This window comes from Rhinolophus ferrumequinum, chromosome 14 (assembly GCF_004115265.2).
Source record: "Rhinolophus ferrumequinum isolate MPI-CBG mRhiFer1 chromosome 14, mRhiFer1_v1.p, whole genome shotgun sequence".
NCBI classification, from domain to species: Eukaryota; Metazoa; Chordata; class Mammalia; order Chiroptera; family Rhinolophidae; genus Rhinolophus; species Rhinolophus ferrumequinum.
In genome coordinates this window covers 37,470,242-37,614,420 of record NC_046297.1, presented here as the reverse complement: position 1 = coordinate 37,614,420, position 144,179 = coordinate 37,470,242, and the positions used below count along the sequence as shown (strand labels likewise).

Here is a 144,179-nt window from a genome sequence, read left to right as displayed (position 1 = left end):
ATCCCGAATTCTCTGTCATTTGAGTCACATATTTCTACGTCTCAAATTCATTTTCTGGAGACTTTTCATTTTCTTTCTGAGCTGCCTTGTTACCTTGGTTATTCATGGCAATTAGTGAATTATCATTTCTTTTCCTCAGCACCTACAGGAGTGGGTTCTGCAACATGTTGATAGGAAGAGGTCTTTCATTTGTTTTCCAGTAGGTGTTGGTAGAATGTTTTATTTTCTCTCTGACTGCAGCCTTTTATTCTCTCATGCTGTAGCGTTATATTTTCTCTGCATTGTTCCAGCTTCTCACACAATGGGGGGATTCCCTGGAAGGCAGGCTTCTCCTCTGTGAATAGGTCACCTGAGTTACAGAGCACTGCTTCCATTGGGGGATCTGGAAAGCTTCTAAATTCTGAAGCTCTTCTTGCACCAGAGTCAGGGCCTGTGTGTTTCAGCAGCTGTTTACCCCTGCAGAGATACGTTCAGAGAGGTGGGGGCGGTGGCAGGATGGGTTGTGAGAGGTGGCTGGGAGCAATGGTGGTGACCACCAACATAGCCCATCCTGCACCCAGGGTTTTCTCCCCTTCACCAGAACTAGTTGGACTGGGAATCCGTGGCTGTGGGCTGTAGTTCTCAGAACTGCAAATATTCTGTTCTTTTGATCTGACACTGCTACCGTTCCACTTCTAGCCCTGGGCAGGTGTGGGTGGGGTGAGCTATTTGAGGGAATGTAGGGGTCTGCTAGGCTCAGTGTCTAAGCCTTCTGTCCTCTGCTTGGCAGTGAGGGCCTAAACCTCCGTTTTCACCCTTCTTCCCTCAGTCTTTGCTCTGAGGTCTCTGCTGTGAGCGTTGGGTTCAGCTGTATTATGCTGATCCCTCAGGTGGGACTGTGGGCCATAATGGGAGTCCTAGCAATCTGAATTCTTCTGTCTCCTGTGGCTGCAGTAACTCCAGAATGCAGGAGACTTGGAGCTGTGAGTTCCAGTCTGCTCCTGTGCCCTCACGGCCCACATTTCCAAAGTTCCCCCTTTCCTCCTCCGCTGCTAGACCAATTTGCCTACCTTTAGATGATTTCAGTTGTGAGCCTCTTAGTCTTGCCTGTCTGCTGTGCAGGGTGTCCTTGGTGAAATTATAGTTGTTCAATTTGTTGTAAATTCCAGGGAAGATTTCAAGAGGCTCACTTTATGCCACCATTCTATGACATCATCCCAATACTTTTAATCACAATTATTTTTAGTTCCTTTGAAGCCTTTTAAACACATCTTAATTTTTGATTTTGGGTGAATTGGGTTTATGAAGAGATTTTCAATGTAGGAAAGTGGCCGGGGCATCAGGGAATAAGAAAAAAATATTGATTGAGTACCTACTATGTGTCAGCTATTTTCTAAATGCTTATCTCATTTAATCCTTTGCATCACCATGCAAGACAGATGTTATTTTCAATTTTTAGGTGAGGAAATAGCTTCAAAGGAGATGAGAGATTTGTTAGGGTCACACATATAATAAATAGGGACATTTTCCCCAAAGCCTGTGGGTCTCAAATTTTTCTCCCCCTTTTTAATTTTTCAATTATAGTTGACATTCAATATTATTTTATATTAATTTCTGGTGTACAGCATAGTGGTTAGACATTTATGTAATTTAAGAAGTGATCCTGTGACTCGTCTAGTACCCACCTGGCACTGTACATAGCTTTTACCATATCATCGACTCTTCCCTGTGCTTTACTTTACACCACCATGACTATTTTGTAACTACCAATTTGTATTTCTTAATCCCTTTACCTTTTTCACCCTGTCCCCCAAACCCCCTCACATCTATCACCCCAATAAATCTGGTACCCATCTTACACCATATGGTTATTACAATATTGAAAATACTTGACTTTCTGTCTAATAAAAATATATTCCTCTTTTAACATAGTGGTGAATTCTCTTAGCTATTACTATTATTTTCATATGGTTAGTATAGAAATGAAATGTATAAAATGTAAATAAAAGAAAAATTTAATTATTTAAATATACCTAAAATTATCTTTAAAAAGAGATGGTGGGGGGTGCAGGGGCGGGAATGTGGGCCACTTGCAATGTGAAGGTTCATGATTGCTTAACCTCCATTTCCATCACTCTGAAATGGTGCCTGAAATTGGGGGCGACCATGGGAAAAAGCAAGTTCGAGTACGTGCAGGACTTTGTGGCTGACAACACTTGCCTAGCCCTCTGTTGGTTGGTCGTGCAGTTGAAGGGCAGGAATTTCCATAGGTTTTCTGAGAAGCACAACTTTGCAAAACTGAATGACAGCCGTGGTCTCCACCTAATGACCAAATGTGCCAGACTGTAATGAAAGAACTAGAGGATATTGTGATTGCATGTGGACAGAATAATGAGTGTTCAAGCAGAAAAGCAATTGGTTGAAAAGAAGAACCAGTAAGTTCATGACTCATGTGGCCTCCTAGTTCGCCTTCAGCTACGTGTTTTATTGGGGGCATTACTATGGACCTGCCTCTTCTGTATCCCCCAGGCTTTGATGGAAGAGTTGTGGTGTTTCCTAACAACCAGACTTTAAAGGACTACCTCAGCTGGCAGCAAGCAGATTGTCACATCAATAATCTTTATAATACAGTTTTCTGGGCACTCTACAACAGTCTGGACTAACATCAGTACAAGCCCAAGGGAGACTACAGGGAACTCGCAGACAAGAATGAGATTTTTGTTCTCTGAATTCAACATCAACTACAATAATGAGCCACTGATGTATAGGAAAGAGACTGTGTTGATATGGCATAAGGTGGATGAAGTCACGACAAAAGAAGTTAAGGTGCCAGCAGAAATGGAAGGAAAAAAATGGCAGTGACCCATACCAGGACAAAGTCAGTGCCCTTGCACTGCAATATCATTGGGGATGCTTTCTGGAAGGAACATCCAGAGATCCTAGATGAAAACAGCTGATCCTTTGCTTTTCAATCCTGGCATGCTTAACCATGCAATGCCCTCCAATTCTTCTGGCCTTAGGTGGCCCTAACATCCCTACTACTCAGAACAGTGTCCCAGGAGTGACATGCCTCTGGTTGTGAGGGGAACAGGGAAGGAAGGGATGGATAGAAGTGGGGTATCTTGTTCTGCTTTAAGTGGAACACTTTTTATGCAGTGTTGGAATATGGCGCCTTCGGTAGAAGTGCATTTTAAAAAAAATCATGGTACTATTTTTATAAAGTAAGAACTATTAAAAAAAAAGTTGAAGAAACACCCAATTTTTTACCTCCTAAGTGGGAATATGTCCCACCCTACCTACGGTTGATCCAGGGTAGTGGGTGACATGAGCTGGAGGCTGGGTAGAAAGCTGCATTCCGAGGGGAGTTGGTGCTGTGCTGGGTGTGTTAGGGGTCTGAGGTATGTGAACTGGAGACTGGGGCAGGGTGGAAATTCAGAAATGGGTAATCAGGATGAAGTTGGCTTGAGTCAAATGTCAGAGACAGGCAGGCAAGTGAGAATCCTAAACCAGGGAAACAAAGCACCAGTGATGATTTTTCTGGGAGGACAGGAATTCTACAAAACGTGTGTGTTAGATAACTTGATATTTCTAAGGTGCCCGTAAATATACAGTACATTGAATCTATACACTCATTTGAATGTAGAATAAATAAAGCAGAATTGATGTGGATTCCTCTTATTACAAAGAGCTTAATGCATCAAAACCCAGATTTTAAAGAGAAGCAAATTGAAGATGATAATTTATTTTTCAAAAGCATCTCCTATGGGACTCTTTTTCAGAACTTATTCACCTTGGTGGGGGGCACCTGAGAGCTTAAAACAAAAACAAAAACAAAAAACTCCACCACCAGGCCACACTCCAGAGCAATCAAATCAAAACCTCTGGGGGTGGAATCTAGGTATTAGTACCTTTAAAGCTTCCTGGTGATTCCAGTGTGTGACCTAAGCTGAGAAACACAAATAGTGAACATAACGAATTGAATTCATTTAAATCAAATGCCTTTATAATATAATTTCTTTAATCAAGAAAACTAGGGGCTACTAGAAATAAAAAAGGAGTTCATAAGGGTGTGCAATCACGGAAGCAAAGCTGTAGTGTTATGAAATGTGGATGCTAATTTCATGGGGAGAATATCTGCATGTCTCCTAAAACACACTTAGGAGGACCGAGGGCACATCTTGATGAAAATTTTGACCCAGTTGACTATCTGGAGGACATTTACAAACCCTTGAAGAAGAGGCATTGCTGACTAAAGTCAAAATTACACTTGCATTTTATGTTTAAAATTGGTCGTCATGTTTAATTTAACTGTTAAGTAAATTTAGTGAGAAATCTATACACAGTGGGTGAATAATTTATTTTTAAGCATGCCCCCTTCTATTACAAGTCCTAGCTAAAACCACAAAAAGTGCATTGGCAGAATGAAAAATCACATATTTGTTCATTATTTTGTTGACTAAATTTTTTTTACAAGAGTGTATTCATACATTTCTCCTATACTTAAAATAAATAAAATTTTCTCACTGCACTAGTTTCCAGGAAGGGATGACTACTCCTGGTAAAGTCATCCTTATCTATGTTGTAAAGAAAGTAGGGAATGGGGTTTGGGTCTTGCAGCCTTGAATGGGGTGATTCCAAGTGGATGATCCTTAAAAATTCAAGAAGAGGCCTTGAGTGGTCATCTAGGGGATGCATGAGTCCATTGATGAAGTCAGTGCTCAGATAAAGGAAGAGATGGAAGTGTTTTATTTAGGGTTGGGGAAGTAGGACGGAGAGTTGTAGTTTTGTTTCTGTTGTTTCAAACCTTATTTTTCATGTTTCTGTAAACCATATGTGTTAGTTTGAAAAAAATCAAATGAAAGAAAAAAAAGTCTGGAAGGATACGTATTTAATTTATAACAGTGATTCCTCCTAGGGAGAGAATTGGATTGGGAAGAGAATTACAATTATTCAAGTTTTGTTCAATATTTTTTTGTCTAAATTTTTGTACAAGAGTGTATGCATACACTTCTCCTATACTTAAAATAAGTAAAATAATATAAAAGTAAAATAAATAACAAAAGAATATATTCTAGGAAAAGAGATTTCACTTAAACAACTTTGAAATGAAAATGAAATCGTAGACTAAAAGGGTCTACCAACTGCTAAGCAATATGGATAAAAAAAGACACATCTAAACAGAGTATAGTTTAGATTTGGGATATCAAATATAAAGAAAAAAATTCTAAAAGTTTGTTGTTTGTTGTTGTGTGTGCCCTCCTCTTGTAGTTGAGCCTTTGTGTACATCAATGGGAGGGATTAACCCTCGGGCTCCCTGGTTGTGAGGACTGGCCTTAAATATAGTGGAGAAGTTGTGATGCAGGGGCTGACCCTACAGAGCAGGTTCTGCCTCAGCAAGGCTATGGTGCCTGCTTAATTCTGCACGCTGGGAAGGGGGAGGGCTCAACAAGGAAAACATGGCTTTCAGTAGCTCCTCTGTCCAGGAGAAAGCTGCTCCTAAAGCCCCTGTCCTGAAGCTAGACAACTCGGTTCCCCACCATATGTCTCTGCTACCTCTCCAGCTGCTACCACAGGGCTGGAGCTCAGAGTCAGTGATTCCATAGGTGGGTAAGTCCAGGCATGGTCACTTTAAGAGGAATGCTTGAGACTCCAGCAGCCCTCTGTCTCACTCACCCACAATCTCCATTGGTTTTCACAACCAGAAATTATGGGGACTTCTCTCCTCTGCACTGGAGCCCTAGGCTGGGGAGGGGCTGGGACCCTTTCCTTCTCTGGGAGGACCTCCTCAGTTGAGATATCCCTCCCAATGTTTAATGGTCACACGTGGATATGGGACAGCCCGTTCATTGTCTCTGCCCCTCCTACCAGTCTTGAGGTGGTTTCTTCTGCATGTCCTTAATTGTAGGGCTTTGGTTCAAAAATATTTTAGGTGATTCTCACTGATGGTTGTTTTGTAGTCTAGTTGTAAATTTGATGTGGTCATGAGAGAAGGTAAGCACATCATTTACCTTCTGTACCATCTTGACCAGAAATCAGTAGATACCACTTTTGATAACAAATCAAAATCCTTTCCAAAGTCTGAGAACATAATTCACTTCTATAAAAATGCTTCATTTTTTATCTAAGATGTTTTTTGTGAACTTTATTTTAAATCTGAAATGTTTATATTATAACTGTATGCTTGTTATAAAAATTCAAATAATATAGAATTACATAATAGAATTACACAATTGTTCCCCTTCACATCTCCTTTATCTAATCATACACCTCTCCTCAGAGGTAACCATTGTTATCAGTCCAGTGTGTATGTATTGAGATAATTTTTGTGCATTTACATGTATGTTTATGTCTATAACTCACTTACATAAATTAAATCAAGCTACACATATTATTCTGCAGCTTGCTCTTTCACTTACTAATAGTGGAGGTTGTTCCATGTTGGTAAATATAGATCTCCCAGTCTTTTAAATTCTGCATAATATTTTAGTATGGATGCCCTATAATTTCTTTAACTATTTTCCTATCAAATATCCAGCATTTAGATTTTTCCTAGATTTTTACTGCAATGAACATTTTTTGTACATAAATCTTGGGATACAGATTAAAATACATGGATGGGAGTGGGATTACATGATTTCTCAAAGGAGAATCAAGGGGCTATACTGTGGGAAGGATGGATGGTGGGTGAGCAAATGTACCAGGCAAAAACTCAAGATTTGAGACCTTACTTGTTTAAATAAAATGAATGTTTCAGTCTTTAATTTGATTGAACTGTGTGAAAATGCTGATGGTATGCTTGGGTATTAGTTTTAGGTTGAGCAAAACCAACTTATAACACACAAATGGGTAAATTTTGGTCTTTCAGAGATAAGTTGAGAATGGCCTTAAGTTTATATTAACAGCTTTATCAATGTGGACAGTAAAATAAAGTTAGGTACCATATTGATATTATCCCTGAAAGGGAGTGTTGGCAGGTCTTTAGCTCTTTTTAATGATTGAAGAATACTGATTAGGGTAGGTCAGCCTCTACTGTGGAATACCTATACTAATTTTTGTAATGTGAAATTCTACAAAACTTGACATTGTCAGTTGATTGTTAACACTACCTTTTACTCTGAGGTTTGTTAATTCAGTCTTAATTACTAAGTACTTTTGATTTAGGGGTTCCATATTATGTTTGGGGATTCTCTTTTCCAAACGTCTCTTAATCTTTCCCCTGGATCCTAACAGCTTGACTTGAATGCTAACCTGTTAACGTAGCCTGTAAGGCTGGGCACTTCTATCTGGATGGGGTGATGATCCCACCATTCCTTAGCTAATGGAGAATGTCTTGCAGCTGTCTGAGGAACACAGATCATTAGTGATTTTGGCAGGATTTTGTTGGAAGCACAATGCTGAAGATGAAAGGTCAGCTTTATTTAACTGATGAAAACAATGAGTAGCAGATTAAGCTAGTCTTCTGGTAAACAGTGCCATTACTTTTCAGTAAATAGTGTCAAGATGTGTTGATGAACAACATACATGGAGATAAAGAAGAACATCTCTCAGTTATGGAAAATTAGGTATCTCCATAAACTCAAATATGCCTTTAGTTTTCTTCTTGCTATGATCTCTTCCCTAAAACATTTACAAACAGGTCATTTGGTTGTACTAATGGAAAAAATGAAGTATGTTCTATTGAAGACACAATCTACAGAGAGGGACCAGTTTAAGGAGTATTCTTTTCATCTGCCTGAAGTGTTAAGACACCAAAACAAAACAGTGTGTTCTGTGCTGCTCCTGCATTGAAGCTCCACCAGTCTATTGAAGCTCCAAGATGAGCAGGAATGCAGTAAAGAAAGGGCCAGTCTAATAAAAATCGAATGTGGCATACCAACCGATCAGCATCCTTCACTGCAAGGTGGAAGACATAGTTTTGGCCTGCTTGAATGTATTTTTTTTTAAAGCACATGTTAACAGTTCATGCTGAGGGGCAACATTTCTGAACTGGAGACAAGAAGCTACATAGTGCTTCCTATCTGGAGAGTTAGGTTCTCCACAGTACTCCAGTAGCTCTATGGTAGTAAATCCTTAAGGTAGGTGCTTAAGGAAGAACATTAACTCTTTCAAGGTGTTCAAGGACCAGTTAGTAATTTTTTAAATTAAATTTATTGGTGTGACAATGGTTAGTAAAATTACATAGGCCTCAAGTGTAAAATTATGTAATACATCATCTATATGTCACATTGTGTGCTCACTACCCAGAGTCAGTTCTCCTTCCATTACCATATATTTTTTGTCATGGTACCACTAACAATAATTAAAATAACAGCTAACACTTATTGAATAGTTATCATATGCTAGGCATTGTTCTCAAGCTTTATAGGGATAATTCCATTGAGTCCTCACAGTAACTCTGTGAGAGAGAACAAAAAGAGGCAAAGAAGGGTTAATAACAGAAGTGTTCAAAGTTGTATGGCCAGTGCTGAAATTTGGATTTGAACCCAAGTAGTATAGAACTTTTGGACCACACTCTAACCATTATACATAATACCACTAAATTATCTCCTAGAGGCCTGAAGCAACAATCTCCAACCTTTTATAACATTTGTGGTGGCTGATTTTCTTTAACCCATCCTGACTTCTTCTAAAGGACTGTATATGGAATAAATAAAGGAGAAAAACTTGAACCAATTAATTGTGTTTTTCCATTTTAGCGTTTTGCAACACCCCTCCAGATATTTGGAGGCATCTGCTGAATGGTGAAGCACATAGAAGTACACTGGTTTGTGATCTTAGGTGAATGAATTTCCTGAGCACTTACAATGGCTGTTTTCCACTAAAAACATTTGGAAAGATCTTGATGCCTAAAAAAAAAGAGAGAGTGAGAGAGTGCCATTGACCTGGCCAAGGTGAGGGGAATCCAGAAGCTTCCCCATGTCTCATTTGTTGCCTCAGACATTAAAGGGAAAATATTTTGATATCATTTCTTATAAATGGAGCTTTAGGGATGCTGATTCAGAACTGTTTTTGATCTTTTACCTTCATTTTTGTTGAAAAGATACATTGTTTTACAAGCAGTGCTGAACTCCAATCCCACATTCCTGCTGACATAAGTATTATTATTTCATGTTTTCAGCATCTTACCTGGTAACTACACATAGATTTTTAAAAAAAATCTAGGAATATGTGTGTACATCTGTATATATATGTGCTGTGTGTTAGATGTGGTGGGGAGGAAAATCCCTCAGGAGACTGCTAGACTGGGCATTGAGTCCATTTAGTTTTTTCTGAGTATGGATGAGCAAAGCAGATGTACCCAAAACACCATGTTTACAATGTAACCAGTTAGTTCAGCATAAGTGAATTGGTCTTGGTAGAATGGAGCAGATAGAGTTGGATGTTTCTTACTGGGATAACATCTGGCTTTAGCAGAGCACAAAGAAATGCTATTACTTTGGGTGAGAATATTTTCCCTTGGAATGTTCCTATAGAACACTCCTAACTTATTCCTTCTTCTCTCTTCTTTTCAAATGGAAGTAATGGTGGAGGACAGAACTCAATTTTTGTAGCTGTTTGAGACCCTAACAGGTTTTGCTCAACTCACTGACCAGTTTATATTTTAAGCAGGAAATAGAGAAATCAATGCATTAGTAGTGCTTCTTACATCATTAACTATAACAATACTGCACATTCCTGTAGCATGATGATTTATAAGCACTTTCAAATAATTTTCTAATTTGATTTTCTCCTAAATTCAGGAAAACCAAGGCAAGTGGTATTATCCTTACTTTACAGAAGAGAAAAAGTAAGACTCTGACAAGTTAGAAGATATGATGAATGCCCCCCAGCTGGTAAGGGATGGATCTGGAACCAGATCCACGTGTTTTGACTCTCATATTGAGCTTTTTTATACAGTACACCTTTTTTTTTAAATATGACATTTATAATTTCGTGGTTATAATATAGTTATTGTAGAAAACCTAGAAAATATAAAAGTAAAACTCATCATACCAACCAGAGTTATTTGTAATTAATGTTGTGTATTTTTGATATATGTGTATATATATGAGTATGAGTATGCACGCACATACAATTTATTTTATGTATATTTAATATGCACACTTATAGATATACATATACACAGACATATTCATTGTTAGTGCATACACATGGTTTAGATTTTAAAAAGTTAACTATGGGTACTATATTGTACAGCTGATCTCTACAACTTATTCATCTTGCACAATAGAAACTGTATTGTACACCATAAAATATGTCTCATGTTCAGTGTCCTTACCATAAACAAACAGACATTCAAAACACACACAAAAAACACCCCACCACCACAAAAGAACACAAGGAAATTTTTGTAAGTAGTAAACATGTTTAGTACCTTGGTTGTAGTGTATGCATATGTCTAAACACATCAAAATGTATACATTGAATCTGTACAAGTTTTTGTATATCAGTTATACATAAATACAGCTAAAAATAAATTTCAAAATGTGTATAAATTCTTTTTCCTATCATTATTCTCTAGCCTTAAAATGTAATTCTCCACATGTCAAAATATTAGTTTCTTGAACAATTCTCTGGAGATATTTTTTTTAGAATTATTTTATCCATACAAGTAAAGATATATATATATATATATATATATATATATATATTATGTGTTACATATATGTCATAACATATATTTTATATATATGTTATATATAGCACATGTGTGTATATACAGTACATATATATGTGTTTAATTATATATATAACACAGACACACACATATTTTTTTCATATGATAAAATGCTGTGGCCCTTATTTTATACCTTAGAATTTGCCAAAATATTTGAATATCTTTGGTTTTGTAACTTAACAGTATGTAAAGAGTTTCCCAAGTCTTTTTTTCAAATGGTTATATGAATAAACATTAACCTGTCCCTTATTGATGGACATTTAGATTGTTTCCCAACTTCATTATCACAAACTACTCACACTGTGCAAAGTTATAGATAAGCCATTTTAAATGTGTGAGTTTGTCTTTTAAGGTAAATTCTGAGAAGTGAGTTTACAAGGTCAAAAGATGTGTAGATATCCAACTTTGTAATATGTTGACAAATTGCCCGCCAGATGTTGAATCAATTTACATAGCCACCAAAAAGTTAGCCACGTGTATGCCAGTAGAGTATTTATACATTAAATACATAAAACATTAATTTTCGTGTATTTTGAATTTTCAATCTTCTTATTATGAGTAGAGTTAAACATCTTTTTATGTTTGAAAACAAATTATATGTTTTATGAACTGTCTGTATGCCCATTTTTCTATTGGCATGTTGATCGTTTTTCTTATTGATTTATAAGGGTTCTTTATATATTAGGGACAATTAATGCTTAATTTGTGACATAAATTGCTAGTATATTTTTTCTAATTGGTATTTTTTTTAAACTTTGCTTGTAATAGTTTTTGCTTTGCAATTTAAAAAAAAATAGCAAAATCTATCAACTTTTTCTTTCATAATAAGCCACTGGATTTTGTGTCATAGTTAGGAAAGCCTTCCCCAATCAAAGATTGTAAGAGAAATTTCCCTCTTTTAGAACCTTCATGATTTTAATGCTTATATTTAAATTTGATCTTTCTGGAATCTATTTTTAAAAACATGTAGTGTGAATCCACTATTTTTTGTTTGTTTATTTTCCAGATGGAAAACAAACTTTGTTTTTTCTTTGTTTCTTGTCATTTATTTATCATTATTTTCCCTAAAAATTTAAGGCACTAACTCAATATATTTGTGTTAATGTACCTTTTATTATAGTGCAATCATCCATCTCTCTATTCAAGTTCCAGTATCACACTGCTTGATTTTTGAGCCTATAATAATATTGTAAAGTTCATTATAATATTTTTTCCTCTCTAGTACTGCCTCATTACTTTCTCTTTCAGGGTTTTTCCTGCTTATTCTTACTTGTTTATTTCATCATATGAACTTTAAAATGAGGTTGTTTAATTAAAAACAAGTTGCAATTTTTGTAGGGGTTATGTTGTATTTGTAGATTAATTTAGCAGGAACTGGCATTTTTGTAGTGTTCCTATCCTAGAACATATGTCTTGCCATTTGTTTAAGTCTTCTTTCTGTCTCTTAGGAGTACTTAAAATATTTATTCATATAGAAAACTTTCACATTTTGTGTTATTTTTTCTAGTAGTTTTCCTTTTTGCTGCTATGGTAAAGGGAATCTTATCTTTGCAGTTTCTGTTTGTCTATGTGAAATCTATTGATTACATATTAATTTTCACTCAACCACTAGCAAAATGTGATAATTTTATTTCTTTGTTCTCAATTTTTATATCTTTAATTTCTTTCATTTTTCAACATTTCATTGGCTAACACCAAGAAACAATACTAAATTTAACTTTAGGGGTGGTATTGAAAATTACGGTCTTTCTATCAGATTTTCAGGGCAATATTTATAGTGCCTCACTATTAAGCATCATGCTAGCTTATGTGTTGACAGATATTTTATCATGTTGAGAATATTTCCACCTCTTCCATTTAATTCACAATTTTATTCAATTATTTGTTAAGGCTGAAAACAGATGTTGAATTTTACCAAGTGCCTTTTCAAAATCTATGGAGAATTACCTTTCAAAAAAATTTTAGGCTGAATTTGGGCAAGATGGCAGAGTAGATAAGTGCTGCGTTTGCTTCCTCCTATGACCACATTAAAATTACAACTAAATTATAGAACACTCAGTTTGGAGAACCATCTGAAGACTAGCAGGACAGAAGTCCTTTAAGGATATAAAAAAGAAGGCATGTAAAACTGTTAGGAGGGGTGGAGATGCAAAACAAAATGCCCCCACACCCACGTGTGGTGCTTAATAACTAGGAGGGATAGCTCAGCTGCAGAATTTTCCCCCCTGAGGAGTGAGAGACTCCAGATGTACACTGGGCTCTCCAGCCCAGAGCCCTTGTGCCCAGAAGAGGATCCCCTACACGTCTGGCTGTAAAAAACAGTGGGGATATCAACTGTTTGGGTTAGATGGAAGGCTGCTGGAAACCCAGGTGTCCTCTTAAAAGACCAGTGCACAGACTTCCATGCTCACAGGCACTCACCTTGGTCTCTGGGAAAGGGACGGTGACTCTGGAGATACATACAAGGAGAGACTGTGTTGTATGACTTTAGGATGAGTACTGAAGGGAGAGTTGCCATTTCTACTGTGTAGAACCCTTCTCCCATGCAGTGAGCAGGCAGGCTCCATGTTTCCTATGTTGAGCCCTGTCTGCCTCACAACCAAATCCGAATTTGCATTGGCCTGGTGAACTCCACTCACTCCACCCTGGTGAGTCCCTGAAACCCCACCTCATCCAACTCACACACCACCAGAGACACTTTTCATGACTGGAATCTAGAACCACCCTGTTCAGTGAAAGAGGCTCTTTCAGCAGCAAACAGCTGGCCTCAACTTGCATGCCACTAGAGTTACCTTCACAGCCAGCAGCCAGGTCAAGCTTGACCTACAGTCTTTCATGAACAACACACAGGGGTCAGCTAGCATCAGAAAGGTAGTGGGTGGCTTCACTGTGCTCTGAACCTTTTGCTGAGTAGATCCAGGCTAAGCCCTGTGCCAAAACTGAATCTGCATTAACCTGGTGAACACAACCTGCTCCACCCTGGTGACTTCTTAAGATCTTTCCTTACTCACCTCATGTACCCCATGAAAGCTCTATTAGTTGCTGAGCCTTACAGACAGTGAATAGGCTGCAGCAGGCCTCGGGGTGCCTTGGGATGTTTATGAAGCTACAACAGGCCTGGTACTGGTGGCAGCTGTCCTCGGTTCACAAGGTTGCCTCTCCCACATGGCTCTAGGTATAACACAAGCAGAAACCAAATGCATATCACATTGTAACTTCTACCAGTTATTCCAGGCCAGTCACAGGCAGCAGTGACCTTGGCCTGAATGGGAGCTCCTCCCAAGAGGCCCCAGAGCCAACATGTAGGCCAGCTTAAGACAACAGAGCACCAACCAATTAGCTCACAAAATGTGTTCTCAGCAGGCACTAGAGCCTATTGGGGCAAATCCTGCTCCATGAGGCAAGCCATCTGCACAGCACCCTGTATGCTGTGAGAATGACCAAACCACACAGCCAGTCAGCCTGAAGGCCAATCCAACCCACTGATGTGCCAACAGCAATCAAGGCTCAATTGCAAGAGGAGAGCACACACAATCCACGCAAGGGACACTCCTGGAGCACCGGGCATAGGTGATCAGGGAGACTGTGTCACTGGCCTCCACAGCACACCTACTACATAAGGCCACCTGGCCAAGACTAGGAGAGATAGCAAATCTACCTAATACATAGAAAAAAATGCAGAGAGGCAGCCAAAATGAGGGAAAAAAGAAATATGTCACAAATGCATGAACAGGAGGAAACTCCAGAAAAAGAACTAATGAAATACAGGCAAGCTACCTACTAGATATAGAGTTCAAAACAATGGTTGTAAAGATACTTAAGGAACTTAGTAAGATCTTCAAAAAGGAGATAGTAAGCATAAAAAAGGACATAGAAACCATAAAAAAGAAACAGTCAGAAATGAAGAATATAATTGAAATGAAGAATGCACTAGAAGGAATCACCAGAAGACCAAATGAGGAAGGAAACCGAATCAGCAATTTGGAAGACAAGGTAGCAGAAAACGTCCAATCAGAATAGCAAAATAAAAAAGAAATTAAAAATGAGGATACTTCAAGAGAGCTCTGGGACAACATCAAGCATAACAATATTCGCAACAGGGGGTACCAAAGGAGAGGAGAGATAGCAAGAGACTGAGAATCTATTTGAATAAATAATAACTGAAAACATTTCTAACTGGGCAAAAGAGACAGACACATAAGTTCAGGAAGTGCAAAGTGTCTCAAACAAGATGAACCCCAAAATGCCCACACCAGGACACGTCATAATTAAAATGCTGAAACTTAAAGACAAAGAGAGAGTCTTAAAAGCAGCAAGAGAAAAACAGCTAATTACTTACAAGGGCGCTCCCATAGGTTGTCATATGATTCCTCAACAGAAATTTTGCAGGCCATAAGGGTTGGCATAAAATATTCAAAATGATGAAAAACAAGGACCTACAACCAAGAGTAATTTACCCAGCAAGGCTATCATTTAAAATTAAAAGACAGATAAAGACCTTCCCAGGCAAGAAAACGCTAAAAGAGTTTATCACCACCAAACCAGTATTACAAGAAATGTTAAAAGGAGTTCTTTAAAATAACCCCTTCTTAAAGAACATAGATATGAATAATAAAATGGTAATTTCTATGTATGTATCAATAATCACCTTAAATAAGACCCACTTCAGATCGAAAGATACACACAGACTGAAAATAATGAGATGAAAAATAGAAATTTCATGCAAATGGAAACAAACAAACAAAAAAGCTGGGAAGCAATACTTATATGAGACAAAATTAGCCTTAATACAAAGGCTAATACTAAGAGACAAGGAAGGAAATTTCCTAATGATAAAGGGATTAATCCATCATGAAGATATAAACCTTATAAATATTTATGCATCCAACATGGGAGAACCTAAATATATAAAGCAAATAATGGCTGACATAAAAGAAAAGATTGACAGTAACACATCCATGGTAGGGGAATCTAACACCCTGTTGATGCCAATGGACCAATCTTCCAGACAGAAAATCAACAAGGAAACAGTGGCTTTCAATGACACACTACACCAGATGGATTTAGTTGATGTTTTTAGAGTGTTTCATCCCAGAGCAGCAGAACATACTGGGGATGACAAACAAACAAAAAAATGTATACAAGTGGACACTTTTGTCAACATTGTTCAAGCAGTAGTTTGCCATAATCAGAAGTATCTGGATGCTGATGGTAACCACTTTGAACACCTCTTGTAATTGCAGAAGTCAAATGTGACTTGTATTCATCTTTTGTTATTGGTATATATTAAGTATTACAATTTTATTACAGTTTTCCTTTCTTAAAATGTGTACACATTTTTTTGGCACCCTCTGAAAATAATTTTCAAGAACATGTGGAACATTTTCCAAGATAGATCACATGTTAGACCACAAAAGAAGTCTCAAAAAATTTAAGAAGACTGAAATAATTTCAAGTGTTTTCTCTGCTCACAATGGTATGAAACTTGAAATCACTTACAGGAAAAAAACTGAAAAAACACACCAACACCTGGAAGCTAAATAATATGCTACTAAATAATTAATGGGTTAACAACAAGATTGAGGAAGAAATCAAGATACCTTGAGACTAATGTAAATGAAAACACAATGACCCCAAATATATGGGACACAGCGAAAGCAGTCCTAAGTGAGAAATTTATAGCAATGCACGCCTACCTTGAGAAACAAGAAAAATATCAAATAAACAATCTAAGCTTATACTTAAAGGAATTAGAAAAAGTACAGAAAACAAAATCAAAAGTGAGTAAAATTAAGGAAATAATAAAGATCAGAATGGAAATAAATGAAATAGAGTCTTAAAAAAAAAAAACAGTGCAAAAAATCAGTGAAACCAAGAGCTGGTTCTTTGAAAAGATAACACAATTGATAAACCTTTTACCAGACTCATCGAGAAAAATAGAGAGAGGACCCAATTAAATAAAATCAGAAATGAAAGAGGTGATGTGACAATTGACACCACAGAAATACAAAGGTTTGTGAGAAAATATTATGAACAATTATATGCCAACAAATTAGACAATCTGGAAGAAATGGATAAATTCCTAGAGACATACAACCTTCCAAGACTGAATAAAAAAGAAACAGAATATCTGAACAGACTGACTACTACAAATGAAAAAGAATCAGTAATCAAATATCTCCCAACAAACGAAAGTCCTGGATTGGGTGGATTCACAGGTGAATTTTACCAAACGTTCAAAGAATGTCTATCCTTCTCAAACTACTCCAAAAAATTCTAGAGGAGGGAAGCCTCCCAAGCTCATTTTACAATGCTACCAGTACCCTGATTCAAAAACCAAACAAAAACATTACAAAAAGAAAAATAAATTATAACTGATATCACTGATGAACATAGGTGCAAAAATCTTCAACAAAATATTAGCAAACCAAATTCAGCATTGCATTAAAAAGATCATATGCCACAATCAAGCAGGGTTTCTTCGTAGGATGCCAGGATGGTTCAATATCTGCAAATCAATTAACATGAAATACCACATAAACAAAATGAAAGATAAAAAGCATATAATCATATCAATAGATATTAGAAAAGCATTTGACAAATTCTTTTAACATCTATTTATGATAAAATCTCTCAGCACAGTGGGAATAGAGGGAGCAAAGTTCAACATAATAAAGGCCAGATACAAAAAAACCCACAGCTAATATCATACTTAATGAGGAAAAGTTTAAAGTGTTCTCCTTAACATCAGGAACAAGATAAGCATGTCCACTTTCACCACTTTTATTCAACATATTATTGGAAGTCCTAGCCACAGCAATTAGACTAAAAAAAAAAAAAAATCCAAATTGGAAAGGAAGAAGTAAAATTTTCATTATTTACAGATGATATGATACTATATATAGAAAACCCAAAAGATTCCATCAAAAAACTATTAGAACTGATACATGAATTCAGTAAAATAACAGGATACAAATTTTAGATTCAGGAATCAGTTGCATTTTTATACACCAATAATGAACTATCAGACAGAGTAATTAAGAAAACAATCACATTTATAATTCCATCAAAAAAACAAACACGATATATCTTGGAATAAATTTAACCATGGATGTAAAAGACCTGTACTTGGAAAATTATAAGACATTGAAGAAAGAAATTGAAGAAGATGCAAATAAATTGAAGCATATACTATGCTCATAAATAGAAATATTAACCTTGTTAAAGCATCTATACTACCCAATGCAATCTATAAATCCAATGCAATCCCTATCAAAGTACCCATTCCATTTTTCAAAGAACTAGAACAAATAATCCAAAAATGTATATGGAATCACAAAAGACCCCGAATAGCCACCATAATCTTCAGAAAGAAGAACAAAAGTGGAGGTATGATGCTACCTGATATCAAACTACACTACAAGGCTATAGTAATTAGAACACCATGGTATTGGCATAAAATCAGAGACATAAACCAACGGAACAGAATAGTGAGCCCAGAAATAAATCAATGCCTGTATGGTCAATTAATCCATGACTAACGAGGCAAGAATATACAGTGCTGGTAAAGACAGTCTATTTAATAAATGGTGTTGAGAATACTGGACAGATACATGCAAAAAAAAAAAAAAGAAAAGAAACTGGACCATTTTCTTACACCATATAAAGAATAAACTCAAAATGAATTATAAACAAAAATGTAAGACTGGAAACCATAAAACAAGAAAACAACATAAGCAGTAAACTCTATGACATTACTCTTAGTAATACTTTTTTCTGATTTATCTCCTCAGGCAAGGGAAACAAAAGAAAAGAAACAAGTAGGACTACCTCAATCGAAAAAGCTTTTGCACAGCAAAGGAAACTATCAATAAAAGGAAAAGATCACCTACTGAATGGGAGAAGATATTCACCAATAATACATCAGATAAGGGGTTAATATCCAAAGTTTATAAAGAACACATACAACTCAATACCAAAAAAACAGACAATCCAATTAAAAAATGGGCAGAGGACCAAGGAGGACATACAGATGGCCAATAGGCATGTGAAAAGGTATTCCATGCCACTAATCATCATAGAAATGCAAATTAAGACCACAATGAAATATCACCTCACAACTGTCAGAATGGCTATTATCAATAAATCAACAAACAAATGTTGACATGGATGTGGAGAAAAGGGAACCCTTGTGCACTGTTGGTGGGATTTCAAAATGGTGCAGCCAGTATACAAAACAGTTTGGAGGGTCCTGAAAAAATAAAAAAAATAGAACACATTATGACCCAGCAATCTCACTTCTGGGTATTTCTTTGAAGAAATCCAAAGCAGTAATTCAAAAAATATATGTACTTCTATGTCCATTGCAGCACTATTTACAATAGCCAAGACATGGAAGCAACCTAAGAGCTCATCGAGAGATGATTGAATAAAGAAGTGGTGCATATATGCATTAGAATATTACTTGGCCATAAAAAAGAATGAAATCTTACCATTTGAAACAACATGGATGGACCTACAGGATATTATGCTTAGTGAAATAAGTCAGACCGAGAAAGACAAATACCATATGCTCTCACTTATATGTGGAATCTAAAGAACAAAATAAAGAACAGCAGAACAGAAATAGACTCCTAGATACAGAGCACAAACTGATGGTTCCCAGAGTGTAAGGGGGTTGTGGGGCTGGGTGAAAAAGGTGAAGAGATTAAGAAGTACAAATTGGTAGTTACAAAATAATCACAAGGAAGTAACGTACAGCATATAGAACATAGTCAATAATATTACAACCGTGTGTATGCAAGGTGGGTAGTAGAGTAATCGAGGGGATCACCACATAAATTATATAAATGTCTAATCATTATGCTGTCCACCTGAAACTATATAAAGTAATATTGAATTCAACTGTAATTGAAAAAAAAATTTATATAAAAAATTTTAAAAAATTAGGGCAAATAGGAAATCCTCATACAACTAATTATCTAGGCCTGGTGATTTTGAGGGAAATAGGTCTTTATTGGCTGCCTCCATTTCTTCTGTAGTAATTGAGTTATTTAGATATTTTTATCCCTTCTTGAGTTAGTCAGCTTGGTAAATTTTATTTCCCTAGATAATTATCCATTTCATCAAGATTTCCTAACGTATTTGTAACAGTGAGAAAGCCATTGCATATGATACTTTTTTTAGTTTCTCTGTATTTGTGGTTATTTCCCTCTTATCACATCTTATGTTTTTATGATTTCTCCTTTCACTTTCTTTGATTAGGTTATTAAACAATTCATCAGTTTTATTGGTTTTCTCAAAGACTCAGTCTTTGAATTTGTGTATTTGTTTTAAAATTAGTTTATGCTTTAATTTTGACAATTTCTTGCTTTTATTAAGTAACTTTTCGAAGTGGATACTAAATCCAATTCTAAAACTCGCTCTTGTTAATATAGGAGGTGTGATCAAACAATATGGTGATTGTTTAAATAAAAAATTTTATTATAGTAAAAGACATATTGCCATTAATCCCCCTCAAAATACTCCCCGCTGTTCACACACACTTATCCCATCATTCTTGCCACTTTCTGAAACAGATCTGGAAATCCTCTTTCGTGAGTGTCTTTAGTTGTGCTGTCATGACTGCCCCGATGTCCTGAATCATTTTGACTTTGGGGAAGATCCAGAAGTGACACAGTGCCAGATCCAGTGAATAAGGTGGATGAGGACACACTGTAATGTTTTTATTTGACAGCAATTGTCGTATACCAGAAGTGAAGTGTGACATGGAACGTTGTCATAATGGAGGATGATTTATGGCACATTTTAAAACACGCCTCTCAACCATAGTTCACACCTGATTGACTACACCAAACTGTTTGAAACTTGTCACACCATTTTAATATGGTTGAATGTGCTGCTTCCCATATTGAAGATCCCTGTCTTTCCCTTGGATGGCACTCGTCAGCAGCATTTACTGTATATTTTAATCACAAAGGAAAAGCTGTGTGTCACACATCACTTCTGGTATGGCAATTTCTGTCAAATAAAAGCATTTGGTATGTCCTCATCCACCTCATTTACCAGATCTAGTGCTGTGTGACTTCTGGCTCTTCCGCAAAACGAAAATGACCACGAAAGGTAAACGTTTTGAACTTATTCAGGACATCGAGGCAGCCATGACAGTGCAACTAAAGACTTTCACGAAAGAGCACTTCTAGAACTGCTTCAAAAAGTGGCAAGAACAATGGGATAAATATGTTCAAAGTGAGGGAGAGTATTTTGAGAGAGATTAATGGCAATGTGTCTTTTACTGTTTTTTTTTTTTTTAAAATTAAATTAAATATATTTTTTAAATTTAAACATTCACTGTATTTTTTTTATCACACCTAAGTAGTGTGGAATATTCATTTGCTTCTGAACACTGTTTTAGCTGCTCTGATATATAATTTTCCTATCATTTTTAGGTAATCTTCATTATTTATTTGGATCTTTTCACCTCCTTAATTATTTTTAGTTTATCACTCATGCAGCTTACATACGCTAGTATAGTCTTGCTCATTTTTATAAAATTGATACGTCTTTCACATTATTTTAATCTACAGGTTGGCCTTTTACCCCTTCTCCTTACAGTTTATCTATTGAAGAACCTGGATCACATGATTTAAAGAGTTTCCCACAATCTAAGTTTTGTCTACTGCACATTCATGGTGAAGTTCAATGTATTCCTCTGACCCTTGTCTTTTCTCCAAATTGACAGCCAGATCACCCTTGTTTCTATTCGTTTGGCAAAACTGTAAGTGATTGGTGTGTTCTTCCATCAGGAGGCACATAGCCTGATTGTCTCTTCTTGTGTGGTGTTGATAGCCATTAATGTTTACTGCCTAAATCTATTAGTTCATTGAGGGTTTCAGAATGATCATCTAATTTCATAATTTCTTTTTCATTTATTACTTGTACTTCTTTTATAAAGTGAAACTTTCCCTTTTCTGTCAGTCATGTAGGAAATACAGAATAAACTCTCAGGTCTTTCCCTTTATTTACTAGTTTAAATCGATTGTACTGATATCCTCTAAGAGTGACTAGTTTTTCAAATATCATAATTCACACATTTAAACATATTTGGTGGATTTAAATCAACTAAATTTATTATTTTTTGTGAAGTTCAGGTTGTTCTAATTTTGTCCATTGAGAGTCTCTTCATGTTGGCTCTTGGATCCTTTTGACACAACCCAGGAATCTGATTGCTTCCTTGCTGTCTGGTATGACAAGACATCCTAAGCTCATCTGGTACATTTCCTGCCCCAGACCTGGTACCAGCCTATTTCTGAAAAAAGCCCTGGTTTCTTTTAGTGAGAAATTGTACTTTAAGATCATTGTTTGGAGTGCTCATTAATGAGGGTGTCTCTTCAGTGGACAAATCCAGAACTCATGGAGACCTCATACATTCAAACGATAATTCCAATTCACATTCAGTGTTATTTTTTCCCTAAAACTTTTCAGTTACGTCTATTAATCTCCTCTCTTCCATACTGAAAACCCTAATTCTCAGTGATGCAGGGGATAACAAAATTAGAATATTCCATAATTACTCATTTACTTTGGCCCATATTACATGCTTAACAGTCTCAGAATTAGTATAATATCACACCAATATAATTACTGACAGCAGGATAAAAATGTTTTTGCATGTGTTCTCCCAATTTTATCCTCTATTTTTAATAGTTGTACTATATAATATATTGAACATATGGCCATTATATACAACACTCTCTCCCTTTTAACCCTTATTCAGTAAGCAACTATAAGCAACTAGAGGTTTAATGCTCACTACTAGGTAGTCTTATTGATGTCTCCCTACTCATTTTGGTTGTCTGCAGCTAACTTTTCTGTTAGATATATAAGGAAAGATTCACAGAAAAATATTTTATAAGTTCTTGCATATTAATAATAGCTGGTTGTGTTCTTTATGCATAAAAAAGTCATTTTTTCCAGATGTAAAATATTTGGCTTATTATTTCTTTACTTGGACATCTTAAATATGTTACTCCTTTTTTTTTGACATAAAGTCTTGGTGAGAAAAAAAAAGTCTGTCGATAATTTAATTTTCTTGCCTTTGCAAGTCACTTGCTATTTTTGCCTAAAAGCACAAAGGATTTTTTTGTTAGTTCCAGTAATTTAACTGGAATACATTTTCATGTGGGTCATTTTCCCTCAGTATTCTCAGATACAAGATATGTTCCTTCAATATGAAGTCTTGTGTTTATATTTTTTAAATTTCAGCAATGTTTTATTGAATTATAGAATTTAATATTTGTTATTCTGCTTCCTTGCTTTGGTTTTCTTTTTCAGGGCTGCTTGTTATCTACTAAATGTTTGTTGCCTCTCTTCAATGTATCTCACTTTTTCTAAAATCCTTTTATTTCCCCATTTATTTTCTATGTTTAAAAATTTCCTCCATTCAGCCTGCTATAACAAAAAATGCCATAGACTGGGTGACTTGTAAACAACAGAAATTTATTTCTCACAGTTCTAGAATCTGGGAAGTCCAAGATTAAGGCACCAGCAGATTCAATGTCTGGTGAAAATTGGCTTCCTGGTTCATAGACGGCAGTCTTCTCCCTGTGTCCCCACATGGCAGAAGAGTCTGAGAACTCTCTGGCACCTCTTTGATAAGGGCACTAGTCCATTTCATGTGGGTTCTGCCCTCATGCCCCTTTTACCTATCAAAGACCCTATCTTCCAACACCATCATATTGGGGGGAATAAGTTTCAATATATAAATTTTGGAGCTACACAAGCATTTAATTTATAGCACTTTGCTCCTCTTAAAAATATTATCCCTGAGGTCTATCATCTCATTTCTGATATTTTATAATTCTAACTTAGGTTTATCTTGCGTTATTATTATGTGTTATATGTTATTTTTAATGTATATTATGTTATGTACCATTATTATTGTTTATACAGTGTTATGTCTTATGCAATTTTCTTAACTTTTTTTAAAGTTATTTTGAAATAGTACATTACAATTTTGATCCAATTTTTGAGCATGTTTTTCTAGTACTTAAAGATGCCATTTTACCTCTCTCTATCTCTGTCTCTCTAACAACTTTGTATTGAATTTGACTTTAATACTTCTTTGTCGTTTGTTATAATGTGAAATTTACAAAAGAAGGCATGGCTGAGGGTAGCTTTTTAAACTTCACAGAGCTCCTTCTATTTTTTGTTTATTGTTTCTTTTGTCTTTTGTTCCTTTTTTTCTTTTCTTCACTTTCCATTCATTTATTTATTTGAGAGGTTTGTGTATATGATAAAAAAAAATATGGTACCTTGTTTTCTGAGATTTCCTTGTCCTGTGCTCCTTTCTCTTTTTTTAAATTAAATTAATTGGGGTGATTTTTGTTAGTAAAATTATATAGGTTTCAAGTGTACAATTCTATAACACATCATTTATATATTGCATTGTGTGTTCACCACTCAAAATCAATTCTCTCTCCATCACTTTATATTTGATCCTTTTTTCCTTCTTCTACTATCCCTTTTTGCCCCCTTACCCATTAGGTAACAACTAAACTGTTGTCTGTGTCTATGTGTTTTTGTTTGTTTGTTTGTTGCTTTCAGTTTTATATCCCATATATGTGTGAAATTGTATGGTTCTTGATGTTTTCTTGCATAACTTATTTTGCTTAGCATGATAATCTCAAGATCTATCCATGTTGTTGCAAATGGCAGTATTTCATCTTTTGTTATGGCTGAGTAATATTTCATTGTATGTATGTACCATATCTTTATCCAATCATCTATCAAAGGATACTGTGGTTGTTTTCATGTCTTGGTCACTGTGAATAATGCTGTGACGAACATAGGAGTGCATATATCTATATGGATAAAACATTTATCTATATGGATAAATGTTTTCAGATTTTTGGGGGTAGATACCCAGAAGAGGGATTTCTGGGTCATATGGTAATTCTATGGATAGATCTTGAGAGTATAATGCTAAGCGAAATAAGTCAGACAGAAAAAGCAGAGAACCATATGATTTCACTGATATGTGGTATATAAACAAAAACAACAAAAGAACAAGACAAACAAATGAGAAACAAGAACTCATAGACACAGACAATAGTTTAGTGGTTACCAGAGGGTATTCTTGATTTTTTGAGGAATGTCTATATTGTTTTCCTTAGTGGCTGTACCAGCTTATATTCCCACCAGCAGTATATGAGGGTTCTTTTTCTCCACAGACTTTCCAATACTTGTCTTGTGGATAATAGCCATTATAACAGGTGAGGTGGTGTGGGGACAGAGCCCCAAAAAGCAGTTTCCAGGCTCTCGGCCTCACATAGAAAGGTGCTGGCTCAGGTAGTAAATGGCCGTCGACTGTGATCAAATGGCCATCAGCTGTGGCTAGTTGGCCGTCAGCTGTAACCAGTGAGCAATTGGCCACTAATATAACTGCTGTGGCTACGCTAGCAAAGAAGGGGGAGCTAGCAAGAAGATGGTGGCTGAGTCTGTAAGCGGCACAGTGAGGGTTGAGAATTGTGTTGCTCCTGGTTCCTGTGTCTCCAACCCAGCCGCCAGTGAGAGTATAGTGGTATGACTCCCCTACCTATGGCTCTGTGGGTGTTCCTTTTTGGCCTCACCATGTCCTGCGTTCTTATGTGGGGAGTGGGACCAGAGACCCCGCCTGACACCCCGCACGACACATGGCGAAGTCGGCAGGATCCCCTGCACTACACATGGCGCAGCGAGCAGGGTCTCCCGCACGACAAATGGCGCAGCGAGCAGGGTACGGTGCCGGCCAAAGCCCTTCGAAGGGCAGTGGAGCAGTTTGTGCGTATGAACACTCTGTCTCAGGAAGACCAGGAGGAGCAGCTGCCAGAGAGCTGGACCCCGTGGAGGGGTGGAAAGACATGGACGGTTCCCCAACCAGAAAAGGCCGGAGAAAGCGAAGGTTATTGTGGCCCTGTGGGCTGGGAAGTTCTTACTGAGACAGCACGGATGCAGGACTTGTAGTCCCAGGAGGAAACACTTGCTGAGTCCTCCGTGGGAGCTGAGGGTGAGGTCAAGGTCATCCCTCACCCCCAGGACAGCCCTGGCGAATGACTGTGGACTGTGGGGAGTTGCCTTCCATCCCTGATTTAATGGACAGCTTGACTGTTTGTTTGGGAACATACCACCATGTAGTGGAACTGGCGGATGTTTGCTTTTGTGTCTTGACTGGCCTCCATCGAGAATATGTAAGCACCTTGACTGTGAGTCGCTATTGTTCCAGCACGGTACCCTGAGAGGCCCAGAGAGAGTGGCAGTGCCCTGAGAGCCCTGGCTGAGTCCAGGAAGTCTGGCTGAGCCCAGAGAGAGTGGCAGTGCCCTGAGAGCCCTGGCTGAGTCCAGGAAGTCTGGCTGTGCCCAGAGAGAGTGGCAGTGCCCTGAGAGCCCTGGCTGTGTCCAGGAAGTCTGGCTGTGCCCAGAGAGAGTGGCAGTGCCCTGAGAGGCCCTCGCTGTGTCCAGGGAGACTAGTGGTACCCTAAGAAGTCCAGGAAGTCTGGCTGTGCCCAGAAGTACTGGTGGTGCCCTGAGAAACCCTGGCTGTGCCCGGGGAGACGAGTGGTACCCGAAGAAGTCCAGGAAGTCTGGCTGTGCCCAGAAGTACTGGTGGTGCCCTGAGAAACCCTGGCTGTGACCAGAGAGCATGGCTGTGTTCAGGAAATAGCATTCACCTCCAGACTCCTCGCACAGGGCCCCTCGCGGAAGACGCTTGTCGCGTAGATTGTGAGGCGAGACCCTGTAGGGGTGGAATGTGGGGACAGAGCCCCAAAAAGCAGTTTCCAGGCTCTCGGCCTCACATAGAAAGGTGCTGGCTCAGGTAGTAAATGGCCGTCGACTGTGATCAAATGGCCATCAGCTGTGGCTAGTTGGCCGTCAGCTGTAACCAGTGAGCAATTGGCCACTAATATAACTGCTGTGGTTACGCTAGCAAAGAAGGGGGAGCTAGCAAGAAGATGGTGGCTGAGTCTGTAAGCGGCACAGTGAGGGTTGAGAATTGTGTTGCTCCTGGTTCCTGTGTCTCCAACCCAGCCGCCAGTGAGAGTATAGTGGTATGACTCCCCTACCTATGGCTCCGTGGGTGTTCCTTTTTGGCCTCACCATGTCCTGCGTTCTTATGTGGGGAGTGGGACCAGAGACCCCGCCTGACACCCCGCAGGACACATGGCGAAGTCGGCAGGATCCCCTGCACTACAGGTGGTATCTCATTGTGGTTTTGATTTGCATTTTCCTAATCGCTAGTGAGGTTGAGCATCTGTGGAGACCCAGCCAGGAGAGCAGTTTCCAGGCTCTCAGCCTCACCTGAAAAGGTGCTGGTTCGGTTATTAGATGGCCATCAGCTGTAATCAGATGGCCATCCACTGTGGCTGGGTGGCCATCAGCTGTTACCGGTTAGCCATTAGCCACTAATATAACTGCTGTGGCTACGCAAGGGTGGTTGGTTCGTTGGCAGAAAAGCAGACTGCGGATTGTGGATTATGTGGCTCCTGCTTCCTGTATCTCCAACCCAGCCGCCAGGGAGAATATAATGGTATGAACCCCCTATCCATGGCTCCGTGGGTGTTCCTTTTTGGCCTTACCATACCCTGTGCCCACATGCCGAGAGCGGGAACAGGACCAGAGACCCTGCATGACAGCATCTTTTCATGTATCTGTTGGTTATTTGTGTATCTTGGGAGAAGTGTCTGTTCAGGTCCTCTACCTATTTTTAAATTGGATTGTTTGTTTTTTTGTAGTTGAGTTATATGAGTTCTTTATGTATTTACATACTAGCCCCTTATAGGACGTGTTGTTTGCAAATATCTTCTCCCTCCCGGTTGGTTGCCTCTGTTTTTCCGATGGCTCCTTTCTCTTATTATCTGGACCTTCTCTTTCATTCATCTCTATTGTCCCTTTCCTGCTCAATTTTGTTTACACTTTTAGCAGTTTCTCCTCAATGTAGAGCCCTGACCTGGAAGACAGCCTTGACAATCAATTTTGAGGGTTTACAGAATTCACAATGATTCAGCTTCATGAAATTCTTATTCACCCGCTACTGAAGAGCACTCCCCATTTCAGCAGCTGTTCTCTATTTGGTCTGCTGGTGTTTTGCATTTGAGGGTTCATGGAAGACCTTTGTCATGTGAGGTGTCATGCAGGGTCTCTGGTCCCGCTCCCCACATAAAAACGCAGTATATGGTGAGGCCAAAATGGAACACCCATGGAGACCTAGATAGGGGAGTCATACCACTATAGTCTCACTGGCAGCTGGGTTGGAGACCCAGGAAACAGGATCCACACGATCTGCAACCTGCTGTCCACTTCTCTGCCAACCAACCAACCAACCAACCCCACTTACTAGCTGCAATCTGCCCTGCTAACTGCAATCAGCGCTTACTAGCTCAGCCACCATCTGCTGCTTGTGTAGCCACGGCAGTTACATTAGTGGCCAGTGGCTCACTGGTTACAGCTGACAGCCAAATAGCCACAGCTGATGGCCATCTGATCACACCTGATGGCCATCTACTACCCGAGCCAGCACCTTTCCATGTGAGGCCAAGAGCCTGGAAACTACACTCCTGGCTCTGTCCCCACAACCTTGTCATCTAGTTTTTAATATCAATATTGTCCATGGGAATTTGGTTTTGCTATCTAGTTGCTTTGTTTTTAATGTGGGGATTAGGAAGACTTTTTTTTTTTTTTTTAAAGCCTATGGTGACACTGTTATTTTCTCAGAAACCCCTTTGTATTTCTTTTTTTCTTTTTTATTTGACAGAAGAGTTAAGACAGTTGTTGTTGGTGATGGTATAGATTTGTCTTTTTTAAATTTTGTTTGTTTCTTATATTTAGGAAAAATGGGTGTCATGTGGGGGCTCTGGTCCCACTCCCCACATAAGAATGCAGGATATGGTGAAGCCAAAAAGGAACACCAACGGAGCCATGGGTAGGGGGTTCAATTCATATCACCATAGTCTCGCTGGCGGCTGGGTTAGAGATACAGGAAGCAGGCTCCACATGATGCACAAACCGCCGTCTGCTTCTCTGCCAACCAACAAAACCCCTTGCCAGCGTAGCCACACAGTTATATTAGTGGTTAATGGCTAACCGGTTACAGCTAATGGCCATCCAGCCATAGTGGATGGCCATCTGATTACAGCTGATGGCCATCTAACAACTGAGCCAGCACCTTTCCACATAAGGCTGAGAGCCTGGAAACTGCTCTCTGGGACTCTGTCCCCACAATGGACTTTTTATTTTCAGGTTTTATTATTAAATTCTTAGGTTTATTGTTAGATATCTAGTTTTGCTGTTATGATCAGGGATGGTTTTGGGTACAAAAATATTCGTAACCATTTTATCTTTGTTGTGAAATGTACCCTTAAACATTATAGTTTCCTCTTTTAATTTTATTAATTCTGCATCTAAATTAGATTTACATTTTGTTTGCATTTCTAATAATACCTTGTTATTATTTTTTATTTAAACAGTGATTTGTGTTTTTAAAGGGTTAAAACTGGGAAAAATTTCATTTTTGTGTTGCAGACAGAATAATGATCTCCCAAAGTTGTCCACATCCTCGTTCTCAGAACCTGAGAATGTTATATTATAAGGCAAGAGGGAATTAAGGTTGAATGTTGAATTTAGGCTGCTAATTAGCTGACCTTAAAATAGGGAGAGTATCCTGGATTAACCAGGTAGGCCCAAGATAAGCATAAGGGCCCTTAAATGGGGAAGAGGAAAGGAGAAAAGTCAGAATTAGAGAGAAGCCATTATGAGAAAGACTCAGTCATTTCTGGCTTTGAGATTGGAAGGGGGCAATGAGCCAAGGAACTTAGGCCGTCCTTAGAAGCTGGAAAATGCAAGAAAACTGCTTTTTTTCCCTAGAGCCTCCAGAAAATAATGCAGCCTTGTCAAAATTTTGATTTGAGCATAGTGAGACCATTTTCAGACTCTTGATCTTGAGAACTACAGAAAAATAAATTTTTTTAAGCCACTGAGTTTGTGACAATTTGTTAAAGCAACAATAGGAAATGAATACAATATTTTTCGTATAGTTACCATTTCCAGCCCTCTTTATTACTTTCTAAAATTCTCACTTTCCATCTAGTATCATTGTTGTGCAGGTCTGATGTCTTAAAAAGTCTTTGTATAAAAGCAGAGAACCATATGATTTCACTGATATGTGTTATATAAACCAAAAACAACAAAAGAACAAGACAAACAAATGAGAAACAAAAACTCATAGACACAGACAATAGTTTATTGGTTACCAGAGGGTAAGAGGGGAGGAGGTGGGAGATGAGGGTAAGGGAGATCAAATATATGGTGATGGAAGGAGAACTGACTCTGGGTGGTGAACACACAATGGGATTTATAGATGATGTAATACAGAATTGTACACCTGAAATCTATGTAATTTTACTAACAATTGTCACCCCAGTAAATTAAAAAAAAAAGTCTTTATATCAATTTTGAAATTAGTATAGAATTCTAGTTTGAGTGTTTGGTTTTTTAATTTTCTTTAAGCAGTTTGTTGATGTCAGTGCATTGTCTTTTGGTGTGCATAATTTCTAATACATAAATGCTGCCATTTATGTATTATTATTTTTAACTATAAATCTTTTTTCCCCTATGGTTATTTTTACATTTTTTTCTCATTATTAGTTTTAAGCAATCTTGTTATTATATCCCTTGGCTTAGTTTGTGTTATGTTTATGTTTTATGTTGTTCATTGATCTTTTCAGTCCTGTGGTTTTATAGTTTTCATAAAAGCTGCAAGTATTTCAGCCATTTTTTTTCAAATATTTTTTTCTCCCTCCCTCATCTTTGAAACCTTCCATTATACCTATATTAGACCACTTGATATTGTCTCAGGTGCTCTTGTAAATTTTTTTCTGTCTTTTTCTTTGTGTTTCGTTTGGATAGATTCTATTGATATTGTTCAAGTTTATTATTTTTTTCTTTTCTACATGTTCCATTTGGGTATTTAAAAAATTATCTTCTGTTTTTTCCCCAATAATGTTCATGGTTTCCTTTATATCCTTGAGTATATCTTTCATATTTATAATACTTTTTGAAAGAGGGCCTGTGTGCTAATCCTTACTTTCTGTCATGTCTGGCTCTGTTAATAGTGATTGGATTTTCTCTTGACTATGGTTTATCTTTTTTTGCAGCTTTGCATGCATATTAATTTTTGATTCAATGTTGAACATTGTGAGTTAAACATTGTTGAGTGATGTATTTTACTGTATTTTATTGAAGAGTTGATCTTTGTTCTGATATACCTTTAAATTATTTTGGATCAGTTTGATGCATTTGAAGCATGCTTTTAATTTCTAAGACAATACAAAGTAACCTTTTTACTAGGGATAATTTAGTTCTACTACAAAGATGAAAGACTCCTGAGGGCTATATCAAATTCCCTGTGAATTACAAGGTCTTGCCACACTAACTTACCTTTGTAAACTCCAGGAATTGTTTGGCTTACTGAGTTCCAGTGTTTCTTTCCCTGGCCTCAGGGAATCTCTACTCATGAATGTGTACATCACTATTTAACCAAAATTCAAAGGTACTTTCTGCTGATTTTTCAGAGCTCTCACCCAACATTTTGCTCTTCTTTGGTACTCTCTCTTGCAAATTATACACATCTTAGCCTCTCTGAACTATAATCTCTGTTTCCCCTATTCAGTAAGACAGATAAGCTCTAGGTTAATACTCTCTGAGCTTTATTCTCTAAACTATCTCCAGGTACCGAGCTGTTACAGTTGTAGGGCTCACCTGATTTGCTTCCTTTGTTTCAGGATTCACTGCTGTGTCACTTGCTTATCAATGTTTGAAAACAGTTGTCTTATCTTGTATACTTTGTCTGGTTTTCTATGGGGAGAGCAGTTTTCATACCAATAAATCTTTCAAGAGAAGGAGTGAATTCCCCTACTTTATTTTTAAAGACAAGTGTTTATAGCCTAATACTTAAGGGAAGTCCTGCTTTAATATATTATAATGGCTTATGAAAAGTATATGTTTTTTTTTGTGCACACGTATATATGAGTGTGTGTGTATGTGTATTTGGGAAAGAAAAAGGAAGGGTTTCTGGTTTAGTATGGGTGAGACTAGTACTTGTGTTTAGTTAGTTAGTTGGAAAGTAATTCTATGAAACAGATGTGAGGCCAGGAAGAAAAACAAGTATAAAAAATGGATTTTGATTCTGCTTTAATCTCTAAGAAGTATAAGAACTGTATATCGAAAGGATCAGATGTTGGTTTTCTCTGGAGGCATTAACTCTTCTGTACTCCTAGGTTGTGTTTACTTCTGTACCAATCAAACTCCCTTGGCAATAGAAGGCCCTGGAGTTCAAATGTGAAAAGAAAGCAGGCACACTCTTGAGATGGGTTCTGGCAGTGCAGAGGGACATGAAGATCTTCACTGTTCAGAGCTCCAAGCTGAAGTCAAAGTAGAGCCAAGGAGTTGTGGCACAAGCACCAGAAATGTCTGCTACAACATGATTTTTCAGTGAGGTCAGAATACAGTACCCCTCAATACTATATCATGAAGGAAAGTCTGACTAGGCTATAACAAAGGCTTGGTCTTAATGTAGTTTCCTGTTGAAATTTGTAACTTTGTAGGGAAAGGGATCCTATGGCATGGCTATGACTTCGATCATTTACACATTTTCCACCAGAGGAAAACAAATGAAATACACAGCTGAGCAAACGTTTGGTGGTTAGTAGTATACTAATTTGATACAGAATGCCAGAACTCCCCTGGGAGATAGACTTCCTTTGGTTTGGATTCTGGAGCTTCTTTTCTAGCCACTTCCTTTTCTGCACTTCTTTCCCCACTCTTACAGTCTCAGAGTCTTTTTGCCCCACAAACCAGCACTGTTAAATATAATTCCAGTGGAAAATAACCTTAAGCTCCAAATCCTTTCAACCAGACGCTGACTTGCTGTCATCATTGAAGAATACTTACAAAAAGTCTTGATGCTTATTAAAAAGGTATGCAACACTAAAAAGACAAATGATTTAACAGTCTGCTGCTGCCCAAATTCTTAATCTCCATTTTTTTCCCATTCAAGGGGATATCTTTTCTCTTGCATATCCTGAGTCTAACTATACCAAATCAAACTTACAGGCATGTCTGACCTTTCCTCCTTCCAACTCAACTCCTTTCCCCTAGAATTCAGGCTTTTACCATAAGGCCTTCCCTGGATCAATTTTGAGTTCTTGACCGTCTAGTAACAGATGAAACAGAGTACATGTCCTACTCATGATGAAATAACTGGGAGGTGAGGGAGTATATCAGTAAATTTTGGCATTGGCAGTTGAAATCCTGCTCTGCTCAAGAGGATAAATTGGTGCCTATGCTAAGTAGGAAGACATTATTTGTGATTGTCATGCTGGGTATCATGAAAGGTCTCAGCTCCTGCTCCCCACATAAGAACGCAGGATATGGTGAGGCCAAAAAGGACCACCCATGGACCCATAGATAGGGGAGTCATACCACTATATTCTCGCTGGTAGCCGGGTGAGACACATGAAGTAGTGTCCACACAATCCGCAACACGCCATCCGCTTTTCTGCCTGCTAACAAACCAACTAACCAACACAGTCACGGCAGTTACATCAGCAGCCAATTGGCCAACTGGCTACAGCCAACGGCCAACCACCATCCGAGCCAGCACACCTGCACATGAGGCTGAGTGCCTGGAAACTGCTCTCTGGGACTCTGTCCCCACAATGATTTTAGGAAGCATTGAATGTTGAAACTGTGCTCTGTTGTGGTAAAGTCCTCTCTTATTCTAGAACCTCAGTTTATGAGCATGCTAGAGGAATAGACTTCTACTGATCAAACTTCCCCCCCTCTTCCCTCTATGACCTACCTTAACTTCTGATGAACAGAAGCAAACTCCTATAGCAACTTCTTGAATCTATACAACTGTTGGAACAGGGGCAGAGCAGTTAATGACATTAACTAAATTAGCTTATATTAGGGTAGAATTCCAGAGTATGCATTGAATTGCATCAGGATATCACACAGAGTGGCTTAAGTTATATATATCTAAGCAGTAAAGCAGCAGTCATATTTGAATTGTGGAACCAAGGTCTGGCCCCAGAAGAGACTGTGAAGCCATCCAATCAAGAGATCAAGCACTGAAAACCTAAAAGTTTTAGAAATGGAGTGCAGGATAGTGTGAGATAAGTTCGGGATGGGAGATTAAGGTTACCTCTTCTAGAGGACTGGGACTTTCTTGATGGTGGCCAGGTGGGAGTGATGGATGCAATCAAATTGGTTAGCTTAACTGAAAGTGAGCTGCTTTGGACAGGACCTTCTCATATCCAGTCTTGTATTGTTGATTGAATACCCCATCTAGATTGTAAGCACTTTAGTGATAATGTAGTATCGTGTAATTTTCTACAACCGACATACCACCCAGCACAATGTTTTGCTCACTGCATGTTTCCTAACTGGCTGAAAACCCTCCTAACATAGCAACCATTTCATTCAGTCTGGCATAAATAACACTAAGTGCTAGCTCATGTAAACTACATTTGACAAATCGGTGTTAAATGTTTTATGATTTATTATACCTGGCAATATTTACTAAACCCATTTTACTCTTTAAAAAGTAAATCAAGAACATATTTGCAGGAGGTGTGTGAATTTGAAATCACTTTCACCCACATTAAATGGTCTCATTTAATTTAATGAGAATAGTCTCATTTCCATTAGGAAGTTCTCTTGTGTTTTACTACCTAAATGCCCTAAACAGGGAGTCACGTTTATATTTCAGCAAAAGGGAAGAGTTCCCTGTGCCACTTTCATAGAAAACCTGCCCACGTTATATTGAAAATTCCATCCTGCACTGATTACTGGTCTCAATAAACACATCATGAAGGCTTTTATGGTTACCAGTACTTCAGAGTTATTAGAAAATATAATGAAAAAATATTTAATATTGCCATGTGATTGCTCTCTACATTTTTTTTTCCATTTTAATGTGTTGGTTAAAATGGTAATGTAATGTTCACCTCTACCATCCCAATACACTGTGGTTATTATAAAACTAAGAGACACACTTGAACTTTAAAGAGCAGCTGAGCAGCACAGGTTTGATATTTTCCAGATGACTGGATCTCAGGCAAAGTGATCTCTTAATCTCAAGGCCATCAGTGCTGAGTGGACAGTGAGGACAAGCACTCTCGCTTCACTTTCCTGCTCAAATATGACATTTACTGAATATTAAAAATGCATTAAACTAGGAACTTGTGAAATGATGTTTATGGACTAGAGATTTGCACGAGTATGTGTGTGCCCATGCCTGTGTGCCTGTGTGTATAGGACAGAGGGAGGTCTGCTTGACATAACTACTATAAAATTTAAAATAGGCTGCTTTAGATCTTAAGAATTCAACTGAGGCTTCTGAATATTCAAATTACTTTTGAAAGTACAATAATTATTTTTAGTCTGCAATGATATGACAAGGTAAGTAAATAGTGTTTATTCTATGGACTTTTAATCCATTTTAGACTGGAGAAGGCATTCCTCATAGAGGAGTTACACAAAAATCAGGGCAGAGAGGTCTAATATCTATTTTGGTGGCTTCATTAGGTATCAACTTGGTTAGGCTGAATTACATTTCCCAGAATTCCTTTCCTGTATGTTTCCAGTTAGGGCAGCACACAAGGATGGGAGATTTGGTGGGTGGAAGTGAGGCAGCAGCCATTTTGTAGTTTACCATGTTGTTGCTGACTCACCTCATTGGTGTGAGGTAGTAGCTAGACCTACATTTACTTTACCTTCTCCTCAATTTCCCTTCAGAGTCTTCAACTCTAGGGCCAGGTATATTCATTTAGTTTTATGATCAAGAGCCCCATCTGTCCATACCACTAAAATCAGAAGCAATAAGAACTGACAGGTTTCAGTCTCTTTGTGGGAATCTAGCTTATGCTTGTGGATTCTCCTCCTATATTACATCCATCTTTCCTACACACACACACACACACACACACACACACACATATATCAGTATACATATCAGTCACGATTCATTCAGAGAAGCAGAGGCTATACATTTATGTATATACACACACACATACACACATATGCATATGTATGTGTGAATATAGGTATAGCCTGTGGCTGTGCTTCTCTGAGTAAATCCTTACTGATATATCATCTGTCTATGTCACATGGGTATTGAGGCTTGGCTTAGATTTGTTATTGTTTCTGTTGTTGAAGTACATGCTTCATTTGATTTTGGGTGATCTGTACTAGTGAAAGTGCCTATGCAGTGTTTTCCTAGCACCTCCCTTGAAAGCCTACTTTAAAAGAGCTGTAGTTGTGAAATTTGGGAAGCTTTCCAAAGCTCTTTTATTACTCTCCCTGTCATCCTCTTCTCCACTGTGGTCCCTTTATTGACCAGTCTACTTTACATCTTCAGAAAGGAGATTATGCCTAAGAGAGTGGCTGGAAAATCATCTTTATTTATTCTATTATTTATACATGTCACTTCAGAAAAGAAAATTCATAACAAATTTTTCCAGTGGTCAGTCCTGAGAACTTGGTCTAAAATTTGAAAATCTGTACACCTGAAATCTATGTAATTTTACTAACAATTGTCACCCCAATAAATTAAAAAAAAATTTGAAAATCAAATTATGTTTAGTTGTGCACATGGAACATTGGCTCAATTCTCTCATGATTTCTTTTCCACTGTGATCTGATATTCAGCATGCAAACTGGTTGGATGCAGGATTCCAGACTTGATGACCTGGACTGTCAACTTCTTTGTTACCTAATCACTCAGAAGAGGAGGCATTTGGAATTTTGTTGATAGATTGGCTTATATATGAACACATTCAGAGTGATCCAGCTGTCTTGTACAGATCAATGTTGGATCAGTGATGCTGACAGTAGCAAAAATTGCTTGTGATTGCAAGAGGATTACCTTCAGCCATAGGGAGCCGATCTGCTCCTTCTCGCCAGCTGACATGGTGCTCTGCCATTACTGTCATGGCAGTCATCCTGAGGTTTCCAAATGTTTTTAGGCCAGATGTAAAGGCACACTGAGCTTGGATCGATCTGGACCTTCATGAAAGGCAATCCAATTTCCAAGAATTTTAACTGAGAGTCATAACAGCTCACATTTACAAAGTGCTGATTCAGGCTTAATGCCAAGCATTTTACAGGCATTTTCTCATTAGAGTAACTCTGCGGAAGTTATTATTATCCCCATGCCACAATTGAGAGCACTGAGGACCCAAGGAGTTAAATAACTTGTCTGAAAGTCACATGGCTAATAACTTGAAGAGCTAGGATTTGTACCCAAAAAGTCGAATGCAAAGGCCATGTGTGTAATCACCATGTTACACTGGGAACTGGAGGTAAGTCCAGTGGGAAAGAATGAAATAACCCACACTGTGATTTATAGTAATAGAATAGAAGCTTGCCCTACTCTATTTCCTTTCCCACCTTACGGTCAGAGAACAGACTAGAGAAGAACTGCAAGCTCATACTTATGCTCTCACAGCCCTTGGAGTCAAGACAAAAAATATAAATGGACTCAACAGGTGAGCGGCTACCATGAGGGCACTTCCTTGCAGTATCTGGCTCTTCTGGTTATAGCCTAATTCTCTGCTAGGATAACAGATTAGAGCAATGGTGATGTTTCTCTGAAGTTTTACTAAACAAATGGGAAGGTGTACATACAAAATTTCTCAGACTATTAAATTACTTCTAAATGAAGGGGCAGGAGTAAGGCCGGGTGAACAAATTCTTCTCCTTTTGGCAAGACAAGCAAACAAAAAAATCTAGTCCACATGATTTTCGTCAAATATGCTAAGTGCCCTGTTACCCAGAGAGCACATTTTATGCTCTATGTTAAACTGTCAGTACTTGTTCCACTGAGTGGTACACAGAGAGGAAAGCCAGTCCTGCAGGCAGCTCTCTAGGCCTGTAGACTTGCTTGGACTGGGCCCATTGTTCAGCATGACCCTGCTGGTTCTCATTAACATTCTCATTGATATATATATCAATGATACATATATATATATATATGATGGCTCTCATTTAACTTATACGTAATTTGCAGCTTTCAGCATTGACTTTGTCCTTCAGCTCTTGAAGGTGAAGGGATTAGAAAGTGCAAATTAGTAGTCACAATATAGTCATGGGGATATGAAATACAGTATGGGAAATATAATTAATAATGTTGTAAAAACTATGTAGGGTGTCAGATGGTTACTGGACTTATTAGGGGGATCACTTCATAGATTGTAGATGCCTGACCACTGCGCTGTACACCTGAAACTGAAGTAGAATAATATTGAATGTCAACTAGAATTATATATATATATATATATATATATATATATTCACAGGATATAAAGTACAGCATAGGGAATATAGTCAATGGTATTGTAACAGCTATATACGATGTCAGGGGTAATAGATGAGGGAGGGGGTTATCACTTTGTGAGGGGTAAAAATGTCTGTTACATTACTTTGTACACCTGAAACTAATTTAAGAAAAAAGAATAAATAGAACTGAAACTTGGGAAAAATATCTCTAGTTTTCTTCATCTAAAAAAGAAAGAAAAAAAAGAGCTAATGTGATATTTTCAAAATTAGGATTCCATTTTTTGAGCACTAACACGCCAGTCATTGTATCTCAGTTCCACTATTCCCCCTGATTTCTTTCCTCTTAAGAAAGTCTATTAATTCCTTAGATATAAAGTGTCTCTCTTTATAATGCTAAGCGAAATAAGTCAGACAGAAAAAGTAGAGAGCCATATGATTTCACTGATATGTGGTATATAAACCAAAAACAACAAAAGAACAAGACAAACGAATGAGAAACAAAGACTCATAAACACAGACAATAGTTTAGTGGTTACCAGATGGTAAGGGGGGAGGAAGGTGGTAGATGAGGGTAAAAGGGATCAAATATATGGTGATGGAAGGAAAACTGACTCTAGGTGGTGAACACACAATGGGATTTATAGATGATGTAATACAGAATTGTACACCTGAAATCTATGTAACTTTACTAACAATTGTCACCCCAATAAACTTTAATTTTAAAAAAAAGAGTGTCTCTCTGTGGTACATGCTAGGGATACCAGGCTAAATCCTACATGGTCCTTCACCCAAGGAGAGCAGAGTCTGGCACAGGAGACCCACGATGTGAACAAGATACCATCACCCAAAACTCATGTTCATTGGAACGCTCTTGGGGGTAATCAGCATCTCTGTCTAGGGGAAAAGACTTCAGGGAAGCCTATAGAAGATGCAGGGGATGATTGAGTGAAATTTTGAAGAATGAAGAGGAAGAGTCTTGAGAATCTATGGGGATTTGAATGACTTTTGAGGAGCTGTGAGTAGACAAAGGGTATGTGTAGAGGCATTGTCAGAACCACATGGGAAAACAGTCAAGAAGTCAAGAGGACTCTAGAATACCATGCTAAATAGTTTTCATAATGGGGAAACAGGAGCCACTGAATGATTTAAAGTAAGGGAGAATCACGATAGGAGTAGTATTTTAGTATTTTGGGAAGCTCTCTCTGCAACAATGTTAAAGATGGAACTGGAGTGTCCAGAGTGGAGGTAGAGAGGCCAGTTAAAATCCATTACCTTGTTTTTGACAAGAGATGGTGGGAAAAATGGAGCCAGTATACCACACAATGGTGTTCAGGGAAGCAATGGTAGATCTAGGATTGAGGATGGTCAAACAAGGCATTTCAAATCAAGAGCGGGAGAGTTTCATGAGGAAAAGAATGGCTGACAATGTCAAAAGCTGCAGGCACATCTGAAAAGATGACAAGTAGCTATTGGATTTGGCATTTGGCAGATAACTGGTGACCTTGGTGGGGTTAGTTTCAGTGAAGTGATACAGGCAGAAGTCTTACTGCAGTCGGTTGGGGAGAGTGTGGGAAATAAAGAACTTAGGAAGTTAGTATGGACTGTTATTTTGAAGGGCTTGGCTGTGATGATTGGAGTGATAGTTTTATTTTTGTTTTGCTTTTCATTTAAAAAAATAAACTAAACAAAACCCCTCAAAATGGAAATTGCTGTGAAAATGAAGAGAGTCAGCTCATTGTTGTCTTGTTGGTTGTTTAAACCTTAAGACATAAAAGTTTCAGAAGAATGAGCCAGTTGGATTCAGCCACCATGAGAATAATATTTTTGACAAAGGCAATTTTCCTGATCTTTTCCTACATTTACGCCTGATCCCATCTTCCTTCTCCCCTGCTGAATGTTCTCCTGTTTACTTGATTGATGCTTGTGCTCTGAATTAGTCTCTAACACTACTGTTGACCACATCATACTCTCTGGCTCAGTTTTGACTCTCTCTACTCTGGGTCCTGAACTGTGGACAAACTTTGTAAGGTCATCCTGGCTTGCAGTTCCATCCATGCCTATGAATCTCTCCCAGGTTAGCATCCTCCAAAATGAATATCAAATGGAAGTATATAGTGGTATATTAAGAGTGGGGGTTCTGTCGTCAGGTTGCCTGGATTCAAATCCTGGCTCTGCCACCAATCATTTGGGTGACCTTGGACAAATTTCTTCACCTCTCTTTGCCTCAGTTTCCTCATCTCCCTGGGAATAATAACAGAATACACTTTATAGCACTGTTTTAAAGATTAAGTAATAACAGAACACACCTTATGGCATTGTTTAAGGATTAAGTGTATTAATATATGCAAGGTGCTTAAAACAGTGTTTGACACATAGTAAGCCCTCAGTGCTTGTTGTAAGTTCCAGTCAGTTCCAGAGAGGGTTTCTACCTTTTTGCTGCCCTCTGGTGGCCAGTGAACATATTGGAGGACTTAAAGCGCAAAGTTGACTCCTTGAGTGCTGGACACAATGCAGATCTGATGATGATATGATGATTGATGATGATGATGATGGTGGTGAGGATGATGATGGAAGTGCTTGCTTACTATTTCACTGAATCCTCACAATAACTCTAGTGGAGTAGGTAGGGATTAATATCCCCTTTGTATAAAGGAGAAAATTGACATAAAAAATTGCCCAAGATAAACTATATGTGTATTGAAATAAATATCGTATGCACTGAAGTAAGTCTTATTTGTAGCCTTATGGCAATTCAATTTGAAATAAATATTTATTTGTTTATTTTAAATGTGATTCATAGTATATTTTGATCTGATTTTGTTCCAGTTCAATAGTTTCATAAAACATATAGTTTGGCTTCAAATCAAACTCTTTTAGAATTTATTTCCCTCCCTCTCTAGGAAAGTTGGTTTAGTTCATGGTTCAGTAAAACGTTAACATTTGGGTTCAGTTCTATTTGAATTTTGGTTTGGAGTTAGGTTTGTTCAAGTGTTGCTTCCAGGAGTCTGATGAAATTTAGATTGATGGACATATTTAGGAAACAGCCAATGGCTAACAAGAATGCACTGTGCCTGTTTCATCAAAACATTTCCATGGCCCTCTTCTCTGAACCCATATGATGTCTGGTTCTCTTTAATTTGGCTGTCCTGAGATGGAATAATAATGCTAAACACAGTAGTGAGTAGTGATTTTGCAACACTGATAAATGATCTCACTTTGCTGGATAGATTTATAAATTCACAAATTCATGAATTTAGTCACACATTTATTCTAAAGGATTGTACATCAATATATGGATGGAGTTTGGGGGTTCCATCCTTCTTGTACTTATTGTATTTTTCATATTATAACTGTGTAAACAGTGTGTGATTGTGACAACTGTTTTGAATATGGATAATATCTCACTTGTAAGTTATTTTTTATTTTAAAGATTTTCTGAATTCTGAAGTTCACTTCTTTATATTCAGGGTCCAAAATTATTTTTGAGAGAATTGTTCTCAATTTTATCATGAAATTTAATGGACAAGTAGGATTAAACTGGAAATGTGTTTATAGCCAACTTAGTTGGAACATATCTATTGTATTAAGAAAGGGAAGCCTAAATTAAGATTTTGTTTTGTAATGGGATAATGATTGTTCATTTCAGAGCATCAAAAGGATTAGGAAGCTGGGATCTGAGAGTATAGGCTGAATCAGAGTCTTTGTGAAATAATAATTATAGTAACATTTATTGGGCACAGACTTTGTACTAACCACCCTCCTTTTCCCATCATGTATATACTATAATTATTTCCGTTTAATAGCTGAGAAAAACAAAGTTTAGAAGACTAAAGTAACTTGTCCAAGGTGTGCAGTGAGCAAGAATCAGAATTTGAACCCATGCTAATCCATAACTCAATCACTTAATCACCATAGCAAATTTGCAGGTAGTTAGGAATTGGGTGCAAATATAAATTAAGATCAAGGCAAAGCAGAAATGCAGACACCAAACAGACAAGCAAAATTCAGGCCATGTGCAGCGACCAAGAGTCAGGAGAAGTCAAGGGTCAGAACCTTTTCATGTGGATGAAAACCAGAGAGGGGGGAAAACTAGTCTGATGATTAAAAAAAAAAAAAAAAAAAAAAGTAAACTTGGCTAGACAAACAAGGGGGCTAAGAGAACAATTGTAAGGCCTTAACCACAAAGAACTCTTGACTCAAAATCACCTTCCATTCTTGACAGATGGCATCAGACAAGATAGGAACCAACTTAATATCGGGCTCATTAAGCCTAATCTTAGAAGAAAGTAAGTAGGTTCATCCTACTTGAGTAGATGTGTGAGGTCAGAAATAAGAACAAGTTTAAATTAATCTTGGGGGGATGCAAATAATCTATTTTGTTACACGTCATCAAGTTACATTCCCTAGTTAAAGCAAGGATTTCCTCTATGGCATGTATGACTTGGTTATCCAAATATCTGGTTGGACATTTCCAAGGGGTGGTGATCTCACTACCTTATAGCTAGCTTCTTCCTTTTCTTACAGCAATCTAATTGCTAGAATGTTCTTTCTTATAAGCCCCAGAAATTCATCTATATGACTTCTCTCCATTGTCCTGCCTCTGTCCCTGTGGTCACCCAAGAAGACACCTGTTTTGTTTTTTTCTCTACATAACAATCTGTAAGAGATGAAAATGTTTAAAAAATACATAAAATTTGAAATCTTCCAAGAGATAAAAAAACAAAACAAAACAAACAAACAAACAAACAACAACAACAACAAAAAAAAACAAGCAAAGAAATCCAGAACTCATCAAGAAAAGAACTCCAGGTGGGAAGAGATGTCATGCCCAACCATATAGTACAGTGTCTCTTTTATTTTTCACCCCACCCCAGGAAAAGTCCCCTCCCAGATACTGCTGCCATACCAAGTCTTGAGCAATGCCTTGCTGTCCTTTGCAGAACCCCGAAGAGTTAACAGTACTTTCTTATTCTCATTAGTTTGCTGGAGACAAGATAGCATTTCTTTCTCAAAAATGAGTATATTGTACTTATTTTTAATAAGATAAAAGAAAAAAAAGTAGAGAAGTAATCAATAGACATTATCCACAAATTTGGCTGATATTTCCTCCAAGCTAAGGTGCCTCCTTCTATATGCTCTCTCTAAGGATGGGGAGGGTGGTACTGCAGGGGAATCACATCTTCCCTTTGAAGGATTATGGCAGTGTTATGCGATGTGTTGAGCAAGGGGGAGGGCTGTGGTGTTTATGTGTTCCAGTAGGTTGTAGACAGCAAAATGGTCATTACTTCTGCTGTGAAAGGAGTATGAGAAAAATCAACCTTTATTGAACATCTGCTATGGTTCTCTTAATCCTCACAGTAACCTAGTAAGTAAGCAGGCATTATGAAGTCCACTTTATGGATAGAAAAAACTGAGGTTCATAGCTAACATTAATAACAGTAATAAATATAATTAAAATTAATAAAATGAAGGTGACATCATTTGTTAAGTGACTTCTATCATGTATCATGTTAGTAGTTACATATAGCAATTACTTAACATATTCTCTTAATTCATTTAATCAAACATTATGTAATTTACAGCCAGTATGTGGCCAAAATATGATTTCAATGCAATCATATTTCAATGTACATAGATTGAAAGCCTATTATTAAACAGGCATTATGATAAGCACTATATTTGATCAACAAAATCTACCTTTCAAGGAATTTATCATCCAGTAGCTGAGACAAGCAAATAAATAAGCAATTATAATATCACGTGATTAATGCTGGTCTAAAGGCCAAATTCTTTCTCCTCCAACATACTGAGCAATATTAAATCTGGAAACATGCTGGGCTCAAGCTGGGCTCCAAGGAATTTTCATTTTTAAAGTCATTGACCATCCAGGCCCCACTGCTTTTGGGCACAGTGTAGTCCCAGAAGAGGACAAAGTGACCATGGAAATAGCATTGTGGTACCTGGGAATAGAAGCAGGCACAAACTTGGAAGTGGGTGATTGGCTACGTGTGTGTTCAGGGGCTTCCAGACAGCTGAGCACTTCTAGTGAACTGCTTGCCAAGTTTGAGTGAGCCCTTCTGTAGGGCACTGGAGAATTGGCTAGCCTGGAGTAGGGTGGGGGCGAACAAGGGGAGAACTGGAGTGCCGTGGTTCACAAAGACAGGAACATAACTTTTCTTTCATTAAAACAATCTTGAAATTGCTGGCAAGCCTATAAAAAGGATTGGTTAAAGCCGTCTTGGGGCAGCTTTTCTTTGAGTTCAGTTTATTAATGTAGGTTTTTACATGGCTTTTTATTAAGAAACATGTGGTACTTTAGGCCATTTAACACCAAGGAAAAAGCTTCATAAAGAAACATTCTGAACACCAATATAATATAAACTCGTCCTGCTGAATTTTACAGAAAAGAAAGTTATTGGGAGATTTGTGAAAAATTTCTAATGTTCATTGACAAGATATTTTATCTTCATTTAGAAATATATACATTAAGCCTTTCAAAAGGAAAAAGAAGAATCTGGGTAGAAAAGGATGTGTGTGTGTGTGTGTGTGTGTGTGTGTGTGTGTGTGTGTGTGTGTGTGTGTTTAAAGGAAGATGGAAATTTGACAATAGGAGATATACGAGTATATACTCTCCCTCCCCCAAAATGCCTTATTGACCCTTTGAGGTGTTTTCTTAAAGCAGCTGAGGAGAATGTCTCATGTAGCTTGAATTTAGTGCAAGATTCCATAACATGAGATCCTTCCAAAATTATTCTCTACAAAGAAATGCACACTAATTAGAAAAAGAACCTTGAGGGTGACCTTATTTGCCCATTGCCAGGCCCTGGTTCAGAGTGCCAGACTCAGAAGGAAGAGAATTCTCAAAGGAATAATACCCAGCTTGAACAAAACATCTGCTGGAAACATGCCCCTCTCACCTTCTGTTCTATCTGGGAATCACTACCAATGTCACAGATGATATCAATCCTTGAGGATACCCATCCTCAAGGCGGCCAACCAGGAACATCCACATGCCAGGAACTAGAGCTATGAACACTAACCCCAAACACAACATGCAGCTGATTTGGGGGCTACATATTGAAGGGCTGGAGCTGAAACCAAATCTTAGCCTGTCAGGGTCACTCACATGGCAATTTGTGCTAGGAAAGCCCTATATTAGTGGTTCTCAAATGGGGGAGACTTTGCCACTCAAGGGCATTTGGCAGTAAGTGGATATTTTTTTGGATGTGACAACTAAGGGGTGGGGGTGCTACTGGAATCTAGTGGGTAGAGGTCAGAAATACTGGGAAATATCCTAGAATGCATAGGATAGTCCCTACAACAAAAACTTATCCAGTCCCAAATGCCAATAAGGCTGCTGTGGAGATATCCTGCCCTGTGTTAATGCAGGCAGATGCCTGATGGGGTTGGATTGGTGTACAATGAAGTGGGGTGTTGTTTTCTTTTTCCTGCTCTATCCAGAAGAATACTAGAAACTCACATTGAGCACACCTGAGAGTCCTAGTAGGCATTAAATCAAACCTACTAATCTTGCTATGGGGGTAGGCAGTATAGACTTTCCAGGTACAGGCATATTTTGTTTTATTGCTCTTCTCTTTATTGCACTTCACAGCAAATTGAACGTTTTTGGCAACCTGGTATTAAGCAAGTCTATAGGCAACATTTTCCCAACAGCATTTGCTCACTGCATCTCTGTGTCACATTCTGATAATTCTCACATTTCAAAGTTTTTCATTATTATTATATTTTTTATAGTGATCTATGACAATTACTATTCTAATTGTTTTGGGCTGCCATGAACCAAGCCCATATAAGAACTTAATCCATAAATGCTGTACGCATTTTGAGTATTCCACTGACCAGCCGTTCCACCATTTTTTTTCCCTCTCCTCAGGACTCCCTATTCCCTAAGACACAACAATATTGAAAATAGGCCAATTTATAACCCTAAAATGGCCTCTAAGTGTTTAAGTATAAGGAAGTTGCACATCTCTCACTCTAAATCAAAAGCTAGAAATGATTCAGCTTAGTGAGGAAGGCTCGTCAAAAGCCAAGATAGGCTGAAAGCTAGGTCTCTTGTGCCAAATAATTAGTCAAATTGTGAATACACAGGAAAAAATCTTGAAGGAAATTAAAGGTGCTACTCCAGTGAACACATGAATGACAAATAAGAAAGAGAAACAGCCTTGAAGAGTCAATTGACATGGCTAACTTCTCCATATTGCTGATATGGAGAAAGTTGTAGTGGTCTGGTTAGATCAAACATCCACAACATTCCTTTAAGCCAAAGCCTAATCCAGAGAAAGGCCCTAACTCTCTTCAATTCTATGAAGGCTGAGAGAGGTGAGGAAGCTGCTGAAGAGAAGTCCTAAGTTACCAGATATTGGTTCATGAGGTTTAAGGAAAGAAGCCATCCCCAGCACATAAAAGTGCAAGGAGAAGAAGCAAGTGCTGATGTAAAAACTGCAGCAAGTTTTCCAGAAGAACTAGCTAAATAACTAATGAAGGTGGCTACACTAAACAACAGTTTTTCAATGTAGAAAGAAGAACCTTATACTGGAAGAAGATGCCATATAGAACTTTCATAGCTAAAGAGGAGAAGTCAATGCCTGATATCAAAGCTTCAAAGAACCAGTTTTCTCTTTTTTTTAGGGGCAAATGCAGCTGGTGACTTTAAGTTGAAGCAAACACACAGTTACCATTCTGAAAATCCTAGGGCTCTTAAGAATTTTGCTATACCTACTCCGCCTGTGTTCTATCAAGGGAACAACAAAACCTGAATGGCGCTATATCTGTTTAATCATGGTATGCTGGATATTTTAAGCCCATTGTTGACACCTATTGTTTAGAAAAAAGATTCCTTTCAAAATATTACTGCTCGTTGACAATGCACCTGGTTACCCAAGATCTCTGATGGAGATGTATACAATGAGATTAATGTTGTTTTCATGCCTGCTAACACAACATCCATTCTGCAGTCCATGAATCGAGGGGTAATTTCAACTTTCAAGGCTTATTATTTAAAAAACACATTTTGTGAGTCTATAGCTGCCTTAGATAGTGATTCCTGTGACAGACCTGGGCAAAGTAAATTGAAAACCTTCTGTAAGTACTCACCATTCTATATGCCATTAAGAACATTCATGATAACAGGAGTTTGGAAGAAGTTGATTTCAACTCTCTTAGGTGACTTTGCAGGGTTTAAAACTTCAGTGGAGGAAGTAACTGCAGATGTGGTACAAATAGTAAGAGAGCTACAATTAGATATGGAGACTGAAGATGCTACAATCTCAGGCATGGTAAATCTCAAGATGGTAAAACTTCAGTGGATGAGGAGTTTCTTCTAATGGATGAGCAAAGGAAGTGGTTTCTTGCTATGGAATCTACTCCTGGTGAAGACGATGTAAAAATTGTCGAAATGACAACAAAAGATTTAGAATATTACGTAAACTTAGTTGATAAACCAGTGGCAAGTTTTGAGAAGATTGACCACAATTTGGAAGAAGTTCTACTTTGGGTACAATGCTATCAAACAGCATTGCATGCTACAGAGAAATCATTTGTGAAAGGAAGAGTCAATTGATGTGGCCAACTTCATTGTTGTCTTATTTCAAGGAATTACCACAGCCACCCCAGCCTTCAGGAACCACCACTCTGATCAGTCAGCATCGTTAACACTGAGACAAAACCCTCCAACTCTGACTCACTGAAGGCTCAGATGATGGTTACCATTTTTTAGCAATAAAGCATTTTTAATTGAGGTACATACATTGTTTTGTTTTTTTTAGACAAAATGCTATTGCACACTTAAAAGACTACAGTGTGGTATAAACATAACTTTTATATGCACAAGAAAATCAAAAAAGTTGTGTGACTCACAACTTTTGAGATATTTGCTTTATTGTGGTGGTCTGGAACTGAACCCACAATATCTCTGAGGTATGCTGGTAATTGAGCAGCTGACTTAGGAGAGTTGACAGTTGGTTCAATTGCATTTTTGAATGAAACAGCAGAGACAAAAAAGTTAGGGAGGGAAGAAGATGTTTTAGGCTCTGAGTCCATGAGGTGAAAGACTCCATCTCTAGGATGGATTTACAGTCCTAGAGGTAGCCTTTCTGTGATCAAGGGGAAGATTCCAGTGCAAAGCATCATCGCCATCCCAGATGAGTGGAAGAGGACCGGACCTGGTATATAGGACCTCCCCATTTCAGCTGTTGCTCTCCCAACAGTGCACCCACTGTGTCCATATAGTACAAGGTGTTCTGTTGCTTCTCTGGTTGGCTGAGGGGTTTGGCACTCCTGTCTTCAGGGAATGACCATGAACTGGAAAAGAGGAGAGTAAATATTCAGTTTACACCAAGCTCAGAGTTTTCATTGATATAATCTAGCAATAAAATTCACAAACATTCATTCAGCTCCCACAATTAGCAAGATACTGTCGGGATTCTGTGGAAGAGATATAAAGAGGAATGGATCATGGCCCTTGCCCTCAAAGACTCATTCTATAGTGGGAGAGACAGACATATCTCTCACACTATAGAATATAACTATAATAAAAAACAGATTGTCATAAGTGCTATAATAGAGGTAGTACAAGTCAAATGTAGTGAGACAATGGAGAAACAGAAAATAAATTTATTCCAACTGGAAGCATGTGGGAAGACCTCAGAAGAAAGTGGCATTTGTACAGAATCTTGAAAGATGTAGGACTTTGACAGATACAGAGATTAGCATGTGTGCAGAGCTAAGAAAGTGTATGGACTGCTTGAGAAATCACAATTAATTTAGTGTAACTGAAGCAGACAAAACTTTCAAGGGAGCTGTAATGAAGACTAGAAAAGGTATTTATAGCTGACCACAAAGGACATGGGTACTAGGATAAGGAGTTTGTGTTTTATCCTATCTGCAGCAGCAAACTGTTTGAAGGTATTTAAGCAGGGGAATACATATGATTAGCTCTTTTCTTTAGAAAGAGAATTTTGTTAGTAGTAGATAAGATGGAATGGAGAGATGGGAGGATGAACAACCAGGCAGGAAAATTTAAAAGCAATTGACTTTTTCCCCTTCTTTTTATAAAGACACTGAGGATGAAGATGAAAGGCCCAAGCCATGTTTAAAAAGCTGGCAGAACAGTGTAGCAGATAAGAGCAAGAGCTCAGGAACTCTGTGCTCACATCCAAATCCTGACTTTGCTACTTGGTAAATTGTTTGATCTTAGGCAAATTACTTAACCTCTTTATGCCTAAATTTTCTCATCTGTAAGCTGTTATTAATAAACATAAACTTCCATAGAAGATTGTTGTCAGGAGTTTTAAGTGTGTTACATAAAAACACTTAGGATAGAATTAGGACTGATAATTAAATTTTCAGGAATTTTGCAAGCTGGTTGACATCACATTGGTAGCTTGAAATAAGCTGGGGTTGGAGTTAATATTTACACTATGTAAATTGCCAAGTGGAGAGAGAGAGAGAGAGAGAGAGAGAGAGAGAGAGAGAGAGAGAGAGAGAACTCATATATAACTGAGCAACCTCAAATTTCAAATCCATCATCTCAAGGAACTTTGAGTTCTTTGAGTAGTACAGGACATTTGATGGAAGGAAAAGGGTCTCAAAAATTTGGTATTAAAATATAGTCTACATTGCCTATCTCATTACACTTTCCTTGGACTTGATATTTATGCAAAAGTATAATTTGAAGTGAATTTTGAGGAATGAAGTCAAGTGGATTAACTTAAGCAGCAAGTGCTAGAGGAAGAGCTTTATTGCTACATTAAGCCCTGGACCGCACAATATAGATAATGCCATGGTTTAATTGGAGGTGAGGGTCAAGGATGACATAGCTGCTTTCAAAACCAGACTATTAAGTTTGAATCCCTCTTCTACTATTTATTAGCTTTGACAAATCATTTATCCTTTCTTTGCCTGAGTTTCTGCATCTATAAAATGGGGTAATAATAGCACCTCCCTTGCAGGATTGTTGTAAAGATTGGGTTATAGTATAAATTAACATATAGACTACATAGAACAGTGCTAGTTCAATAGAACTATTAGCTATTATCATTATGTTTCCAAATATTGACTGTGCAAATTTTAGTAAGTCATATGATTTTTTGAGCCCTGGTTTTCTCATCCATAAAATGAAAATAATATTAACAACTAACTCATCTATCTCATAGGGTTATTGTAAAACTTGAATCAAACATATTGAATGTAAAATTGCTTTCAAAATCTTAAAGCCTGGAAGAATCACCTTTGGTGATGAGAATAAATGTAGCTCAGAGAAGCAATCTGGAATACAATTCCAAGGAATGAGATAGGTATTTTTCAGGAAAAACCACAGGCTGATTGTGAACATGAGAGGCATATTGCAACAGACTGTGGAAATAAGGGCTGCCTCTGCCAAGCACACATCAGCATGCTCATGTGCCCAGCATGGGAAGGAATCTGATCACACATTGGTCTTTTTGGCTACAAACCCATAAACAGATAGCAACCATTGTGAGCAGCACCAGCACACAGTAAAAAAGTTTACTGTTTGATTATATCTGAAACTAGAAGAGCCACCACATAGTGACAAATTCATTTTTTTTTACAAGGCCAACAAATTATCTTTATAAAGTGCAAATGTTATTATTCCACTCTCCTATTTGAGCCACTTGTTAAGTACTGAAATATGTACAAACTGTCACAAGATCTAGCCCTAAATACAATTCGAGCCTCCTCTCCCACCTGTGTCCAAACATGCACTTTATGCTCCAATTGCAGAAAATTATTTTATTGTTCTATTAGGCTTCCATCCCTTTATTTGCAGTGTTCTTGCACCCCTCTCATCCCTACTCCATCACCGTAGTTCAGCTAAATATCATCCTTTGTGAGAAGGCATTCCTGCTTCTCAAGTCTCAAAGTTGTAGTCCACATGAGAGTGGGTATGACATAATTAAAAGTATATACGCCAGGGGTGCCACAAAAATGTATACACGTTTTAAAAGATGTTATTTATGCTCAAGCAGTGGTTTTCCATAATTAAAAGTGTCTGGATGCTGATGGTACCCACGTTGAGCACCTCTTGTAATTGCAGAAGTCAAATGTGAGTTGTATTCATCTTTTGTTATCAGTATATACTGAGTATTACAATTAATATAGTTTTTTCCTTTCATAAAATACATATACATTTTTTGGCACCCTCTGTGTGTGTGCGTGTGTGTGTGTGTGTGTGTGTGTGCTTGTGTGTGTGTGTTTGTTTGTGTATACTTTGCCTCCAATACGACTGAGAAAATTAGAGTGGTCATGGTAGAACTTCCCCAGAATCCCACCACAATACCTACCATCCTACCAACACTGTCCGCATTCATACAGTTAACATATTCTGTCTTCCTTCTGCATCTGTAGATCAGCATTTTATGCCCCTGTATAAAGCCAATTTCTCTATTTGTATCTTTGCTTTCACCCAACATTACCTCCTGAAGGGTAGCACTCCAGCAATTCTTTCCTTCTCACTTGCACCATTAATTTTTTCACTCTCTACTGGATCACTCCTGTCAGCAATCAAACCTGCTATTAATTCTTCTATCCTAAAAGATAAACTTCTTTGACCTCACTTTCCTCACGAGCTACCAGCTAATTTCTTTCATTCCTTCAGCAATACTCATCAAAAGAGTTTTTCTATATTCACTGTTCATATTTCTTTTCTCCCATTTTGTCTAAAACCAATTCCAATCTAGATTTGCTTCCATGACTCTCCCAAAGCTGCTATTGTCAAGGTCACTAACGATGTAACATAAGTCAGTCTTTGGTCTTCTTCTCTGCCTACACTCATTCTCTTGGTGATTCATCAGTCCCAATGGCTTTAAAGGTGATCGATATGCTGATGACTACTAATTTTATATCCCTAGCCCAAATATCTGTCCGAAACTCCTAGACCCAAATTTCTAGACCCCACTCCACCTGTTTGCATGACAACTCCAGTGGAATGACCAACATGCATCTCAAACTAATACTCCAGAAGAAAACCCCTGATCTTTCCATATTCTGCTCCCCACACAACTGGCTCCATCTCAGTGATGGCAAGTGTATCTTGCTAGCTGTTCAGGCTTAAATCTTGATTCCTCGTTTTCTCTCATATCCCATATCCAATCCATTAGGAAATTCTACCACATGTTCTAGAGCCACTGCCCTCTGTAGCCTCCTAACAAGTCTCTTTGCTCTAACCTTGCCCCACAACAATCTGTTTCAACATATTACCCATAATCATCTTAGAATTTAAGCCAGATTAAGTCACCCTTCTATTATTTTACTCAGATAAAAGCCAATGTCCTTACCATGGCCAAAAAAACCTGTCATGATCTGCAAACTCTAGACCACTTTGATCTCCTCTTCCACTCCCCACTCCCTCCCTCACGGGCCTCCAGCAACGTTCCTCTTCCTCAAAAGCTCTAGGCATATTCCTGCCTTAGGATCTTTGTTCAAGCTTTCCCTCTGCCTCCAGAGCTCTTGCCTGATAAACTTTGCCTCACTCATCTTCAAGTCTTTATTTAAATACTGTCTGATATATTGGTCTTTTCAATAAGCCTTCCCTGACCACAAATTTTGTAGTGCTACTCACCTCAGCATCCCTTTAATTCTTTTCTGCTCTTCGGTATGTTTTCCTTTTAATTGTTTATTTATATTTTTATGCTTTTCTTCTTCTGTCATCACTAAAATAAAATCCCCATACACCGGCTTATTGTTCATTTTGTTCCTAATTGTAGTTCAAGTTCCCAGGATTGTACCTATGCATAGTACATGCACAGTAAATCCTTTTTCTTCTTTCTTTCCTCTTTTCTTTCTGTTCTGTTCTTCTTTCTTCTTTCCTTCTTTCTTCCTCTCTCTCTGTCCTCCTCTCGCTTCTCTCTCTCGCCTCCTCTCTCTTCTCTCTCCTCTCTCTCCCTCCTTTCTTCTTTCTTTCTTTCTTTCTGTCTTTCTTTCTTTCTATCTTTCTTTCTTAAATTTACAGACAATTTAAAACAACAAACAATCCAATTAAAAAGAGAGCAATGGAGAGGATGACGTCATAGGAATAGCAGCAGCGGGGCGCACTTTCTGAGTTCTCCTCCGGATCTTATTACAAACGGGACCTATAACCCATCAAAGAACTCTTTGCTCATCACACAGAACAGCTAAGAGACTCGTGGAAGGATTACTTGAAGGTGCGCTAATTGGGCGAGCAGGGGAAGAAAGGAAGGGAGCGGAGTGAAAACATGCGGGCCCGTGGCGGGGTCTCGGCCAGCAGCAGCAGCAGTGGTGAAAACCGTGGTGGCACCAGCAGTTCCCGGGTATGCACAGGATCCCAGGGCGGAACGGAGAGCACAGAGACCAGGAGGTGGGCTCTTTCCCTGCGTCCCACGGCTGATTTCTCCCACTGGGAGGGTGGCTAGTGGGCCCTAGGGCGGACAAAGAACACAGACTCCATACTTGGGCCCCTCCCCCCCCCATCTTCCAATCCTACCCCCGCCCTTCCAGAGACTTAAACTGGCCCCTGAACTGAGGAGTAGTGTCAGATTACAGAGGAGCCGTAGTAGCGCTCAGGCTCTGGGAAGACTGACAGGCAGCCCTGACCCAGGGAAGAGGCTGGGAAGAGTGTGATTTTGGTTGGGCTAGGAGAGAAGAGACTCCTCCACCCCCATCCACCACCTTTTCTGGCCTGCGGGAAGAGGGTGACGCAGGGCTGGGCTGGGAGACAGAAGACCCCTCCATCCCCAGCCCCCACCCTTTCTGGCCTGCCTAGGGTGGGGCAAGTGCAACTGCAGAGACACTCCCAGGGATCAGCAGTAAGCGGCAGACTTAGCTCTGGGCTTTCAGCAGCTCAGAAATCTCCCGCCCGCACCCCCCCATACAGAAACACACTGAAGAAGTGCCCTAAGACTCAGGAGTACTGGACACGGGGCTGGTGGGGCTACTCTCAGTGTGCATATGTGCAGGCAAGGGCAGAAACTGCACTGACTTTGTAAAAACTATCATCCAGACTCCTCAGGCCAACACATTTAAATCTACAGTCCCAAAGTCACTCTGGGCACCAGGTAACCGGCTCTGCCTGCGCAATAAGCAGGGGGCTCTTTGGTACAACAAAGGACAACCTGGACATTACTGGGTGGGCTTAAGCCAAGACTGGTGCTGCTTTTTGTTTTGCTTTGTTTTGTTTTGTTTTGCTTTGTCTTTATATCTTTGATATCTTTGCCTGTGTTGAGTGGGGGTTATCAGGTGTTTTTACATGTGATCTTTGTTGTTGTTGTTGTGCTTGGTGATTTGCTTTGTTCTGAAACTGCCCTACCAGGGCCCAGATTAAGAGGCACAAGATTCAACATATCCAGAGGCCAACTCTAGACCAAACCAGAGTACTACTGGGTTTGACCTACAAGTCACACACCCAGAGGGAATTCTCTGCAGGCACTAGTGCCCATAGAGGCCAAACCACATTTAAGTGGTCAACCCTCATGCAGCAGAATGCCTTGCGGGGGGCAGAGCCAAGTCTCACAACGAGTCAGCCTAGGAGATAACCCCACCTACTCACAAGCAAAAAGCAATTAAAGATCTTCTTGAACAGGACAATATACACAACACAAGAGTCACCTTTGGAGCACACGCAGAGTAGAAGAACGACGTAGTGCAAGTCAAATATAAAGGACACATACTACATAAGATAACCTAGCAAGAACTAAGAACTCTAGGGGATCTACCTAATACATCAAAACAAACACAGAGAGTCAGCCAGAATGGGGAAACAAAGATACACGACCCAAATAAAAGAACAGAAGAAACCTCCACAACTGGAACCAAATGAAGCAGAGGTAACCAAACTTTCAGAGACAGAGTTCAAAACACTGGTGATAAGAATGTTTAAGGAACTTAGAGAAGACCTAAAGAAGGATGTAGAAATCATAACGAACAACCAGTTAGAACTAAAGAACACAATTACTGAAATTAAGAACTCACTTGAAGGAATTACCAGCAGGTTAGATGAAGCAGAGGATCGAACCAGCGACTTAGAAGACAAGGTAGCAGAGATCACCCAAACGGAACAACAGAAAGAAAAAAAGAATAAAAAACAATGAGGATGGCTTAAGAGACCTCTGGGATAACATCAAGCGCAACAACATGTGCATCATAGGAATACCAGAAGGGGAAGAGAGGAAGCAAGGGATTGAGAACATATTTGAAGTAATAATGTCCAAAAACTTCCACAACCTAATGAAGGAAACCAACATACAAGCCCAGGAAGTGCAGAGAGTTCCAACCAGGATAAACCCAAACAGGTCCACACCAAGACACATTATAGTTAAAATGGCAAAGCTTAAAGACAAAAAAAGAATCCTAAAAGCAGCAAGAGAAAGACAGAGGGTTACATACAAGGGAACTCCCATAAGACTTTCAAATGACTTTTCTACAGAAACATTGAAGGCCAGGAGGGAGTGGCAGGAGATACTCAAAGTGATGGAAAACAAAGGCCTACAACCTAGATTGCTTTATCCAGCAAGGCTATCATTTAAAGTTGATGAAGAGATAAAGAGCTTTCCAGAAAAAAACAAGCTAAAGGAATTTATTACCACCAAGCCAGCATTGCAAGAAATACTAAAAGGACTTCTGTAAATAGAAGAAAGATCAAAACAACCTAACTATAACTTTAAAAATGGCAATAACTATGTACCTATCAATAATCACTTGAAATGTAAATGGATTAAATGCTCCAATCAAGAGACATAGGGTGGCTGACTGGATAAGAAAGCAAGACCCTTGTATATGCTGTATACAAAAGACTCACCTCAGAACAAAAGACACACACAGGCTGAAAGTGAAGGGTTGGAGTAAGATATTTCATGCAAATGGAAATGAGAAAAAAGCTGGAGTTGCAATACTTATATCTGACAAAATAGACTTTAAAATGAAGAACATATTAAAAGACAAAGATGGGCACTATATAATAATAAAGGGATCGATCCGACAAGAGGACATAACCCTAGTAAACATCTATGCACCCAACATAGGAGCACCTAAATCTATAAAACAGGTACTGACTGACATAAAGACAGAGATCAATAGTAACACTATCATAGTAGGGGACTTCAACACACCTCTGACAACAAGGGACAGGTCTTCCAGACAGAAAATCAATATGGAAACAACAGCCTTAAATGACACATTGGACCACTTGGATTTAATTGATATTTTCAGAACATTTCACCCCAATGCTGCAAAATACACGTATTTCCCAAGCGCACATGGAACATTTTCCAAGATAGATCATATGTTAGGCCACAAAACAAGTCTTGATAAATTTAAGAAAATTGAAATCATACCAGTTGTCTTCTCTGATCACAGTGCTATGAAATTAGAAATGAACTACAGGAAAAAAACTGGAAGACACACCAATTCATGGAGGCTGAATAACTTATTACTAAATAATGAATGGGTCAAGCAGAAGATCAAGGAAGAAATCAAAAGATATCTCGAGACAAACGAAAATGAAAACACGACGACCCAAAATCTATGGGATGCCGCGAAAGCAGTCCTAAGAGGGAAATTCATAGCAGGCCTACCTAAAGAAACAAAAAACATCATTAATCAACAGTTTATCTTCACACTTAAGGGATATGGAAGAAGAACAGCAAAATAAGCCCAAAGGGAGCACAAAGAAGGAGATAATAAAGATCAGAGCAGAAATAAATGAAATAGACACCAGAAAAACAATACAAAAGATCAATGAATCCAAGAGTTGGTTCTTAGAGAAGATAAACGAAATCGACAAACCTTTAGCCAGACTCATTAAAAAAGAGAGAGAGGACCCAAATTAATAAAATCAGAAATGAAAGAGGAGAAGTGACAACGGACACCGCAGAAATACAAAAAGTTTTAAGAAGTTACTATGAGCAACTATATGCCAACAAATTTGACAATTTGGAAGAAATGGACAATTTTCTAGAGGCGTACAACCTTTCAAGGCTAACTCAAGAAGAAACAGAAAACCTGAATAGACTGATTACCACCACGGAAATTGAATCAGTAATCAACAATCTCCCACCTAACAAAATCCCTGGACCAGATGGCTTTACAGGTGAATTTTACAAAACGTTCAAAAAAGAATTATCACCTATTCTCCTCAAACTCTTCCAAAAAATCCAGAAGGAGGGAAGACTCCCAAACACTTTTTACGAGGCCACTATCACTCTGATCCCAAAATCAGACAAAGACACCAAAAAAAAAGAAAACTACAGATCGATATCTCTAATGAACATAGATGCAAAAATCCTCAACAAAATATTAGCGAACAGAATTCAGCAATACATTAAAAAGATCATACACCATGATCAAGTGGGATTCATCCCTGGTATGCAAGGGTGGTTCAACATCCACAAATCAATTAATGTGATACACCACATTAACAAAATGAAAAATAAAAATCACATGATCATATCAATAGATGCAGAAAAAGCATTTGATAAAATCCAACAGCCATTTATCATAAAAACCCTTAAGAAAGTGGGAATAGAGGGATCATATCTCAACATAATAAAGGCGATATATGACAAACCCACAGCTAACATCATACTCAATGGGGAAAAGCTAAAACCATTCCCCCTAAGATCAGGAACAAGGCAAGGTTGCCCACTATCACCGCTTCTATTCAACATAGTGCTGGAAGTTCTAGCCACAGCAATCAGAGAAGAAAAAGAAATAAAAGGCATCGAAATTGGTAAGGAGGAAGTATAATTATCATTATATGCAGATGATATGGTACTATATATAGAGAACCCTAAAGACTCTACCAAGAAGCTATTAGAGCTGATAGATGAATTAGTAAAGTAGCAGGATACAAAATTAATATTCAGAAATCAGTTGCATTTATATATACCAATAATAAAACATCAGAAGGAGAAATTAAAAAAAACAATCCCATTTACAGTTGCACCAAAGACTATAAAATACCTGGAATAAATTTAACTAAAGAAGTAAAAAATCTGTATTCAGAATATTATAAGACACTGAAGAAAGGAATGAAAGAAGATATAAATAGATGGAAACACATATCATGTTCATGGATAGGAAGAATTAATGTAGTTAAAATGTCCATACTGCCTAAGGCAATATACATATTCAACGCAATTCCTATCAAACTACCAACGACGTTTTTCACAGAAATAGAACATATAATCCTAAAATTTATATGGGAACATAAAAGACCCCGTATAGCAAAGGCAATCTTGAGAAATAAGAAAAAAGTAGGAGGTATAACAATACCTGACTTCAAATTATACTACAAGGCTACAGTAATCAAAACAGCATGGTACTGGCATAAAAACAGACACATAGATCAATGGAACAGAATAGAGAGTCCAGAAATAAATCCATGCCTATATGGCCATTTAATCTATGACAATCGAAGCAAGAATGTGCAATGGGGTAAAGACAGTCTATTCAATAAATGGTGCTGGGAAACCTGGACAGACACATGCAAAAAAATGAAGCTGGACAACCTCCTTACACCATATACAAAAATAAATTCAAAATGGCTTAGAGACTTCAATGTAAGATCTGAAACCATAAAATACCTAGAAGAAAATATAGGAAGAAACATCACAGGCATTACCCGGAGTAAGATTTTTACTAATATATCCCCTCGCTCGAGGGAAGTAAGAGAAAAAATAAACATGTGGGATTATATCAAACTAAAAAGTTTTTTCACAGTAAAGGAAACCATCAATAAAACAAAAAGGGATCCTACTGAATGGGAAAAGGTATTTGCCAATGATATATATGATAAGGGATTAATTTCACAAATCTATAAAAAACTCACTCAACTCAACTCCAAAAAAACAAATGACCCAATTAAAAAATGGGCAGAGGACTTGAAGAGACATTTTTCTAAAAAGGACATACAGATGGCAAACAGACATATGAAGAAATGCTCAACCTCACTAACCATCAGAGAAATGCAAATAAAAACCACAATGAGATACCACCTCACCCCAGTCAAAATGGCTATCATCAATAAATCAACAAACAACAAGTGCTGGCGCGGATGTGGAGAAAAGGGAACGCTTGTGCACTGTTGGTGGGATTGCAGACTGGTGCAGCCACTATGGAAAACAGTATGGAGGTATCTCAAAAATCTGAAAATGGAGCTACCCTATGATCCAGTAATTCCACTCCTAGGTATCTATCTGGAGAAATCCAAAACTCCAATTCAAAAATCTTTATGCACTCCTATGTTTATTGCAGCACTATACACAATAGCTAAGACATGGAAACAACCGAATGATGTTTCCATTAGATGACTGGATTAAGAAACTGTGATACATTTATACAATGGAGTATTACGCAGCCATAAAGAAGAAAGAAATCTTACCATTTGCAACAACATGGATGGACCTAGAGAACATTATGTTAAGTGAAATAAGTCAGACAGAGAAAGATAAGTACCATATGATCTCACTTATATGGGGAATCTAAAGAAAAGAATAAGTGAATGAACTAATCAGAAACAGTTTTGGAGACAAAGAGGAAAAACTGAGGGTTGCTAGATGGGCGGGGGGTGGGGGTAAGGGGGAAGGTGAGGGGATTAGAAAACAATCAGTAACCAGAAGATGGCCACAGGGTTTTGAAAATTAATCTGGGGAACGTAATTTAGTGGTTACCAGAAGGTAAGGGGGTTGGGGGGTGGGAGATGAGGGTAAGGGGGATCAAATATATGGTGATGGAAGGAGAACTGACTCTGGGTGGTGAACACACAATGTAATTTATAGATGATGTGATACAGAATTGTACACCTGAAATCTGTGGTTTTACTAACAATTGTCACCCCAATAAATTTTAAAAAATAAATAAATAAATAAATAAATACATAAAAATAAATAAATAAAATAAAGAGAGCAATGAACAGACACCTAACCAATAAAGATGTACAGATAACAAATATGCATATGAAAATATGCCCCAAATCATTTGTCATTAGGGAAATATAAATTAAAAGAACAACAAAATACTAATATATTCCTATTAGAAGAGCAAAAATCCAAAAGCTGATAATACCAATTGCTGGCAAAGATATGAAGCAATGGGAATTCTTGCTTATTGCTAATGGGGATGCAAAATGGTACAGCAACTTTCGAAGACAGTTTGATAGTTTCTTACAAAGCTAAACATGGTCTGAAGCAGCAGTTATGTTCCTAGATATTTATCCAACTTATTTTAAAGACTTATGTCTAGGTAAAAACTTGCACACAAATGTTTATAGCAGTTTTATCTATAACCACTACAAACTGGAAACGTGATGAGAATGACAGTTTACCTCGGTGGTCTTCCTATTAAAATCTCATAAACCCAGTCTAATCTTGGGAAAAACATCAGGAAAATCCCAATTAAGGGACATTCTATATAATACCTTACCAGTGCTTCTCAAAACTTTCAAGGGCATGAAAAGCAAGGAAAGTTTGAGAAACTGTTACAGCCAAGAGGAGCCTAAGAGACATGATGACTGTAACAGGATATACTGCATGAGATCCTGGAACAGGAAAAAAAAGCAAAAACTAAGCAAATCTGAATAAACTATGGACTTTAGTTAACAATAATGTATCATTGTTGGTCCATTAATGTGAGAAATGCACTGTACTAATGTAAGATGCTAATAATAGGGGATCTAAGTATGGAGTATATGGAAATGCCCTATACTATCTTTATAATTTTTCAGTAAATTTAAAACTAAACTTAAAAGTATACTTTTTAAAAGCTCTAAAGCAATTTCAAATTTACAGATATTTGCTAGTACAAAGAACTCTTTTATTTCCTAAACCATTTGAGACGATGCCCCAAATGCCCCATCACCTCCAGAAACTTGAGTGTGTAATTTCTACAAAGAAGAACATTCTTCTACATACCCCCTATACAACCACCAGGATCAGGAAATTAACATTGCTGTATCACCAGCATCTAGTCCACAGAATCCATTCAAATTTCATCAATTATTCTAATAATTATTCTAATCACAAAAAGCTGGTCCAGAATCATACTACAATTAGTTGTCAAGTCTCTTTAATCTCTTTTAATTTGCAATATTTTCTCAATATTTTACTGATTTTCATGACCTTGATTTTTCTGAAGATTAGAGACCAACTTATAGAATGTGCCTCAACTTGAGTTTGTATAATGTTTCCTTGTGACTGGAGTCAAGTCGTGAATATTTGGCAAAAATATCACAGAAATGAGGGTGTTCATATTGCATGATGACAGGTAAGAATTTGTCTCTATAATGATGATGTTCATTTTGATCATTTAGCTTAGGTGGTGTCTGCCAGTCTCCTCTACTGTAAAGTTATTCTTTGTCCTTTTGTGGTAATAATTATTTGGGGAATATACTTTAGGATAATGTGAATATCCTTGTTCCTATCAATCTTTTAATTTGTTCATTTATTTCTCTATAGCAGTTTGACTTCTTGGTTTCCTATTGTATTCAATGGACTATATAATCCACGGCTGTCATTTAAACTGCCTTTTGTATCTTTATTCTTTCTCTTCTGTCATCCTTTTGATGTCTCATTATTATTTTTACTTTCTGACACAAAAGATGTCAGACTCATCTAGCCTTTCCCTGCCCCGGCCCTCGAATCAGCAGTTTTCCCACAGAGTCATATTTCTCTCAGTGGAAAATTATATTTGGAAACTAAAATTTGGTGCTAGGAGTGCTCAGTGTCCTTGTCCCCATATCCTCTTAGTAAACAGATATCTATATCTATCTATCTATCTATATACTGAAGACCATGGATTCTTATGAACTCTCCAGTTCTAATCCACAATTCACAGCTTTTCATCTAGTTTTCTCCCTTTCCATATATGTAATTCCTTTGTCAACAGTGACAACCCTAACACCTATTATCCCTAATATATTTGCTAATTTGTTCAATGCCTCTCAAGTGAGATATCTCCCATCACCACTTCCTTCCTATCCTAGCATAGAAGCCCTCTTTACCCCACTTGGGTTTGGGTACTACACATCAGTGTGGCAGATGCCATCCTTATCCCAATCAGTCTCTGACACGCCACCCCAGGCTGAGTCTCCCAACATTCGTGCTGGAACCCTTTGGGGCTCCCACACAGTATGCAGGTCTCTCCTCTGTAGGGATGCCTTCTTCACCTGCTCAGAGTCTAGCACCCTATGTAGAATGCTTTCCTTAGCTGACACTCTCCTCACCCCACATGGACTCCAACATCCTCCACTGCAGTCGCCTCCCCACCCACTCCCAGTATGGTCACCATCCTCATTGGTCAGGGTCTGGGTCCCTGTACTCTTCACCCTGGTGAGGATGCCAATATGGCTCAGCCCATAAAAATGGCTTTAAGACTGAATTGTTCTGGAAGGGAAAAGAAGAGGAAGAGAAAGCAATAAGTATTTCTTGAATGAATTAGTTTAAAAATGTCTTAAGCTTCTTCTGAACTACTGCTCCATGCAACGTGCTTAATAGTGTTGTACGGGGATTGTTATGGTGTCCAGGAGTAGGGGAATTACATTTTATCTGAAATCCAAGCTGGAAGTCAAAAGAGGCTTTAAGATACTTTCCCATAGTTCCAGGTCTCAGTAAACTGGTGGTTGACCTATGTATTTGAGTCTAAAATAACTCCAACTGCTGAGTTCTCTATTCCAGGGTCAGACTCTCCAGGCTCTAGGAGGTGCTTAAACACTAAAGCCCTGGGTTCCTCTACTGGGATGCAAGTTTAAAGATATTGTACAGGATGTGTCAATGGCGTTACTGGGGATACAACTCTAAGCAGGTAGTGCCTTTTCTGCCAAAAATATTTCTAAATTTTTATTTCATTGCTACAGCACACATGACACAAATGAGGTAAGAGGGAGAGGATATATAATGGTCATTAAGGGCCTGAATCACTACACAGCCATATTAGTTAGCAATTGAAATGTACAGCAAGCAGTGTGCAGGACACAAAATAGGCCAACAAAGCCTCCAAGGTGACCACCAATGAGTATTTAAAGGCTGACTTTGAGCAATAAGTAATCAAAGTTTAAAAACTTTAAAAAAATCAGTAGCAAGGGTAATAAAATAAAATGTAGTGAACCCTGCTCAGATCAAGTAAACCAGACCATACCAGAACTATTCCTCTAACCACACTAGGTAAGAGTTATCACCCGTTTATTACTCAGTATGCTGGATTATCTCTCAGGAACTCAGCGCTATTCTCTTTCCAAGTTTTCTCCGCTGGTATAGTAGTCAGCAGCCTAGAAACAACATTCTAAAATCCCTACCAACAAATTATCGATTAGATTTCTTCAATGAGAGACACTATATTAAAATGTAGGATTTAAAATTTTTTTTCAAGTATGGTAAGGACAACAGATCAGGAAATGACCACCATTAAAAAGATAGTTTCCTGTACTCATACTGTCTTTCCCCGAAAATAGGATCTAGCAGGACAATCAGCTCTAATGTGTCTTTCGGGTGGGGGGTGGGGGGGAGGGTGAGGGGATTGGAGGGCAGTCGGTGACCACAGGATGGCCACGGGGTTTGAAAATTAATCTGGGGAACGTAATTTGGTGGTTACCAGAGCGTAAGGGGGTTGGGGGGGGATGAGGGTGAGGGGGATCAAATGTATGGTGATGGAAGGGGAGCTGACTCTGGGTGGTGAACACACAGTGTGACTTATGGATGATGTGATACAGAATTGCACACCTGAAATCTATGTAATTATACTAACAATTGTCACCCCAATAAATTAAAAATAAATTTAAAAAAAATTAATATAAGACCCAGTCTTATTTTACTGTAATATAAGACCAGGTATAATATGATATGATATGATATGATATGATATGATATGATATGATATGATATGATATGATACCAGGTCTTATATTAACCTTTGCTCCAAAAGACGCATTAAAGCTGATTGTCTGGCTAAGTCTTATTTTCGGGGAAACACGGTAGATCCCAAGAGAAGGGGGCATGCAGTGCCACAGTGGGCAACACAGGGAAGCACTGGGTGAGTCAGAAGGCAGAGAATGTGGGGGAAAATGTGAGTAAAAGCCTTTATTGTGGTTTCCATAGGAAGGAACAGGAGAGGCATGACAAGCAAGTTTAGGATTGCCTAATTTGAATAATTTCAGTGGACTCTGGGGCATAGAGGTTGTCCCTAGTTTTCTGGTACCTGGTCCTGGGGCAATTAGGTCAGGTAGATAGTGGCCCAGAGTGTTAGAGCCCCTGACAAAAAGCAGTGATTGGGGGTATAGGCTCCGGATTAGTTGCCACATCTGAAAGGGGGGGTCACTGGTTTTATTTGCTATCTAGGAATTAGCTAAGCCTCAGAGGGGAAGTCTCTTGTTAGCAAAGCCCAAGATGTCAAAGCACCAAGAAATATAGGAACTTATATAAGATTTGGAGCAGAATCACATATTGTTTTTCCAGTAGCAGTAGGCAGATGCCTAGGCTTTGGCAGAAGTGAAATTTTTTGGTAACCCCAGAGACATTTCCTGCCAAATACCCATCTTGGTGTTATGATCATTGCCTGTAGATTCTTGGAGTTCCTGCAATTTCTTAACTCTCTGAAAGTTGTCAGCACCTCTGAGATCTAGCAGTGGCCTTTTCTGACCTTCTTTCCGCCATCCTTCAAGTGGTTTCATAGATACTCAGTTCCCTGCATCAAAATCTTCATGCTTGAAATACCTAGAGTGATGTATATTTTTCTGACTAAATCCATTCAGGAAGATGTAGACATTACTGTGTACCTTTTATAGTTCATTGTTGATAAGAATGATAATTGGACTTCTCCCGTCAAGATTCTAGTTCCTATAGTCAGCAAAATTATGTGTATAATTCCCTTTTTGGAATTCTGCCTTAGCAGAGTTTGTTCCTCTCTGGTGAGCTGTATGCTACAGTCTATTTATCCTCTGTATTCCCAAAGCACTGTGTCTTTATTTCTACTATGGTATGATTAGTTAGCACCATTATAATTTGTTCATATACTTTTTTTTTGCAAGGTCTGTGAACTCAATTAAGACAGGGACTTTATATACCTCACATTGTAGCCTCAGAATTTTGTGTGTTTCTTGACACACTACAAATGGATGGATATACTTCACAGTAAGTGGGCATGTCCAGCCCTGGTTATAAGCAAGAAGTACATACAAATAATCATAAAAATGACTCCAGTTTATTGGTTGTACTATATGCTAGATGTTTTATAATTGTCATACCATTTAATCCTTACAAAAAACTTGTAAGGTGATAATATCTGAACATGAGGTTTAGAGAGGTTTGGTCTTGCTCAAAGTTACACAACAAATAAATGCCATAGCAAAGAGGTAAACACAGTTCTGACTGCCTCTGAAGCCTTGTTCTTTCCACTATACTATTCAGTCTTCCTGAGAGCAAGGCAGTTATCTAGTGCTAAGAAAATGACAGGAAAATATAAATGTCATAGGGTTATGAATGTCAGAATAATGCCGACTGATATGTAGTCATCCACAGTCAGGATGAAGAGGTAGAAACAAGCAGAGTAACTGACATATTATGTGAGCAAAAAAACTCAGAGGCCAGGGACCGATGATGGTCAGTGAGTGTGAGGAGAATGGAACAGGAACAACGGAGGGGGGATGAGGCTAGCTAGAGGCTTTTTATTCTTTTGTCCTATAAAGGATCTGAAATTGTTAGTGGCCCTACTCACTAGCAGGTAAAATTTCATAAAGAGAGGCAGTCCTGCCCTCCCCCAACTTATGTTTAGCATTTAAACAAAAGAAAGAAAAACAACAAAAACAAAAAACAAAGACCATGGAGAGCCACTTGAAGCTAATTGAAATACCAACAGTTTTGGAAGAGGGGTTTTGGGCGGAGCAAACTCAGAGTTACCTGCTCTTGGAATGAGAATAAAGAAGAAAATGAAGAACTTGGCTTTCAAGGATTTAGAAAGTTACACAGAAGAACAAATTCCCAGCTGAGTGGGGATTTATTTTCTTGACTAATCTGAGATCAGAGCTAACTGTCCCAGTGGTTCTAAAGGGCACTAAATGTTTCTTTCCACTTGGGTGGAGCTGTTTTGACCTATTTGGAAGTGGCTGCATCTCTGTAAATCACCTATCTTAAGTTAGTGTTTGCCCACCTACCTCCCTAAGTACTCTTCGAAAGGAAATACAAAGTCTTATTTTTCTTTATATTTTCATCACTTAGCAGAGTTCCTGACTTGTGTTAGTTGAAGGAATGAATGACAATTAATGAATAAACAAATGCAAATAAATAAATAAGTAGATAAACGCAAATGAATTAATTTCCCTATGACGTATCTCATTATCTGTCCTATATCAAAAGACATAAACAAAATACTTGTGTCTTGAATTTATATGTTATAATGGTGAATGTTAAATAGACTCTTGAAAATATTCCTGGCAAGCAAGGTTTGTGGACCGATAGCTTCTAAGACTTGATCTGCAGAACTTTTCCTGTTTGATGGTTTGGCTATTAGGATCTTGAGACTGTCACAGGCCGGTGAGCTGATAAAACTAACATGATGAAATTTTCACATCCACTATGGAAGTACAAATGAAATCCAATCTCAGGAAAAAGATGGGTACTGAAACGACAAAAGGAAAAATTCTACTAGTAGTGGCCTTTAAAACGACAAGCATTACTTCTTCCCTTTACTTTTTCTGCCAACTTCTCACAGAACGGTATGCACACATTATCAAATTGTACAATACTGTGTATTAGTTTTCCAGGGTAGAGTATCAAAGTCCCTCATAAGGAAAGAAAAGGTTTTTGTAGAATGACACTGGATACACTAAACGTTCTCGTGTTCTTTGCCTTCCAAAACTGGAGCTCTTTTTTCATCCTATTTTACATTTGAATATTTTGACTATAAGACATTTAGGGCAAAAGAACAGTGTCCTCGTTTTGCTAACATTTTGACATATTTTAGGAAAAAAAACGGAAACAAGAAAGCCTTAATGGAAAAAAAAAATTTTCCAGAGTTCTCAGTAAGGGATTTCTTATTTTTAATTCTTTATTTATATAAAATTGGATATGTCAGTAAGTGATCTTGCCTTTACCCTGCTCATCACTTGCATTATTTTAGATCAATGAGTAGCTATGACAATCACTTATCTTTATTTAAAGTTATCCAAGTGGTTTACAGTTGAATCATCTCGACTTTTTCTTTGGAGACTTAGAAGAAAGGAAAAAAAAAAGCTATTAAATCTGATTTTTTTTTTAGTTGACTATGCTAAAATGTAAAATGTTAAATTTAAAAGATTTGTAATTATCCACATAAATTAGGGAAGTGCAATCCTACAAATTTTTTTGAAGAATGTATGATAAGGCATTAATTTCCATCCAACACAGCTCCCCAAAATGAGGTCTTTTTATTTATATTATCGATCTCTTGCTCTATGTACTAGCAGTACTCTTCTTGTCAGTTTCCTTCTACTACCTTCCTAGAACAGTCTAATCAGAAAAGATAATTCCAGAGATATGGATCTAATAGATTGCTGGCATTCTATAGGACACATGTTCTCAATGGAAACTTTCCAGATGTGAATTAAAAACACTAACAAGCAATGGGTAGGTCAGAATGTGAATGTCTCCTTAGCAAATGTTCTTGGGTCTGAAATCAAAGAGCTTGAAATTGAGACTACCATGTTTCTATATTCCTCTTAAATTCACAAATAACCCCTTTTCTTTCATCTATATTTGTTTTATATATGCTTTAGCTTCCAGAGGAATTTAAAAGCATTGGTCTTGAAAATGAGATGAACTCAGAGGATCAAATAGTCTCAGGGTCTTTTTCAGCAAGAAGGTAAACAAATGCCAAGTTTTTCAAATATTCTATTTATCTATCACTATTTTTACTAGCCCAAGATATTTTTTTTAGTCTATCACCCTAGCTATGTCATTACTTTAAATAAATTTTCCTCCCTGAGACAAATTTGTCCAACTCATTAAGAAAACAAAACCTTTTGTAATACAAAAACCAAACCCAAACAAACAAACCCCAGTTATTTTTAGTGATTTTCAACTTTTTCCTCACTATCACTTATGTATAGGAAGTATTAGCTAAAATAAGAATCTACAATAAAACATCCTTCCAAGTTTTCTGTTGAAAAGATAATACTAATACTAACAAAAGAGACTCCTTAAATTGAGAAATTAGCATAAGTGTCATCCCTGGTCTGTTCTCCAGGAACTTACAGGCTAGCACCCAGGAAAAGTGAAAATGTACGCTAGGCTGTTCATTGGACAGTGGCAGTGAATGGAGGAGAAGATGTATGTTATGGATCATCCAAGTGGACAGGTATCAGTAAGAATAAGACTGACCTGTGAAAATTTCACAGAAGAGTTGAAATTTAATTTGGACTTTCAATGATCATATTTTTTCCTCCATGATTGCTGTAACAAAATACTACAAAGTGCGTGGCTCAAGACTGCTACCTGCGAAGACTCTAAGGGAGAATACTCCATTACCTCTTCCAGCTTCCCTGGTGGTTGCAGACATTCCTTGGTGGTTACTTGTGGTAGCCTAAGTCCAATTTCTGCTGCCATCATGACATGGTCGTCTTCCCTTTGTGTGTGCCTATATTCTCTTATAAGGACACAGATCATTGGATTAGAGCCCATTCTCATCTAGTATGGCCTCATCTTAACTTCAATACATCTACAAAGACCCTATTTTCAAGTAAGGTAACATTCACTGGTATCAAGAGTTAGAACTTGAACATGTCTTTTTTGGGGACACAATTTAACCCAAATCAAAGAGCATCTTTGATCACATTTCCTAGAAGCAGAATCTGAAATGGGGAATCATGAGCCAATGAGATTTGGAGAACGTCTTCTCAAACTATGACAAGCGAGGTAAGCAGGCTAGAGCAGGGGCTGGAAACCAGTAAAAGTGGACATAACTTCCTGGTAAGGTGGCTCTTATTTGGCCCAAGGCAATTCTTTGGGGAAGGGGGGCAGTTAGCAGCCAAAATGCAACCACTGGGGACTGGGAACATCAACCTGGTGAAAGAGATCTAGTGGGCCTCCATCAGCATTCGCCTCATTCCACCCCTGATTCTTCTCATATCTGCTTGCTTTTCACATTAAGTTCCCTCCATCCAGGCACAATATCCTTCAGATTCTGGTGGTATTTTATGGTAAAGTTTATAAGAGCAGGAGTAGTGTTTACTGGCTGCTGTAGTTGGTCCTAAATCTGTAGCAGATTCTCACAAACTCCCTCCCTCTATATTCCACTTACCCCTTGACTAGAACTTCTGCTAATCTAATTGGCTTGATGGGATGTGGGGTGTGGTGGGGTGGATGGGTTACCATTCCCTTATCATGCCTTGGTTGGTCTATTTGACCATTTAGAATAAAAGTCTGGCATGGGAATATTAGGACTGACCCACTAAATCACGAGTGCCTAAAGTATTTCTCCCTGCCTCCATTTGGTAGAAGGAGTAGCTGCTGGTCGATTGCCACAAGTAACTGAAAGGGATCAGGTGGCAGCCTTACCTTTAGGTTTAGTGAAACTCTTACTCTATCCCCTGATAGAATCATCTCTACTCCAGGACTCTGGATTTCTAGATTAATATAACCTAAATTTGGGAGATGGGAAACACAAATTCCCCAAGTAAATCACTACAAGTGATGGTTTGCTGGGTGACTCCTTACTTCCATGCCTTGGTTCTCAGACCTATATATTATTCTTATTCGGGACATAACACCATATGATGGTAATTGATTCAAGATATGTACCACATCCATTAGGATGGTATCCCATCATTGTAGGGTCATCTCCAAGCAGAAGCCTTAGTGCCCCTTTAAGAGGCCATTCCAATGCTAGTAGCTTGTGGATGGTGCCATATATTGTGGGGCCAGAGATGCCACTGTCGTGTGCCCACTACCATCTCTATTCTATTATAGAGTAGGCACCTTAATCTCAGGCAATTTATGAAGAATGCCATGTCACTCTGTGAGCTCTTGGAGAGTGGTGCTCGCTGAGGCAAGGCAGACAGTAAAGGCAAACCCAGACCCAACATATGTGTCCATCTCTGTCGGAATAAAATATTTTTTTTCCATCACAAAGGTGAAAGGAGGTATGATGTAATCAACTTGACACCAACTGGTTATTGATCTCCTCAAAGGATGGTACCTTATTGAGGGTTAGCAATAATTTCTATTCTTGGCTTGTTTAACATTCAGCTATGCCAGTAATTATATCAGTGTTGGTGAGAGAAGCAACTTCCAAGACTAGCATTCCAGAGAACCCTCCTAGGAAGGTTGCTCTAGACAAGGACTACTGAGTGTTTTGAGCAAGAGTTGAAAAGAGGAACTGATAAAATTGATGTTTTAGGAAGATTAATCTGGGTAGTTGTTGCATGTGTTAATTATTTACTTAAATATCAATGTCTCTCTTCTTTATTACTAAACAAATCCCCATTTTGTTCAGAGCTGCTCCATGCCCATATCCAGGATTTGGATCATGATTGTCTAAGTCAGTCAACACAATCCTGATCCACATTCCCAGCCTCCCTCTAGATCTGGCCAAGGAAAAATAACGGGCAATTTACTTGGGAAATTCCCGAGAATGTTTTTGTTTTGGTAAAAGTTGCAGCTGTCCATATCCCTACTCATTCTTCCTGTCTTGTTTATGGATGTGATGGATGTAACTTTAGTAGCCATTTTGCTCTCATATAGAAACATCCAAGAGAAAAAAACATAGATGTCAGCTTAAACATTGTTTTCTGTTAAATCTAAACTAGCAATTTCCTACCTGTGAATTCCTTATGTAAGAAAAATAAACCACACATTCAAATCTCTATGATCAATTTGAAGCCAAATTTATTCTTAAAAATTAGTTTGGTTAGAAGATGAGTTAAAAAGGATAAGGGGGATCAAATATATGGTGATGGAAAGAGAACTGACTCTGGGTAGTGAACACACAATGGGATTTATAAATGATGTAATACAGAATTGTACACCTGAAATCTATGTAATTTTACTAACAATTGTCACCCCAATAAATTAAAAAAAAGAAAGGAGTCAATGAAGGCATTATTTAGAGGGCTATTGGAGTTAAGATTATGGTGCTGGAAAGGTAGGGAAAGGAATTGATAGATGTGAGAGAAAAATTGAAAGGAAGTATTCAGAGATCTGGTGTAAGTTCTTTTAAAACTATAACTTATATTTTACCTAATTTTTTTTATCACTACTGTGATAGTGTAATAGAATAAGAAACATATAGTTTAGTCCTCATCCTCAGCTCCTGGCCTGAGGTGCTAAAATCCTTGTAAGTTCCTAAGTGATAAGAACAATAGGAGTATCTTTTGTTATAACGCATTAGGACCTCCTTATCCACGGTTTCTCTTTCTGTGGTTTCAGTTACTTCTGGTTAACCATGGCCCAAAAATATTAAATGGAAAATTCCAGAAATAAATAATTCATAAGTTTCAAGTTTCATGCCATTCTAGGTAAAAGGATGAAATTTCACACTGTCCTGCTCTGTGCTGCCTGGATCTGAATCATCCTTTTGTCCAGACCATCCAGGTTGTATATGCTACCTGCCCATTAGTCACTTAGTAGCCATCTGGGTTATCATATCAAATGTTGCAGTATCACAGAGCTTGTGTTCAAGTAACTCTTATTTTACTTAATAATGGCCCCAAAGCACAAAAGTAGTGATGCTGGCAATTCGGACATGCCAAAGAGAAGCCATAAAGTGCTTCCTTTAAGTGAAAAGATATGTACACTCATATGTATGGGGAAAAACACAATATACAAGGTCTGACAATTAAGTTTGTGAACTTGTTGCAATAATGCTGCTAACCTTTTTAGATATCAGAGGGATTATTCATCATGAATTTCTACCAACTGGACAAACAGTTAACCAAGTTTACTATTTGGAATTGCTGAAAACTCTGCATGAAAAAGACCTGAACTTTTTGCCAACAATTCATGGCTCTTGCATCACGACAATGCATCAGCTCACACAGCACTGTCTGTGAGGGAGTTTTTAGCCAGTAAACAAATAACAGTATTGGAACACCCTCCCTACTCACATGATCTGGCCCCCAATGACTTCTTTCTTTACCCAAAGATAAAGGAAATATTGAAAGGAAGACATTTTGATGACATTCAGGACATCGAGGGTAAGGCGAAGACAGCTCTGATGGCCATTCCAGAAAAAGTTCCAAAGTTGCTTTGAAGGGTGAACTAGGTGCTGGCATCAGTGCATAGCTTCCCAAGGGGAGTACTTCAAAGGTGACCATAGTGATATTCAGCAATGAGGTATGTAGCCCTTTTTCTAGGATGAGTTCGCGAACTTAATTGTCCATCCTCATATATAGGGTTTGTTGTTATCTGTGGTTTCAGGCATCCACTGGGGGGTCTTGAACTATATCCCTGTGGATAAGGGAAGACTCTACTTATTATTCCCAACTCCTGAAACAGCTAGAGTAATAAAGATGAATGGAGCATTTTTTAGTGATTCATAACAAGCTATTTTCAACTATACCTGAGTTAATGTTCATGAGATAACTTTCCAGAAAGCCTCTAAGGATTAGGGGCTGGTTGCTAGGGGAACCAACCAAGTGATTAGAGGGTTGGAAATTTCAGCCCCACTCCCTGACCTCCAGGGAGGGGAAAGGAGCTGGAGGTTGAGTTAATCACTAACAGCCAATGATTATTTATTCCTTCATGATGACACCTCCATCAAAAATTCTAACAGAAGGGGTTGGGAGAGCTTCCTGGGTGATGAACACATTGAAGTGCTGGGAGGGTGGCATGCTCAGAGAGGGATGGAAGCTTTGTGTTCCTTCACACAATCTTGCCCTAGGAATCTCTCCCTTATGTCTGTTTCTGTGTAGTATCCTTTATAATAAATGGGTAATAGTAAGTAAAGCACTTTCCTGAGTTCTTTGAGCTATTCTAGCAAATTATCAAGCTCAAGGAGGAGGTCATGAGAACCCTCGGTTTAATCAGTTGGTCAAAAGTACAGACGACAACCGGCGATTTGCAATTGGTGTCTGAAATGGAGGGGCTGTCTTGTGGGACTGAGCCTTAACCTGTGGGATCTGTGCTAACTCCAGGCAATTAGTGTTAGAATTGAATAAAATTTTAAGATATTCAGTCAGTGTCCACCAAGAACTGGAAAATAGCTTGGTGTGGGAAAATACACACATTTGGTGTCAGATATGTCATGAGAGTTGTAGAGAAGAAACATAGTTTTCCTTTTTAACCACTATGCTGTAGCAAAATTAACAATAATTCATCAATATCACATAATAGTTATTTGGTACTCAAATTTCTGCAATTGCTTCAAAGATTTTTCTTTTCCCAGCTGATTTGTTTTAAATCAAGATTCAGAGTTCACACATTACATGCAATGCTCTTTTCCTTGATCAGATTCTTTTTCAACCTTTTTTCAAGTTGTTGATTTGTTAGAGAAATCAGGTCATTGTCCTGTTGATTCTGCCACTAGCCTGGATTTGGCTGATTACTTCCTGTAGTAGTGGTTAACTTGCTTCCCCTATCCCCTGTAGTTCCTGTAAATTTGTAGTTAGATTTAAGGATCTTATTAAATTCAGTTTTAATGTTTTAGGCAATAATGTCACATAGATAGTGCTGCTAGTGCATCACATTATAATATGTGTAATTTTTAGTGATGCCAAATCAGTCAGATCCTCCATGATCAAGTTTCACCTAATGGTTTTAGCAACCAATGGGGATCATTACCTGAAGCCATTATTTCAATAGGAATGGCACAGTGGTGATTCTGTGATTCCATTATTCTTTATTTATTGGCTGGAATTACAATGTAAAGATGAACATTACCTGGATATCTGATTGGTTACTGTGAAATGCAGCCTATATGGAAAAGGCAAAATAAATGTTGATTCTTTTCCCTTATAAAGTTTTACAGAAAATTATTAATGTTCTAGCAATCTAAATGATGATTGATTAGGGTTGTTTCTTTGTAAAGTAGCATTATAAACTCATTTAATTATACATATTTGATGTATTAAAATTCACTGCACTCATTATTCTTTTTGAATTCCTTTGTCAGTGAGAAACCCTTTAAATTGTCCTTTGACATAATCCAGTTAATCTTTGATAATTTTCTTGCTTTCTGGCAAAAAACAATTCTCCAAACCAGGAATCATTTATTTCTTCAAAAAACTCTTGCTTCTTTTTATTGGAAATGGAATTATAGGCCATTTAATCTGGGTATTAAGGATGCTCATTGCTAATGAATTGTCACTGTGTCTGAGTCTTTTCAGGGGACAACACTAAGAAATATGCATATTTTTTAAACAGAATCAAAATTATGCAATCATTTTAATATTTCCAATTCAAATTTAAGATCACAATCCCTATATCATTAACCTAGACAGTTCACTTATAGAACAGGATTAGAATAACTACTATGTGTTGGAATGAGTCAGGTGACATAGTGGAAAAAATTAGTGACCTGAGAATCATGAGACCTGACTTTCTGCTCTAACTTAGCAAAGTTTCAGCTAAGATAGTGAGTTAAACTCTTTGGACTTTGATTTCTCTCTGTGCAAATTGAGTAGGTCAAACACGATGAGTACTACACTACCTCCCAGCTCTATCATTCTCTGCATCTATGTACTCAGACTTTCTACATAGAATATGCATTTAAACATTCATTGGAGTGAATGAATGAACAATGTGCTTTAAAACAACACACTTATTAAAGTTATTTATTTTCAGTGTTTTGTGACTAGTAAACATTTTTTTTTTTAATGCTCTTGTTGAATTATTATTGAATGCACTGCCTGATTTTAGACACAGTGAGGAATTCAAATAAAAATAAAATGAAAGACTTCTCTCTGGGAAGTTTAGGCTTGAGTAAGAAAATAAGACACATCCATGAGCCTGCTGAAACCCAGGGTGTGCATTAATTAGGGATATTATTTTTATGACATGGGAAAAATATAGGTCTGAGAGCATAGTGTTTGGAGACAGATAAAGATTCCCATTTATTAATAGCCATCAGTTTTGGAATGATCAATAGGTGTTAGATATTATGCTTTATAATTTTAAAGTAATAGCTGATCTAAACTTCACTTATTAGAATGGAATTATGGTGTATCAGATTAAAGATGGCCACAATTTTTTTTGATGCTCCTATGAACAAGAGGTAGAGTCTATATTCCCTACTTTTAAATATGGTCTAGACTTTGTTTTGACCAACAAAATATAGAAGTAACTCTATCCCATTAACCATTTCAGGCTTAGCTTTTAAGAAGACTGGCAGCTTCCAACTTTCTCTTTGAGCTCTGAGTTGCCCTATAAAAAGTCTGACTAGCCTAATGGGGGTACCATGTGGAAAGGACCTGAAGCTCTGAGGAGATAGATAGGGGCCCAGCTGATCCCAGTCTCCAGACACGCCTAACAACGTGCCAGATCTGTGAATAAAGCCATATTGAACCTTCCAGCCCAGCCCAGCCACCACCCATAAACCCAGTCAGTGCCAAGTGGAACAGAAGAAACATTTAATAAAGCCTGCCCCTAACCCCTGACACACAAAATTATGAGCTATGTAGATAAAATTGTTGTTATTTAAAGCAACTAAAATTTTGAGTATGTAAGTATGCAGCAATAAATAACTTGAATGCTTGAGTAAATAATTTAACTTTTCTGAAGCTCAGTTTCCTCATGTGTATAATGGAGACACCACTGTCTTCATTAATACAGGCATATAAGTTCAGACAATTAAATTTGCGAACTCATCCTAGAAAAAGTGCTACATACCTCATTGCTGAATATCTCTATGGTCACCTTTGAAGTACTCCCCTTGGGAAGCTATGCACCGATGCCAGCACCTAGTTCACCCTTCAAAGCAACTTTGGAACTCTTTTTCTGGAATGGCCATCAGAGCTGGCATTGTATTACCCTTGATGTCCTGACTGTCATCCAAATATTATTTCCTTTATCTTTGGGTAAAGAAAGAAGTCACTGGGTCCAGATCAGGTGAGTAGGGAGGGTGTTCCAATACAGTTATTTGTTTACTGGTTAAAATCTCCCTCACAGGCAGTGCTGTGTGAGCTGGTGCATTGTCGTGATGCAAGAGCCATGGATTGTTGGCAAAAAGTTCAGATCATCTAACTTTTTCATGCAGACTTTTCAGTAATTCCAAATAGCAAACTTGGTTAGCTGTTTGTTCAGTTGGTACAAATTCATGACGAATAATCCCTCTGATATCAAAAACGGTTAGCAACATCGTTGCAACAAGTTTGAAAACTTAATTGTATGTTTTATTGCATTTCATTTTATTACCATTTACAGATATTGCATTTTCAACAAATTGAAGGTTTGTGGCAACCCTGTGTCCAGCAAGACTGTTGGCACCCTTTTTCCAAAAGCATTTGCTCACTTTATGTTTCTGTGTCACATTTAGGTAATTCTCATAATGTTTCAAACTTTATTATTATTATTATTATTATTATTATTATCATTTTTATTTTTTATGATGATCTGTGATTAATGATCTTTTAAAAAAATTTTGAACTATTTTATTTTTATTTCTAAGGTTTCATTTTTATTTGATTTTTAATAATTGATTTATTTTTCAATAACAATTGACATACAATATTATATTAGTTTCAGGTATACAACATAGTGATTAGACATTTACATAACTTATGAAGTGATCACCCATCTGACATCATACATAGTTATTACAATATTATTGATGTAATAATATTATATCATTATGCTATATTTTACATCCCCATGACTATTTTGTAACTACCAATTTGTACTTCTTAATTCCTTCCCCCTTTTCACCCATCATCCCAAGACACCTCCCATTTGGCAACTATCAAAATGTTCTCTGCATCTATGAGTCTGTTTCCATTTCGTTTGATTATTTTGGTGTTTAGATTCCACATATAAGTGAAAATCATGTGGCGTTTTTCTTTCTCTGTCTGACTTACTCCACTCAGTACAATATCCTCTAGGATAACCATGCTGCTACAGATAGTAAGAATTCATTCTTTTTTATAGCTGAGTAATATTCCATTGTGTATATGTACCACCTCTTCTCTATCCACTCATCAATTGATGGACACCCAAGTTGCCTCCATATCTTGGCTATTGTGAATAATGCTGCAATGAATATGTGGATGCACATGCCCCTTCAAAGCAGTGTTTTGGGTTTCTTTGGATAAATACCCAGAAGTGAGATTACTGGGTCATTCTTTGTCTCTTGCCTTTGTTTTGAAGTCTATTTTGTCTGGTGTAAGTATTATTATCCCAGCTTTTTCTTTTTCTTTTCATTTTCATTTTCATGAAATATCTTTTACCGTCTCTTTACTTTTAGTCTGTATGTGTCTTTTGATCTGAAGTGAGTCTCTTGTAGGCAGCATATATAAGTGTTTAGTTTTCTTATCCATTTAACCACCCTATCTTTTGATTGGAACAGTTAATCCACTTACATTTAAAGTAATTATTGATAAATATGTAGGTATTACATTTTTTAAAAAATTTATTGGGGTGACAATTCTTAGTAAAATTACATAGATTTCAGATGTACAATTCTGTATTACAAATTCTATAAATCCCATTGTGTGTTCACCACCCAGAGTCAGTTCTCCTTCCATCACCATATGTTGTGCCAGAGACCCTGCTCACTGCGCCATTTGTTGTGCAGAGCGGCCTGCAGGGTCTCAGCTCCTGCTCCTACACAAGAACGCAGGATGTGGTGAGGCCAAAAAGGAACACCCATGGAGCCATAGGTAGAGGAGTCATACCACTATAGTCTCGCTGGCAGCTGGGTTGGAGACACAGGAAGCAGGAGCAACACTGTTTGTAACCCTCACTACTCCACTTGCAGGCTCAGTCATGATCGACTTGCAAGGCACCATTTATCTGCTAGCAAAGCCATGGCAGTTATATTAGTGGCCAATGGCTCACTGGTTAGAGCTGACGGCCAACTAGCCACAGCTGACGGCCATCTACTACCTGAGCGAGCACCCCTCCATGTGAGGCTGAGAGTCTGGAAACTGCTCTCTGGGGGCTCTGTCCCCACACCATATATTTGATCCCCCTTACCCTCATCTCCCACCCCCCACCCCCCTTACCGGCTGGTAACCACTAAACTATTGTCTGTGTCTATGAGTTTTTGTTTCTCATTTGTTTGTCTTGTTCTTTTGTTGTTTTTGGTTTATATACTACATATTAGTGAAATCATATGGTTCTCTGCTTTTTCTGTCTGACTTATTTCGCTTAGCATTATACTCTCAAGATCCATCCATGTTGTCACAAATGTTCCTATATCATCTTTTCTTACCGCCGAATAGTATTCCATTGTGTATATATACCACAACTTCTTTATCCATTCATCCATCGAAGGACATTTTGGTTGTTTCCATGTCTTGGCCACCGTAAACAAAGCTGCAATGAACATTGGAGCACACGTGTCTTTATGTGTAGAAGTTTTCAGATTTTGTGGGTAGATACCCAGGAGAGGGATTGTTGGGTCATATGGTAATTCTATTCGTAATTTTTTGAGGAACCTCCACACTGCCTTCCATAACTGCTGTACCAGTCTGCATTCCCACCAACAGTGTATGAGGGTTCCTTTTTCTCCACAGCCTCACCAACACTTGTTACTATTTGTCTTGTTGATGATAGCCATTCTGACTGGGGTGAGGTGATATCTCATTGTGGTTTTTATTTGCATTTCTGTGATGATCAGTGATGTTGAGCATTTTTTCATATGTCTATTTGCCATTTGTATGTCCTCTTTGGAAAAATGTCTCTTCAGGTCGTCTGCCCATTTTTCAATTAGGTTTTTTGTCTTTTTGATGTTGAGTTTCATGAGTTCCTTGTATATTTGGATATTAGCCCCTTATCGGAGGCACTGTTTGAAAAACTCTTCTCCCATTTACTTGGTTGCCTCTTTATTTTGTCGTTGGTTTCTTATGCTGTGCAGAAGCTTTTATGTTTCATATAGACCCATTCGTTTATTTTAGCTTTTACTTCCATTGCCTTTGGAGTCAAAATGATAAAATGCTCTTTGAACCCAAGGTCCATAAGTTCAGTACCTATGTTTTCTTCTATGCAGTTTATTGTGTCAGGCATTATGCTTAAGTCTTTGATCCATTTTGAATTAATTTTGGTACATGGTGACAGATAGCAGTCCAGTTTTAATCTTTTGCAATTCTCCCAGCACCATTTACTGAAGAGGCTGTCTTTCCTCCATTGTATGTTTTTTGCTTCTTTGTCAAAAATTATCTGTCCATATTTATGTGGTTTTATTTCTGGGTTCTCAATTCTATTCCATTGGTCTATGTATCTGTTTTTCTGCCAATACCATGCTGTTTTGATTACTGTAGCCCTGTAGTACAAGCTAAAGTCAGGGAGTGTGATACCTCCAGTATTGTTCTTTTTTCTTAAGAGTGCTTTGGCTATTCGGGGTCTTTTGTGGTTCCAAACAAATCTGATGATTTTTTGTTCTATTTCTTTAAAAAATGCCATTGGGATTTTGATGGGGATTGCATTAAATCTGTATATTGCTTTGGGTAATGTGGCCATTTTAACTATGTTGATTCTTCCAATCCATAAGCATGGAATGTCTTTCCATTTCTTTGTGTCTTCTTCAATTTCTTTCAAAAATGTCTTATAGTTTTCAGCATATAGTTCCTTCACATCCTAGGTTAAGTTTATTCCTAGGTATTTTATTCTTCTTGCTGCAATTGCAAAAGGAATTGTTTTTTGTATTTCTTTTTCTGAGATTTCATTCTTAGTATATAAGAATGCAATGGACTTTTGTACGTTGATTTTGTAGCCAGCAACTTTACTGTATTTGTTGATTGTTTCTAATAGCTTTTTGGTGGAGTCTTTAGGGTTTTCTATATGTAGCATCATGTGATCTGCAGAGAGTGATAATTTAAGTTCTTCATTCCCAATTTGTATGCCTTTTATTTCTTTCTCTTGCCTGATTGCTCCGGCAAGGACTTCTAACACTATGTTGAAAAGCAGAGGTGATAGGGGACTGCCCTGTCATGTTCCTGAACGTAGAGCAAAGGGCTTCAGTTTTTCACCATTAATTATGAGATTAGCTGAGGATTTGTCATATATGGCCTTTATTATGTTAAGGTATTTTCCTTCTATACCTATTTTATTAAGTGTTTTAATCATAAATTGATATTGTGTCTTGTCAAATGCTTTTTATGCATCAATTGATAAAATCATATGATTTTTGTCCTTTATTTTACTTATGTGATGTATCACATTGATGGATTTGCGGATGTTGAACCATCCTTATGCCCCGGGGATGTACCCCACTTGGTCGTAATGAATAATCTTTTTAAGGCATTGTTGTATTCGATTTGCTAGAATTTTGTTTAGGATTTTTGCATCTGTATTCATCAGAGATATTGGTCTGTAGTTTTCTTTTTTTGTGTTGTCCTTACCAGGTTTTGGTATCATGGTAATGTTGGCCTCATAAAATGAGTTAGGGAATACTGTCTCTTCTTCAATTTATTGGAAGAGTTTGAGCAGGATTGGTATCAGATCCTCTTTGAAGGTTTGGTAGAATTAACTAGTGAAGCCATCTGGTTGCAGATTTTTGCTTTTGGGAAGGTTTTGGATGACTGATTCAATTTCGTTCCTGGTGATCAGTCTGTTTAGATTTTCCAGTTCTTCATGGTTCAGCCTCGGAAGGCTATATGTTTCTAAGAACTTGTCCATTTCTTCTAGGTTGTTGAATTCGGGGGCATATAGTCCTACATAGTATTCTTGAATGATCCTTTGTATTTCTGTGGCGTCCGTGATAACTTCCCCTTTTTCATTTCTGATTTTGTTAATTAGTGTCTTCTCTCTTTTTATCTTAGTGAGTCCAGACAAGGATTTGTCAATTTCGTTAATCTTTTCAAAGAACCAGTTCTTTGTCACATTCATTTTTTCTATTGTTATTTGTTCTCTATTTCATTTAGTTCTGCTCTGATTTTTGTTATTTCCTTTCTTCTTCTGACCTTGGGTTTCACTTGTTCTTCTTTTTCTAGTTCTTTAAGATGTAACATGAGGTTATTTATTTGGGATTTTTCTTGTTTTTTGAGATAGGTCTGTAATGATATTAATTTCCCTCTTAAAACTGCTTTCAGTGCATCCCAAAAATGTTGGTAGGATGTATTTTCATTGTCATTTGTTTCTATGTATCTTTTGATCTCTCCTCTAATTTCTTCTTTGACCCAGTTGTTCTTTAAAAGTATGTTGTTTAATCTCCATGTATTTGTGTTTTTATTCCTGCTTTCTTTTTGCTGTTGATATCCAATTTCAATACCTTGTGATCAGAGAATATGCTTGGTATGATTTCAATCTTCTTAAATTTGCTGAGGCTGATTTTATGTCCCAATATATGGTCTATCCTTGAGAATGTTCCATGTACACTAGAAAAGAATGTATAGTCTCATGTTTTAGGATGAAGTGCTCTATATATGTTAATTATGTCCATTTCATCTAATGTACCATTTAGGCCTGCTATTTCATTATTTATTTTCTGTTTGGATGATATATCCATAGCTGTCAATGATGTATTTAAGTCCCCTAATATAATTGTGTTTTGGTCAATGTCTCCCTTTAGTTCTGTTAGTAGTTGCTTGTTATATTTCGGTGCTTCCTGATTGGGGGCATAAATATTGATGACTGTTATGTCTTATTATTGTATAGTCTCCTTTACCATTATGAAATGTCTGTCTTTGTCTCTTGTTATCTTTTTCACCCTTAAGTCTGTTTCATCTGATATCATTATGGCTACACCTGATTTTCTCTGAGTACCATTTGCTTGGAGGGTCAATTTCCACCCTTTCACTTTGAGTCTATGCTTGTCCTTGTAACTGAGGTGTGTCTCTTGGAGACAGAGTATGGTTGGGTTTAGTTTTTTGATCCAATCTGCTACTCTGTGCCTTTTTATTGGTGAGTTCAGTCCATTTACATTTAGGGTGATTATTGATATGTGAGGATTTTCTGTTATTCTAGCTTTAATTTTTTGGTAAGGCTGTGTCTCCATTGTTTCTTTGCCTTTTTGTTGTTGTCTATTATTTCTGTGTGGTGGTATTCCATGATGTTTCCCTCTGTTTCTTCTTTTATTACTGTATATATTTGAGTTCTGGATTTTTATTGAGTGGTTACCCATAAGTTTATGTAAAAGAATGTTTGATATTTAGAGTATTCCATTTTCTTCAGTAGGCTTACTTTCTCCATTCCCATATTCCGGTTCAGGCCTTTACTCTCCCCCTTTTTATGTTTTGGTTGCCACAAATTGTCCCTGTTGATGGTGATCGAATAGGCTCCTTTAGTATTTCTTGTAGCACTGGTCGTGTATTAGAAAATTCGCTCAGCTTCTGCATGTCTGGAAAGGTTTTTATTCCTCCTTCATATCTAAAGGATATCTTTGCTGGGTATATTATTCTTGGCTCATAATTTCTCTCTTTCAATAGTTTGAATATTTGGTTCCACTCCCTCCGGGCTTGTAGAGTTTCTACTGAAAAATCTGAGGATAATGTAATGGGCTTTCCTTTGTAGGTTACCGTCTTCTTTTTCCTGGCTGCCTTGGGGATTCTTTCTTTGTCGTTGATTTTAGACAGCTTCAATACTATGTGCCTTGGAGAAGGCCTGTTGGGATTGAGGTAATTAGGTGTTCTATTTGCTTCTTGGATTCGAGGATCCAGTTCTGTCCACAAGTTTGGGAAGTTCTCATCAACAAGTTGCTTGAATATATTCTCTGTTCCCTTGTCTCTTTCTTCTCCTTCTGGTTTGCCCATTATTGTTATGTTGCTCTTTCTGATGGAGTCAGGAAGTTATTGTAGAGTTCTTTCATTTCTTTAAAGTCTCAAGTGTCTTTCTTCTTCCATCTGTGTAATTTCCAGGTTTCTATCTTTGATGTCACTGATTCTTTCCTCCATCTGGTCCACTCTACTACCTAAGCTGGTTATTTCATTCTTAATTTCTTCTACTGAGGTCTTAATCTCCAGAATCTCTATTTGGTCTTTTTTAAAATTTCAATTTCTTTTGTAAAATGCTCATGTTGTTTTTGATTGTGTTTCTGAGTTCTTTAAACTGCCTTTCTGTGTTTTCCTGCATCTTATTCAGTTTTTTCAGAACTGCATTCTTGAATTCTCTATCATTTAAGTCACATGTTTCCATATCTTTAAGTTCCTTTTCTGGAGACTTTTCACTTTCTTTATGAGCTGTCTTGTTGCTTTGGTTATTCATGGCAATTACTGATTTATTATTTCTCTTCTTAGACATCTACAGGAGTCGCTTCTGCAACAGGTTGATAGGAAGAGTTCTTTCTTTTGTTTTCCAGTACTTGTTGGTAGAATGTTTTATTTTCTCTCCGACTGCAGCCATTTTTTTCTCTCTCACACGGTAATGCTATGTTTTCTCTGCACTATTCAGCTTCTCAGACAATAGGGGGATTCCCTAGGATATGGGCTTCTCCTCTGTTAATAGTTTGCCTGGGTCACAGGGCGCAGTGTCCCTGTGGGTATGCAGAGAGCTTTTGAAGTTCCAAAGCACTTCCTGAAACAGATTCAGAGCCCGTATGTTTCAGCAGTTCTGTTTACTCCTGCAGGGATCCGCCCAGATAGGTGGAGTCAGGGGAGGGGTGAGTTGTGAGAGGTGGCCCAGAGCAATGGCCGTGACCATCACCACAGCCAGTCCTGCTTCCACAGCTCCCTCTGCTTTACCAGAACTAGTTGGGCTGCGAATCTGTGTCTGCAGCCCACAGTTCTCAGAAGAGCAAATATTCTGTTCTTTTGATGTGACACTGCTACTCTTCCACTTCTGGCACTGGGTACGTGGGGGCAGGGAGAGCTCTGGGAGTGTAAGGAGGGGGCGGCTAGTCTCAGTGCCTGAGGCTTCCGTTCTCTGCTTGGCAGTGAGGGCTTAAACCGCCGTTTTCAGCCTTTTTCCCTCAGTCTTTTCTCTGAGGTCTCTGCCGTGAGCATTGGGTTCAGCCGTGTTATATGCTGCCCCCTCAGCCCTGTGGGCGATAAGCAGAGCCCTATCAGTCCAAGTTCTTCCCTCTCCCGCAGCTGCGGTAGTTCCGGGATGCAGTGAGCTCTGAGCACTGAGCTAGGTCTGCGTCCTGAGCCTGTGTGGCTCCATCTCTGCACTTTTTCCTTCACTCCTCCCCAGCTCGCGTGACTTGCCCAGCTTTAGGTGAATTCAGTAGTGGGTCACTTTGTCTTGCCTGTCTGCTGTGTAGGGAGTCCTTTGTGGAGTTCTTGTTGTTCGATTAGTTGTAAATTCCAGGGGAGCTTTACAGAGGCTCAACTCATGCTGCCATTTTGATCGGTATTACCATTTTTATTATTCATATTTTTTATCTTTTCCCTCTTCCTCATTCTCCTCCTCCTCTTCTTCCTCCTCCTCCTCCTGTTCCTTCTCTTTCTCCTTCTCCTTTTCCTTCTTCTTCTTCTTCTCCTCCTTCTCCTTCTCCTTCTTCTAGAGGTCCTCTTAACATTTCTTTTAGTACTGGCTTGCTGTTGCTAAACTCCTTTAGCTTTCTCGTGTTTGGAAAATCTTTATCTCTCCTTTGATTCTAAATGATAGCTTTTCTGGGTAGAGTAATATTGGTTGTAGTTCATTGCTTTTCATCCCTTTGAATGAATCGTGCCAATCCTTTCAGGTCTGCAAAGTTCCTGTTGAGAAATCAGCTGACAGTCTTATGCAAGTTCCCTTGTACTGACTGTTTTTAAGATCATCTCTGTCTTTAACCTTTGACATTTTAATTATGCTGTGTCTTGGTGTGGGCCTCTTTGGGTTCATCTTGTTGAGACTGTCTGTACTTCTTGGGCTTACATGTCTATTTCCTTCATAGGTTAGGGAAATTTTCTGGCATTATTTCTTCAAACAGGTTCTCAATTCCTTGTTCTGTCTTTTCTCCCTATGATGTGAATGTTGATATGCTTGATATTGTCTCAGAGGTCTCTTAAAGTATCCTCTTTATTTTAATTGAGTGGTTATTATTCTTATTATTATTAGTTTTAAGTGTACAAAGCAACATAATAGTTAGACATTTACACCCCTCCCCTCAGCTACTACCCCTCTGACATCTTATATAACTGTTACAATACCATTGACTATGTTCCTTATGTTATACTCCACTTCCTGTGACTATATATATATATATATATATATATATATATATATATATATACACACACACACACACGTATATACACACACACACACACACATATATATACACATATATACATATTTTGTTATAGTTGACATACAATATTATTCAGTTTCAGTTGTACAGCGCATTGGTCATGCATTTACACAGTCTATGAAGTGATCCCCTAGATAATCCAGTGCCCATCTGGCACCTTACGTAATCTTTACAACACTGTTGGTTATATTCCACACTCTGTATTTTATATTCCCATGACTATATTGTGTCTACTTATTTCCTCTTTCTAATCCCTTCACCTTCTCCTTCATCCCCTCCCTACCTTTCCTATTTTTTTAAAAAAATTCTTTTTTTCTTTTGCTGTTCTGATTTGCTGTTTTCTGTTAACTTAAATTGTTGATTTGATCCTCTGCTTCATCTAATCTATTGTTGATTCTCTCCATTCTTTATTACAGTTTTTGTAGTTTTCATTTCTGACTGGTTCTTTTTAATGTTTTCTATCTCCATTTTAGTGTTTTCTATCTCTTTGTTGAAGTTCTCACTGAGATCACTGAGCATCCTTATAACCAGTGAGTGTTTTGAACTCTGCATCTGGTAGATTACATGTCTCCATTTTGTTTAGTTCTTTTTCTGGAGGTTTGTTCTGTTCTTTTATAGGGACATGTTTCTTTGTCTTCCTTTTTTGAGTGCCTTCCTGTGTTTGTTCCTATGTGTTAGGTAAAGCCTCTATGTCTCCTGGTCTTGGTAGAGTGACCTTATGTAGTAGGTGGTCTGTGGGGTACAGTCTCCCTGGTGACCTGAGCTGGGTGTTCCAGGTATGTCCCTTATATGGGTTGTATGTACCTTCCTGTTGTAGATGAGTCTTGTCTGCTGTTTTCATGCCAATGGGAGGGATTGACCCTCAGGCTGATTAATTGTTAGGATTGACTACGGTGGAGGAGTTGTGTGCAGGAACTGACCCAACTGAGTAGAATTTGCTTTAGCAGGGCTCTAGTGCCTGCCCAATCTGCCCTTTGGGTGTGTTTGCCCTCAAAGGCAGCTAAGTAATTCTCTGGCTTGGTCTGAAGCCAGCCATCCAGCATGCTGGTCTTAGGACCATCCGAGTGGAGCCCTGCTGCAGGCCAACTTTAGCCTAAGACTTTGCCCTGCCTGGAGCCACCTGGCATGAACCACAAAGCAATCCACAGATAGCAGCCACCTGCACTGGGCTTGGAGGTGACTTTGAGAGACCAAGACATGAACTGAGGCATGCTGCTACTAGTGCAGGGCTTGGGGCTGCTCAGCACAAGGTATGGGCCATGCCAAGACCAAATGCTTCTTGTTTGTTTGTTGTGAACCTTTGAGAGATTTTAGTAAAGTCTATAGCCAAGACAGGCCATTTGTATGGAATAGCCACTAGAATTGGCTTGGGTGTCCCTGCAAGTTGGGTATGGGGGGATCTCAGGGAATCACCAGGGCAAGGGGAACAGTGTCAGACAGGTTGATGGAGACTCAGATATGGTGGCCACTTCCATCTGCATGCCAGGAGCTGGGATTTCTCATTAAAGAATTAATGGATTCTACCAACAATTCTTTCTGGGGAAAAAGCTGCTTCTCCAGCTTTCACCCTAAAGGCAGACAATTCAGTTCTTTCCCATACATCCTTGGCACCTTGTGAGCCTGCTGCCCCAGTGCTAGAGCTGAGAGCAAGTGAGTCCATCAGTGAGAAAGTCCGTGTAGTGTCCTTTTAAGAGAAACACCTGGGACTCCAGCTGCCCTTGGTCAAACTCAATCTCTGCTGGTTTTGACAGCCAGAAGTTGTGGGGACTTCTCTTTTCGACACTGGAACCCTGGGTTGGAGAGACTGTTGTGGAGGGTACCCCTTGCTCCTCTGTAGGGACCTCTGAAGCCGAGATATCTCTCCTGATTTTTAAACACCACAAGTGGGTGTGACGCTAGCCCATTTTGCATCTCTGCCTCTCTTACCAGTCTTGAGGTAGCTTCTTCTGTATGTCCTCAGTTGTAGAACTGTCAGTTAGACTTCAGGTGATTCTCAATGTTTAGTTGTAATTTTGATGTGATCATAAGAAGATGCAAGCATAACATTTACTTACTCCATCATTTTGATCTGTGATTAGTGATGTTTGATGTTACTATTGTAATTGTTTTAGGGTGCCAAGAACTTTGTCCATAAAGATGTCCAAGTTAATCCATAAATATGTGTCTTTGGCTATTCCACTGACCAGCCTTTCCACCATCTTTTCCCTGTCTTTGGGCCTCCTTATTCCCTAAGACACAGCAATATTGAAATTAGACCAACTGATAACCCTACAGTGGCCTTTAAGTATTCAAGTAAAAGGAAGAGTTGCACATCTCTCACTTGAAATCAAAAACTAGAAATGATTAATCTTAGTGAGGAAGCCTTGTCAAAAGCTAAGACAGGCTGACAAGCTACACCTCTTGTGCCAAATAATTAGCCAAGTTGTGAATACAAAGGAAAAGTTCTGAAGGAAATTAAAGGTGTTCCTTCCATTAACACACAAATGATAAGAAAGCGAAACAGACATTGTTGATATGGAGAAAGTTTTAGTTGTCTGGATAGATCAAACCAGCCACAACACTCCCTTACGCCAAAGCTTAACCCAGAGGAAAGCCCTAATTCTCTTCAATTCTATGAAGGCTGAGAGAGGTGAGGAAGCTGCTGAAGGAAACAGTAGAGTTACCAGAAGTTGGTTCACGAGGTTTAAAGAAAGCAGCCATCTCCATAATATAAAAGTGCAAGGTGAAGAAGCAAGTGCTGATGTAAAAACTGCAGCAAGTTTTCCAGAAGAACTAGCTAAATAACTAATGAAGGTGGCTACATTAAACAACAGATTTTCAATGTAGAAAGAAGAGCCTTATACTGGAAGAAGATACCGTATAGAACTTGCATAGCTAAAGAGAAGTCAATACCTGATATCAAAGCTTCAAAGAACCGGCTGCCTCCTTTGTTAGGGGCAAATGCAGCCGGTGACTTTAAGTTGAAGCCAGGGCACAGTTACCATTCTGAAAATCCTAGGGCTCTTAAGAATTTTGCTATACCTACTCCACCTGTGTTCTATAAAGAGAACAACAAAACCTGAATGGCGCTATATCTGTTTAATCATGGTATACTTGATATTTTAAGCCCATTGTTTACACCTATTGTTTAGAAAAAAAGATTCTCTTCAAAATATTACTGCTCGTTGACAATGCACCTGGTTACCCAAGATCTCTGATGGAGATGTATACAATGAGATTAATGTTGTTTTCATGCCTGCTAACACAACATCCATTCTGCAGTCCATGAATCGAGGGGTAATTTCAACTTTCAAGGCTTATTATTTAAGAAACACATTTTGTGAGTCTATAGCTGCCTTAGATAGTGATTCCTGTGACAGACCTGGGCAAAGTAAATTGAAAACCTTCTGGAAAGTATTCACCATTCTAGATGTCATTAAGAATATTTGTGATTTATGGAAAGAGCCCAAAATATCAACATTAACAGGAGTTTGGAAGAAGTTGATTTCAACCCTCATGGATGACTTTGAGAGGTTCAAGACTTCTGTGGAGGAAGTAACTGCAGATATAGTAGAAACAGCAAGAGAACTAGAAGTGGAGCCTGAAGATGTGACTGCAATCTCATGATAAAACTTAAATGGGTGTAGAGTTGCTTCTTATGGATGAGCAAAGAAAGTGTTTCTTGAGATGGAATCTACTCCTGGTGAAGATGATTTGAAGATTGTTGAAATGACAGCAAAGGATTTAGAATATCATATAAACTTAGTTGATAAAATAGTGGCAGGTTTTGAGAAGATTGACTAGAATTTTGGAGGAAGTTCCACTGTGGATAAACCGCTATCAAACAGCATTGCATGCTACAGAGAAATTGTTTGTGGAAGGAAGAAGCAATTGATGTGGCCAACTTCATTATTGCCTTATTTTAAGAAATTGCCATAGCCACCCTAACCTTCAGCAACCACCACCATGATCAGTCAGCAGCATCAACATTGAGACAAGATCCTCCACCAGCAAAAGTAATGACTCACCGAAAGCTCATATGATGGTTAGCATTTTTTAATCAATACAGTTTTTTTTCAATTACAGTTGACATTCAAGAACAATAAAGTAATTTTTTAATTAAAGTATTTATGTTGGTTTTTTTTTTTTAGACATAATGCTATTGCACACTTAATAGACTCCTGCGTAGTGTAAACATAACTTTTATATGCACTGGGAAACCAAAAAATTCATGTGACTTGCTTTGTGGTGATATTTGCTTTATTATACTAGTCTGGAACTGAACCCACAATATCTCTGAGGTATGCCTGTATAATTTTTGCTTAACATTTATGGGAAAATTACTATGTGCCAGGCATGGTTCTATATACTTCACCTTTAAACCTCACAAAAACCCAATGAAATATGTGCTACTAATATTCCCAATTCCCAGATGAAGTAACTGAGACACAAAGAGGTTGAGACACTTAAGCAAAGTCGTGCTGATAGCAAGTGGCAGAGATAATATTCAGACTCAGGCAGCCTGACTGCATGATGAGAAGAGGTTTACAGAGAACATAATGTGGTGTCAATTACATAGCAGGAACTCAGCTCATGGTGATGATGGTGGTGGTGACCGTAGTAGTAGTAGTAGCAGTAGTAGTAGTTGTAGTAGTAGTAGTAGTAGTAATAATAGTGGTTGTTATCATAATACAGAATAACTTTTCCAGGGAAACTGGGTTCTAAGCAAACACTCCAAGGAAAGAAAAATATTGAGTTGTTTAGGGTGATAGGAAAAATGGCTTTGACTGGAAAGCAGGAAGAAGATGTAACATTTTAATATGCAGACATATTAAAAAATGCTTCTGGGTGAGGGTGAGTGTGGAGGGTACAGAATGAGGCTAAATTTATGCTTGGGCAAGTAATTCAAGTAATTCAAAGTTATGGCTCTTAGGGTCTTTTAGCTCAAAGGTAGAAAGTGACAGAGCTGAGCCGTGGGTGATTTACTATGGCAACCAATCAAGTCACGCATTCACAAAATGCGTGACTTGTCACTGCTCCACATTACCACACTTCCTCTCCACAATTAGGGGAGATACTCTTTTCATTTATGAAGTGGTTTGTGGGCATCCACATGATTCCACAGTTGAGGAGAACTGATGGGGGTCATATCAACATGACCGAGGTCAAGTGGTCAAAAGTTATTTACAGCTCATTAGGCACCATTCATGTCAGCCAGGAATATCCTGTGCAGCCTTTCTAAATGAAGTAAATATGCTAGATCAGCATGGCTGTGTGGCCAAAGATGTTTGTAAGTATGTGAGAAATGCAAACAGCAACAGCCAAAGTGGTGGATCACCGCATTCCAGATGAGTGTTCATGGAGCTCCCATCTTATCCCAGTCAGTATCATAATTTTTTCAGGGAATCATCAAATATTAATTCTGGAAGACAACTTAATCTAATCCACTCATTTTAGACAGCATAAAGTGATGGCTTTCAAAGCAAAGGGACTTGTCCAAAGTCATATAGTCTATTAGGGTCAGAGGCTGGGTATAGAACTATAAAGTTTTGCCACTCCTTCCACTAGTTTTCCCTTAGAATATGTGGAAATTCAAGATTATTTAATACATGCCATCAGAATAAGTGGATACCAAATTGAGGTAAATCCTTTAGATTCATATCTTATAACACAAATAAACTCCCGACTAATTACAAAAATGCCATCCCAAAGAAAATAGTGGGAAATCTGCTGGACTATGCCAGATATTCATCATGAGTGGAGCAAGCCTCCAAAACCTGCACCTAAGCCAACAATCTTCTATGGGTTTCAAAGGAAATGTGCAAAAGGGACTGTACAGACAAATGGACATTTCTGTGTAGTTCAAGTTAACCTGGAGACCCATGTAGTTCAGTCTCAGAACATTCTTGTGTCTCAGTAACAAATTCAAAGCCAAGAGTAAAATAGTGTTCATACAACAGTTTCAGTGTTCATACTGTAAGGAACATTTAGCAGATCCACAGAAATGCTTCTTCAAACCCCCTCTCCTCTACCATCCATTTCCCTTGTTCATGTAGCTGGTCCGGAGCCTCCCCTCCAGCCAACAAAGCTTTTCTCTTCTTCCTGCCTCCGTTCCTGCAGTCTCCTCTCACCATACCTCATTAGGTCAATCAACTTGCCTTGCTCCCAAGAATAAAGGAGCTGCCTTCTTTAGGAATGGAGAGGAGGCATTGGGAACAGAAATGGATTTTCTCTGGTGGTGAGATTAGGTCATGAGTCTGTGAATGCTGCAATATCCGTATTTATTTTGTCACTTATTACTAATTGGAGCCTTTTATGAAATGTCTATCTAGTGCCTTTTCCTTATGTGCTAGTTTAGAATGCATTTGATCTGGGAAATCCTTTTGCCTAGACTATAAAAGCAGGTACATGTACAGGGAGAGAAAAAGAAAGTGAAACAATTTTTAAAGGGCTTTTCTAAGAAAGCTAAGAGGACAAGAGAGATCTATAAGGAGATGGGGTCCTCATGGGCACTCTGAGCAGGAGCAAGAACTTTGAATCTCATTACTCATCCCACCAAATGCTCCACTCCAGAGACTTTGGTCCAAATTGTGTTCTTGACCCACCTAGTATCACAGCAAAACTCTTCCAGTTCAGGGTGTGGGGACTTGAACTCCCTCTAGAGGCTGAAGTGTGCCACTAAGAGCAAGTCATTAAAATATTATATAATGAAGCACAGGCATTGAAAGGAAGCCAAATGTGAAAAACCATGAGCATAATGAAGAGGCAGTGACTTTGTCTAACCCAATAAATTAAAGAAGGCTTCAAAAAGAAAGTGACAGAAAAAAATGAGTGAGTGATTTAATGAATAAGCATATGGGTGTTGCATTGTTCTCATTTATATTTGGTTGCACAAATTTTCTCATTCTGAGTGCTTGAAAATACACCTAATCTATGGGGTGCATATTTCTATTTGGGAGATGAGACATTTCTTGGTTCACTTTTGTCATGCAGGGTGTCATGCGGGGTCTCAGCTCCTGCTCCCCATGTAAGAACGCATAAGGACATGGTGAGGCCAAAAAGGAACACCCACGGAGCCAAAGATAGGGGAGTCATACCACTACATTCTCGCTGGTGGCTGGGTTGGAGACACAGGAAGCAGGAGCCACACTATGCAACCTGCCGTCCACTTCTCTGCAATCTGCAACCTGCACTCCGCCGCCTGCTAGCTTAGCCACGGCAGTTATATTGGTGGCTAATGGCTAACTGGTAACAGCTGATGGCCAACTAGTCATAGCTGATGGCCATCTACTACTCGAGCCAGCACCTTTCCATGTGAGGCCGAGAGCCTGGAAACTGCTTTCTGGGGCTCTGTCCCCACACTATATCAACCCAATAAATTTAATAAAATAAAAAAAAAAAAACCTTTTGATTTGTTTCAACCATTAAAAATGTATAAAAAGCATTCTTAGTTCATAAACCTTAAAGAAATAGGCAATGAAACAGATCTGGTCTGTGGTCTGTAGTTCGCTGACCTCTGAAATGGGCCAATCTCTAAAACCATCTTGCCATTGTTTGGGAAGTACCTGACCAAATGGAGGAGAGAAAACTAGACCATTCCTTTCTCTCAGGTATGACCACATGAAGCATTCTCACAGAGATATTAGACTTGGTAAATAATATTTAGAAAAGGACATTCTCCATACTCTACTGCTCCTGACAATAACTGTTCCAATGTGTAAAAATGTTCATATGAGGGAATTCTTCCCTATGTCTAAACTCAATCCATTGTGCTTGAGGTAAGGCTTTATCACCAACTCCAAACACTGAATTGTTTCTCCGTGTAACTCAATGGCATGGGAAGAGCTTAGCTGTAGATATAGATCACAAACAGGAGGGCAGTTTCTGCAGTGTGGATTTAGATGAGCGTAGCCTTTGGATATCAACGTATTAGCCTTATTGTTGTCACCTAGAAAGAACCTTAGCCAAATTTAGGGTCCATCTTATACTAATATCTGATGATGGAATGAACTACTTCCAGAGACAGTGAGTTTCCCATGCTAGAATTCCCATGCTAGAAAGCAGGGGTTAGAGGTCACTTAGTAATGATAGAGAGAAGGTGATATGGGGTCTGCAACTTGAATTTATAAATTATAAGACTATCACAGATGCTGACTTTGTAATACATGTCATCTTGCCTCAGTTGGAGAAAAAAACATGAAAAAAAGGGAGATTAAAATTCGGTATGTTACAAGGCACAATATTTTACATTTCAGATCACACAGGTACAACCTTACAACCTGGTAGACATAACTACCAAAACCTACAGTTCCCTGAGATGGGTAAATAATCACCAAGTGGGTAAGTATTTTACATCCAGTTTGGGTTTTTCTCAGCCTCATGAGCAAAGCATCCATGAAACGGGATGAAAATGTGGAGGCGTTTAATTTCATTTTATAACCAAGACTAGCATCCTCTTCCCTGTTGATTTCTGATCTTAGAAACAAAAACTTGCTGAGGGGAATGAAGTCTAAACTGGGAAAAACTAAGCTAAGTTTTAGTTAAGTATGTCCCAGTAGTAAGCATTTAAATTAGAGCGCAAGAAAGCCTTATACACAAATTGGTAAAGCCTCCCTTGACCTGGACTGTTAGGGTCCAACCCTAAGAAAAAGGGCAGGTTCCCAAGGCAGCTCTCTCTCTCACTGGCTGGATAAACTGCTGTGTCAGCAGCGCCATGCATCATTAACCGACCTGGAAAGGCTCCAGCTGCCTTCCCTTTACACTCTCTCTGTACCTCTCACTTTAAAAAAGCTTTCATCAACATCATCTCAAACATCTTTTGTTTTCCCAGCTGGAGAAGCCTTTCTTTCTGTTTGCATCCCATCTCTAGCTAACTAACTTTTTTTGCACTTAAGAACTGCAGCTATGAATCAAAGGGAATCATCACCTGTAAACTCTAAAGTGAATCTGAGTGCTTTGGGACTCTACATCCCATCTATCTTCTTGGAGTTGCCATATTTAGTTACATTTTTCTTGACACTGTTGGTGGTCATTATCTTCCCCACTTTCCATCCTCCATGTTAGAGGCAACATATGAAGATGCTGCCAGCCATATTTTATTCTGAGATTCAGCTCCAATACAACATAATCCCCTCTTTGCTTGTTGGGTTTCTCAATCCCTCTGTCAGGCTGGGGTGAGATACATGTCTGGCCTATGGTTGGAGTTATTTACTACACAAATGATCTCTCATTCTTGGGTTTTCCCAAATTTCCTGCAAATGGCTTTACAATAAATCTAGGAAGGAAAACAGGAGGGTTTTCTTGTTTTGTTTTGTTTTAAGGATTGACACTCATTCCTTGCTCACACAGAATTCTTGGCTTTTACTGTCTTCATTCATTTTAATCTTCATCATCTAAAGCTAGATAGAACTTTTAAAAGTTATCAGTTCATTCTCCTGTTTCCAGGGAGGAGACTCTGCTTTGATTTTAAACACTGTGAAAACACAAAATTCTGCTATTTCACTCAGGAACACTGGTACTTCAGGAATACTTCCTTATATTTCTTTTTTGGATTATGGTAGAATTAGTGAATAAATTATCATTTTCTGAGAGACATAACTTGTAGTGGTGAAAATATTTTCTAGATGAGCTGCTTCCAAGCTGCGGAGTTACTGAATTTCACCATAGCCCAGCCAGTATAGCTAGCCTTTAATACAATGCCCCATATGCTGCCTATCACTTATTTCTTCTTTTTATATTTGGAAAATCTAATACCCAGATCACAAAAAGAAGGAACCCAAGGAATTGAGCACAGTTCAAGCTAGACACATGCAAAATTGTTAGTACATAATTGTTGTTGAAGAGATTTTAAATGGCCACGTAATTGGGTCTTGAATGAGATTAATTTCCCCACCCCCTGGTCCATTAAAATCTTTCTGAGTTTTCATTCTCAAAGAAATTTTCAAGGCATCAACAGGTCACTTTCAAAAGCTAAATTCATGGTGTCAAGCTAAAAGAAGTGACTCTGATTATGTGAGGGAGATCTCCATTACTCTCCCAGATAATTTCTGAGCAACAAGAATGGAAGGGAAAAAGAAAAAAAAATGAAAAGAAATTGATACCATTCTGACCCTTGGAAAGTGGAACTTTCGTGCTAGTAAACTGAAAGAAAAACAGCCAACATGACAATGGCAATGCCTCAAACCTTCAGGTACCTTAGCCTAGTGGACAGGCAGTTTCACAGAGATTAATAAACTAAAGCCTAGAGAGGTGACATAATTAGACAAAACTATATAGCTCATGAGTGGTAAGACTCAAATTTCCTTTCCCTTAACAATAGCCGATATATACAGCCACTCATATTTTAACAGTTAGTGGCACTGGTTATTAAAATATGGGAATATTTACATAGTTAGTAAATAGCTGTTTCCTTCAGCACCAGAGTACTCCTGCTGCTTTAATTCCTCCAGCCTTTGCCCTGGGACTAACCTTGTCAGCAAGACTTCCTCATAATTCTTCAACTAAATGTTAGCCCCAGACACAGTTGCTTGCTGCAGCTTTGTGGTGGCTGATTTTCAGACTGATTTGTCAATGCCTGTAGCATATCAGGTAAATATTTTAAACATCATTCTTGCTCTTAATTATGAAACATTTCTTTATCTGCTATGCTGGCATGTGACCACAGGAGGCTGGTGAGTCTAAGAATCTCAGGTCGTGGCATTCTTGACCTTCTGAAGAACCCAGATGCATGAACTGCATTTATTTATTTATTTATTTATTTATTTATTTATTTATTTATTTATTTATTTATTACAGTTGATAGTCAATATGATTTTATATTAGTTTCAGGTGTACATCATAGTGGTTAGACATTTATATAACTTACTTATATAATCACATTTATATAATTTCTGCAGTGACTGCCCTCCCATTAGTCTAGGACCCACCTGTCATTGTATATAGTTGTTGCAACATTATTGACTATATTCTCTATGCTGTACTTTACATCCCCATGACTCTTTTGTAACTACCAATTTATATTTTTGTAAACATTTATTTCAGATGTGCAAAACAAAACAGTGATCAGACATTTATATACCCCAATAGATAGTGATAACCCCAATAAATCTATTACCCATCTGACACTGTATGTGATTATTACAATATTATAATATTATTTACTATATTCCCTATGCTGTAGCATTCAATATTATTTTATATTAGTTTCAGGTGTACAGCATAGTGGTTAGACATTTGTATAATTTATGAAGTGATTCACCTGATAAGTCTATTTGACACTATACATAGTTTTTACAATATTATTGACAATATTTTCCATACTGTACTTTCCATCCCCGTGACTCTTTTGTAACTACCAATTTATACTTCTTAATCCCTTCGCCTTTCTTACCCAGCCTTCCAAACCCCCTCCCCTTTGGCAACCATCAGTTTGCTCTCTGTTTCCATGAGTGTGTTTCTGTTTTGTTTGTTTGTTTATTTTGTTCTTTAGATTTCACATATAAATGAGATCATATGGAATTTGTCTTTCTCAGTTTGATTTATTTCACTTAGTATAATACCCTCTAGGCCCATCCGTGTTGTTGCAGGAAATCCAAAATACTAATTCAAAAAGATATACGCACCCCTATATTCATTGCAGCACTATTTTTAATAGCCCAAATATGGAAACAACCAAAGTGCCCATCAGTAGATGATTGGATAAAAAAGATGTGCTACATATATGCAATAGAATATTACTTGACCATCAAAAGAATGAAATCTTGCCACTTGTAATAGTACAAAATGCTTTTATACACTTTGGTCTTTGTTTAGGAATTAGTACCTGTTATAGGCTGAATTATGTCCCCCCTCCAACCCCAAGAATTCATGTGTTGAAGTCCTAACCTCTAAATAGTCAGAATGTGATGTATTTGTGGGTAGGGTCTTTAAAGAGGTAATTAAGTTAAAATGAGTTCATTAAGGTAAGCCCTACACAATAAGACTGGTGTCCTTGTAGGAAAAGGAAATTTAGACACAGGCATGTGCAATGGGAAGGCCATGTAAAAACACATGGAGAAGACAGCCATCTACAATTCAAGGAAGAGACTACAGAAGGAATTAACCATGCTGACACCTTGATCTCATACTTCTAGCCTCCAGACTGTGAGAAAATAAGTTTTTGTTGTTGAAGCCTCTCAGTTTGTGGTACTTTGTTTTAGCAGCCCTAGCAAACTAATGCAGTAGCTCTTCCTGACCTTGTCATTAATTCATGACACTAATAGATATACTTTATAATATTAAGTTTCCTTGACAAAGAACTTAGGTGACCACACATGTTAATTTGCCAGGATAGTTCCAGTTTATGCCTGCTGTCCTGGCATAATATTTATAGTGTCCCCTTCATCTCTCAAAAGAATCTCAGTTTTGACAATAAATTGCATGGTCACCCAAAATTTGTTCAACTCTTGGCTCCGATATTTGTAATTTTCTCTCACATTCTCAGTCTCTTCCTTGTCAACTACTTGTCACTTCTTTCTTCAAACTCTCATAATTGCTATGCTCCCAGGGTACCCCTAAAATAGTCCAGTTCATGACGTGGTCCACCAGGCAATGGTGTTATTCAGCAGATACACTCTGTGAGCAGTTTCTGAGGACAGTTGTATAAATGAAGATCCATTCCTTCCCTTGAGGAGTGGTGGCTCAACAAGAAACATATATAAATCAGAGTCAACCTATATTGTCTTATTTCTGTCCTACACAAACCATTATTTTATACTCTAGCTATTATTTTTTGGAAAATGTTCTTAAATGCTGTTTAATCTCCCCATCCAGATTTACTGCAGTGAATTTAAGACAGGCTTCAGAGTATAATTAATGCACACTTTTATCCCCTCCCATATACAGCTAGCTGTGGCAATATAATGCTTTTTGGCAAGCTGATGGGAGAAGGACAGAAGAGAAGCTCTGTTCTTAAGGAAACTGGTTAGTGATAAGTGAGTTGGTGTTTCAAAGGCACTGGGAAGGTAGTTTATGGTACTACAGATGTGGTCTTCCCCAAACATCTTCATTGGATTATCACAATAAATATTCTCTCTTCCTTGCATCCCATGCAAAATTAAAACAACAACAACAACAACAACAACAATAATAATAATAATTGCATTAGCAGCTAAAGAAGTCATTCATCTACCTGGTCAAAACAAGCATCACATATAAAGCTTGAAGATTGTGAATGACTGAATCAAGAATGACCAGAAGACAAGAGAACATAAAATTCTTCCTTTTCTTCATGCTTTTTTTTTTTTTTTTTCCCTACAGTAGAATAGCAGCATAAGGTACAGGATGGTAGACTTGACAGGGTGTAGGAGGCTCTATTCTAAATCAAGTTGAAGACTTCTTAGTGGTAACATTCTTTCTGAGAAAAGCCAGACAGTGATATTACCCAAGGTCTACTTGGCTAATGAGGATATAGCCCAGGACTTAGTCCCCTCATCTTCATTTCTAAATAGCTTGTATGAAGTTAGATACATGAACTAACCTTCTGGGCCCTCAGTTTCACAGTCAGTACAGTAGGCAGCAGGACATTCAATGGCCCGTTTAACTGAGATGTGAGAGTGCAGTGCCAGTGCCAGTGTATATCCACATGAGCCAGGGGCCCTGGACAGCCCTACAGATGTGCATTGATGATTCTCCTGGCTAGTTCCCCAACAATATTTCCTTCATCTGTCCACATGTGGGTGTTTCCAGCCCCTGGAGATAATTTATGTAATTGTAATGAGGGAATGAACAGAGCACAAGATGGTTTGCAGTCTTTATGTCCTGTATTTTGTCAAAACACATTCTGGCAAGCCCACTTTTTGTAACATCTCTATTAGAAAACTGAAGAGACCTGTTTCTTGGTGCTCCAAATGCATTTGAAAGGAAACACTGTAATTGGGCATCATCACAGTCAATCACATTGGGTATAAAAGACGGAGGCAGGCCATTAGAATGGGAGAAGACATAAAGAATGACCAGAGCACGTTTATAAACAAAGCTCTTTCTGTCTGTACAGTCTAAGTCTTGAAAGAATGTGTGTGGGGTCAGGGAAGCAGTTCTCAAATCACAGTTCAGAGCTTGGAAAAATTTCAGAGTACCATTGGAGGTACAAATACTTTATTACTCAATGTTACTGTGATTTTTTTTAAACAAGAAAAGGCAAGAAATAGGGATGATTTGACTGAAAAATTCTTTAGATTTATATCTATACTAAGAACTCCATATCTTTCACTCACAGATCTATAAAACAAACAAACAACATAAATAAAAGAAAAATAAAAGAAAAAATCTACTTATAACTTTGGCAATACGGAAGGAAGAAGAGTCTTCATCAATTTTTTTCTGAACATACCACTTGGAGATTATTAATGCAGATGCCCAGAAATCCCACTTTCATCAAAGCCCATGAATTGGCCCTATTGTAACTCCATTTGGCTTCAGGAAGAAGCATCTACTTTCTTGAGGCAGTCCATTTTATTTCTCAACCAATGAAAGGATATACCTTGTAAGTCCTCAACCCACACACCATAGGAGTTTGGCATTAAGAATAGACATGCGAGAGAGGACGTCATAGGAATGGCGGCAGCAGGGCGCACTTTCTGAGTTCTCCTCCAGATCTTGTTGCAAACGGGACCTATAACCCATCAAAGAAATTTTCGCTCACCACACAGAATAGTGGGGAGATTCGTGGATTACTTGAAGCTAAGAAATACTTGAAGGTACGCTAATTGGGCGAGCAAGGAAAGGAAAAAGAGGAGCGGCGTGAGAGCGCCTGGCCGGCAGCGGCGGGAGAGCCCAGCCCCCAACGGAGCCTCAGCTGGCGGGGGCGAAAACCGAAAACCGCTGTGCCGGGCACGCACGGGATCCCAGGCGGAACGGAAAGCGCGGGGACCAGGATGTGGGCTCTTTCCCTGCGTCCCACGGCTGATTTCTCCCACCGGGAAACTGGCCAGGGCGCCCTACTGTGAACAAGGAGCACAGACTCCATACCTGGGCCCCTCCCCCGCCCCGCTCTTCCAATCTTACTCCGCCCTTCCAGAGACTTAAACCGGCCCCTGAACCGAGGAGTGGTTTCTAAGGCTCAGGCTTTGGGAAGCCTGACGGGCAACCCTGACCCAGGCAGACTGGGTAGTGTGCGTGATTTTGGCTGCGCTAGGAGAGAAGAGACGCCTCCACCCCCAGCCACCACCTTTTCTGGCCTGCGGGAAGAGGGCGACGCGCGGCTGGGCTGGGAGAGTGAAGACCCCTCCATCCCCAGCCCCCACCCTTCCTGGCTTGCCTAGGGTGGGGTGGGTGCAGCTGCAGAGACACACCCGGAGATCAGCAGTGAGGCAGGCGCAGCTCTTGGCTTTCAGCAGATCAGAAATCTCCCGCCCGCACTCACACACACACACTGGAGAGGTGCCTTAAGACTCAAGAGTATTGGTCACATATCTGGTGGTGCCACTCTCAGTGTGCATTTGTGCAGGCAAGGGCAGAAACTGCACTGATATTGTAAAAACTATCATCCAGACCCCTCAGGCTCACGCATTTAAGTCTGCAGTCCCAAAGTCTCTCTGGGCACCAGGTGACCGGCTCTGCCTGCGCAATAAGCAGGGGGCTCTTTGGTACAGCAGAGAACAACCTGGACATTGCTTGGTGGGCTTAGGCCGAGACTGTCGCTGCTTTTTGTATTGCTTTGTTTTGTTATGTTTTGCTTTGTCTTTATATCTTTGATATCTTTGCCTCTGTCGAGTGGGGGTTATCAGGTGGTTTTGCATGTGAACGTATTTGATATTTTTCTTTGTTGTTGTTGTTGCTGTTGTGCTTGGTGATTTGCTTTGTTCTGAAACTGCCCTGCCGGGGCCCAGCTTGTGAGTCACGGTCAGCAGATCAGAAATCTCCCGCCCGCACCCATACACACACACTGAAGGAGTGCCCTAGGACTCTGGAACTCTGGACAAAGGGCTGGTGGTGCTACTCTCGGTGTGCATACGTGCGGACAAGGGCAGAAGCTGCACTGACTTTGTGGAGACTATCATCCAGACCCCTCAGGCCCACGCATTTAAGTCTGCAGTCCCAAAGTCTCTCTGGGCACCAGGTGACCGGCTCTGCCTGCGCAATAAGCAGGGGGCTCTTTGGTACAGCAGAGGACAACCTGGTCATTGCTTGGTGGGCTCAGGCCGAGACGGTCGCTGCTTTTTGTTTTGCTTTGTTTTGCTTTGCTTGGTTTTGTTTTGCTTTGTCTTGTATCTTTGATATCTTTGCCTGTGTCGAGCGGGGGTTATCGGCTGTTTTTTTTTTTTTTTTTTTTCCTTTGCTGTTGTCGTTGCTGCTGTGCTTGGTGATTTGCCTTGTTCTGGGACTTCCCTGCCGGGGCCCAGCTTGGGTGGCACGGGACTCGGCATATCCGGGGGACAACTCCAGACCAAATCGGAGTGCAGCCGGGTTTGACCTGCAGGTCACACACCTAGAGGGGGTTCTCTGCAGGCTCTGGAGCCCATAGAGGCCAAATCACATTGGGGTGGTCAACCCTCACGCAGCAGAGTGCCCTGCGGGGGGCAGAGCCAAGTCTCACGGCGGGTCAGCCCAGGAGTTGACCCCACCTGCTCACTAGCGGGAAGCAATTAAAGATCTTCTTGAATGGGACAGTGTACACTACACAAGACTCACCTTTGGAGCACACGCAGAGGAGGACGACGTGGTGGGAGTCAAATATAAAGGACACATACTACATAAGATAACCTAGCAAGAACTAAGAACTCTAGGGGATCTACCTAATATATCAAAATAAACACAGTCAGCCAGAATGGGGAAACAAAGATACACGTCCCAAATAAAAGAACAGAAGAAGCCTCCACAACTGGAACCAAATGAAGCAGACGTAACCAACCTCTCAGAGACAGAGTTCAGAACACTGGTGATAAGAATGTTTAAGGAGCTTAGAGAAGACATAAAGAAGGATGTAGAAATCATAACAAATAAGCTTAGAGAAAACATAAAGAAGGATGTAGAAATCATAACGAAAAACCAGTTGGAACTAAAGAACACAATTACCGAAATTAAGAACTCACTTGAAGGAATTACCAGCAGGCTAGATGAAGCAGAGGATCGAATCAGCGACTTAGAAGACAAGGTAGCAGAGATCACCCAAACGGAACAACAGAAAGAAAAAAGAATAAAAAACAATGAGGATGGCTTAAGAGACCTCTGGGATAACATCAATATGCGCATCATAGGAATACCAGAAGGTGAAGAGAGCAAGCAAGGGATTGAGAACATATTTGAAGTAATAATGTCTGAAAACTTCCCCAACCTGATGAAGGAAACCAACATACAAGTCCAGGAAGTGCAGAGAGTTCCAACCAGGATTAACCCAAACAGGTCCATACCAAGACACATTATAGTTAAAATGGCAAAGCTTAAAGACAAAGAGAGAATCCTAAAAGCAGCAAGAGAAAGACGGAGGATTACATACAAGGGAACTCCCATAAGACTATCAAATGATTTTTCTACAGAAACATTGAAGGCCAGGAGGGAGTGGCAGGAGATACTTAAAGTGATGGAAAACAAAGGCCTACAACCTAGATTGCTTTATCCAGCAAGGCTATCATTTAAAGTTGATGGAGAGATAAAGAGCTTTCCAGAAAAAAATAAGCTAAAGGAATTTATCACCACCAAGCCAGCATTGCAAGAAATACTAAAAGGACTTCTGTAAATAGAAGAAAGATCAAAACAACCTAACTACAAATTTAAAAATGGCAATATCTATGTACCTATCAATAATCACTTGAAATGTAAATGGATTAAATGCTCCAATCGAGAGACATAGGGTGGCTGACTGGATAAGACAGCAAGACCCTTGTATATGCTGTATACAAGAGACTCACCTCAGAACAAAAGACACACACAGGCTGAAAGTGAAGGGTTGGAGTAAGATATTTCATGCAAATGGAAATGAGAAAAAAGCTGGAGTTGCAATACTTATATCTGACAAAATAGACTTTAAAATGAAGAACATACTAAAAGATAAAGATGGGCACTATATAATAATAAAGGGATCGATCCGACAAGAGGACATAACCCTAGTAAAAATCTATGCACCCAGCATAGGAGCACCTAAATATATAAAACAGGTACTGACTGACATAAAGGCAGAGATCAACAGTAACACTATTATAGTCGGGGACTTCAACACACCTCTGACCACAAGGGACAGGTCTTCCAGACAGAAAATCAACATGGAAACAACAGCCTTAAATGATACATTGGACCACTTGGATTTAATCGATATTTTCAGAACATTTCACCCCAATGCTGCAAAATACACCTTTTTCTCAAGCGCACATGGAACATTTTCCAAGATAGATCATATGTTAGGCCACAAAACAAGTCTTGATAAATTTAAGAAAATTGAAATCATACCAATTGTCTTCTCTGATCACAATGCTATGAAATTAGAAATGAACTACAGGAAAAAAACTGGAAGACACACCAATTCATGGAGGCTGAATAACTTATTACTAAATAATGAATGGGTCAAGCAGGAGATCAAGGAAGAAATCAAAAGATATCTCGAGATAAACGAAAATGAAAACACGACGACCCAAAATCTATGGGATGCCACGAAAGCAGTCCTAAGAGGGAAATTCATAGCTTTGCAGGCCTACCTAAAGAAACAAGAAACATCACTAATCAACAGTTTATCTTCACATTTAAGGGATTTGGAAAAAGAACAGCAAAATAAGCCCAAAGGGAACACAAGGAAGGAGATAATAAAGATCAGAGCAGAAATAAATGAAATAGAAACCAGAAAAACAATACAAAAGATCAATGAATCCAAGAGTTGGTTCTTAGAGAAGATAAACAAAATCGACAAACCTTTAGCCAGACTCATTAAAAAAAAGAGAGAGAGGACCCAAATTAATAAAATCAGAAATGAAAGAGGAAAAGTGACAACGGACACTGCAGAAATACAAAGAGTTTTAAGAAGTTACTATGAGCAACTATATGCCAACAAATTTGACAATTTGGAAGAAATGGACAATTTTCTAGAGGCCTACAACCTTCCAAGGCTAACTCAAGAAGAAACAGAAAACCTGAATAGACTGATTACCACCACGGAAATTGAATCAGTAATCAACAGTCTCCCAACAAACAAAAGCCCTGGACCAGATGGCTTTACAGGTGAATTTTACAAAGCGTTCAAAAAAGAATTATCACCTATTCTCCTCAAGCTCTTCCAAAAAATCCAGAAGGAGGGAAGACTCCCAAACACTTTTTACGAAGCCACTATCACCCTGATCCCAAAATCAGACAAAGACACCACAAAAAAAGGAAACTACAGGCCGATATCTTTAATGAACATAGATGCAAAAATCCTCAACAAAATATTAGCAAACAGAATTCAGCAATACATTTAAAAGATCATTCACCACGATCAAGTGGGATTCATCCCTGGTATGCAGGGGTGGTTCAACATCCGCAAATCTATTAATGTGATACACCACGTTAACAAAATGAAAAATAAAAATCACATGATCATATCAATAGATGCAGAAAAAGCATTTGATAAAATCCAACAGCCATTTATGATAAAAACCCTTAAGAAAGTGGGAATAGAGGGATCTTATCTCAACATAATAAAGGCCATATATGACAAACCCACAGCTAACATCATACTCAATGGGGAAAAGCTAAAACCATTCCCCCTAAGATCAGGAACAAGGCAAAGATGCCCACTATCTCCGCTTCTATTCAACATAGTTCTGGAAGTTCTTGCCACAGCAAGAAAAAGAAAAAGAAATAAAAGGCATCCAGATTGGTAAGGAGGAAGTAAAGTTATCATTGTGTGCAGGTGATATGACACTATATATAGAGAACCCTAAAGACTCCACCAAGAAGCTATTAGAGCTGATAGATGAATTTAGTAAAGTGGCAGGATACAAAATTAATATTCAGAAATCAGTTGCATTTGTATATACCAATAATAAAACATCAGAAGGAGAAATTAAAAAAAACAATCCCATTTACAATCGCTCAAAGACTATAAAATACCTGGGAATAAATTTAACCAAAGAAGTAAAAGATCTATACTCAGAAAATTATAAGACACTGAAGAAAGGAATGAAGGAAGATATAAATAGATGGAAACACATATCATGTTCATGGATAGGAAGAATTAATATAGTTAAAATGTCCATACTGCCTAAGGCAATATACATATTCAATGCAATTCCTATCAAACTGCCAACGTCGTTTTTCACAGAAATAGAACATATAATCCTAAAATTTATATGGGACCATAAAAGACCTCGAATAGCAAAGGCAATCTTGAGAAATAAGAACAAAGTGGGAGGTATAACAATACCTGACTTCAAATTATACTACAAGGCTACAGTAATCAAAACAGCATGGTACTGGCATAAAAACAGACACATAGATCAATGGAACAGAATAGAGTCCAGAAATAAATCCACGCCTATATGGCCATTTAATCTACGACAATGGAAGCAAGAATGTACGATGGAGTAATGACAGTCTATTCAATAAATGGTGCTGGGAAACCTGGACAGACACATGCAAAAAAATGAAGTTGGACCACCTCCTTACACCATATACAAAAATAAATTCAAAATGGCTTAAAGACTTAAATGTAAGGTCTGAAACCATAAAATACCTAGAAGAAAATATAGGAAGAAACTTCTCAGACATTACCCGGAGTACGATTTTTACTGATATACACCCTCGCTCGAGGGAACTAAGAGAAAAAATAAACATGTGGGATTATATCAAACTAAAAAGTTTTTTCACAGCAAAGGAAACCATCAATAAAACAAAAAGTGATCCTACTGAATGGGAAAAGATATTTGCCAATGATATATCTGATAAGGGATTAATATCACAAATCTATGGAAAACTCACTCAACTCAACTCCAAAAAAATAAACGATCCAATTAAAAAATGGGCAGAGGACTTGAAGAGACATTTTTCTAAAAAGGACATACAGATGGCAAACAGACATATGAAGAAATGCTCAACCTCACTAACCATCAGAGAAATGCAAATAAAAACCACAATGAGATACCACCTCACCCCAGTCAAATGGCTATCATCAATAAATCAACAAACAACAAGTGCTGGCGTGGATGTGGAGAAAAGGGAACGCTTGTGCACTGTTGGTGGGATTGCAGACTGGTGCAGCCGCTATGGAAAACAGTATGGAGGTATCTCAAAAATCTGAAAATGGAACTACCTTATGATCCAGTATTTCCACTCCTAGGTATCTATCCGGAGAAATCCAAAACTTCAATTCAAAAATCTTTATGCACTCCTATGTTTATTGCAGCACTATACACAATAGCTAAGACATGGAAACAACCAAAATGCCCATCGGTAGATGACTGGATTAAGAAACTGTGGTACATTTATACAATGGAGTATTATGCAGCCATAAAGAAGAAAGAAATCTTACCATTTGCAACAACATGGATGGATCTAGAGAACATTATGTTAAGTGAAATAAGTCAGACAGAGAAAGATAAGTACCATATGATCTCACTTATTTGCGGATTCTAAAGAAAAGAATAAGTGAATGAACTAATCAGAAACAGTTTGGGAGACAATGAGGAAAAACTGAGGGTTGCTAGATGGGCGGGAGGGGTGGGGGGTGAGGGGGAGGGTGAGGGGATTGGAGGGCAGTCGGTGACTACAGGATGGCCACGGGCTTGAAAATTAATCTGGGGAACGTAATTTGGTGGTTACCAGAGCGTAAGGGGGTTGGGGGGTGGGGGATGAGGGTGAGGGGGATCAAATGTATGGTGATGGAAGGGGAGCTGACTCTGGGTGGTGAACACACAGTGTGATTTATGGATGATGTGATACAGAATTGCACACCTGAAATCTATGTAATTTACTAACAATTGTCACCCCAATAAATTAAAAATAAATTAATAAAAAATATTAATTCATATTGAAAGTAAAATATTTTAGATATATTGGGTTAAATTGATATTAATGTAAAAAAAAAAAAAAGAAAAAAGAATAGACATGCCACAATTTCCCCACTGTTCATATCCTTGAGATAGGGCACTAGCTCTGCCTTCTCTGCTTCCATATGGATCTCTTGGGGTCCCTGTGGTTTCTATGCCACTGGACAGGTTAGGGGGACATTTTTGTCTTTATCCTCACTGAGCTTGTTCTTTTCTTTGACTTGTTTTGGGAATGGACCAGCAGGGTAACCAACACTGATAATAACTCTAATATGCTCATTCAAAATTGTATCCTATCTCCTTTTCACTGATCTAGATGCCTCCCTTGGTTCTCAATGACTGCCCTGGAACTGGATTGATTTGGTCCACTCCTAGACTTTGGTTTAGGACCTTCTCCCCAGGGCAACCCTTAACATGGGAGAAATGATGAAGGGCTCTGGGGCAATTGAAGTAAGCCTTTTGGCCAAAGAAGGGAGATGTGAACTGCCTCAGACCCCTAAGAATGGAATGATGGTGCTCCAAGAAGGGTGTGGTGATGGTCTGAGGAAATTGTTAAGAGGAAAATTCAGGGTGCTGACACTTAAATCCTTCTAGGCCACTCTCTGGGAAACTCCACAGATTCCCAGTAAAAGCTAATCTTTAAAAAGCTGGGAAGATGTAAAAAGCTTATGTTATTTCAATGCTGGAAGAACAATGGTTTCTGATTCTAGGATACAGGGTGAGGTCTCTTGCATAGAGCAGGAGAAGCCCACTAGGAAAAGCAACTATGGAAAATGCAGGCAGCTTTCAAGAAGCAGAAAAGCATGTGAGCGACCTAGTACCCAAGGAAGGAAATAGGATTGAGTATTTTGGAAATCCAAATTGGAATCCTACTCTACTGTGATTTCCTCCAAAGTTGATTGGCAGAAAAATAAGAATCACACAAAGATAAAATTATTTGATTTAATATCTGAGAAGACACTTGAGACGTTCAGGTGCTACATTTATAGATGTGCATATGTGTGTATCTGTATACATATACTATATGTATATACTACATATATTCATATAATCAAACATTATTAGTAAAATTTATTTTTTTAAATTCCAAAGAGGAAAGATTTCAGTCCAAAACTGATCTACTTCAGGAAGTTTACCTAGAGTAATCTCATCCAAGTTCCTGCATGTAATGGAGATCAATCAGTTTGTGGTTCACTATTTTATTCAACCCAATACTTAATGGCAATTGACAATTTTGATTCTATTTATTACTCCTATTTGAGGACTCTCAGCAATACCACAGTCTGTTGTGTGATGAAAGGAGTTACATACTGCCGGGCTGCTCACCCTTTAAAGACTGTACCTCACTCTACCTTTAGTTTATAATACACCTCGCATGCACTTGTTCTTCCTCATCTCAATGATTTCATTCATTCATTCCATATGTATTTATTGAGCACCTACTAAAGGCTACCCACTATATTTGGTAGTAGGGTTGTCATAAATACTGATGGACCCAATTACTTTCCTCTCCATGTGCTCAACCCAGCCCCATCCTAGCACCACCCCAAAAGCCAACCCATCTTTTTTCTCCCAACTGATTTTCATAGTTCAGAGGCTCGATGAAGACTATGGCTGGCTTGGCCAACACTGCATGCACCTAGGCAAGTCATGGATTATTGATGCGTAGGTAGGTGCTGTTATATTATTCTGTGGACTTTGTGATACTCTAAAATATTTTTCTAAATTGAGAAAAATACTTTGTAAACTTTCACACGTGTTGATTACAGTTATAGTCAACTAGATTGTAAAGTGCCTTGAGCATAGTTAAGTAAGGCATTCTGTAATTTCCCTAGCACCTAGCGTAGGGTTTTGGATATTTAACATATGCTAATTATTGCATGGATATGTAAAAGAATGAACCTCATACATAATGTTTGTGAGCCTGTGGATAAAAGTCCCATTTGAACACAATGGAGTTTTTCTTTGAGAAGCCATGAAAACTTGCATCAGTACCATTCTGACTCATTTAGGGGCTCAAATTAAAAAGAGAAAAATGTGTTGGAGTTAATTACCTTAATTCTTTCTTGTGCCTCACTTCAACGGCCAAATTCCATGAGATAAAGACATGATAGCAGAGTCTGTGAAAACTGATGCAATAACAACATCATGATTTTTCGTATCTTTTTTCTAAAGTGACTTTTGATATTGTAGTGTTTTGTTCATAACAGTTCATGAAATCTCCTGCTCCAAGATCCCAAATTTTCCCATAATTTTTGGAATAGATGTATAATCTATGCAAGCATGGGTCATTATTCTTCCATGCCTTCATTTCTTTTTTTTTCATATAGAGTTTCCTAGTAGCAGAGATTTCAAGTGGAAACTGAGATGATACCTATAGTTGGAGGCTCCAGAAATCTAGATGGAAGTATAATTGTTGATATCGCTGTATATTAGGGTTCTCCAGAGAAACAGAACTAACAGGAAGTGTGTGTGTGTGTGTGTGTGTGTGTGTGTGTGTATGTGTATAAATATGATTTATTATAAGCAATTGGCACACATGAGTGGAGACTGGCAAGTCCAAATCTGTAATGTGGGTCAGCAGCCTGGAGATCCAGGAGAGCCAAAGGAGCAGATGAAGTCCTCCTAAGAGTCTGCTGGAGAATTCCCTCTTGCCAGGGGAGGCCAGACATTTTGTTCTATTGAGGCCTTCAACTGATTGGATAAGGCTCATCTACATTATAGAGGGCAATCTGCTCACTCAAAGCTCACCAATTTAAATGTTGACCTTGTCCCAAAACACCCACCCAGTTGACAGATACAACTAACCATCAAACACTACATGTTCCCAAACAAGAATAAAGCCCCCAGAGAGCAGTAAGTCTCAGTTAGAGATGTCTCTGGTGCTCAGTTGACTTTGATAAGTACCTAGGGTGAAGTAGGAGAGGGAAGTGGGGAGACAGAACAAATGTGTGCAAGTGTGCACATGCTCAATGCCACTGTGAGGTGCTCAGCATTTTGGACACCCTCAGCTTCAACCTTGGGGCTGACCTGGAAACTAGTTACTGAGACCAAGCTCAAACATCACAGTTTGATCCTGAGTAACAGAATGAGTCTGCATTCAGCTACTGCTCTCTTCTTGGATTGCCAAGGAGTTGGTGATGATGTTAGGCAGAGATCTCAGTTTAAGACTGCCTGGGTGAATTCTTGATGACGATCACCTCAGGTCACCTTTGCAGTAGCCCAAAGGAAATATTCAATTTAAACAAATGTATCAGACATGGATTTCCCTTTATCAATCCATGCTGACTGCCCTTTAATGAATTAGAAAGAAATCCATTCCACATTGCCTGGATAAAGATGTGAAGCTGATGCATAAATCTTGACTTTAAGAAGAGGTAAATTCAAACCAGAGTTTGGAGCTCATGCCTTTTGAGCCCATAGTAAGGATATTAGTGACTCAGAGTTATGTAATTATTTGTCTATTTATATCTCAAGAACCCTATATTCCATTTCTTAGGCTCTCATGTTATCAACTCAGACACTCCAAGTTTGGAGAATTAGTGAAACCCACTGCCTCCCATCACTGTCCTGGTAGAGTTCCTCATTTCATTTCTTTGTTGGACAGAGGTCTGTGGCTTCCTTTGTTCTTTTGTTTATTTGTGTTCATTTGGTGGAAGAATAACTCATTCATCCCTTACTGAGCCAGTCTGATTGAAAAAAGAAATTCAGAACTTGTTTTCAGTCTGTTCTTTTTAAAACTTCCCTTCATCCCAATTTTGCTCTCAAGAGATATGACCATTATGGAAATTAAATTATAATTAGGGTCAAGGACTTTGAAACAATGACCCCCAGACTGACCTCTCTGTCTGTACTCTTAAATGTCTCCTGTCAGTGCACCCAGTGTTGGGTTCTGGGCCATTTTAAACCTGTTTCCAGAATTGCCACCTGACACTTAACCGTCACACAATGCTTTGCCTTAATAAGTGCATCTGTTATATGGTACAGCACTAAATGCTTTCCTGAAATCCAGATAAATTATGTCTGCTGATTTGGTAATGTGGCCCAAGAATTCAATTTAGGTGAATTTATCAGACATGGCCTTCCCTTTATCAATTCATGCTGACTGACCTTTAATAAATTAGAGATAAATCCATTCCGTATTGGTGGATGTACAATCTGAGTGGAAGACTAATCGGCACCGGATCTACAAACATGCCCTGCCTAATTTCCTGCTCTTAATGTGCTCCAGTCTGTGACAGGGCACGGGGAGGCTCATTTGAATTACTTCAGACTCCTGAAGAGTCAAATGGGATGTAAAGTTGAAGGAAACTTGAGGTTCTTTATGCCAGAGAGACGTAGGGAGGGGGAGCATGGCTTAGTGATCTGGGTGGGCTTGATCAAGGCTTGGGTGCTAGAAACAGTGACTGTGTGATTTAAAGACAGTTTTTCCCCATTTCTGGGCCTCAGTTTCTTCAGCTGTAAAGTTAAGTTGATGGGAGACGCAATCTCTAAGTTTCCTTTCAGCTCTAATAACTTTCAGTTACAGGGAAACAAAGCAGGGAACAATTACTTGTACTCCAAGGTCAAATGGGACTGGCATTAAAACTTGCCTGATGCTCAGTCAGGATCCTGAATTTGGTCAAACTAATAGGGCTACAATGAAATTGATCCACTTTGAAGACCAGAGTGATTCAGAAGCAAGCAACATGAGAGTTCTCTTTTATCTCAGAAGCCTTATTAGAAGAGGTAAAATTTGAAAAAGGTGCCAGAGGTGTTCTCTGTAATCCTTATCCTTTTAACTATACATTTGAATTTCAATGCACTTAAGATATTGACACCTGCTGAGTTAGAGAAAAACTTAACCCAACTTATACTCAAATTTGGCAATGTGATCAAAAAGAAAATGGTCCTGTGCTGGAATAACTTTTTAGCGTTACAATAGTAAATCCTGACCCATGCACAAATTCTGAGATTCATAATCCCATTTAGATCTCCTCCAGGATCTCAAAAGTCATACAATACAGGCATTTGGTTACCTTTGTGTTAAGCCAGCATTTTGCACACTTATTTGATATTGGGACCCATTTTGTTTGCTCGTGTTTCTTTTCTTTTCTTTTTTTTTTTTTTTTAGTGCAATACCTATTCAAATCACTCAGAACTAATATTCTACAAAACATATGTTGGAAAATGCCCATCTAAACTTTCCAGGGATCCTTCTTTCTGCTTATGTGTCATGGTCTTTAAGGCAGTTTCCACTCTTTCTTCCTTTGGAGGAGTGTTCATCGCTGAAGTGATCTTCAAGTTGTGCTCATCCTCAAGTCTTAAGAAAAGATGTTTTCCAATTTGGCTACACATTACTATCTTGGAGAGATCTATCAAACTTGCCAAATGTGAAAATCCTTGCTTCAACTACTTTGGAGATTTTAATATTTAAATGGATCAATTTAGCACAAAAATAAGCAGACAGGAAAACACGTATTTATTTTAAAAGGCTCTTTAACAATAAGTGTCCCATAAGCCCTACTTTTTGAAGAGGGTGGCAGAAACATTCTTGGTTCAATTGATGACATGTAGACTAATTCTGGGTACATTGGGTTTTGAACTAGCTGAGCAGTAGAAGCGCGGAGTGTGCCTTGGGGATGCCAGGCTGGGCACTGCACTAAAGTTCAGACACAAAGCGGTGCATTGAGAAGGTGAGAGGCTTCTACGCTGGCCTTGGTGTCTGCAAGGCTTGCTAACAGACCACATTTCTCACTTCTTTTTCACACCTACCCCAATTCTTAGCATGCTAACTGCATACTTTATTTCCAAGTTATTAAAAATTACATCTTTCTTATATTGATTCTTGACATTTGCCAGCTGACCTCTGATTGTTTCCAAGTCTAGGGTTTCAAATTAACTGATTTGCATTTTGATATTGCAATGATTTTTCTATCTCCTCCTCATTCCTTTCCACAATGATTTGCCTTGTCTTTAGAATTTCTCAAAGCATCTGTGAGGACTCTAGATCCATTTTTCTTATTAAATATTTCTTTACATCTTTACAGGAAATAGCCAACCAGATAGATGGACATTGCAGTGTCTATGCTTCTATGATCTGCTTTGAACAACTGCTGTTCACACCAGAGGAAAAGGCCTATGAACTCCTTCAGGATGTAATTTGTGGGTGTGGCTCTCCCTCTCTTGTTCTCAGGTAATGTTTGGGCAATGTTAAGAACTTAGCATTAAAACTCAAACAAGTCATTGGATAAAATGGTAAATTACAGAAAGGTATGAATGTAATAAATTTATTCCAAACAACTTGGGAAAGACATAATGGGATTGATGTGTGACTAAGTGAACCTGGCTCAGGCAAACTGTGAGATAAGAGGATAGTGAGCTCCATGAGGTCAGAGAATTTGTCTATTTGTTTAATGTGGTAGCCCCAGTTCCTGTCACAGCTTGAGGCTAATAGTAGGCACTGCATAAATATTCAGTAAGATGAGTATGGATTTCTTCCTCGTCATCATTCTGACCAACGATCAGAGTTTGGGACAAATTTAGTAAGTAAAATCTAACAGCAAAGCTCTACCTTTGTCCCAAGGGACTTTTCCACTCTGAGCACCATTTAGCAGTTTCCCTCTCTGGGCCAAGAAAATATCATAAAACCGCTCTTTAAGAATGCATAGTCTGAATATACGGTATATTTGAACCTTGGAGTTCATCACATTCAGTGCTTTAATTTTGCAGTGCCACAGTGGCCCCTAAGAAGTGAAATGATCTTCCCAGCGGAATCCTGGGCTGCACAGAGTCCTGGGTGAGTAGTTATCTATGGAATGAACATTCATGGTGAGCCTACCTTGTGCAAGTCCCAATTCTGGTCCCAGGCAAATAGGGGGAAACAATTATTCTATGGCCTGCGTTGTCTTATAAGCATTTATTCAACCAACTAGGTTAACCATAATTTAATAGTTTGTTTTTTTTCCTACTTACAGAAGTTAATATAGTCTCTTCTCAAAATATCAAGGGAAGGGTAAAAAGAAAGTGCACAGAGTGGTTCATTTGCCTCATTGAGAAGAACTCTTCCATCAGACCACAATTTTCTTACAATCACAGACTATTTTTTATATGACTTGGTGTTCCTAGCACTTATTACAGTTCTTTGCACGTAAAAGTGACTCAAGTAATATAGAGTGTGATGAATGTTAATGGACAATGGTGGATTTGTCTATTTGAACCAGAGTTCTGCACATGGCTTCATCCAGGCATTAACTTGGGCAAGTTTGTCTGACTAGTCTATACCAACCATCCTCACAATTTATGTAGGTAAAAGGGTCCATAGGAAGGTGCTTTAATCCTGGAAAGGTGGGTAGGGAAACAGGGTCAGTGGAAAACAGCATATTGGAAGTTTTTCTAATCAGCTCTGTGGGTACAGAAGCTAGAAGCAAAAGTTGAATAAAATGCTTCCAGAAGTGACTCAGTCCCTTGGTTTGGTTTTCCAGGAACTGACCCTGAGATTCAGGTGCAAGTAGTTTATTTAAGGGTGAAATTAACACAAATTGAAGAATAGGGACATAATATAAGGAAGGAAGTGAAGCCAATAAAAAGTAGCACATTAAGCTGACTACCACAGTAAATGGCTTGGACATAATCCTGCAGAGAAATTTTGGGCACCTGTGTAAAACTCAAACCACAGAATCATTCCATACGGAGGGGAAGGAGGAGTAAACCAAACTGAGAGTGATTGGTTGAGGGCTCCACTAGTTGTTATTGTATTTTGCTGTGTATAATGTGCACTTTTTTGCCCAAATTTGTGAGGGAAAAATAAGAATGCACATTATTCCTGGTTAGTACTAATTCCACATCTATGCATATCTTTTTAATTCTTTTATTTATGCTTGTGAGTGAAAACTGCAACTCTAGAAATCAATAACGATATGTATATTCAAAATAATACCCTGGGAATGACTTCATAGAAATGGCAGAGTGAGGTGAGTCTCTTCAAATCTCCCCTGGAATTTACAACAAATTGAAGAACTATAATTCCACAAACGACTCCCTGCACAGCAGACAGGCAAGACAAAGAGATGTGCAACTGAAATCATCTAAAGGTGGGCAAATTGGGCAAGTGGGCGAGGAGGGAAGTGGGAAGTACAGAGATGCAGGCTGCATGGGCGCAGGAGGCAGACGGGAGCTCAGAGCTCCAAACACCCTGCATTCAGGAGATACCACAGCTGTGAGAGAGGGAAGAATTTGGACTGCTAGTGCTCCCTTTTTGGCCCTCAGTCAGAGCAAAGACTGAGGGAAGAAGGGTGAAAATAGAGGTTTAAGTCCTCACTGCCAAGCAGAGAACTGAAGGCTTAGGCAAAGAGCCTAGCCTAACCCTCAACACCATCCCAGAGCTAACCCCACCCACATCTCCCCAGTGCTAGAAGCAGAACGGTAGCAGTGTCAGATAAAGACAACAGAATATTTCCAGTTCTGAAAACTGTGGCCCACAGCCACAGACTCACAGCCCAACTAATTCTGGTGAAGGGGAGGGAGCCCTGGGTGCAGGACGGGCTGTGCTCACAGCCACCTCTCACAACCCAACTTGCCTCCACCCCCCACCTGTCTGGGTGGATCCCTGCAAGGGTAAAGAGAGTCACTGAAATACAGGCTCTGAAACTGGTGCAGGAAGAGCTTCAGAACTTCAGAAGCTTTCCACAACCCCCAACAGAGGTGGTGCCCTGAGACCCAGGCAAACTACTCACAGAGGAGAAACCCACCTTCCAGGGAATCCCTCCATTGTGTGAGAAGGTGGAATAGTGCAAAGAAAAATATACACTACAGTGTGAGAGAGAATTAAAGGCTGCATTTGGAAAGAAAATAAAGTGTTCTACCAACACCTACTGGAAAGCAAAGAAAAGACCTCTTCATGCCAACCTGTTGCAGAACCCACTACTATAGATGCCTAGGAAGACCAATAATAATTCACTAATTGTCATGAATAACCAAGGTAACAAGGCAGCTCAAAAAGAAAATGAATTCTCAAGAAAATGAACTTAGAGACATGAAAACATGTGACTTCAATGACAGAGAATTCAAGATTGCAGTTCTTAAAAAACTCAATGAGATGCAAGAAAAAACAGACAGGCAGTTTAATGATACAGAAAAACAATCAAAAAACAAAATGAACACTTTATCAAAGAGATTGAAATTTTAGAAAAGAACCAAATAGAATTTCTGGAGATTAAGAACTCAATAAAAGAAATGAAGAGTAAAATAGCCAGTTTAGGTAATACAACTAACCAGGTGGAGAAAAGAATCAGTGACATCAAAGATAGAAATCTGGAAATGACACAGATGGAAGAAGAGAGAGACTTGAGAGTTAAAAGAAAAAAAGAACTCTGTAAGAACTTTCTGACTCCATCAGAAAGAGCAATATGAGAATAATAGGCATACCAGAAGGAGAAGAAAGGGAGAAGGGAAGAGTATATTCAAACAAAATCGATGAGAGCTTCCCAAACTTGTGGAAAGAACTGGATCCTTGAATCCAAGAAGCAAATACAACACCTATTTACCTCAACCCCACAAGCCTTTTCCAAGGCAAATTGTATTTAAGCTGTCAAAAATTAATGACAAAGAATCCTCAAGGCAGCCAGGGAAAACAAGATGGTAACCTACAAAGGAAAGCCCATTAGGTTATCATCAGATTTTTCAGCAGAAACTCTACAAGCCAGGAAAGAGTGGACTTGAGTCAAACTATAGAAAAAGAGAAATTATGAGCCAAGGATAATATATTAAGCAAAGATATCCTTTAGATATGAAGGAGGAATAAAGACCTTTCCAGACATTCAGAAGCTAAGGTAATTTTCTAACACACAACCTGCACTACAAGAAAAACTGAAGGAGGCTATTCGACCTGAAACAAAAAAGGAAAAGAATACAAAACCATGAGTAGTATTATGAACAGACAGACAGAAGCAGGAAATGGCACCCCTACACCCAATAAGGCACTATACACTTAAACATAACATATAGGGTAAAGAAGAAAAAGAAAAACTTAAAGAAAAAAAGGAAAAAGGCAACCTGCTACTGCAGTACAGGAATCAACTCGCAGTATAAATAGGGATAATTTGCGACAACAAAAACATGGAAGGGGAGAGAGTAAAAGTATGAACCACCACAAGGGAATGGAGAATGTAAGCATGCTGAAGAAAATGGAATACTCTAAATATCAAACTTTCTTTTACATAAACTTAATGGTAACTACTCAAAAAAATGCAAACTGAAATACATGACATAATAAAAGAAGAAACAAAGAGAAAAATCATAGAATACCATCACATTGAAATAATAGACAGCAACAAAAAGGCAAAGAAATAATGGAAACACAATCTTACCAGAAAACCAAAGAGAGAATGATAGGAAATACTCATATATCAATAATCACCCTAAATTTAAATGGACTGAACTCACCAATGAAAAGGCACAGAGTAGCAGACTAGATCAAAAAACTAAACCCAACCATATGCTGCCTCCAAGAGACACACCTCAGCTACAAGGACAAATATAGACTCAAAGTGAAAGGGTGGAAATTGACAGTCCAAGAAAATGGTATCCAGAGAAAAGCAGGTGTATTCATAGTGATATCAGATGAAACAGATTTCAGGATAAAAAGGTAACAAGAGACAAAGATGGACATCTTATAATGATAAAGGGGACTATACAACAAGAAGACATAACAGATATGAATATTTATGCCCCCAATCAGGGAGCACTGAAATATACTAAGCAACTACTAACAGAACTAAGGGGAGAAATTGACCAAAACATAATTATAGTAGGGGACCTAAATACATCACTGACAGCCATGGATAGATTATCCAAACAGAAAATAAATTTAAAAAAGCAGCCCTAATTGACCCATTAGATGAAATGCACATAATTGACATTTATAGAGCACTTCACCTAGAAGACTACACTACACATTCTTTTCTGGTATACATGAAACATTCTCAAGGATAGACCATATAAGGACATAAACTTAGTTTCAGCAAATTTCAGAAGACTGAAATCATCCCAAGTATGTTCTCTGATCACAAGACTTTGAAATTGGATATCGACTGCAAAAAGAAAGCAGAAAAACTCACAAATATGTGGAGACTAAATAACATACTTTTAAAGAATCATTGGGTCAAAGAAGAAAAAAAAGGGGAGATCAAAAGATAGAAACAAATTACAATGAGAATATAAACTACCAAAACTTTTGAGATGCAGCTAAAGCAGTTTTAAGAGGGAAATTTATATTGTTACAGGCTTATATCAAGAAAGATAAAAAAAAAAAAAACAGATCAAAATGGCGGCGTGAGCCTCTGTAAAGCTCCCCTAGAACTTACAACTAATCGAACAACAATTACTCCACAAAGGACTCCCTGCAGAGCAGACAGGAGAGACGAATTCACCTAAAGGGGGGCGGATCGCACAAGATGGGGAGGAAGGAAGGAAGAAGTGCAGAGATGGAGCTGCGCAGGCGCAGGATGCAGAATTAGCTCAGTGCTCCAAGCTAACTGCATCCAGGAACTACCGCAGCTGCAGAAGACGGAAGAATTCGGACTGCTAGGGCTCCGTTTATGGCCCACAGGGCTGAGGGGGCAGCATATAACATGGCTGAAACCAACGCACATGGCAGAGACCTTGGAGAAAAGACTGAGGGAAGAAGGCTGAAAACAGTGGTTTAAGGCCTCACTGCCGAGCAGAGAACAGAAGCCTCAGGCACTGAGACAAGCCGCCCCCTCCTTACCCTCCCAGAGCTCTCCCCGCCCCCACCCGACTAGTGCTAGAAGCAGAACAGTAGCAGTGTCAGATCAAAAGAACAGAATATTTGCTATTCTGAAAACTGTGGACCGCAGACACAGATTCACAGCCCAACTAGTTCCAGCAAAGGAGAGGGAGCAGTGGAAGCAGAACCAGCTGTGGTGGTGGTCACTGCCATTGCTCTGGGCCACCTCTCACAACTCACCTCGCCCCTGGCCCCACCTATCTGGGTGGATCCCTGCAGGAGTAAACAGAACTGCTGCAACACACGGGCTCTGAATTTGGTGCAGGAAGAGCTTTGGAATTTCAAAAGCTCTCCACATACCTACACGGACACTGCGCCCTGTGACACAGGCAAACTATTAACAGAGGAGAAGCCCGTCTCCCAGGAAATCCCTCCATTGTATGACAAGCTGGAATAGTGCAGAGAAAACATAGTACTAACGTGTGAGAGAGAAAAAAAAGGCTGCCGTCAGAGAGAAAATAAAACATGCTACCAAGTACTGGAAAAGAAAAGAAAGAACTCTTCCTATCAACCTGTTGCAGAAGCCACTAATGTAGCTGTCTAGGAAGAGAAATAATAAATCAGTAATTGCCATGAATAACCAAGGCAACAAGACAGCTCAGAAAGAAAGTGAAAAGTCTCCAGAAGAAACTTAAAGATATGGAAATATGTGACTTAAATGATAGAGAATTCAAGATTGCAGTTCTGAAAAAACTCAATGAGATGCAAGAAAACACAGAAAGGCAGTTTAATGAACTCAGAAACACAATCAAAGAACAACATGAACATTTTATGAAAGAGATTGAAATTTTAAAAAAGAACCAAATAGATTTTCTGGAGATTAAGAACTCAATAGAAGAAATTAAGAATGAAATAACCAGCTTAGGTAGTAGAGTTGACCAGATGGAGGAAAGAATCAGTGACATCGAAGATAGAAACCTGGAAATTACACGGATGGAAGAAGAAAGAGACATGAGACTTAAAAGAAATGAAAGAACTCTACAAAAACTTTCTGACTCCATCAGAAAGAGCAATATAAGAATAATGGGCATACCAGAAGGAGAAGAAAGAGACAAGGGAACAGAAAATATATTCAAACAACTTGTTGAGGAGAACTTCCCAAACTAGTGGACAGAACTGTATCCTCAAATCCAAGAAGCAAATAGAACACCTAATTACCTCAATCCCAACAGGCCTTCTCCAAGGCACATAGTATTGAAGCTGTCTAAAATCAACGACAAAGAAAGAATCTTCAAGACAGCCAGGGAAAACAAGACAGTAACCTACAAAGGAAAGCCCATTAGATTATCATCAGATTTTTCAGCAGAAACTCTAAAAGCCAGGAGAGAGTAGAACGAAATTTCAAACTATTGAAAGAGAGAAATTATGAGCCAAGATTAGTATATCCAGCAAAGATATCCTTTAGATATGAAGGAAGAATAAAGACCTTTCCAGACATACAGAAGCTGAGGGAATTTTCTAATGCACGACCTGCACAACAAGAAATACTAAAGGAGGCTATTCGACCACCATCAACAGGGACAATTTGTGGCAACCAAAACATAAAAAGGGGGAGAGTAAAGGCCTGAACCGGAATATGGGAATGGAGAAAGTAAGCGTGCTGAAGAAAATGGAATACTTTAAAGATCAAACTTGTTTTACATAAACTTAAGGGTAACAACTCAATAAAAATCCAGAACTGAAATATATACTGTAATAAAAGAAGAAACAGAGGGAAACATCATAGAATACCACCACACAGAAATAATAGACAACAACAAAAAGACAAAGAAACAATGGAAACACAGCCTTACCAGAAAACTAAAGATAGAATGAAAGGAAATCCTCACATATCAATAATCACCCTAAATGTAAATGGACTGAACTCACCAATAAAAAGTACAGAGTAACAGATTGGATCAAAAAACTAAACCCAACCATGTGCTGTCTCCAAGAGACACATCTCAGCTACAAGGACAAGCATACACTCAAAGGAAAAGGGTGGAAATTGACACTCCAAGCAAATGGTACCCTGAGAAAATCAGGTGTAGCCATAATGATATCAGATGAAACAGACTTCAGGGTGAAAAAGATAACAAGAGACAAAGACAGACATTTCATAATGGTAAAGGAGACTATACAACAAGAAGATATAACAGTCATCAATATTTATGCCCCCAATCAGGGAGCACTGAAATATACCAAGCAACTACTAACAGAACTAAAGGGAGAAATTGACCAAAACGCAATTATATTACGGGACTTAAATATATCATTGACAGCTATGGATAGATCATCCAAACAGAAAATAAATAACGAAATGTCAGCCCTAAATGACACATTAGATTAAATGGACATAATTGTCATACATAGAGCACTTCATCCTAAAACATCAGACTGTATAATTTTTTCTAGTGTACATGGAACATTCTCAAGGATAGACCATATATTGGGACATAAAATCAACCTTAGCAAATTTAAGAAGATTGAAACCATATCAAGCGTATTCTCTGATCACAAGTCTTTGAAATTGGATATCAACAGCAAAAAGAAAGCAGGAATAAAAACACAAATACATGGAGATTAAACAACATACTTTTAAAGAACAACTGGGTCAAAGAAGAAATTAGAGGAGAGATCAAAAAATACATAGAAACAAATGACAATGGAAATACATCCTACCAAAATTTTTGGGATGCAGTGAAAGCAGTTTTAAGAGGGAAATTTATATCATTACAGGCCTACCTCAAGAAGCAAGAAATATCCCAAATAAATAACCTCATGTTACATCTGAAAGAACTGGAAAAAGAAGAACAGGTGAAACCCACGGTCAGCAGAAGAAAGGAAATAACAAAAATCAGAGCAGAACTAAATGAAATAGGGAACAAAAAGACAATAGAAAAAAATAGTGTGACAAAGACCTGGTTCTTTGAAAAGATTAACAAAACTTAAAAATCCTTGTCTAGACTCACTCAGATAAAAAGAGAGAAGACACTAAGTAACAAAATCAGAAATGGAAAAGGGGAAGTTATCAAGGACACCCCAGAAATACAAAGGATCATCCAACAATACTATGAAGGACTATATGCCACCAAATTCAATAACCTAGAAGAAATGGACAAGTTCTTAGAAAGATATAGCCTTCCAAGGCTGAACCATGAAGAACTGGAAAATCTAAACAGACCGATCACCAGTAATCAAATTGAATCAGTCATACAAAACTTTTCCAAAAGCAAAAGTCCGGGACAAGATAGCTTCAGTAGTGAATTCTACAAAATCTCCAAAGAGGATCTGATACCAATCCTGCTCAAACTCTTCCAAAACATTGAAGAAGAGACAGTAATCACTAACTCATTTTATGAGGCCAACATTACCATGATACCAAAACCTGGTAAGGACAACACACAAAAAAGAAAACTACAGATCAATATCTCTGATGAATACAGATGCAAAAATCCTAAACACAATTCTAGCAAATCAAATACAACAAGCATTAAAACGATTATTCATCACAACCAAGTGGGGTTCATCCCCGGGGCACAAGGATGGTTCAACATCCGCAAACCCATCAATGTGATACATCACATAAACAAAATGAAGGACGAAAATCATATGATTATATCAATTGATGCAGAAAAAGAATTCGACAAGATACAACATCCATTTATGATTAAAACACTTAATAAAATAGGTATAGAAGGAAAATACCTTAACATAATAAAGGCCATATATGACAAGCCCTCAGCTAATCTCATAATTAATGGTGAAAAACTGAAGCCCTTTGCTGTACGTTCAGGAACACAACAGAGCTGTCCCCTATCACCTCTGCTTTTCAACATAGTTTTGGAAGTCCTTGCCAGAGCATTCAGGCAAGAGAAAGAAATAAAAAGCATCCAAATTGGGAATGAAGAAGTTAAATTATCACTCTTTTCAGATGACATGATGCTATATATAGAAAACCCTAAAGACTCCACGAAAAAGCTATTAGAAACAGTCAATGAATACAGTAAAGCTGCCGGCTACAAAATCAACGTACAAAAGTCCATTGCATTGCTATATACTAACAATGAAATCTCTGAAAAAGAAATACAAAAAACAATTCCTTTTGCAATTGCAGCAAAAAGAACAAAATACCTAGGAATAAACTTAACCAAAGATGTGAAGGACCTATATGCTGAAAACTATAAGACATTTTTGAAATAAATTGAAGAAGACACAAAGAAATGGAAAGACATTCCGTGCTCATGGATTGGAAGAATCAACATAGTTAAAATGGCCATATTACCCAAAGCAATATACAGATTTAATGCAATCCCTATCAAAATCCCAATGGCATTTTTTTAAAGAAATAGAACAAAAAATCATCAGATTTGTTTGGAACCACAAAAGACGCTCAATATCCAAAGCAATCTTAAGAAAAAAGAACAATACTGGAGGTGTCGCATTCCTTGACTTTAGCTTGTACTACAGGGCTACAATAATCAAAACAGTATAGTATTGGCAGAAAAACAGACACATAGACCAATGGAATAGAATTGAGAACTCAGAAATAAAACCACACAAATATGGACAGATAATTTTTGACAAAGAAAACAAAAACATGCAATGGAGAAAAGACAGCTTCTTCAATAAATGGTGCTGTGAGAATTGGAAAGCCACATACAAAGAATGAAACTAGACTGCTATCTGTCACCATGCACGAAAATTAACTCAAGTGGATCAAAGACCTAAACATAAGACCTGAAACAATAAACTGCACAGAAGAAAACATAGGTAGTAAACTAATGGACCTTGGGTTCAAACATCATTTTATGAAATTGACCCAAAGGCAAGGGAAGTAAAAGACAAAATAAGTGAATGGGACTATATCAAACTAAATGGCTTCTGTACAGCATAAGAAACCATCGACAAAATAACGAGGCGACCAACCAAATGGGAGATTTTTGTCTACAACATCTCTGATAAGGAGCTAATATCCAAAATGTACAAGGAACTCATACAACTCAACAACAACAAAACAAACTAACAATCCAATTAAAAAATGGGCAGAGGACCTCAATAGACATTTCTCTAAAGAGGACATACAAATAGCCAATAGACATATAAAACAATGCTGAACATCACTAATCATCAGAGAAATGCAAATAAAACCCACAATGAGATGTTACCTCACACCAGTTAGAATGGCTATCATCAATACGACAAATAGTAACAAATGTTGGAGAGGCTGTGGAGAAAAAGGAACCTTCATACACTGTTGGTGAGAATGTAGCTTGGTGTAGCCACTATGGAAGGCAGTGTGGAGGTTCCTCAAAAAATTAAGAATAGAATTACCATATGACCCAGCAATCCCTCTTCTGGGTATCTACCCAGAAAATCTGAAAACTTTTATTCATGAAGACATGTGTGCTCCAATGTTCATTGCAGCTTTATTTACTATGGCTAAGACATGGAAACAGCCGAAGTGTCCTTCAGTAGATGACTAGATAAAGAAGTTGTGGTATATATACACAATGGATTACTATTCAGTCATATGAAAAAATGAAATAGTACCATTTATGACACCATGAATGGATCTTGAGATTATAATGCTAAGCAGAGTAAGTCAGACAGAAAAAGCAGAGATCCATATGATTTCACTGATATGTGGTATATAAAACTGAAAACAACAAAGAACAAGACAGACAAGAAAGAAACAAAAACTCATAGACACAGACAATAGTTTAGTGGTTACCAGAGTGTGAGGGGTGAAGGGGATGATAGATGAAGGTAAAAGGTATCCAATATACGGAGATGGAAAGAGAACTGACTCTGGGTGTTGAATAAACAATGTGATATACAGATGATGTATTACAGAATTTTACACCTGAAATCTATGTAACTTTATTAACAATTGTCACCCCTATGAACTTTAATTTAAAAAAAATAATAACAATACCCTGGAATGTGATAATTGATTTTGTTGAACTTATGAGGAATTTGCAATGTCGAAGATTTCCTGCCCTTCTATGATGCGTAAATATTGGAAATTTGTTACTGCTACATAAAATTTCTTGTACCTTGTGTCTGTTCTTGTGTTTTGTAATTATTTGTTACATAACATTTCTTGTAACATAATATGTTAAAAAATAAATGCTAAAATTCCTTTATAATACAAAAAACAAGTACCTAAATGCAAAGAAATAAAATTTTGAATTAAAAAATTAAAACAAAAGATTTTTTCCCTAAAAGTTTGGGCCTAAAACGTGGGTGTGCGTTACATATGGGAGCACATTACACATGGGAGCACATTATACATCGCAAAATAAGTTAGTTCCCTGGCACCTCTAGCCTACTACAAACAAGGGCAGGGCAGCCTTTTCCAGTTCTGAAAAGAATAAGTCCCCTAGTCACAGATATGCAGATTGGTAACTGGAAGTTAGCTGAAACAGAGTGAGAGTTCTGAAGGATACAGCAGGGACATTGATGGCACCTGCTGCACTTAGTTTGACATGAAGATGATAAGCAGCTGTTCTTCAGAATATGACAAAAAAGGTGACAGGGTGTGGCAGAGGAACATGTAGCTCTGTTTCTGTGGCATCATAGTGGAAAATAGGGGAATGCATTGCCTCTTTAAAATGCTGAGGTTTAGAGTTTGAGAGCTCTTCAGAGTTTTCACTTGTGTTGATGAGGCTCCCTCTCTTGGAAGATTTACACATACCTGTGTCAGTATCAACATAGCAAGGGAATACTAGGGCAGAACACAAAAGGAGTCTTTGTGATATCATGTCAGACACTCCTGGGGAATCCCATATTTAAATGGGGGTGTTTTTGAAGTGGTTCTTATATTACATCAATGGGAACACAAGCAGTGAAGTTAGAGTTATTATTTAAGTGACTTTATCAGTACACATATGTTAGAGAGACCCAGGAAAACTCCAAATATGAGAGTAAATGGAATAGAATGTGAGGAAATGAACATAATACCTTAGGGGTCTCCATATTCTCCATGTCTCCTCTTCCTACTGCTGACCAAGATCAGGAGCAGGACTAGGACTTGGAAAAGAAGGCTGTGGTGGATTGGCTCAGTGGTCTCCAACTCTTCACTCATCTTGGCATTAGAATTATATATTCCTGCCTTTGCCATGTGACTTTCCTTCCTCCTTTTAAAGGAGGAGTATATTTCCCTGCTCCTTGACTTTGGGTTTGGTCATATGACTTGTTTTGACCAATGGGATATGAAAAGCAGTGATGTGAACAGAAGCTTGAAATGTGTCGAAGAAGCCCTTTTGAGCTTCTTCCCTTTGCTGTGATGACAGGCCCCAGGTATTTGCTTCTCTCAGTATGAAAAAGGACAAGTGGGCATACCAGCACCCAACCCAGAGCCAACCCAAAAAACCTACACCCCAAAGCACAGCTACTCACCCAGCTGAGCTCAGATTGAATTAGCCAAAACATAGTCCATCTACTGACCCATGAGGTCCTGAGATTTTTGAGGTAGTTTGTTATGCATCATAAGTTGATTGCTGCAGATGCAATGTGTGTGTGAACAAGTTCTGAAAATGCCAGAAAAAGGAAAATCCTGGACAACATGGCTGTTCAGGGTAACCAACTTTACCACTCGAAATCTTTGACCACATGATTAGCAGAAGCTTTGAAAGAAAGCAAAAGTTAGAAAGAAGCTTAAATGAACCAGCAATATGGGTAGAGGTGGGCCAAAAATTTGAAGGGAAAGCAATGGGGCTTTGCAATACTTAAAGCAATCAAAATAAACAGTTGTGAAACCAGTAAATGCAATCCCCAGCACAGGGTTCCACTGCTGGGTTGCCTCAGTTTTGGTACATTTAATATATTGCATTAACACAGCTTTTAGAGTTACAGTTCCTCAAAAGGATTTGGACTTCATTTCTACTGCAGTTGCCAGGGCCTAAAACTGTTGATTAGAAAACTATTTACCCAAGTGAACTCCTTCACTGGCTGTCAGGTGAAAGTTATTACTCCAACCTTCAATTTGGCCCTTTCTTTACATGCAGATCCAAACTCTCCAAATCTGCTTTACCATCCAAATCACATTCCCAGAGCATGTTGCAAAAATGAATGCACATTGAAACAGTTTGCAACTATGCAAACCTTCGTCCTCAGGCTTTGTCTCTGAGGTGTGACACAAAGGTTTGGTTTGGCATGGAGTTGGGCAACACTTTTTCATGACTGCTTTTCTTTATATATATATATATATATATATATATATATATATATATATATACACACATATATGTATATATGTATATATATATATGTATGTATGTATATATGTGTGTGTGTGTGTGTGTGTGTGTGTATTCTTATTTCTAATAGTTTCTTCTTGATTGAATAAAGTAGGTTGAAATGACCTTTCTAGTCCACTAGTCACATTGCTTTCACGTTTCTTATGGAAGAATCGTTTCCAAACATGGTCCCTTCTAGTCTGGGATCCAGAGAGAATGAGTTGTTCCTTGCACTGCCTACATGAAATGGGCCACTTCCAGGGAGAAGGGAAACTCACATTTTCCAAGTGCTTCTGCTTATGTTATCTCATCCAATCCTTACAGCTCTCCTGAGATGAAGGCCCATCAGTTGTACTTCACAGAGGAAAAAAACTGAGTTGAAAGAGGTGACATGATAGAACTGGGAGTTGAACACAGCCTGTCTTATCTAAAAGCTAGCTGTTCTCTCTTTACACAGTGCTGCTTGAAGAGAGACAGATTCTATAGGAAAAGTTCCTGAGGCCTGTCCCCATGCATCCTGTAGTAGACAGAGGTTCTGTACCTCTATGCCTGTGTTTGGCATGGCAAACTCAGGAGAGATATTCTTCACTGTCTGAAGATTGTCACAGTATTAAACTTTAGAGGCATCATATATTGTGTTGTATCTGCTGACCTTGCTTCTGCTCTTGCCTCCTTCACGCTAATTCTGCATAAAACAACACAGCAGCCAGCAGGGTGTTTTTAACGTGTAAATTATATCATCTCCCCACCACCCACCACCACCACCCACATACACTTAACATCTTCCAAGACATACCCATCTCACTTAGGGTCAAACCCAAAGTCCAGGTCTTGGTTTACCATGTTCTACACAATGCAAACCCTGCCACCCCCTGATTTCATCTTGTACCCAAAGCCTATCACTTATTCATTAAGCACAGGTCACTCTATAGGAAGACTCTTCCTAGGACGTGGCAGCCTTTTCCTGGCTTAACGCTTTTACAGATGCTGTTTCCTTTGTCCAGAATATTCTTACCCCAGACCTTTGCTCAAGTGGGACTTTTCAGTTCATGTACCCTGTCATCCACCACCTTGGCTAATGTAGACTTTCCTGCTTGCTGCATCATAGACCCTCTTGGGTTCATGATGCACTTTAATTTATTTCATAATTCATATCACTCTCTGAATTCATCACATTTATTAATTTACTTTTGTACTTTTATACCATCTATTGCTTCTTACCAGAGTATGGGCTATTTGACAAAGGTAGACCTTTGTTAAACTTGTTCATGACTGTATCCTCAGTGCACATGATATTGCTTGGAGTATTCATAGAAATGTGTCAAATGAACAGAAATGTTGAATGTGCTTTGTACCTAGCTTATTCTGTTATTGTTTATTTTAATGTTAAAGCTTATCCAGCTACTCTTTGAACTGGAAACATGATAATCATACTTTTTAATCTATTGAGGAGAATATGGATAAATGTGAGAGCCTGGAACCACTATGTAGCTTTTTGTGGGTGCAAACTCTGCTGCTTTGTCCATCAACACACCCCTATGCCTAGCACAGTGCCTGCATATACATAGTGAGAGAAAGAGGAAGACGTTCAAGACAAATGGAGTCCTAAGAAGTCCCTAAATATTAGCTAGGAATACAATTTTTGAGGAAGGAATAAAGGGATTATAAATAAAAGTGAATGCAAGAAATATCTCTCTTTTATCTTTCTTCCTTCTGTACATTCTTCTGTCTTCCATTTCACGATGAAGTTGTGGTAAGGTGATGTTAGAGCAGGAAGGTGCTCTCAGCCTGCAAGTCCAAGTAAAGCTACAGTGGAACCCAAGAATAGGAAACTCATAGCAGACCTCTTTATTCTGCCTCTCATCTAGGGTAAGAGCTAAAGAAGCAAGAGGGGTCTTTGAGAATCTCACACAGTGGAAAACCAGACAGACATAGGAATGAAGCTTCCATCCAGTGTGAATTTACCTGGAGTGTCTTTGAGCATACAGTTTCGGAAGCCTGGTCAAGGAGTTGGAAATTATATGGGAATTTATAGTTAGGATATTTTGACTATAGTTCTTCACCTCTGTTCTTTGGCAACAATGGTACTTGAAAGCCATCATTGTAAATTGTCTGAAATATTTTTTTCTCTCAGAGAATAGAACTGTTGGCATATAAATAGCATAGAAAGAGAAACAAAGCCTGAGCAATATAAATGAGAAATTGGGTTAGTTAGTACCTTTTAATTTTAGAGAAAAGTTGTTTCCAAGTAAGGTTACAGGATCTATTGTTTTATTTTGAAGACCTAACATTTATCAATATATATGCTGCCAATCAGGGAGCACCAAAATACACAAAGCAACTACTAACAGAACTAAAGAAACAAACTGACCAAAACACAATTATAGTAGGGGACCTAAATATGCCATTCACAGCTATAGATAGATAATCCAAAGAGAAAATCAGTAAGGAAATATCAGCCTTAAATAACACATTAGACCTCATGAACATAATTCAAATTTATAGAGCACTTCATCCTAGAACAACAGATTATACATTCTTTTGTAGCGTACATGGAACATTCTCAAGGATAGATCATATATTAGGACATAAAACTAGCCTCAGATAATTTAGGAAGATTGAAATACCAAGGATATTCTCTCATCACAAGGCTTTGAAATTGGGGATCAACTGCAAAAAGAAAGTAAGAAAAACCACTAATACACAGAGATTAAACAACATGCTATTAAAGAATGCCTAGGTCAAACAAGAAATAAAAGGAAATATCTAAAGATACATAGAAACAGGGGTTCCAGTCAACATGGTACAGTGTGTAAATGCTGTGCTTACCCTCTCTCATGACTACATCAAAATTATAACTAAATTACAAAACAGCCATCATTGAGAATTGCCTAAAATCTCACTGAACTGAAGCTTGACAACCAAGGACATACTGAAGAAGTCACCTTAAGACTGGTAGGAGGGAAAGAGATGCATAATGGGCTGGTCCCTCACCCGCATGTGACCATTAAAAATTGGGAGGTATATCTCGGCTGTGGAGATCCCCTCAGAGGAGTGAGAGGTCCCAGTCCTGCCCCAGCCCAGGGTTCCAGTGCCAGGGAGAGAAGTCTCCATAATTTCTGGTTGTGAAAATCAGCAAATTGTGAGTGAGTGAGACAGAAGGCAGTTGGAGTCCCAGCCACTCCACTTAAAGGGACCATGCATGAACTTACATAACTACAGGATCACTGGCTCTGATCTCCAGCACTGGGGCAGCAGCTGGAAAGGTGGCAGGGACATACTCAGGGAAACTGAGTTGTCTGGCTTGGGATGGGGGTTAAAGGGGCAGCTTTCTCCTGGATGGAGGAACTGGTGGAAGCCCATGTTTCTTTGTTGAACCCTCCCCCTTCCCGGTGTGCAAACACAGGCAGCCACCATATTTGAGTCTTCATCAAACTGGCTAACACCATTTGTTCACCATGCCCTGGTGATTCCAGACCCCTCCGCACCCAACTTTTGGACACACCCAAGACACTTCCAGTGGCTTTTCTTATCAATTTTCTGCCTTAGATTATGCTGCAGACTTTCCTAGGGTCTCTCAAAGGTTTGCAGAACCCAGACAAGTAGCATTTGGCTTGAGTATGTCCTGTACTTCTGGCTGAGCAGCCCTAAGCCTGGCACTAGTAGCAGCTGGCTTTGGTTCACAACTTGGCCTCTTGAAGCACCTCCAAGCACAGCATGGGCGGAACCCATCTGCGTATTTCTTTGTGGCTCCTGCCGGATGGCCCGAGGTGGGGCATGGGCTGCAGCAGAACTTGACTTGCAGCAATCCCCTCCAAGGTGGTCCTGGTGCTGGCATTCCCAGTGGCCAGCTTTGAAACAAGCTGTAGAATCACCCAGCCACCTCCAAGAAAAACACACCCTAGGGGTAGATGGGGCAGGCACCAGAGCCCTGCTGAGGCAGATCCTGCTCTGTAGGATCAGCCCCTGAACCACAACTCCTTCACTGTAATCACAGCCAGTCCTTACAGCCAATGAACCTGAGGGTAAATCCCTTTCATTTATGTGCAAATAGCAACCAAGGCTCAACTATAATAGGAGGGCACATGCAACCCATACAAAGGGCACACCTAAAGTGCATGGTACAAGTGACCAGGAAGACTGTGCCACTGAGTCCCACAGCACACCTACTACATAAGGCCACTCTACTAAGACTGGGAGACATAGCAACCCTACCTAGTACATGGAAACAAATACAGATAGGCAGCCAAAATGAGGAGATAAAGAAACATGTCCCAAATAAAAGAATAGGACAAAGCTCCAGAAAAAGAACTAAATAAAATGGAGACAAGCAATGTACCAGATGCAGAGTTTCAAACACTGGTTATAAAAGGATGCTCAATGATCTCAAGAAGAACTTTAACAAAGAGATAGGAAACAAAAAAATGGAGATAAAAAAAACATGAAACAGAATTAGTCACAAATAAAGAATACAATAATTGGAAATGCAGAATACATTAGAGGGAATCAATAGTAGATTAAATGAAGCAGAGGCTTGAATCAGCAGTGTAGAAGGTAAGGTAGCAGAAAACACCTAATCAGAACAGCAAAAAGAAAAAAGAATCCAAAAAACTGAGGAGAGTTTAAGGGGCCTCAGGGACAACATACCGATATTTGCGTTATAGATGTACCAGAAGGAGAAGAGAGAGAGCAAAGAATTGAAAACCTAATTGAAGAAACAATGACAAAAAACTTCCCTAACCTGGTGAAGGAAATAGATATATAAGCCCAGGAGGCATAAAGAGTCTCAAACAAGATGAACCCAATGAGGCCAACACCAAGACTCATCATAATTAAAATGCCAAAGGTTAAAGACAAAGAGAGACTCTTAAAAGCAGCAAGAGAAAAGCAGTTAGTTACCTACAAGGGAACCCCCATAAGACTGTCAGCTGATTTCTCAACAGGAACTTTTCAGGCCAGAAGGGATTGGCAGGAAATGTGCAAAGTGATAAAAAAACAAGGACCTACAACCAAGGTTACTCTACCCAGCAGCAATCATTTAGAATCGAAGGACAGATAAAGAGCTTCCCATACAAGAAAAAACTAACGTAATTCATCACCACCAAACAAATAGTACAAGGAATCTTAGAGAGACTTCTTTAAGATGAAAAAATAACATAAAAAATATGAATAATAAAATGGCGATAACTACAATTACTTTCAATGTAAATGGATTAAATGCTCCAATCAAAACATAGGGGGGCTGACTGGATAAGAAAACAAGACGCCTACATATACTTCCTACAAGACACACACTTCTGATCAAAAGACATACACAGATTGAAAGTAAAGGAATGGAAAAAGATATTTCATGAAAGTGGAAACAAACAAACAAACAAACAAACAAATAAACAAACAGCTGAGATAACAATACTTATACCAGACAAAATAGACTTTAAAATGAAGACTATAATAAGAGACAAAGAAGGACCTAGTAATCCCACTTCTTGGTATTTATCCAAACACCCAAGATGCTACTTGGAGGGGAAGTACTCATGCATATATTTATTGCAGCATTATTTACATAAGCCAAGTTAAGAAGGTAACCTGGGTGTCCCTGAATGGATGAATTGGTAAAGAAGATGTGGTACATACATACAATTGAGTATTCAAGGATAAAAAAGAAAGAAATCTTGCCATCTGAGACAACATGGATGGTCCTAGAAGGTATCCTAGAAGGTACTATGCTTATTGCAATGAGTCAGGCATTGAAAGACAAGTGTCATATGATTTCCCTTATAAGTGGAATCTAAAGAATACAATAAACAAACAAACAAAACAAAAACAAACTCATAGATACAGAGAACATTTTGATGGTTGCCAATTGGAAGGGGATTGGGGAAAGGGATTAAGAAGCACAAATTAGTTGTTACACAGTAGTCATGGGGATGTAGGGCATAGCATAAGGAATATAGACAATAATATTGTAATAACTAGGTATGGTGTCAGATGGGTACTAGATCTATTGGGTGATAGATGGGAGTGGGGTTGGAGGGAGGGTGAAAAATGTGAAGGGATTAAGAAATACAAATTGATAGTTACAAAATAGTCACTGGAATGTAAATTATAGGGACTATAATCAATAATATGGCAATAACTATGTATAGTGCAAAGTGGTAATAGTCAGGGGGATCACTTCCTAAATTATATAAATGTCAACCACTATGCTATACATTTGAAACTGATATAAAATAATATCAAGTGTCAACTCTAACCTAAAATTTTAAAACGGGGGAAAAAGATCAATGATATTATGATAGCATGTTACAGTGTTAGATGGTTGCTGGACTTACTATGGTGATCACTTCTTAAACATAGGGAATATAACCAATAATGTGGTAATAACTCTTTACAGTGCCAGGTGGATACTATTGAATAACTGTGATGTATACCTGAAACTAACATAATATTGTATGTTAGCTGTATTTTAGTAAAAATCTTTTAAAAAATAAAATAAAAAGTAATGTTATAAAACACTCTGTTGGGGCAAGTGGCACTATTTTAATAAGGCCTATATAGTTAATGATAGTTATATCAATGTCAAATTTCTGATCCTGTCTTGTATCAATGTCAAAGTTCCTGAATTTGATTATTGTACAAGGGAAAATATCCCTAAGAGATACATAAGAATGCATTTAGGATTAAAATATCATGATATCTGCAACTTACTCTCAAGTGGTTCAGCCACAACAATAACAACAATAATAATAGTGGAAACAATAACAATAATAATATGTGTATGTATGTGTGTGAGTGTTTGTGTGTGTGTACACAGCACAGAGAGAGAAAAGAAGACGTAAAAAAGTTTAAAAATTGTTGAATTTTGATGACTTGTATATATAGGAAATAATGATATTGTTTTTGTACCTTTCCTGTAAGTTCATATTTTTCAAAATAAAAAGGATTTTTTTTTTTAATTTATTGGGGTGACAATTGTTAGTAAAATTACACAGATTTCAGGTGTACAATTCTGTATTACATCATCTATAAATCCTTTTGTGTGTTCACCACCCAGAGTCAGTTCTCCTTCCATCACCATATATTTGATCCCCCTTACCCTCATCTCCCACCCCCCACCCCCTTACCCTCTGGTAACCACTAAACTATTGTCTGTGTCTATGAGTTCTTGTTTCTCATTTGTTTGTCTTGTTCTTTTGTTGTTCTTGGTTCATATACCACATATCAGTGAAATCATATGGTTCTCTGCTTTTTCTGTCTGAATTATTTCGTATAACATCACACTCTCAAGATCCATCCATGTTGTCACAAATGATCCTATATCATCTTTTCTTACCGCTGAATAGTATTCTATTGTGTATATATACCACAACTTCTTTATCCATTCATCTACCGAAGGACATTTTGGTTGTTTCCAAAAAAAAAGAAAGAAAAAAGAAAAAACCGGTTTTAATAAAAAGAAGATACATAGCTACAAACAAGAATGAAGATACATCCCATAAAATTATTGGGATGCAGTGAAAGCAGTTATAAGAGGGAAATTTATCTCATTACAGGCCTATCTCATGAAACAAGAAAAATCCCAAATAAGCAATCTAATATTACACCTTAAAGAACCATAATATGAAGAACAAATGAAACCCAAAGTCAGCAGAAGGAAGGAAATAATAAAAATCAGAGCAGAACAAGACGAAATAAAGAACAAAAAGACAATAGAAAAAGATAATGCAACAAAGAGCTGGTTTTTTTGAAAATATTAATAAAATAGACAAACCCTTAACAAGACTCACTAAGGTAAAAAAAGAAAAGACACAAATAAAATCAGAAATGAGAGAGAAGTTATCATGGATAGCACAGAAATACAAAAGTTCATAAAAGAATACCATTATAAACATCTATATACTATCAAATTCAAAAACCTAGAAGAATGGACAAGTTCTTAGAAACATATAGCCTTCCTAGACTGAATCACAAAGAACTGAAAAATCTAAATAGACTGATGAACAGTAAGGAAATTGAATCAATCATCCAAAACTTCCCTAAAAGCAAAAGTCCAGGACCAGATTGCTTCACTAGTGAGTTCTACCAAACATTCAAAAAGAATTTAACACCTGTCCTCCTCAAACTCATCCAAAAAATCGAAGAAGAGGCAATACTTCCTAACTCATTTTGTGAGGCCAACATTACCTTGATACCAAAACCTGGTAAGAATAACACAAGAAAAGAAAAATACAGACCAATATCTCTGATGAATACAGATGTAAAAGTCCTAAACAAAATTCTAGCAAATCGAATACAACAATACATTAAAAAGATTATATATCATGATCAAGTGGGGATCAGTTCAGGAGCACGAGGATGGTTCAACATATGTAAATCAATCAATGTGATACACTGCATAATTAAAATAAAGTATAAAAATCATATGATATATCAATAGATGCAGAAAAAGCATTTGACAAGATACAACATCCATTTATGATTAAAATACTTAATAAAATCGGGATAGAGAGAAAGTATCTCAACATAATAAAGGCCATATATGGCAAACCCTCTGCTAATATCATACTAATAGTGAAAAACTGAAAGCTTTTTCTTTAGAGTCAGAAATAACACAGGGATGCCCTTTATCATCATGGCTATTAAACATAGTATTGGAAGTCCTAACCAGAGCAATCAGGCAAGAGAAAGAAATAAAAGGCATCTGAATTGGGAATGAAGAAGTTAAGTTGTCTCTTTTTACAGATGACATGATTCTTTATGTAGAAAACCCTACAGACTCCACCAACAAACTACTAAAAACAATAAACCAATACAGTAAAGTTGCAGGATACAAAATCGACATACCGTTATCCATTGTATTCCTGCATACTAACAATGAAATTTCAGAAAACAAAATGAAAAAAAAATTTCTTTTGCAATTGCAACAAAACAATAAAAATATCTAGGAATAAACTTAACAAAGAATGTGAAAGACCTATACACTGGAAACTGTAAGACATTAGTGAAAGAAATTGAAGAAGAACAAAGAAATGGAAAGACATTCCATGCTATGGATTGGAAGAATCAACATAGTTAAAATGGCCATATTACCCAACACAATATACAGATTTAATGCAATCACCATCAAAATCCGAATGGCATTTTTTAAGGAAATAGGACAAAAAAAATCATCAGAATTGTGCAGAATCACAAAAGATCCCAAATGAGCCAAAGCAATCCTAAGAAAAAAGAATAATGCTAGAGGTATTATACTCCCTGTCTTCAACTTGTACTACAAACGAACAATAATCAAAACAGCATGGTATTGGCAGAATAACAGACAGGCAGACCAATGGAACAGAATGGTCCAGAAATAAACCCACATAAATGCAGGCAGATAATTTTTGACAAAGAAGCCAGAAACATACAATGGTGAAAAGAAACCCTCTTCAATAAATACTGCTGTGAGAATTGGAAAGCCACATGCAAAAGAATGAAATTAGACTGCTGTCTGTTACCGTGTACCAAAATTAATTCAAAATGGATCAAAGACCTAAACCTAAGACCTGAAACTATAAACTGCACAGAGGAAAACATACACACTAAATTTATGGACCTGGGTTTCAAAGAGAATTTTATGAATTTGACTTCAAAGGCAAGGGAAAGTAAAAGCTAAAATAAATGAATGGGATTTTATCAAACTAAAAAGCTTCTGCACAGCAAAAGAAATCATCAACAAAATAAAGAGGCAACCAAACGAATTGGGAGAAGATTTTTGCAAACAACACCTCTAATAAGGGGCTAATATTCAAAATATATATATAAGGAACTCATACAAATCAACAAAAACACCCACAAACAATCCAATTTAAAAATGAGAAGAAGACTTGAATACACATTTCTCCAAAGAGGACATACAAATGACCAATAGACATACGAAAAAAATGCTCAACATCACTAATCATCAAAGAAAAGCAAATAAAAACCACAATGAGACATCACCTCACACCTGTTAGAATGGCTATCATCAAGACAAATAACAAGTACTGGAGAGGCTGTGGAGAAAAAGGAACCCTCATACAGTGTTAGTGCAGATTGGTGCAGCCGCTATGGAACTCAGTGTGGAGATTCCTCAAAAAATTAAGAATAGAATTGCCATATGACCCAGCAATCCCTGTCTTGGCTAGCTACCCAAACAATCTGAAAACATTTATCTGTAAAGATATATGTGCTCCGATGCTCACTGCAGCTTTATTTATGGTGGCCAAGACATGGAAACAACCAAAGTGTCCTTCAATAGATGATTGGACAAAGAAGTTGTAATATATATAAACAATGGAATACTATTTGGCCATAAGAAAAGATGAAATATACACAATGGAATACTATTCAGTGGTAAGAAAAGATGAAATAGGACCATTTGTGACAACATGGATGGATCTCGAGATTATAATGCTAAGCGAAATAAGTCAGACAGAAAAAGCAGAGAACCATATGATTTCACTGATATGTGGTATATTAACCAAAAACAACAAAAGAACAAGATAAACAAATGAGAAACAAAAACTCGTAGACACAGACAATAGTTTAGTGGTTACCAGAGGGTAAGGGGGGAGATGGGTAGTAGATGAGGGTAACAGGTTTCAAATATATGGTGATGGAAGGAGAACTGACTCTGGCTGGTGAAAACACAATGTGATGCATACATGATGTAATACAGAATTTTACACCTAAAATCTATGTAACTTTGCTATCAATTGTCACCTCAATTAACTTGAATTAACAACAAAAAAAGTGCATGAAAAGTAGATGTTTCTTTTGACTTCAAGTTGCATATATTCCCATTTAATTCTATCTTGTTTTTATTTCTTAGGAATTTATTATTTATATCTCTCTTACTACCAAAACAAAACACAATGGATGTGAAAGGGCTTTATGTACATTCTTGGGGGATTACTCTGAACTAGTCTCTAAATTCAGATACTTGTCTAGCATATTGACCCACTATCTCTTGCAAAAGAATTTAGATTATTTGTCATAATTATTTGGGGTGTAGTAAAATAAACACATTCTTTTAATTTTGGCTAGATGACTTTTTCTCTAATTTACATATTGTCAATACACCAGGAACATCACGTTTACAATTCTAAATATTCCTATAACTCACAAATAAGAACATCTAATCTGACCCTGGGGTGCTCTACTTCTGCCTTCTTTCCAGCTAGAAAAAAAACTATCCTTTCAGTTGCTGTTTTGAGCCTGGTTTCTATCTAATACAGTACTTTACCCTTAGGCCAAGATCTGAGCTAATGATCTCTGAGATGTTACCAAAACCTTTTTGGAATTCCAAGTATACAATGTCAGTCTTGCCATGTTCACTATGTAAACTATATTTTAGAAAAATCCAGTCGCTTATTTCAGTATGACCTATCCCTTATAAAACTAAATTGGCCATTCCTAATAAACTTACGCTTTTAAAATTGTTCCCTTACTAAATAGTTGGTAATTGTATTCGTTAATATTCTTACCATGACCAATAGTACAATTAATATGAAACCAAGGCAGACTATCAAGATAGCTCTGGTATAGTGTGAAAACCACCGTACTTGAAACTGGAACATCTGGGATTGAAACAGATTCTGCCATTTACTCTCCGACCTTGTTCAAGTCACATTACCTTTCTGAGTCTCGATTCCTCAAATGTAATATGGGGGTAATGACACCTACCGCAACAAGGTCCTTGTTAAGATTTCATTAAGTGAGAAATAATCAGTCCACGGAGGCCACAAAATACATATTTATTATTTGTAATTATGGCCCCACTAATTTTCTGCTACTGTGAGTGATTCACAGTAAGGCAGAATACAGTTAGCACAGATAAAGAAAATCAGTAGGTAACTTCTTAAAACTCAATTTAACCACAACTTTTGCATTCTTTCTCTCACCAAACATTTATCAAAGCTTGTCTAGCCAATTGTAAATTGTTATAATACAAAGCAAACATTTAATTTTCCTTTCTTTCTTTTTAGCAAGTTTCCTTTTTGGAATTGATATTGACCAGCAGATATGTATAGACATGGACACAAAGGACATAGAGAAAATTCATAAACTGGAATTCAGTTCTAGATTTTGAAAATTAAATGGGTTTGGCTTTTTAGTTTCATTTATTCACTAAAAAAAAAAACTACAAATAAGCATTTGGAGCAATTTATGGTAGTATAATTATAGTACAAACAAGTCTAGGAGTGGGAGGAAACACCCTTTGAGGAAATCAGTTCAACTCACTGGGTCATCTGTCTTTCTCTCAGTAATACACTTTGTTACGGCTATGTGACTTGCTTTAGTCAATAGAAAAAGAAAGACATGCCATTATGCCAGTTTCTCAAGAGGCCAGGGGAGTACTGAGATTTCTGACAATGGATGGATCTAAACCTCAATACCAGAAAAAGCTGCTTTATCAACTGAGAAAAAAAAGCCATGCTCTGTAGTGAATGCCAGTCCCATAGTGTAAATACTCACCCAGAATTAACGATAAGTGGATTTAGGAAGAGATGCACAACCTAGTAAATTGTAGAGGGGAGGTAGGGTGGAGAAGAGTATGTTAATAATTTTATAATAACTACTTGTATTTAAGTGCAGTTCTCATCTGGAAAGAGTAAGTTATGTATCTAACACAATAGATGTAAATGGGATTTTGTTATTTAGCTGCTGTCAATTCCTCAATGGCTCCCCTTTCCCATAGAAAATATTTCACAGCAGATGAGTGATTTTGGTACATGTACATCCCTATCACCTCTATCCAGTTTCCAGCCTCATCTCCCATTGTTCTTCCACCCTCAACCTGTGCTAAGAAATATACAGACATATTCACAATACCTAAATACTCCATGTATTTTCATGACTCCTTCCCCAGGTAAAGACCAATCATGAGCTCAGATCACTACCCAAAATCAACAAATGCTCCCAGGCCATCAAAGAAATGTTCCAGGCAATTTTGAATTTTAGTTCATCTAGTCCTTGTTATTTCCATAGCTCTCTGAGACTTTTAAAAAGATGATCTTAAAAATGTATCTGGCTTTTTCTGATTGTTGAAGCTGCTCTATCATATGCTTTCTGGAAGACGAAGCAAGAAAAGACATTTAGCGGGACGTCATCAAAATGGAGGCATGAGGTGAGCCTCTGTAAAGCTCCCTTGGAACTTACAACTAATCGAACAACAATAACTCCACAAAGGACTCCCTGCACATCAGACAGGCAAGACGAAGATGCCCACTACTGAATTCACCTAAAGGTGGGCAAATCGAACGAGTGAGGGAGGAGAGAAGGGAGAAGTGCGGAGATGGAGCCTCATGGTGCAGGATGCAGACCTAGCGCAGTGCTCCAAGCCACTGCATCCCAGAACTACTGCAGCTGTGGGAGAGGGAAGAACTTGGACTGATAGGGCACTGCTTATAGCCCACAGGGCTGAGGGGGCAGCATATAACACGGCTGAACACAACGCTCATGGCAGAGACCTCGGAGAAAAGACTGAGGGAAGAAGGCTGAAAACAGTGGTTTAAGCCCTCACTGCCGAGCAGAGAACGGAAGCCTCAGGCACTGAGACTAGCTGCCTTTCCTACCCTCCAAGAGCTCGCCCTGCCCCCATCTACCCGGTGCTGGAAGTGGAACAGTAGCAGTGTCAGATAAAAAGAACAGAATATTTGCTATTCTGACAACTGTGGACCGCAGACACAGATTCGCAGCCCAACTAGTTCCGGTAGAGGGGAGGGAGCTGTGGAAGCAGGACCGGCTGTGGTGGTGGTCACTGCCATTGTTCTGGGCCACCTCTCACAACTCACCTCGCCCCTGGCCCCACCTATCTGGGTGGATCCCTGCAGGAGTAAACAGAACTGCTGCAACACACACACGGGCTCTGAATCTGGTGCAGGAAGAGCTTTGGAATTTCAAAAGCTCTCTGCATACCCACAGGGACACTGCGCCCTGTGACCCAAGCGAACTATTAACAGAGGAGAAGTCCATCTCCTAGGGAATCCCCCCATTGTGTGAGAAACTGGAATAGTGCAGAAAAAACATAGCACTACCGTGTGAGAGAAAAAAAAAGGCTGCAGTTGGAAAGAAGATAAAACATTCCACCAACACGTACTGGAAAACAAAAGAAAGACCTCTTCTTATCAACCTGCTGCAGAACACACTCCTGTAGATGTCTAGGAAGAGAAATAGTAAATCAGTAATTGCCATGAATAACCAACGCAACAAGACAGCTCAGAAAGAAAGTGAAAAGTCTCCAGAAAAAGAACCTAAAGATATGGAAATATGTGACTTAAATGACAGAGAATTCAAGATTGCAATTCTGAAAAAACTCAACGAGATGCAAAAAAACACAGAAAGGCAGTTTAATGAACTCAGAAACACAATCAAAGAACAGCATGAGCATTTTATGAAAGAGATTAAAATTTTAAAAAAGAACCAAATAGAGTTTCTGGAGATTAAGAACTCAATAGAAGAAATTAAGAATGAAATAACCAGCTTAGGTAGTAGAGTTGACCAGATGGAGGAAAGAATCAGTGACATCGAAGATAGAAACCTGGAAATTACACGGATGGAAGAAGAAAGAGACTTGAGACTTAAAATAAATGAAAAAACTATACAAGAACTTTCTGACTCCATCAGAAAGAGCAATATAAGAATAATGGGCATACCAGAAGGAGAAGAAAGAGAGAAGGGAACAGAGAATATATTCAAACAACTTGTTGAGGAGAACTTCCCAAACTAGTGGACAGAACTGGATCCTCGAATCCAAGAAGCAAATAGAACACCTAATTACCTCAATCCCAACAGGCCTCTCCAAGGCACATTTTATTGAAGCTGTCTAAAATCAACAACAAAGAAAGAATCTTCAAGACAGCCAGGGAAAACAAGACAGTAACCTACAAAGGAAAGCCCATTAGATTATCATCAGATTTTTCAGCAGAAACTCTAAAAGCCAGGAGAGAGTAGAACGAAATTTCAAACTATTGAAAGAGAGAAATTATGAGCCAAGATTAATATATCCAGCAAAGATATCCTTTAGATATGAAGGAAGAATGAAGACCTTTCCAGACATACAGAAGCTGAGGGAATTTTCTAATGCACGACCTGCACAACAAGAAATACTAAAGGAGGCTAGTCGACCGCTATCAACAGGGACTATTTGTGGCAACCAAAACATAAAAAGGGGGAGAGTAAAGGCCTGAACCGGAATATAGGAATGGAGAAAGTAAGCGTGCTGAAGAAAATGGAATACTCTAAATATCAAACTTTCTTTTACATAAGCTTAAGGGAAACCACTCGATAAAAATCTAGAACTGATATACATACTGTAATAAAAGAAGAAACAGAGGGAAACAAGATAGAATACCCCCACACAGAAATAATAGACAGCACAAAAAGGCATAGAAACCATGGAGACACGGTCTTACCAGAAAACTAAAGATAGAATGATAGGAAATCCTCACTTATCAATAATCGCCCTAAATGTAAATGGACTGAACTCACCAATGAAAACGCACAGAGTAGCAGATTGAATCAAAAAACTAAACCCAACCATATGCTGTCTCCAAGAGACACATCTCAGCTACAAGGACAAGCATAGACTCAAAGTGAAAGGGTGGAAATTGACCCTCCAAGCAAATGGTACCCTGAGAAAATCAGGTGTAGCCATAATTATATCAGATGAAACAGACTTCAGGGTGAAAAAGATAACAAGAGACAAAGACAGACATTTCATAATGGTAAAGGAGACTATACAGCAATAAGACATAACAGTCATCAATATTTATGCCCCCAATCAGGAAGCACCGAAATATAACAAGCAACTACTAACAGAACTAAAGGAAGAAATTGACCAACCACAATTGTACTAGGGGACTTAAAGACATCATTGACAGCTATGGATAGATCATCAAAACAGAAAATAAATAACGAAATAGCAGCCCTAAATAACACATTTGATGAAATGGACATAATTGACATATATAGAGCACTTCATCCTTAAACATCAGACTACACATTCTTTACTAGTGTACATGGAACATTCTCAAGGATAGACCATATACTGGGACATGATATCAGGCTCAGCAAATTTAAGAAGATTGAAATCATACCAAGCATATTCTCTGATCACAAGGCTTTGAAATTGGATATCAACAGCAAAAAGAAAGCAGGAGAAAACACATATACATGGAGATTAAACAACATACTTTTAAAGAACGACTGGGTCAAAGAAGAAATTAGAGGAGAGATCAAAAGATACATAGAAACAAATGACAATGAAAATACATCCTACCAAAATTTTGGGGATGCAGTGAAAGCAGTTTTAAAAGGGAAATTTATATCATTACAGGCCTACCTCAAGAAGCAAGAAAAATCCCAAATAAATAAATTCATGTTACATCTTAAAGAACTAGAAAAAGAAGAACAAGTGAAACCCAAGGTGAGCAGAACAAAGGAAATAATAAAAATCAGAGCAGAACAGAATGAAATAGAGAACAAAAAGACAATAGGAAAAATAATGTGACAAAGAGCTGGTTCTTTGAAAAGATTAACAAAACTGAAAAATCCTTGGCTAGACTCACTCAGATAAAAAGAGAGAAGACACTAATTAACAAAATCAGAAATGAAAAAAGGGAAGCTATCACGGACACCACAGAAATACAAAGGATCATCCAAGAATATTCTGAAGGACTATATGCCACCAAATTCAACAACCTAGAAGAAATGGACAAGTTCTTAGAAACATATAGCCTTCCAAGGCTGAACCATGAAGAACTTGAAAATCTAAACAGACTGATCACCAGGAACGAAATTGAATCAGTCATCCAAAACCTTCCCAAAGGCAAAAGTCCAGGACCAGATAGCTTCAGTAGTGAATTCTACCAACCCTACAAAGAGGATCTAATACCAATCCTGCTCAAACTCTTCCATAAAATTGAAGAAGAGATTGTACT

The 144,179-nt window shown here is 38.3% G+C and overlaps 3 pseudogenes; all 3 read left to right on the top strand.

Annotated features, from left to right (window-relative positions):
• Positions 1-2,058: 2,058 nt before the first annotated feature.
• On the top strand, positions 2,059-2,936 carry LOC117034143 (probable tRNA(His) guanylyltransferase; annotated as a pseudogene).
• Positions 2,937-45,981: 43,045 nt separating this feature from the next.
• Positions 45,982-47,704, top strand: LOC117033716 (tigger transposable element-derived protein 1-like; annotated as a pseudogene).
• A 5,561-nt stretch (positions 47,705-53,265) lies between these two features.
• Positions 53,266-89,265, top strand: LOC117033715 (tigger transposable element-derived protein 1-like; annotated as a pseudogene).
• Positions 89,266-144,179: the final 54,914 nt, after the last annotated feature.